This window comes from Pogoniulus pusillus, chromosome 20 (genome assembly GCF_015220805.1).
Source record: "Pogoniulus pusillus isolate bPogPus1 chromosome 20, bPogPus1.pri, whole genome shotgun sequence".
In the NCBI taxonomy this organism is placed as follows: domain Eukaryota; kingdom Metazoa; phylum Chordata; class Aves; order Piciformes; family Lybiidae; genus Pogoniulus; species Pogoniulus pusillus.
In genome coordinates this window covers 16,906,005-17,021,777 of record NC_087283.1, presented here as the reverse complement: position 1 = coordinate 17,021,777, position 115,773 = coordinate 16,906,005, and the positions used below count along the sequence as shown (strand labels likewise).

General features: G+C 37.4%; 1 long non-coding RNA gene across 1 annotated transcript; it reads left to right on the top strand.

The window, feature by feature from the left end:
• Positions 1–23,089: 23,089 nt before the first annotated feature.
• Positions 23,090–111,750, top strand: LOC135184227 (uncharacterized). The gene is made up of 3 exons (XR_010305924.1): positions 23,090–23,165; positions 110,350–110,494; positions 111,639–111,750. It is a non-coding gene; the product is annotated as an uncharacterized LOC135184227 (long non-coding RNA).
• Positions 111,751–115,773: the final 4,023 nt, after the last annotated feature.

Below are 115,773 nucleotides of genomic sequence, written 5' to 3'. Positions count from 1 at the left end.
GCAGGACCCTGCACCAGCTTATTGAACCTCATACAAGTGAGCTCAGCCCATCAGTCCAGCCTGTCCAGAGGTCTGCAGAGCCTTTACTCCTGCCCAGTTTAGGGTCATCTGCAAAGTTATTGAAGGGGCACTCAATTCCCTCATCCAGATCATTGATAAAAGATATTAAAGAGAACTGGCCCTAGAACTGAGCGTAGAGGAACACAGGCTGGCAACTGGATTTCATTCCAGTCCTACCATTCTTTGGGCTTGGCCATCCAGCCAGTTCTTAGGCAGGGAAAAAAAGAAAAAAAAGGGAAAAAAGTTACATTTCAGTGTAGTAGTTTGGTGTAAAATGCTTTTTCCTTTCTGACTGTATGTATGGGCCATACTGCCACAAAACAGGCAACATTATGCCTTAGTCTTAATTCCCTTTAACACTAAGCCAGGGAAATAAACCCTGGGAAATTACTTCTTTCCTACAGTGCAGCGTTGGTGTGTTGCCTCATGAGAGCCCTCTGTCCTCACAGACACGTCTCCTAGGTGCCCTCTAATCTCACAGGGCGCTAAAACAGCTCAACCGAGCCCTGCGAATGGCTGCTCAGAAGCAGCCGCACGACGCTCTGCTTTTGTGAGTGTGGAAAGCTTCTGCTGCCCTCTTGTGGCCTTTATAGAGATGTGTTAGCCCTGAAGCAGGACATGACTATTTTTTAGCTGCCAGTGAAGTTAAAGATGTCTTTTTTCTGGTAGGGAACAACTACTGTTACAGGGTATGAAGTATTTCTCTGTAGTAAAATTACTGACTTAGCCACTTATCTCAACATTTGCAAAGCTTTTCACAGCATCTTCTGCAGTATTTGTGTGTCGAAGTCAGGACTTCATGCTCTGATTGGGTAGATCATCAGATCAATGGAAAACTGGATAATTTGGCATGGAGAGTGTTTAATACCCTGCACAAATGTTGGTAACGGATAGACTATTCCAGGGATCCATACTGAGACTAGTTCTGCTTAACATATTTATCAGTTGCTCAGAGGAGCTTGCAGTATCCCAGAGAAGTTTGCAGGTGACACAACAGTGGGGGAGGACCAGCTCATGTATTCAGTGACGACTGCTATTCAGAGATCTTGACAGGCTGAAGGACTGACAGGAACTTGTTTTTTTCTGAAGCTTGTTTTCTGATACCAGATCAGTAGAATGTCTTCACAAATCTCCTGTACTATCTTGACCATCTTCAGAAGTTTGTTTTGTAAATTAAATAATGTCAGTTTTTTGTCTGAGAAATGTGATTATCATTGGCTGCTTTACAAAACTTGTCCCGAAGCTGTGAAGCAGTGATTCAATCTCTTGTGTTGGCTTCAGAAATAAACCTCAAATTTACACTGAGGTAATAGCCAAGTAGTTGTGAACCTGAAAACAAGGATGTGGTCTTTATAATTCCATATTGTAACTTAGATGAAAAATAATCTGCTCATAGACAAACTTTACCAATGAGTGAGTGAGGTTTTTGTGGTGTCAGTCATGCATTGCATATTTAAAGTGAACCATCTGCAGTGTACTTCTACCTTAATAGAAGGAAGATTTGCAGTTCAAGACTTCTGAAAATAAATCTGGTACTATGTAAATTTCATCATTACCACGGAGTAACTGCTAATACTACTGAATTCTGTAAACTGTATATTTGAACATGTGCACCACAATAATCAACTTGGATAATCTCTAGACTGAAAGTGTTGTTTATTTGTGTGGTATAACTCCAGACCATCTATGTGTGACTACTGTGCCTGCTGTACAGTTTTTAGTAGGATGCCAAGTGTAAAACTTCTAAACCAAAGAAGTTTGACTTTTATGTGCCCTAAATTATCTTCTCCTGAGGACTAATTTGAGGTAAACTCGGCAGGATTTAGCATTCAGTTGGCTAAAGTGGCTTAGGAAATCCCCAGTAAAGCCACAGTCTTTAAGAACTACACAAGCAGACCTTTCTGCAGGTCTGTATTACTGAAACTATCCAAGAGGGAGCTGAAGGTAGAGCAGAGCTGTGGCTGTTTGCCAGTGGCTTTAGGAAATCACAGGAGAGGGGCTTTGTTTCCTTGGGTTTCTGTAGCCATTTGGACTTGTGTGCCTAAATTCAGTTGAAATAATGCATTGGATCTGAGCCTAAGCAAATGAAGTTCTGTTGGACCTTGACTCCTTTAGCTGAAGTCAAATATTTAACATCTGCTGACAAGTGATTAGTTAATGTGGCAAGATGAACTTTTAAAGACTTGTGAATGTTCTGGCCTGCGTTCCTTGTGCTAAGCTTAATTTCTGTGAAATCTCTTTACCAGTTAGGAAGTGCAAGAATATGGTGAAATTAAAGGGCTTTCAAAATGTTACATATGGATGCACATTTACTGAAATGTGCATCTTTAGCCTAGACTGTCTTTGATCTGTGGTGGACTGTTACTGTATACAAGAAACCAGATGTATGCAAGGGCAATGAAACATTGGGAATCTTTTAGCAAAATATTTGTTGGCAGGTAACACACACTTGCTCTTCAGAAAGTTAATTCTAACATGTACTTCCTAGGCAACAGAATCAATTTATGGTATTGTTTCTGGTCTTTCTGTGTCATTTGTTTTGTTTTCTTATGGTGTATGAAACTTTAGTAAATGTTTAGATATTTATAACTAATCTTGTATTTTGTAATGTTGTAGAATACAAAAATTGACCTTGGGATGACTCAGTTAAGCCTCTGATGTTCAGCTCACTTCTATCTAGTTCTCTAAAAGCAAAATCTTAAGTATTTGTTCCATCCAATCAGCTGTGTATTGCTTGCACTTTAGCACCATCCTCTATTTGTTCTCCATAGACATCTCGGAATTGGGATTGCATTTTTGGCTTTACTGGGCTTGATTTGTAACAGCTTTATCACTTTTACTCTTCTTACTACAAACTGTTTTGCCTTTTTTTTTTTGTTTTTTGTTGTTGTTCCCTCCCCCAACCCTGCAACTTCCACCAGTAATTACCTTTTCCAGCATTCCTTGTCAATCTATTTATTTAATGCTTAAGCTGTAAAGGCTTCTTGAGTGAGTGTGTGTGCACACATGGTGTTTGGGGTTTTTTTTTGGTAGCACTTCAAAGAAGATTGTGAACCACAATATCGGCTGCAAGAAATTTGTTTTTGGGTTCACCTATTTGGAAGTTAGGAATAAAGAAATAATTTCCCTTTTACTAAGTTCTGTGAGGTTAAATTTTTACATTAGTTTTATATCAACATTTTTATCAGTTTCAGAACAGTTCTATGGAGATCTATGTACTTACATACACAAAGTAATCTTTTAACAATTGCCATCTTTTCACTTAAAAGGCAGTTTGTAGCACAAATGCTACCCTACCCTCACAATATTAATACTGAAACCACCTCTGCTAAAAAGAGATTTGACTGTTCACAAGAGGGCACTGCAGCTTTACTTCTGCATGCATTGTGAACCATGAGATCTAGTAATGAAAAAGCAAATAATAATGTCACTCTCCAACAAAATTAATTTTCAAACTAAGCTCCTAGCAGTGAAGATTGCCAGCTTTTTTTTTTTTTTTTTAATTTAACAAATTAAATTATTGGAAGTACTGCAGAGATTTGAGAGCTTTGAAGTGGAATGTCCTTTTGTCAGCTCCAGGGTCAGTGTATTGTAGCTGGTGATGACTGAGCAAGGCAAGCTACAGCAATCTGTGATCTCCTTCAAGTGGAAAAAAAAAGAAGAAAGAAAGACTGTCTGACAGTAATGAACTAATTTATTTACTTATCAAAGCCTTAAGTGTCATTAGACAGCTCAGTAGGCAAGTCATCATAAGAGGAGTGTTCACTTAGTAAAGATTAATTATAGCCTCCAGCACATCAAGTTTATTACGTCCAATAAGTATGGCAAACAGCTGGAGGAACATGTTTGTCTTTACACTTGGTAGCGTTCTCTTGCCTCAAGGTCTGACTCCTGAAAGAATAATTAGTTGTTATGGGTGAATTGCTCCTAATTCTGCAAACTGTTTTTTGGTGTTAATTTCCTTATATTTTAAGTAAAATGAAGTGAAGGTATTTGGTCTTACACAGAAGTTGTGAGTGGTTCTTAAACTGCCCTGCCAGCAGAGGCTGGGAGGGGACGCAGCAAGGGCAACTGACCCAAATGAGCCAAAGGGGTGTTCCATACCATATGATGTTATGCTAAGTATATATACAGGAAAGCATTGTCCAGGAGTACTATGTCTCAGAGACTAGCTGGGCATCAGTCAGTAGGTGCTTAGTGATTGTGTAGTGCATCTCTTGTATTATTATTTTTATTAGTAGTAGTATTAGTACTATTATTGTTGTTGTTATTCCTCTTTCTGTTCTGTTCAACTGTCTTTATCTCAGCCTATGAATCTTAGTTTTTTTAAACCTGATGATCTTCCCCCTATCCCACTGGTGGGGGAATGAAAAAGTGGCTGTGTGGTGCTCAAATGCCACCTGGGGTTAAAATAAAGCAATAACTGGTGACCCTCCTGTTCTGTTTATTACAGTCATGACCTGTCACATTGATGGAAGGCTTGGCAGGGGCAGCATGCTATTTCTCTGTGTATCAGTCTGACACCTGATGCATGTCACTAAAGCACTGATTTCTCCTCTAACTCGTTGTAGTCTCAAACTGTGGAATTTCCTATGTGATTTGACATTTAGATCACAGACCTCTTTCAGTACCTTCAATTGTGAAATTTTGGTATGTTGTCTATAGCTAATATATATCCATATTGTAAATCCCTTAGTAGGGGAGAGAATGAACAATTGAACAGGTTTTCCTTGCGACTTAGTGATTATTAGATTCTGTAACGAGAAACCCCAAAGATTATGATGTAGTAAATATGCACTGTCTTGTGATCTGGTTTTGCACTTTTTTTGTTATGCTGTTTCTCACATTTATTCTTGTTCTTTTAAGTTACTTTCTGTTATTTTCAATTTTGTAGTAGATGAAGTATGTAGATTTCTAACCTTCAACTCTTGTAGAATATCATTGGTATAATAGCACTATATAGCTAATTGTCTTGTAAGGACTTGATAAATAGGTAGAACTCTCATAAGCAGTTGAAGCTTTTGAGCATGAAAGAACAGTAAGTAAAACATCCTATGAAAATATCTACACTGGGCAATGCACAACAAGGTGTTCTGTGAGTTAAAAATAGCATTGGATGGAAATTATGACTGGATAAAAGAAATATATGTTCAGTTTCTCCTTGCTGTCATTTATGAAGGGATGAAAAAACCTCTGTTCAAAAGGGTATTGTTGACTGTATTGACTTCACCTTTCTTTTCAACCTATAGCTCTTTCATAAGTGTACTGACCTAACAGCACTTTTCTAAAACCCAGTGCAGAGCTAACCTATAAGTCCTTCTATGTTTCACCTGTCTCAGTGTCAGGTTTAAGCTCACTTGTTTATTTCCAGCTGTACAAGCTGACACCTTTAGTTAAAAAGTTGGTCCTTATAGAATAAATTGGACTGAAAACCACTCTGTTCTATCTAGTTTCTAACAAACAACCAAAACCAATAAACGAAATCAAAACCAAAAGCTTACAAGAACTGGAAAAAAAAAGGTTAAGATATTGTTCTTGAAATTTGTGAGTATTTGTCAACCCAATATTGATTTTTTAATGTACCTTGTGTTGAAATGAGGGCAAGGGTGTTAATTATGTTCTTCTGTGTGTACTTTCAGCTCCTTAAACATGCCCAAACTTGACTTTGCTGGTTAATATCTTTGAAGTGTAGTTAAATCATAGCCTCAGTGAGTTCATGGTGAGTTCATCATCCCAGCAAAATTAGATTCATAGATTCACAAAATGCCAGGTTGGAAAGGACCTCAAGGATCATCTAATCCAGCCTTTCAGGGTGAGAGTATAGTTTAAATGAGATTGCCCAGCACCCTGACAAGCTGGGCCTCGAAATTCTCTGATGTAGGGGAAACCACCACCTCCCTTGGGACTTTATTCCGATGTCTTATAGTTCAAATGATGATTTTTTTTTTTCTGGCATCCAGTCTGAACCTCCCCAGTAGCAACTTGTCCCTGTTACCCCTTGTCTTTACCATGTGACTCTGTAAAAGTGGAGTCTCCCTCATCATGATAGCTGCCCTTTATGTACTTGTACATGAGTATGAGGTGTTCCCTAAGCCTTCTTTTCTCAAGGCTGAACAAACCCACTTCTTTCAGCCTTCCTTCATATGACAGGTCTCCCAGTCCCCTATTATTCTTCTTGCCTTTCTGTGGACCCTTCTCAGCCTGTCTGCATCCTTCTTGCATATCAGGGACCAAAACTGTACACAGTACTCAAGGTGCAGCCTGACCAGTGCTGAGCAGAGTGGGAGAATGACATCTTTATCCCTGCTTGTGATACCCTTATTAATGCATCTCAGCAGCCTGGTTTTCTTTGCCACTACAGTGCACACTGTTCACTCATGTTGAGCCTTTTGTCCACTAAGACACCCAAGTCTCTCTTCACAGTGCTACTCTGAAGACAGGTGGCTCCCAATCCAAGCTGTATTCTTGCCCTTTCTCTTTCCTTTTTCATTGGTCATTCTGTCCCAAATGTGATAGATCTTGTCTCTATGCAGGTTCAAGTGCAAGTGAAACAGCAATTTTTACATTGAAACCATGGTCTTTGTTCTAAGTAATCAGATCATAAACCTAAGATGTTTGCTTTCAGTTCATTGTTAAAGGAAGTGGAAATTATCTTAACATAAAAGTCATATTAACATCTCTGACAGATACCACTATTCATTTCTAAAATGTTTGTTCTTATGTGTCTTTCTATGCGTTGATTCTTTTCATCTTTTATTTGATGCATTATTATAGGCATCATGTATTAAAGCAGTACTTGAGCATCCAGTTTTTTAACTGCATAACAGTCTATTGATGATCTGCTGTAATGCAGACTTTGTCATTAGGAATGGGTTTTCTAGGTTTCTGAGCTTTAGAAAAATCCAGATTGCAAAGTAAGTCTTCTAAGATATGTAAGGGAAAACTGGAGAAACAGACTCATTTTCAAATTAGTGTTTTTTGGTGTTTGTTTGTTTGTTTGTTTTTTTGTGCATGCATCATGGTAGAATATTTTAAGTGAGTACTTCTGTAACTGTGTGAAAGAAGTGGGGAAGAAGAGCAGGTAAAGTAGCTCGATGTGTCCCGTTATAATAAGAACAGTGTTGTTTTGTGTCATCTTTTGTGGTCAGTGCCTTCGCCCCAAGAGTCTGAGGCACCTTGTGACACACCATGTCAGTCAAAAGTTCGGTGCTGTCTCTGATGTTCGAAGATACAGAATACTTGCAGTACTAGTAAATCTGCAAGCAAGCGGTATGTGATCTGGCTGATAAGGAACACTTGTTAGATAATGCAAATCTTCTGCTTGCATTTCAGGCTAGATAGCAAGACTTCCAACAAACCAGAAAACAATGTCTAGTAGATAATAATTTAATGTGGGAAATTACCAGTGTGTGTTTGTGTTGTGCAAGAGGTAATCTTGTCTTCTGACAAAATAGGCAAAACCTTAGAATTTCAGGGTCCCGAACTCTTATCATGTCATATTGTAGGCTTGCTGTTTCTCCCTTCTCATACCTGACAGATGGCAAAAATTGGTGTTTAACAATGCAGTGTGATACATTTCTTACTGACGTTAAAAAAAACATGCAAACAAAGCTTACAGTGATGTAGCTTACTTAGGAATTCTAAAAGCTCAGTTCTTAAACTTAGTTCAGTGCAATTGTCAAGTACTATAACATATTTACTAGTTTGACAGACTTTTTTCTTCAGACAGCCAAACACAGCTTGTGTTTCTAAGGAGAGAACAGATTGTAGGGGTTTCTTCTCTTCAGTGTACAGAAACACAGGCATATCTGACAGCAACAGAACAGCATGTTGGGACTGAGGCACAAAGACAAGCATATATTGAATGAGTTTTCTGTTGAGCTATTTACCACCTTACTTTAGATTAATAAACAGCAAGTAGGCATTGCTTTGAGAGAATATTGCTGAATTAATCCTGGATATCATAGAATTATAGAATCATGGCATTGAGTTTTTTTGGAAAAGCACTTCAGTTGCTTCAACTGCTGTCTAGGTCTACTGTCTTGGTTGCCAAACCATGTCCTTAGCTAATATCTGCTAACTAAAAATAGTTAAGAAAAAGTCATATTGTTATGTGGATTTTAAATGAGACTGACTTGACATGAGTTTCATAGAAAAATCTATTACAGTTGCATATCTGTGGTAGGCAGATGACTTCTCAAAGAACCATAATTGATATAAGTATAAAATGTTACCAGTCCACATAAGCCATTCAGATTTTTAAAATCTGTGATAAATAGAGGGATTGACAATGTGTTCTTCATATGCCACTGAAAGCTTTAATAGTTCCTTTGTATTTTTACTGGAGATGAAGAACGTGGTAGGGAAGGAAGTACTGTAGAAGGTAATATAGTACACACCAAATGAAGGGTTTAATAGAGTATTCACAAGGTTAAGTATCTTAATTGTGTACCCACACTTTCCAGGTACACAATTCATGGTTCTCCCTTGGAAGTGCTTAACCAGGTGGATGCATCTAAATGCATGACAGAAGGCAATTCTTATGAATGTCAGTGGGTCTTGTGTACAGCTGTATTTCATGTTGTGGAAACTTTTTTCAGACATGTGAAGGGAACAGTGTAGTCATCCTACTTGCTGTGGGAAGATACAGCTGTTTCTGATACAGAATTTGTCCGTACTGGAATTCAAACTGTTTGAAGACTGATGGCTTTCCTTTAAGAAGTTGAGTCTTACTGCCTAAAGCCAGTTATAGGCTTATATAGGGGGGTTGGAGCTAGATGATCCTTGAGGTCTCTTCCAACCTTAGCTGATTCTATGATCTTCTTGTGTACAGAAGCTGCAGTATGAAATCAAGTCCTGATGTATTCCTGCACAATCAGTTTAACTACTTATATTTAAATTCCAGATTTTGCTTTCCAGCAGACTTGTATTTTTAGGAGTTGCATATGCAAAACCTTCTAATTTGTTATCTCTAGCAATGAGCAAGAACTCTTTCTATTTAGCTCTTTGTTTAGTTGGCATAGAGGAATGCCTTGTATGCTAGACAATTCAGTTTTGAACAAGTATTGTTTATATTTTCACTTTTTGTAACTGCCAAAGCAACTCCATGTTTGAGATTGATACAGCACTAAGTATTAGACTGAGGACCCTGTGTTATGTAAGCAAAGTTTTCACTTTTTTTATAAAGCCTTTTGGGAGTGTTTCTGTTGTGCTCAAAGAAATATGTTTACTTATTAAATGAAGAAATCTTTAGATGTCTTAAAGATTGTTTGTGTTTCATTATATTTGTAAAAGCTAATGATCAGTTAGAACCAATTTCACTAAGAAGTTGGGATGAAGATGAAAGCAAATCTTGTTCTGCAGAGGAAGCATGATCAGAGTTACTAGGTCCCTGCCAGGTTTATAAGAAGTGGAATCTAGCTAAAGGTGTTATGTGTTGCGAAAGAGATGTGCGAGATTACTGGGGATATCGACATCCATGTGTTATGTGACTTCTTAGGCTGCTCTGTCTTGCTTCTTGTAACTTTTCTCACTCAATCGTAGGTAAATTTGGACCCCCAAATCTGGTTTAGTTCTCGTTTGTCTTCATAATAAATTTGTTCTGAGCACACCCTTTAGTAAAAGATACTGTGGTTAATTCTGCAAAAATTGTAGTCGTGAGATGCAGCTCTTGTGGTTGTAAAAGACTGTAAAATAGTGCACAGTCAACGTAGTATTCAGCTACCATCTAGTGGGGAATTGGAGACAGTGTTCTGAAATTGCAGACTCATTAGTGCTTATATACACTTTGGGGAACTACTGAGACCTTTTGCCTTACTTGTAAGGACTATGGTCAAATATTCTGACCTCTTAAGACTTAACCTGAGTTAAAAGGAGGAAGTACATGCTGAAGTGGGCGAGGCATACAAATGGTGAAATGCAGAAGCCAAGAATTACTTCTGGGTTTTCCTTACAAAACCAAAAGCTACTCATCTCCCTTTAGAATCTGAATGCCTCCACGTTCTTCTATTTGGTTTGTTTTGTTTCTTTCTTTTTTTTTTTTTTTTTTTCCCCTTAACCCAATATGCCTGTTTTATCTAGCATATGCAAATTCCAAAATATTGGAGCTAGGATACTGTTGCTTTTGGCATGTAAACGACACACAATTAAACTGCAGAATTAGAGCATAAGATTTAAATTTCCTCACCAGTTGCTATATAAACCTACATGTTCCTTATGTTATTTTAAAACTGAAGTATGTTTTTTCTGCTCTGTTTACTCACCAGTGCTCATAGAGGTAAATAGTTGACTGGGTGTTTCTAATACTAGTTGAGCAGCAATGGTGTAAACAAAAGTGACTCTTACTTAACAGCAGTTGCTAAATATGAGATAAACAATGTGATGAAAGTGATGTTGCCTCTGGTGATAACTGGGCAGAGGCAGTAATCCAAGAATTGTTTGGTATCATGAAGTTCATCTCAGTGTAATACTGTTCTGACTCCCTTCAGATGCACAAATCAGTGATCCTTCCTAATATTTTTTCATGGAGTGGCAAAGTATTGAGGTCTATCTGTACAGGAGGATATGACTGGCTTGTAGTTTGTAGTGGAGAGATAATAGTATGAGCTAGTCAATGGATTTTTTTATATACCACTTATTAGAAACTTTGCTGAGTTAGAATGCAAGTCAGTTTATTGTGTTCTTTCACATGCTTGAGTTTTGAGTGAATGCATTCAGTCTTGCTTTTCAAATAAAAACTTCAAGCTACTCCAATGTTGAGAGATTTGGGTGTTTTGTTTATTTGTTTGCTTGTTTTGTATTTCTTAAGTCTAAGATTTAAGCTGATGTTTTAAGAGGGTTCTGGCACATGGACTTCTTTCACTTCTGAGAGACTTGAGCAAAGTGTCTCCCTACTCTTGGGGCTTCTTGTAGCTGGTAGTAACAAAGCAATTTTATCGTTAAGCTTAGAGAAAATGGAAAGTTGTTGCATGATATTTAAACAAGCTCTATAAAACCCCTTATTTAGTGATGGGTTCATTAATCGCTCTGTTACTATTACTTCACAGCTGTGTTTAAATGGAACCCTAATGTCTCAACAGGAAAGATATTCCAATAGCTCAATTTGTTACAGAAGTTGTCACGTTTAACATGAAATGCTAATTTCATGAGTTAAGTGAGGAAACTGCCTTGTATAAATTAATTGAGCAAACTATCCCTCAAGGATAGGTCAAGGAGTTGTATTGAGATGCTCATTGGAACTTGAAAGCTGGGAACTCAAATTCATTAAAGCAGCAGGAACAAAACTATGCAGATGTTACTGTTTACTTAAAACACGTGGTAGGTATATGCTCGCCAAAAGTGCTCTATCAGTCCCCTTCTTAGATGGGCAAGGGAGAGGGAAAATATAACGAACGTGCAGGAGTCAAGACAGAAGCAGTTTAACAAGATGCAAAGCCAAAGCAAAGGCCACACACAGAAGCAAGAGCAAACAAAGATGTTATTCTCTACTTCCCATCAGCAGATGATGTTTGGTCACTCTCTGGGAAGCAGGGCTTCCATATGCATAGTGGTTGCTCCTGAGGACAGATACCACTGATAAATGTCCCCACACTTCTTTTACTTGGCCGATGTCATATGGCGTGGTATACCCCTCTGGTCAGTTTGGGTCAGCTGGCCTGGCTGTGTCCCCTCCCAAGATCTTGGCCACCCCTCAGCTTAACGTGGGGGAATGTTGGAAAAGCACTGCCTTGGTGCTCGGCTCAGCAGTAGCCAAACACTGACGTGTTACCAACACCCAGCTGCAGCACTGCAAAGCACAGCACTAGGATGATGTTCTGGGGAGAATTAACTCCAGCCCAGCCAAACCCAGTACAAGTAGTATAGAATATAACCTTGAAGATATTTACTGGGCTGTACAGACTTGTTACTTTGACAACACAGATTTTCCCCTGTAGCTAGACACTTTCTTAGTACTGAGTTTTGGGATGTTTAAAGTTAAAATAAACCAGACTTTCTAGTACAATGCAGTTGTGACTTACTCTGTTAGGAAAAAAAAAAACACTGATGAAGAAGAGTTTTCTAGTCTGAAAACTTGCCTTCTGCTGACTGCACTACACTGTAGCTCTTTATTAGCCAGTGCTTGATTGGCAGGATCAGTGGGTTGTCACAGAAATCAAATATATTTGCTCTTAACAATACAATAGGGAGGGCTATTTAGTTTGAAATTCCCTTCCTTGTTCTTCATTCCTGCGATTCCAGGAGCCTTCAATAGACAACAAACAAACAAAACCCAGAGAAAAAATATTTTCATTAACTACTTAGGATTAAAATGGACTGCAGTACAAGTAAGATCACAACAGTTGTGCAATCTGACCAGAAGTCTGGAGAAGAAGCCTGAGGAAGAAGAAGAAAAAGGAAGACCCTGGCACAAAAAGAACTGCTGATGTGATCCAGAATTTAGCTATAAAGGACAGTGAATGTGACAGAACAAGCTGAAATTGGATATCGATGTGCCCCAAATACAGACTGTAACTATGAAGTAAGCAACTTGTTTATTGGCATTCTGTGCTTGAAGGGATTGATCTTTGTGTTACCGACACTGGAGTTAAAGGCAAGCTTCATATTGGTTCTTAAAGAAATCTGTGTTTACAGATGTGAGCGTGAGATTGCAGTCTAAGCTGGTAAGTCCCCTGTATGAAAATTAAAGGAAAACTATGAGAAACCTTGCCATCAACATTGGCTCATGGAGACTTGTGCTGAATCTAAAGTAATCTCATGGAAATAGTAAAGCCCGAAATCTCAGGCATTAACTGATGTTAAACCCCAAAACATAGGAATCTGTTTCCGGTTTAATTGTCTGGCTCTGAAACAGCTTCTTTTGTAAGGACTTCCAAGAAATAGCAATTATTTGTTGAATAATCTTTAAATTTATCTAAGAAACACTCCACACAAATCCAGTTTATTCAAAAACTGAAGCAGATATATGTTTTGTCTGTTTTGAACTCTATAAGGTGATCCATTGGCCAATCTTCCTATTTGCTATACCCCCAATGTGTCTGATCATAGTGAACTTCATTGCAGCAGTTTAAAAATTTTGACAGTTAATCCACCTTGATTTCTCTTCATGCACAGACTTGTGACAATTTCTCTACAGTTCTGTGCTTAAAGATGTAACTGAAGTGAATTACTGTTCTAATAAGGGTTGTATCATTTGTATTTTAGACTAATGGGAATCTGGCTAAAATTCACCTGTTAGATATTTGGTTCTTTCCATTATCAATATTTGCACTAGACATACACCAAGACACACACTGCTTTGTGTAGATTTCTTTGAACTGGCCTACTGACTCTTTTTCGCACTCAGGTTCTTAAAGCTTGCTCATTAAGTGTTTGTGAATAATACTTGTGTGTATTTGTTTTAAGAAAGTGACATCTGAGTCGTATGTCCATTAAAAATGTTGACTGTTGTATACTACTTTGTAATACCCTAAAAGAGGTTGTACTTCTAGATAACTGTTTACACAGCTGAATGATTGCTCTGTAATAGCACTGACCTTCTGGAGGGTTTTGATAGCTGTGCATAGTAACTCAAGAACAAGAAAATATATTCAGGAACCCTGTTTTTATAAATTTCTTAGAAGTTATTCAGGTAGCCTATTAAGAACCTGAGTGTGGTGTCTTATATATACACCAGAATGAGGTAAAACTCTCTTAATTGCTTTGAATTAATGTAGGGAGCCTGCAAAAGAATTTAATTAAAAGAAAAATGTCTGCTGGAAAGAAACTTCTAGCTGTTTCTACATTCTGAACAAACTCCCCCTTCAAATCTAGGTTAAAGCTCTATGAATGAGCTCTGCTACTACTTGTCCTCGGACTCTTTTCCCCCTGCCATATAAGCCTTTTCCACTTATTACTGCCAGGCCGGGTGTCTTATAAAACCGGCCATGATCAAAGAACCCAAAGCCCTGTCTCTAGCATCAGTCTGGGAGCCAAGTATTTATGGACTGGATCCTTCTATTCCATCCCATGTCATCATCTGCAACTGGACGAAGGGAAGAGAAAATAATGTTTGAAACACCTGTTGTATGTTTTTTTTCCTCACCGCATCCTTCATGCAATGCTCTGAGTGTTTGGAAAGAATTGTGCAGGTGATTGAGCTACTGTACGGTACAGTTTGTGTGACACTGTCAGATGTACCCAGACTCATGTTTATGTGCGAGATTCCACCCCCCACCCCAGTCCCCTCCTATTTTTGGTAGCCACGAACAAGATCTATCTTCAATGTTTAAGAGAGTGTACCAATGTGTACATCTAAAATGACACATTAAATATACCCCAACTCTTAACTTTTTAAAGCAAGAGTGCTTCAGAGTGAAAAACCAATGCAGCTTTTCAGAAAAGTTGCCAACAGAATTTCATGTATATGCCACGTGTCTTATTGTCTTATTATGGAGTGTCAGAGAGTTAAATCAGTCTGAACTGGATTTTGTGGTGAAATCTGAGTGCTAGGCGCTTCTGGAATTAAGTGTCCTTCTCATGTGTAATTAAAAATCCTCTTTATAATTAACTGAAATAACAAGAAGGTTGGGTTAAATGAAGCGAGATCCCCATCTACATATCCTTCTCCTCCTCTCCCAGCTGCAGAACATACTTGGTGAAACTTAATTTCTCTTCGTAAGTACTAAATACTTGGTGAGACTTCTCTTCAGCAGTACTAAATCACTGAACTCTGTTTAAGGAACCATTTACACGTCACGTCCACTAGAGGGCAATGTTGTAAAAGGAATGGCAGGAATGAGAGTAGCGCAAGGACTGTAGCTCTACCGCCTCTCGTAGGGAAGAAGGCATGCTCTCACATCTACCCATCAGAGAGGCTGTAATAGGAAGAATGCAAGCTCTCTTAAATCTACACATCAGTAAGGCTGTGTGTGTTTTGCACTATCAAGGCCTTGATCGAAATTTTTGATGCTGTTATGAATTGAACTCTTAAAATCTTTTACTTAGTGCCTATATTCTATTTTGTTGCTATTATTGCTGTTGTGTTACCAGTGCCTGTGGGCCACGTCTAGGCATTTGTAGTGCTAAGTGATGGACGTTGTGTCTAAAGGTAAACTGGGTTTGTTTTTGTGCCTCCACTCAGGCAAGTTCTTAGGCAAAGCTTTAAAACTTTTAGCTGTTGTGTCAAATATTAGACCAAAAAGCTACAAATTCCTTCTAGAATGCTGACTCTAAACTATGGTTACATGGAAAATTACAGGGCTTTGTTGTTGTTCAGTGGCTGGAAAACACACTTTCTTGTGACCTTGATTCTTTGATCCATTTAACGTCTATCAAGCAAAAAATGCTGCTTTCTGATGAAATTGTTATCCTGAACAGGTCTTTCAAGAGAAGCCTGCACATGACTTTGAGTACTGTCTCAGCTGCACATTTGCTTATCACTGAGACTGTGCTTTAGGATTCTAACTTATAAGTCCTAGCATTGTTTGTGTCTCTTTACCTATCTAGTCCTGGTTCCTAAACTCTCTTGTAGTCAGTTCCCTAGTCTTGGTCCATCTGTAAATAACTTTCCAAAGCTTGTGTTGTCACTCCCTCTTTATCTGTCAGACTCCATCTTACTGTGTGCATATCAGAACAATGTATTCTCTTAGCTTGTATGTTTTTTCACTTTGGCTTATTCTGGGATGGTTGCTGTCTGTAGTTGTGGCACCAGATTCCATCTGGGTAGGCTTAAATCCTCTGGTAAAATAAATTATACAACTGAGCATTATCTGCTTGTTTAATTTGCATGTTTTATCCCAAGTTGGTCATGTGTTATCAACCATGTGTTCTGACAAGTTATATTCCTTCTGGGATGACAGTCACGTGCAGATTCATACTTTACACATAGGACTCATGTCTTCTTTATACCCATATTTACATGTATTTTACTCCATATCCCATATTTTCCTCCTTGTGGTATCTTGGTAGTGCAGCAAACTATCTGTACCAAATTTTCCTGGTCCCTACAGAGTGTGGTATTTGAACACATGTTCAAAATACAGCATTCTTTTCATTGTTCCATAATTATTATCACTTGAGAGACAATTTTGAAGTGAAATCTAATTGCTCTGTTAGTTCAAACATCTGCTAGAAGATTTCAACAGATAATGGTGCTTTAAGTTGCTGCAAGCTAAGTTTTGTTACTGATGGCTGGAAATATATTAACCTTGGAGCTACATTGACTAACAGTTATAGAAAACAGTTTGTACAAACAGAGAAGTAAAAAATAAATACTTGCTTAAAAATTATTCTGATACTTCTATCTGTAGAAGTGTTCATACTGTTGACTAGAAATGTTGAAGTTTAATGGAAGTTAGAAATATTTTAGAGGGATTTTAATTTTGCAAAGCCATATGAAAGCTAATCATCAATTGCAGCCAATATAATATTGTAAAATTATTTCTATACAAATGGAAACTAATTTTTTTTTTAAAGTGCAAATGAAATAGTAAGGTTTTTTTTAGAAGGAGATCAATAAAAAGCACTTCATTACAAACCAGAAGTAACTTTTAAATTTTAAATACAGTAAGGAAAAATAGTTCTTCATTTTCCTCAAAATTGATTGGTACACCTGCAGAGAAGCAGCTTTATCGTCTCATTATCAGTCAATTAATATTCAGGTCTAAATGTGAATACTGTTGCAGTTAACTGTAAATGAATGACTTTATTGAAGTCTTAATAGATGAGGAAAAGTAGGCTTCTGCTGCACTAAATGAGGTCAGGTGGGGAAAAAAATAAAAATGAGTAATTCTGTCAGGGATTTAATAATCTTTAGAGTGTTTCCAGAGCCTTAAATGGAGACTTTTTTTGGAAGAAAACCTCCATTTTGATCATATTAAAGTTTCTTTAAAAGGGGTGCTACTGCTTCTATTGGTGAGGCTTTCTAGTATTTCAAAGTGTAGTTTTCTTAAAGTCCAAAGAATGGATTTGCATACAAAAATGAGAGCACTGTCTAAATGCTTATCATACTCCAATACTCCAGTACTTGAAATTCATCTTGGACACTTCTTTCTCCTTCAAAACATGCTTTGTCATTGTTTTTCCTTTGTCATTGGGAGGAACTTCTGAAAGGGAATTAAAAAATGGGAATGATAACTTATGGCAGGAATAAACTTTCTGCTAAGTTGCAGACAGAGAAGGTCATAGCTTGCTTCAATTACTCCTGGAAAGTTTTTAGGGTATAGAAAGAACTTGGCTGATCACAGCTAAGGTTTGTTTATTTCCCTGAAATGCAATTATCTTCTTGGACTTGGACATGAATCAAGCTTTAAGTTACTGCTTTGAATGGGGTTTGAAGTGTGGTTGAAGTATTGGGATTTGCTCCAAAAAAAGAGGGATAGAGAACAGGTATCATATGGCTTTAAAATGGAATTACACACAAAAAAAGCCATTAGAAATCAGCTGAGGTTGAACTTTATGATGATTCCAGTTCTTAGATGGGATTTTCTCTTGTAAACTAGTGTAGTTCTTTTACGATACTAAATCCTGTGTATATGCAAGACAAAGTGTTACCCGACAGGAATATTGGAGTTTGAACGTCAGCAACTAGCTTTATTTTCCGTGGGGTGGAAAATAGCTGTAACACTCAGCTTTTTTAGGTTCTAGTGTTCTGTTTGTTTAAAGTGCTCAGAAAAAAAAAAAAAGGCAATAAGCATTTGATTTAAAACAGCTGCTCTGGAGATTCAGAAAGCTTCATAGTCATCATTCAGTACTGCATAGATGATGACATTATTGTTTGGCTAATTTCACTCATTAAAAGCTTGTGTAACCAAAAAGGAGCTTATTAAAGAGTAAGTAGTAAGCTCCTTCATGCACTGGCAAGCTCTTCCATTAAACGTCAAGGGGGAGAAAATACTGATCTACTTGGTAGCACATCTGATGGCAGAAAGAAGTTCTCAGAGCATTACTGGAAACACTATTAAGATTTTTTAAAAATAATTTTAAAGATTCAAGGGGTGAGTGGGTACCTGCTTTTAAGTTATGTTTTAGTAGTTAGGGGTTTTTAAGAATAGCAATGATTAAATAAAACAGCTTCCAACCCAAACTCGGGATGGATGGTCCAATTTCAAAGATTTCATAAAAATCAAAGGAAAAGCACTGGAGTGAACAGATGGCTCACATGATAATTGTAAGTTAACTTGTAATGTTTTTTAAACAAAAGGCTGTTCTGAAGCCCCAAATATGTTCTCTTAATTTACAAACTGTAGAACCACTTAGACTTTTTAAATTTCAAAACTAATTGTTTCTGAGAAAGAAGTATTCCTTTTTTTTTTCTTTTCTTTTTGTTCTCACTTCCCCTCTAATGCAAAGCTTTATGGTGTACCTATACTGTTCCCCATGTCACTCCTCAGAAAGCCAGAAGAGCCCACAACTTACAGACCCAGGAGCTAGCAGGATTATTTCAGATGTAAGATTTCTGTGGTCACTGTTGTAATGTACCATCAGGAGGAACCTAATCTGAAGACAGGGCTTACAAGAAGGCTGGAAATGAACTGTTTACAAAGGCCTGTAGTGATAGGATGAGGAGCAATGGTTTGAAATTAGTGAAGAGTAGATTTAAGCTGAATGTTAGGAGGAAGTTCTTTACCATGAGGGTAGTGGAACACTGTAATGGGTTGCTGGGGAGCTGTTTGAGGCCCCATCCTTGGAGATATTCAAGGTCAAGCTTGAATATCACATCCTGTGATCCTGTGACAGGGCTCTGGTCAACCTGATTTAGTGGAGGTTGTCCCTACCTACTGCAAGGGGGTTGAGCTAAATGACCTTTGGAGGTCTCTTTCATTCTATGGTTACTAACCTCCTACACTTAGTTTGTTGCTTTCACGTGACTCATGAGCTGTTAAGACTGCACAGATACTGTTATGATGAAGTTGTTAGCCAGCTTCATATACTCTGCCCAGGAAGCAAGACATTCTGTTTGCTTAAACCCCATATTCTTTCATAGGTACATGTATAGAAAAAAATCATCTACTGCTTTGGGTTAAAAATGTCTACATGAAAATACTTTTATGACTCTCTAAGCAATGTACTGTTCTTACACAGAAAATATTTCAGGGTAGGCTGCTTTTGAGCTACCACACTTCTAAGTGTGGCTGTCAGTATGATGACCTCTTTGTCTAGAGCACTCTTACATTTGAGAAATAGATACCTTTCTGCTCAGACGTTACTTACTGCCCATTACTTGAGCAGGTATCTGGTGTCTGCCAAGCAGTGTATGCTGGCATTGGTTATATGAAAAATGTTAAAAGTGAAGAGAAGGCAAATTGCTATTTGATATATGATGTTTCATAAACATACAGTTGCAGGTGTAGATCAGGTAGAACTGAAATATATGGAAAGGGAATAAATAGAAATCTAGTTCAATGTCTTCTTTAATCATTAGCAAGCTTTCCCCCATGATCCCTAATTATCTCATTTATCTAATCTAGCGAAGCATAAGACACTAACTACTACAAAAGGACCCAGCAATCATTAGTATCCTACCCTTATGGATAGGTTAGGTAGAGTAGGAGTATGAACTCATTACAGTCCTTCCTAGAGAGAGCCTCTGCAGGCAACTGCTTAAGGAGACTATTACTGCTGATACCTTCCCTAGCTGCTTTATTTTTAAATTGCTATATCCAGTTATTGATCTGAAATTCCTCACACTCTATAGCTCTATTGAACCTTCATCAGAGTCAACTAAATCTTCTGCAAAAGGTTTCTCACTCTCTTTTCTCCATTTGAAGCTAAAGCTTCATTATCTTTGTACTGCATTTGATCTGATTTTTGATACCTGCTTTTGCATGACATTAAAAAAACCAATATCCTGACCCATAGAATGTTTATGCCTGTCTTCTGGTTTGATTTTCACCCCACGTCGCTTAATGCTGCATGGCTAGATCCAGTGACACTGCCTCAGTCTTGTCATAGCTGAATACTGACAGTTGCAGTTAAATACTCTGAATTAGTCCACAGTTGTGAAAGTAAGCTGAGTAGGATATTCTGTATGAGGGGGTTTTCTTTAACACAACAGTGTGAAGTTGTCCTAGGTTAACACAGCCCGCTCTCACAAGTTCCCCTTTCCCCCACCACAGACAGGAGAAAAAGTAACACCTAGAAAAACCCTCTAGGTTGAAATAAAGAGTTACACTGGAAATGACCCAAATGCACAATTACCTGAACATATTTGCAGAGCAGTGCAGCAAAATGCAGAAGCCATCAACTCACAACACACCCAGCAGAAAAGACTAATACCCAAACTCCAAGCCCCATGATACTTTGCTCCAGCCAGCACTGTCATCTTGAAGCTGGCATAAGGGAAGATTGGTATTGAATATCAGCAACAGATTCAGCTTAATACATAACAGAGGTATTTGTTGAAATATTAGCATTATCTGATCATACTTAGGTTTGAATGTTTATCTGTAGATCGGTTTCTCTGTTCTGTGCTATCCTTTCTGCTTATCAGTTTAACTCTGGAATCGACCACATCAAAAAACAAGAGGGGGAGGAAAGGTGCTGTTATTATTAGTTGTGTACAAATTAAAAGCTTTCACTGTAGTGAGGCAGGAGTGAGTGAGGTCTTTGTAATGAATTTACTGGTTTTGTGGTGGTTGTTGGTGCCTGACAAGATCAAGCCCCAAGTTTTTAATGTGTGAGTAGATCAGAAGCTAGTCTAGCTGAAAAACATGAAGGTAATGCTCTCTTAGTTGATGACAACCATTTGGAGATTTTTCTAAAATGCTTTGCATTTGTTGCTTTTCAGAATGTATCTGTGTGGGAAATAAATAAGGAGTGCTCTAGTTGTATACAAGGAATGGGTATGAGCTATAGCAAAGCTTCATTGTTGTTTTCCCACTTCATGTGTAGTGGAAAAATATGAAGATTCTGTGGTTTTGTCTTTTCATAGTTCAACTGAATGTTTTGTTACAGTGATATTGCAATTTGTATTACTACAGAATATAAACAAATGCAACTAACCCAGTGTTCTTTTACCGTGTGTGCATACATTTGTGTGTGCATTTATACTGAAATATAAACCAAATACAGTATTTATCTCCTGCTTGAAAAGAACAGCTGGTAAATCTTGGCAACTGCTGAAGAATAGACTGACAAAATAGGTAGTAACTTTCATTCTCTGACTATATGGCAATAGTGGTATCTACAGCAACAAACCTGTCTGTATTTTAATGTGACACGAGTATATAACAGGGAGCCTAAACAAGGTTTGTTGTCATATTAGTTTTGTTGTTCCTTGTGAGATTAGCAACATATTTGAACATAAGGAATGTGATACTGCTCCTTTTTACCCAGTAAAATCTAGTAGAACTCCTTTTTTTCTTTTCTTTTTTTTTTTTTTTTAAGGAATAGGCACATGTTATCAAATGATAGAGAAGTCCAGATGATAAAGCAGAAATTTAGGCTGAAACAATAACAGATATAGCTGATGTGAAAATGATCACCTGGTCATAAGAAAGGATGGGTTGTCAGACATCTAAGAGAGAAACAAAATATTTACAGAGCACAATTTTCCCAAACATTAGCACAACAGTGACAGAGAAACATCCAGAATACATTGTGGTTGTTTGTTTGGTGTTGCTGTTTTGGTTTGGGTTTGTTTTTTTTTGGGGGGGAGGTGTTGTTATTGTTTGGGTTTTTTTACTTCTTGAGCATTACCTGGATATATAGGAAAAGATATTTGGCAGTCATTCAACACTGAGAGATGGCTACCCATCCAAGTGCAGGTGTGTGCAATGAGCATGTGCTGAGCTAACCACCTGTGTCTTGTTTTGGCTGCAATTTTCCCCAGTGCTTTATAGGTGAAGCAGTTGTGGTGAGGAGCTTAGAGTAAGAACATGTAGAGTGTGTGGGTTGGGTGCTGTAAGAGAGCAGGCAACTAAACAATAATATTTTGGTGAGGCATATTCTGTGTTTCTCATAGTGAGCTTGTTGGTCTTTTTGGGTTGTTGTTTTTCTCAGAAAGACAAGGTCTCTTTCTGTCACTAGATTAGTTAGAACAAACTTGTTTAATGCAGGCAATGCAAGTTAATTTTACTTGAACTATATCTATGCTGACTTCTAACCAAAGTGCGTGGGTTATGTAACTATTTGGAATTGAATCTCGTGATAGGGGAGAGAGGGGTTTTCTTCTACCAGAGATAGGACATTTTTAGGGATATTATTAACAATGACAATGTTCATTTTAAGAATATCATACTATAGTTGGTTTGTTGTCTGAATGAAGCATCTTCAATCTTTTTAAAATTGTAGTTAATTTGGGGGAGGGGCAGGTCAGATGTAGGGTAAATTAGTGTGTATTTTGTTATATTTGTCTTTGCTGTCCATGAGATATCCATTGATAAGCAGTTTTAAGTGGGTGGCCATTCGTATGTTGTTTTCTGCTTTGTTAGTTTTTTATTTCCTTCTCTTAACATTTTGGCTTTACCACTTGGTATTGATCTCTCTTGATTTCCATGAAAGCTGAAAGTGCTCAGAAGCATACAACAGAAGGCTGTTGTAGATTAAAAATGTCATTGATGGTTTTCTGATAGGGTTTCATGACTCTATACATGGTTGTTTTTTGCTTAAATTGAGTATTTAGAAGAGAAAAATCTTTTTCTGGTGGGGGGGTCTGCTGGTTTTCACAGGTGACTCAAGAAATGGGTGACTACTGACTGTAGTAGACAGGCATATGTGTAGCAGGTGGCCTCTCTGCAACACACATTTCCCAAATGTCTTTTATGTTTTGTGTTCTCCTGGAGTTGATTAGTTTAGTGAAATTGACCTGTTAATAGATCTAATTGGTATTTCACAACAGGCTGCACATTGGATCTCCAAGCTTCTAAGTACCCTTTGGGTGACAAAAGGATTTTTCTTCTCTTACTTCATTTTGACAATTTCAGAAAATCTTTTTATTGTCTCTCTTTTTTTTTTTTCATAAAATAGATAAAGGTGGTGGTAGAAATGGAATTTTTCTATGCTTGTTATAGAGTTGCATAATAATTCCAGGAGCTCATAATTTTAATGTGGTGTTGTTTTTTTTTTCCCCCAGGAGTAAGACATCTCACTTTTTAAATGAAAGTGCTGCCTTGGTGTGTGTCTCCTTGGTAAGTCATCTTCTAGTATCAAGTAAAACAAGAGCATAGGAGTGAGGCTGGGGAGAAAATGGTATTTTGAAGAGAACTGTGTGACAGATTAATAATGGTTACAATATAACATGTTTACAGATTTATCATAATTTATGTTTAGTGCCTAAAAGCAAGATATTAACATAATATGACTGAAGTACACTTAAAACTACAAGACAACTCTAGCTAAATAGCATGATAATAAATGCTAAGTATGTGAAAACAATACTATTATGGGAGACTTGTGGTTGTTATTGCATGAATGTAGTGCATTTGTATTCATGCTGAGGAAGAAATCGTTAATTTCCATGCTGTATGATTTTATGTGAACCTAAGTAGTGTGGATCTTGGCTCTGATCTTCACTTGTGCTACTAATACAAAGTTAATCTTAACAGCTGTGTTAATTGGAAAGAAAAATTATGTTGAACCCAGAAATGAGCCTAATGAAATTAATTAAATAACTTAATGATTATATAATTATATTAATTTAAATTCAGGAGTTGATCATTCCTAAATGAATTTCTACTGACTTTTGTATACTTCATACAAACTTACTTGTTTTTGAAACAAGGGATTATTTTCATTTCGTTGGCATTTTGGCTTTTATTGTTGTTAGAGAAAGAATTCTATGTTTTGAGTAAACTTAAACTGCAGTTGTTAACCTTTGAAGGAGCATCTGTTCAGTGGGGAGAATTCTGCAGTTTAATGGACTTAACAACAGTCACCTAACCAAACCTGCAAATGGTATGAGCCAAAATACTATGGAATGGAAGACCTCTAAGTGCTTATATTGAAATAATTGAGGCCAGACTTTTGGCTGGCCTCCATCTGTTCTCTGAAGCATGTGTGTTTTCCCTATATATGTAATATCCAAGCACAATCCTGTGATTTATACCTGAGTTATTGTTCTATTCCCATTCTGTATTTTTGTTAGTACCAATTTTCTATTCCCTTACTAAACTGGCATGGGAAGAATATACTTAAAGTTTCTGATTAGGTTCTGGTGTAGTAATGGTGTAAGAAAATAAAGCCTGAAGTACCTGTAACTCATTCTTTTGTATTCAGTACCTGCGGACCCTGAGCACCACCACTGATTGCATAGGTTTAGTTGCATGTGCTTGAGGCCAGCCCGTTGTGGTAGGCCTGGCAGGCCCAACTTAGCCTTATACATGTCCTGGCTTGGCCAGGCATGTTGTTGTGCTCTCCCCCACCCCTGTTATGGGGAGAAGCAACCACGGGCAAGAAGACAAAAAGAACCAGGAACCGCCACTCGGTCTTAGGACTGTGGCCTGCCTGGACTTGTCCTGGTCCTGTGGTAAACAAGGTACACACATTCAGCTTGTGCCCCTCAGCAGGCGACAAGGCAGAGGTCCCTGAAAGCGTTTGGGTGCTGTCTGGAGTTGTTGCTAGCCTCTGCAAGTCAGGAGATAGTATTTGGTGTGTATTTTGTGAGTACATGCTTAAAAGCCTCGTTGGAATTCTCCATTGCCTCCTACCATAAGCAGAAAAGAGCTCCTTGAGTCTGTCTTCTCTTTAGTGGTTGTGCATTTTGCTGGTTATTACTAGATTTAGTTAACATCTGAAAAAATGTTTCCATGACTGTGCAAAGAACTGATTAGTATTAATTAGTGGTCGGGAGAGGCGAGAGTTTTGAATATCAAAATTAATAAACAATATTAATTTTGGGGAAAATATAATCTCCCAATAATTGATTTCCCCTTCATAACGTGGCCCTGCTGTATTGTAGCTTTCTGGCCCCAGGTCAGAGTGCTGAAGTGGCTTGGAGGCAGTACTGAAGTTCAGGCCTTAGTTCTTCACCCTTCTTTGCTCTGGCTGCACTGCAGCTGTGCCTGTGGATGGTAGAATGGTCTGGGTTGGAAGGGATCTCCAAAAGGTGGACTAATCTAACTCCCTCTGCTCTAGAGGGGGTTAGACTGTAAAACCATTAGAGGTGCCTTGCAACCCAGACCCTTCTGTGGTTCTGTACCTGCCCATGGGCCTAACACCAGGCTGTCTCATGACTATATTTTTCTGACTCCTCTGGGACTGTTAAAATGCTGATCTCGGCTTCTGTCACCACACCTGCTCTGCTCTTCCTTTTTTGGCTACTGTGGACTGCATGTTGAGTGGTGAGGACAGTATCCTGTGCTGGTGTGCTGGCCTCCTGCTGTTGTGTTTTATGGGACAACTTGTCCCTGTTGCAGGCTGACCTGTGGTTTCTGAAGTTTGCAGCAGAAAGATTGCAGTAGAAAAAAATGACAGTTCAAAGATTGGGGGTTAGATAAGAAATGGCAAAAAACCAAAGTCCCAAGCCTTTGGGAGATGACTTTATTGGCCTTGAGCAGCTACATTGAGTGGGAAGTCCCAGAGTACAGGTGAGCAATAGAAATGATGTAATTTTCCTTTTACATGGGGTTTTTAAATATTCCATCAAACCTCACCTTGCCAGATGAATGCATTCTACAGACACAGAGAGCAGTGAAGAGAATATCTGAGTCAACTAGCAGGCTCAGTCAGGGTAGATATTAGTGGAAAATAGACTAGTTTAAAGGACAAATATTAGCAGAGGTTTCTGACACTGTCCTGAGAGCACTGAAGCATTAATGTGAAGTGAGTTCAGATTGGGTATTCTTTTACAGTCTTTTTGTACACTTGTTCTGGAGCATCCAGCATTGAAGTATGTAATGTGCTTTAATTCTTACACAAGTGGCAAGGTGTAGAGCAATGCTTCAGGACAGCTGAAAAATCCTTTCTAGGGCATATGTAAAAGAAACACTTCTGCATTTCACCTTCAAAGGACCTGGGCTGCTTTTGTCCTTTGTTCAGTGTCTGTATGATTTTTTTTAGAAGGAAGTAGGAGTGTGTTTTGAAATAATATTTTATTAACTCAGGAAAGCTGTAAATTAGTGTGTATCACTTTTGCTGTTTATACTGCATAAATTTGTAATTTTAAACCATCAGTCCAGAAAAACCATGCTGCAACCTCTAAATATGTTGGTTGTCTTCTGGTTCTTCAGTGCTTCCTTATCGGCAAGTTTCAATTGACATTGCATAGAAGTTTTGAGATACTAAATATTAAACGCATAGACCTGTTGTGTGAAACTGTAGTGAGCAGGAAAATGCTTTTTCCTCTGCCCAAGTCTGTGGAACAAAATTGTGCAGGAATAAATAGTATTGTAAATCTCACTGTTTTCATTTTCAAGTCTTGTTTCATTTTTTTCAGACAGAGGTGTATATATATCATTTGCAATACAATATGCCAAGGCAGAAAGTACCACCAAACTTTACACTGGTATTTCTCCTTGAGTACCAAATGAAACAAACCAAAGGTATAATTCCCTCAGAAAACAAAGTTGATCTCATGCTATGTTATGCATAACCATTGTTTTGTTGTGAGCAATTTAGTATTTAATGATGCAGCATGAATTGTTGTGTGCTAAGGTATTAGCTGATTGCTAGCTGAACATTTCTAATAGCCAATCTTTCAGTCTAGAATTGATTCCCTCTTGACCTTCTGTATCCTAAATGGGAAAGTATTTGGTTCTTATCCAAGCTGTCAGTTGCTTGATTTTTCAGAAGTTCTGCTTCAGATATATTGCCTGGAATATTGGCAAAAGGTCAAACTGAAATACTTAAGGTTTTGATTTAGGAAGAAGTAGTTGAGAGGAAGAATTCAAGGCAAGTTTCTACCTGATTATTTTATAAAACATCTCTTCCCTTCATTCTCCCTTCTAGTAATAAGGGCTAACACTGGGAAAAAGACTGCATCCCCATTGATTTTTTTTTTTTCAGCTTCATAAATATTTCTATTCAAATGAAGAAAAATAGTGAAAGCAGTTCAGTCACTGTTTAAATGAGATAAAATATAATGAAGCTGTGTGCTAGTTTGAGCCTAGCTAGAATGTTTTGGTGAGAAGAACTAGATTACAGGCTGTAAAAAAACCAAAAAACAACCAATGGTGATGTCTACTTGACTCATAGGCTTGCTGAGATGTATGAGAACAAGAGCATAAATATAGATAACAGAATTGCTGTCTGGGCTTTGGGCTGAACTTTTCTCTCTCTAACCTAACCTGCCATCTGAGTGATTAATCCATCTGCTTCCTAATCCACCTGACCTACCCTCCAGACTTACCTTGAATATAAGGCAATATCTAGGGTAAGGTAGAGGGATGGGAGGTAGGTGGAAGGGTGGTTGAGAGCCCCTCCTGGGGACTCAAGTTTCTGGGAGGGCTGTTGTGTTTCTGTATTACCTTTTAACTTGTATATTTCTGTGTATACTGTAAATATCTGTGTGTTTGTTGTGCTAAGCTGTAAATATAAAGCTTCATTCAATTTACAGAGCAGCTGAGTGTAGTCTGGGTGATTTTCCAAAGTGTGGGCGTGTGGGTAGCACCCAAAGCATCACAAGCTGAAATTGACAAAAGCAAGTAGCAACTATTCTGAAATCTGCTGTAGCTGGAAAAAAAAAAAACCTAGACACTGTACTTTCCTCAACCAGCACCAGCTCAGAAGCTGTTCAGTGTTGTGAAGAATTCTAAAATCAATTGCTACATGGCCCTTGGTATTTCTCTAGCAACAGTGCTCAAGCATATGTATAGGTGAAACTGTTGTTTCACACCTGTGTGTGAAAAAGAATGCTCCAGAGGTGCAATCACTTAAACCATTGTGATGTAGTCTTCGTTTTTATGGAAATAAAAATGGAACAAACCAAATGTAACTCCTAAAAGAGCAGTATTTCTGTGAGAGAAGTAAAAATTGGTCAAAACAGACTTAAGTAAACATTATTGCCTCATAGAAAAAGAAACAAATGTGGAATGTCAGCAAACATCCTTTTGTATCATTTGGAACATTGCTAAAATTGGCCTAATGCCAGGATAGAAAATTGCTAGGAGTTTGAAAGTGCCTGAGCTGTTAAATTGGATGTACTCGGGGTATTAATAGAACCTAGAGGATGTAAGTAATGAATTAAATATTGATTGAAATACAACTATCTCACAATCATGCCTTGGGTAACCAGTTCCTTTGAAAGTAGGCTGATTTTTATCAAATTATACATTTGAACATTCCCTTCAAATGTTCTTTCAAATCAGGATAAATTATTGTATATAGCTTATGTGCCTTGATCTTTAGCTTCCATGACAACAGGATACAGATAAATGTATTTCCATAACAATTGTAGACAATGTTTAGTATCACTGCTAGTTTCTGTTAGTGCTGCTTGCTGCAAGAAGAAAATAGCATCATTTCATATGACTTGAAAGGGTCTTTTGTTGTAATAATTGGAGAAAACTGTGCACAAAGATGATTTGAGGAGAAGTGAGTGACAGGAAAAATGATAGAGTAGGAGGAGAATGCTATTTTGTAGTGATTGGAAGTTGTGTCTGGCCAACTTTATTGGTGAAGAAAAGAAGAAAATGTTATTTAACAACATAATACTGTGTTCAGATTGGTGTATATTGAACATTGAAGATAGGCGTGAGATAATCTCATCATCGTCAGCCGTTAGACTTTTACATTTCAGACCTTGAGTAATTTTCACATTCAAAAGCCACAGCTTTGTTTCAAGTATTTGAAATATTTCCATCTCCCAGGTGCCCAGAATGATGCAAGTATATTTCTATTTTATGTAAATATAATAATGCAGCATTGGGAAAACAATTTTATGGGAAATACTTAGTAATTACATAAAAGTACAACACACAGAAGCAAAAGTGGTGTAGGAATGCAGAAGTTTGTCAAAGATGAAAACTTAGGTGAAAGCATAAAGTATTAGTGCAGCTTAAGAAGCAGTGCATGTACTTAATTCAGCAACAGAAGTATTTGTTCCAGCGCTTCTTTGCCAGGTTTGGGGCCAGAAGTAATGTTATTTCCTGTGCAGTGTCAAATTTCCATACGGATTGATTTTGGGTGCAATCCCTGTACCTTTATTATTTAAAAAAAAAACCATGGTGGAAAAATCTACTCTACAATGAATCTAAAAATTCCCTTGATGGAGTACCATGGTGGTCTAGACTTTATGTAAGGGTCCTATAGTCAGTTGACTAACTCACCTCCCTCCATTCCTATTGGAATTTGTTTCAGGCGTGGCAGTTCAAATATTTTGTACTATTTGATGAGGTGTTTCTATGCTTCTATATTAAAGAGTGTATGTATGTAACATGTATGTGTGAGATGAAAAATACATAAATAAAAAGTTATATAATTCATTTATACACCTTATTTTATATCTTCATAAATCTTGCTTGTATTAAAGTGGATAAGATAACATTTTAAGGTCATGCATGCATGATCAAGCATGATGCTGCTACTTAAAACACATTTCCAGTTTTGGACTCCTTTTGTTAAATTAGGATTGGATTTTCCAACGTTTTCAAAAACATCCTTGGTTACTATGATTGTATAAGTTGGTCTTTGAACATGTGTATACCCTTGATGTATAAATACATAACCTCAAAGGGAGGTATCTCAGTTTCAGGGTTGTGTTGTTTTTTTAAATTCTAGTTCTAATATGAACATCAATAAAAGATTTTCTGTAAGTCATCCCTAGGACTTCGTACAGAATAACAGTGGCTATAACCCAGATTATTAACTGTTAATTCAGGTCAGTTTGTAACTGAACTGACAAGAGCCTTATGCTTCAGTACATAGTTTTGAGAAACAGTTCTGAATATCTATAATCTTTTCCTGAAGTATAGATTCCAATTAAAATAATTATTGAAGAAAAATGTTTTTAGAAGCATTCTAAACATAACTTCAAGCTACAATTACCACCCTCTAGCATAATCGTTATGCTTAGTTCATAAATTGAGACAAGATGTTAAATTCTGGTTTTGTCTATTTCTCCAAATTCTTATTCCAGGCATATAATTTCTATTAACTACTTGTGTGCTCACCGTAATGCAAGGGAATCATGCCAGTTAAATATTTTAAGCACCACGTAATAGATAGATACTCTATGCATGAGAGTTGAAAAGGCAATCTTGTTTTATGTAGAAAAAAAACACCAAATTATATCAATTTCTTAATAACATTGCATGATGACAGATCCCTGCATTTTGCCACAGTTGTACTTAGGCTATATTAGAGAAAAGAATCTGTCCCCAAAATGTATCCACTTGAGTAGGCAGGAAAAACTATGGGTTGGTGTTAAGTGTAATTTGTTTTTTTAATGTTTTCCTAATTACAGTAAATGGAAGAGAAATATTATTAAATTGCAGGGAACAAAGATAAATGAGGTAATGGTACTTTTATTTAGGTCGTATATAAGTGTACTTTGAGACATGCATTTTTCATAGGCTGATTACTTACCCAAAAAGGGGAAAAAAAGAATGGTGGAGAAATTCACTTTGACTGACAGGTATTAAAGAAATCATACTGTGTTAAGTCTTCCCATACAGCCTATATTGCTTTATCAATGTAACTTTGTTTCTAGTGTTTTCTACAACAGTACACATAATTATGAATAATTAAGAGCCCAGATCTATATTCTGCTGAAGGAGGTATTAAAAGCCTTTCCTTCTTGAACAATCCTGTGTCTGTACTCAAAAGATGGTAACAAATCACTTAAACCAGGAATATGTTGTAGACAAGTGATAGTCCTTCAGGGGATAAGGTCCCAAGCCTCTCTTCCACTGCTGATGTTGCTGCTGTTGCAAAAAATACTCATCTGTAAAGATGAGTTGTTTGGGTTTTTTTATCCACTTAATGTGCTGTTAGCTTATAGACCAGATAATTAATATTGGTGTCTGTTTCCTCTAAGATATCATGCTTCACAAAAGATTAAATATGTGCATAAATGGTATTCACCAAACAGCTCCTATGAAATACTTTGCTAATGGCTATGTTTATAGGGTTTTTTCACTCAAGCATTTGTGACTTTTGTGCTAAGCTTGCCGCTGCAGCTGTTATTTGTGTTGTGGAGGGAGGAGAAGGATATTTCAAACCAAGTAATATCTGTATTTCTAGGCGTATGGTTGACACAATATTTGTCTTTGAAAAATATTTCATTAGCTATCTTCAGGGTGTTCCTTGACATTGTCCAGTCTGGAGAAAACCATTATCACACTTTCTGAACTTGAAATGCAGAAATGCAAGGTCATCACAATTAGTTTTCATCTAGAGACTACTTAGAGGTCAGTTTGCAATTTGCCTCCATTGTTACACGAATTATTTGTGGTTTTTTTTTGGGGGGGTTTATTTTTTTTCTATGTAATCTACTTCCATCCACAGTTAATATCAGGAATGTTTCTGTTCCTAAGGAGAATTTTTCTAGGCTACGAGCTTTCTGAAGTGAAACATTGAAACTTCCTGTGAACATGAGTTTTAGTGATCACATTCCAAAAGGACAGGTAAAAGCAATGTTAAGAAATATACTATATTCCTTATACAATGGCATTCATGTACATAAATTAAACCAGTTATGAGCTGCAGCAGATGAGTGCTTGAGTTACTGCATTTCCCCCCACTTCTAGCTCTTAATGTTGTTAAAAGCCATTTTACAATATGTGGGAGTTGAAAGAGCACAGAGGTGATACAGTGAGCAAGAAGTGATAAACATGCATATCATGGGATTAGTTATTAGTTCTTAGAGTTATCAAAGTTCCAATACTGGTAACACCTCTGGGTGTTGTTTGTTTGTTTTTGTTGTGGGTTTTTTGTGACTTCCCCCCCACACCTCTTAAAGCATACATGTGTTGGAGATGACTCAAAGTATCCTAACAGTAGTCTGTTACTGGACATGTATAACTTGAGTTGATTTTATGTAGTGTCTTTTGGTTTTAAAACTTCATGATTTTACCTATGACAAAAGAAGTAAAAGATATTTTTTTTGAAGGGTTGGCTCATCTTCCCCTTCAGTCATGTGTTTAACCTTGTGTTTTGTATCATGTGTAAATTGATGTTCTAGCAAACATCTGGATCACTCTAATGAAACTTAAGGGACAGATTACAATTTATGTTTGCAAATTTATTTCAGTTATTGTTCGTCTACTGCTATCTACTGTAGCTGTGCACATTGTAAAGATGGTAAAATAGGAATTTGTAAGAAAAGGAGATTGCCCCAATTGCATATCTGTGTGTGATGTCTCTTCCAAAACTTACACATGCCCAATTCACCTGTTCTATTTTTGATACAAAATTATTAACGACTTAGGCCATGGGTTCTAGTAGTGTGTGAGGTGACAGGTTGTTTTTCCTTCAGAAACATGCCATGATTCTAAGGAGGCTTGAGGTCTCCAATTGTTCAAATTAAGCTGGTTTTGAATTTGTAACATGACTGTATTACAAGGAACTGTAAAGAATCTTGCACTACAGAGTGTTTAGCTTTTTTTCTTAAAAAACAACCCCTTATCTCGTTGCATTTACAACAATATAGAAATCGTAATTTATAGTATGGCCCCTTGGTTTAATATCCTACCTTGATCATTAGGCTAAGTTTTCTGTGTATTTGAAAGGAAACAATTCTGCAAAATCATATCAGGAGAATTGGCTGAGGGGGGGAAAAATCATACTTGGTCATGACCTTTGAATTCCTTCTCAGGTAATATGTATTGTAAACAGCATTATGGAGTTCAGACACTGGGTGTAAGAAGTTGGCATCTTTGGATTTCAATTAGACTTTCATTCTGGAGCCTGTGCTCTTTCTATGGTGGTAATTTTGACTGATGGATTCGTAGTAATCAATTGATTTGCATAAGTCAGAAACAGTCAGGACATTATAAACCCATAGGTTTAACTCCAATTTATGTCATTTGTAGTAATCATACATATGTTAAATGCATTGAGTTTTACCTAATATGCAGTCTCCAACCTAAATGCTAGGTTTAAATATTTGTGGGTTACAATTACTTGGTAGACTAAAAAATGAATGGTTTCTTACCATGTGTGATTATTGTATGGAGTTGATTCTTTAAACAAAAAAAGCTTCTATTATTCCTGATTCTCTGTATTTGATGAAACTAATTTTTGAAGGGTTCTGTACATGTGTAAGTCAGAAAGGACTATAAGCAAAGAATACAAGAGTAGTATGACTGTGAGTCCAGGAAGAACATGCATTTAGCATCTGTGTTCTCTCTAGCTCTTTGAACTAATTTTGATGTGTGATCACTAATGAGAGATTTCTGGTCTCCATGGCAACTCTTCCCTTTTGCCCCTTCATTTCCTAATACAGAAAATGAATTTCCGTGTTTAGAACTGAAACAGAAAAATAACGTGTCTCCCTACTCTTCATTCCTTCTCTGTGCTCTCTGCCTATTCCCTGATATCCAAAATCTGTGTAGAATGACTTGGCTAGGAAGAGATCTCTTGAATTGGATTCTCTTGGTGGTTCCAAGCTCAAGTCACTTAAGACTGGTTTAAAGTAGAGTTTTACCAGAGTGAAGGTTAACTACCTTGAAAGGCATTCCCTGAGTTTTGAAGGATGGAGCTCTATGGATATTTTGCTTGACCATCTTATTTGAGGTAGTAGGTGGTAGGATGTCTGCTTCCTATTCCCTGGTAGCTAAAATGTTTGGATTTGCAGAAAACCTGTTTTAGCTATGTGTAGTGTAGTTAAGACAAAGACATACTGTAGCTAAATAACTGAAAATATGTAGTAGATGCTCCTTAAAGATTTTCAGGACACATCCATCTTTGGTCGCTGAAGGGAAGAAGTATTAGAAGTTGTTAGCTCCTTCTAAAATGTTAAGTAAAAGTTAATTGAGGTACAACAAATGCCACATTGCTTTAGTTAATCCATTAGTACAGCAATGTCATGAGATACATTGCAACATACATATTTATCTGGACACTGTATGGTATCTCTCTTTCTAGCCCCTTTAATCAAGAGTGACCAAATGCTCTTCCTAGGCCTGAAAATGGCATCTTAACATTACAGATTATCTTAGCACTTACTCTGCTGTGAAGAAGGATAGCATTTTCTGTATTTCTTTAACTACCAAAGCATTCTTGGACCCATATGATATTCAGAAAGACAGAATTATCACTTCCAAGTCAATTTAGGCAACTGTCCTAGAATGTAAATACACCATGCAGAAATAATACTGGAGTCATACTGTCTTCATTATTTGCTTTATTGTTAGTGTAGGGTGTGCTGATGGTTTTGGAATTGAAACAGGAGAATATTTGTCAATTTTCCTAAGACAGTATTATTAGAAAATGAAAATGTTTTCTACCAAGTCATGTCTTTTCACCATTTACTTAGACAAAAGCTTATTTTTCACCCACACACTGTAAACAGTTTATGCTTAGAAGTGTTTTGAATACTAAAAATGTGATTGTTAACACATTTTGAGGATGGTTTGTACATTAACATATTCTGAAGTATTCTTATCCAAATAACAAAAACCTTATTTGGATTGCATATATTGTTGAATACCTCTTTATGAAGTATTGCTGGGAAGTTCATATTTAAAGACTTAAGTTTATCTGCTCTCTAATACAAAAGTGCATTTGCAGATTTCATGCTTAGATACTTGTAAATTACATCACATAGGGTATGCTTTCAGTAGCCTCATCCTAATATTTCGCAGTGTTTTTGATGGGCAGAGGCATAAAAAACAAACAACACACAACTAAAAAAATCCCCAAACGTCTTAGTAAACAAAGTCACACAAAATATAACCTTTATGCTTGGGGCACAGTAATTAGATGAAAGGTTTAGACAAGAACCAAATGAACAAAGTATATATAAACGATTAGTACCAACACAGGCTTCTTCATACTGCTAAAGACTCTGTTTCTTTTCAAAGGAGAATAAATGAGTTGAAGCAGGTGCCTGCTGTGGCTGTGTATTGGGACTGATGTAAAATTTCAGATGAAAACATCCTTAGACTTTGGAAAAGCCTAGTTTCGGGTTCTGTGCTATGCCTTCTGTGGAGGTATTGAAAAAAGTCAACATTTTCTACCTATATATGTGCATGAAGGCTTTAGAAGTCCTGGTCAGCACTTTGGGCAGCCAAAACCAGATGGGATCTCTATAATGCACCTCAACCAGGTCAGTTTAGGTCCCAAGATTGAGAAGCTGTGGTTAGTGAAGGAACTCAAATCTTTTGCTTGCTACTTAAATGCCATGTGACATCATGCTGTTTTCACAGTGGAGTGGTTTTTGATTGTTTCCAGCATGACTTTGTATTTCAGCACAGGCATCCTCCTTATGGAACAAGAAATTTTGACCCAGGTATCTCATAAACCTCATTTCTACGAAGCCAGAACACCTGTTTAGATATGGCCACTGAAATGTGGTGCCTGTATGCCTGGCTGACTTCTTATGCACTGATTTTCTTGAGTTGGCATTTCTGTTCCAGTTTGTGTGGTGTATGTGTTTTTTTCGTGCTGCACTTCCCAAAGAACTTAATGAGCTCTTACTGACTAAAATGACTGCAGGTTTTGCAAGCATCTGTCAGAAAAGGATAATCTTGTCATTCTTAGGGAATGCCAGAGTCTGCCGTTTTGGGGAAGTTAAAAGGCATCTCTCAATGAACTCTGCTGTAGCAGCCTCTTGGATCAGCAGAGTTGCCATGTGATGGCTCAGCCTGCATTTTGTTAGTTTACTTGGCCCTCTTACAGAACATGTTGCAAGATGAATACAGTAGATCTGTACAGTGTGCTTAGCTTGTTAGTGGCTTTGGAAGCCTCAAGACTGGAGTTTTGTTTATGCTTTCAGGTCTTAACTAGTTTAGAACTGGACTTTTAAAAGTTTAGCATGCTATCATTACTTCATATCATTATAAATTTCAGGGATTGCTCTGCAATAACCATAGTTATTAAACTTTTCTAGTACACTATCAGAGTAACCTTGCTTCTTGATGTCTGGAACCTTGAAAGGTTCCAAGGAGAAAAAAATCATTAATTACTTGAGAACTGGGTTCTGAGAGATTTGCTACTCTCTTATATATTTGGCTTGATTTTTATGGAGGTAGTGTAATTCGTTAGTACTCCTGTATTAGTCTTTTCATTTCACTTGTCACTTTATTTTTTTTCTAAATGAGCAGTCAGAACTTGCACTAAGCACTAAATTGTGTGGTTATAGGACATGGTTACTTCAGTGTGGTCTCTGTGAAAGGGCTACAAAGGTGAAGCTAAGCAAGCTGTGACCAGGAAGTGTAATGGATGTTCACGTGAACAGGATGAATTAGGCCCTAAGACTGCTGCTGCTGCTCACAGCATTTATGCTGAACGAGGCCAGCTGGTTATTACCAAGCAAACTTCAAAATATGTGATGAGAACGTAAAGATTTCTCGTATTCTTGTTTAAAAACACTGAAGTGTGTGTTTAACCAAACCATTCAAATCCCAGAATCACCCAGCAGATGGCAGTTTGATCAAATGTGTGTTTATTTGGTTTATGTGGAACTCTTTAAAAGCTATAAATATTTATCCAGGTTCAACAAAAGTCTGCTCATTAAATCATGCTTATAGTTCTTTCAGAACACCAAAAGGGCATTAAACTGGTAGTGTAGCTTGCTATAATGCCTGATTATACAAAACCTGTGGTTTTGAGTCTTGACTTTAACTTGTAAAACAAGGCTGAAATTTTAGCAGTCCTTACAGAAAAAAATAGGATAATATCCCTTAAACAACCCCTTCAGCCTCTAAGGACTAAATAGCATGATTTTGTCATGTCTTGTGTTCAGTATTTGTCAATGATGTCTTTTTATACAGAAGCCTATCTGTGTCTAGAGATATCTAGGAAACTGTGTGAGGTTCATTCTTGTATACATACATATAGCTGCTTGTTTCTACATGTGGGGAAGTACAAATGGTGGTGTTAATGCAATCAACTGGCCCATGTCCATGCTTCAGTAGTATTAGCTGTGAGAACTTTTTGTGTTCCCCTGTAGTTGAACAAAGGTGATCATGATGTGCGCATGCAAACTTACAATGTTGCAATTGAATTTACGTTTCTAAGAGGTTAAACCATTCCTGTTTCTTGGACACAGAAGTGAGCGAAAAGTAACACACAAAAAAGTTCTGGATTGAGATAAGAGTTTACTGAGCAAATGAGATAATCATCATGCATCTGCTCAGTTACCTTAACCTATTTCCAGAAAAATCACAACAGCAAGCAGAAGCAAGTAAGCCAAAAATCCTCCCAGGGAATTACTGTCCCATCCCTCCCAGTCCTGCTGAAAAGTTAGCAGAGCGCCATCACCCAAAATCCTGGAACCCAAAACCAGCAACAGGAAGCCCCTCATGTCACAATATGAACTTCAAGCCCCATAATACTTCGAGACAGTACTTCAATTTTAAAGCTAGCTTTAGGCAGGATGATTTTGAATAACAATAGAAGAAAACTCAAACTTTGACAGACATCTGGTTAAATATTGTACTGGAACTCTGCATGTATGGGTTGTTACTATTTATTGTTCATTCTTGCTCTGACTATGCTTTATGTCCAAGTACTGCTGGTTGTTGTGCTTCTTGTCAGAGCAAGTGTATGTATCTGAGCATTAACACACCAAACTTATTTGATGGTTCATGTTCTTTAGACACCTAGTAGATGGTTCTACAGTACTACTTCTGATCCTTATCAGAAAGAACTGAAAAATTTAGAACACCTATGGAAAAAAACCCAAGCATATAGCAGGTTTACAAGCCAGGGAAGCTGTGTGCCTTCATGGAAGTATAATTTGTAATAATGATTGCAAAAGCAATATACAGGAATTAGTGAAGGCTGAGAAGTGTTTGCTTTTTATTTATTCCTGAATGCTTCCTTTACTATAGTTTTAGGATAGAACAAAGCAGTTAATGTGCTTGCATAAACAATCAGATTTTTATCTAAGTACTTAACATCTCTTTTTATGTGAGAACATTCCAAATTCTGGAAGTTTCTTGCTCCTTTTTAATGTCTTACTGAGATTAATTTACGAAAACCTTTAATATGTGTCTTCAGTTGTTTGGGTGTTGGTTTTTTTTTTAAATCTTTTCATTCTGTAAGTGTTTGTTTCCAACAAATGTTTTGCATAGATATTTTATTTACAGTTACTCAAGTATGTATTCAAAATACTTGCATGAAAGAGGCAGGAGGACATTTGAAACAGAAACACCAGTTGTAGCTCTTTGTCTGAAGGGTAAAAGTCATACTTTGGAAAGGCTGTGGTTTTCACCCACAGTTCTGCCTGTCATGTTAGGAAATGTTCAACTACTAGTCTTACATTTATTTATATTTATTTTTAAAGTATGATTACTGTCTAGGCCTGAAACTACTCTTGGGATTTCTGTTGTTTATTCTAGGACCTGACCAGAGAAACAGAGCTATTCCATTCAGTTTGTATGGAGAGACTCAAAATCATCTTAAATTGGAAAAGAATGCTTTACTTCATTCCTAGACTGAATCAATATTGTCTCCTCTGTTACAATTATGTTCTTTAATTTGGCACAGGAGATGTTTTTGCATATTATGCAAGCCTTAGACTTGTGCAGTCTGTGCCTCATGTTTTCTGTTATGCACAGTTTCAAGGGGTGGAAGGGAAGAGTTTCATCATTAGAATACACATAGCAAAGTAATATGATCAGACTCAAGCTTGACACACTGAGTAATCTGTGATATGCTAACGCTTCAGTATCATGTTAGTATTGCATTAGACTAATATGACACTAATACAAAATGACAGGAAAAATGACTAATACAATAAGACTTTCATATATTACTTTAGGGCTGCCATATCTGTCCTTTTTAATTCACCTGAAACCCTGCTTAGATGCAGAATGAGTGCTGCATCTAGAGCATAGCTAGGGGAAAAGCCCATTGTAGGAAGAACATTTGAAACAGTGCAACAACTAAGATGGAAATAGTGTTACAACACTTGTGCACTAAGGATGATGGCAATTTCCCAAAAGGTTACAATGCAGCTGGAAATGCCAATTGATTTCAACTGTTGATGTCTGCAGTGATGACTGAGCAGTTGTCTCTCCATTTGAAAATGATGACAAAACAGCATTTCAGTAGAGAAGACCTGGATGCTATCCTGTGTCTGGAGAAACAGTCAGGAAGGACTGGTTCTAATAATGCTGGTTCTGTGGATTGTGTTTGCCCAGTCCATTCAACTCCCTGAATTCCAAACTAGAAAAAGGCAAGTCTATGCTTAAAAGCACTAGGATTTAAAGTATATACAACCTCTGAATTTTTTTTCAATTTTTTTTGGTAGTACATACAATTATTATGGTGAATAACATAATACTTTGCCCAAATCTCCATGTTTTGCTACCTTGAAAAGTGCAGTTTAGTGTGGTTTACACTATTTACAATAGATTACCTTAAGCACTTGATGTTGTGTGTCACTGACCTAACTTGTTTTTCACAGAATCAGCCATGTTGGAAAAACCCTCTGGGATCATTGAGTCCAACGTGTCACCTAACCCTTCTAATTAACTAAACCATGGCAGTAAGTGCCTTATCTGGTCTCCTTTTAAACACCCTCAGAGGCGGTGACTCCACCACCTCCTCAGGCAGCCCATTCCAATGCCAGTCATTCTTTCTGTGAAGAATGGGACCAGATGGGATCCATCCCAGGGTGCTGAGAGAGCTGGCAGCTGAGCTGGCCAAGCCGCTCTCCATCATTTTCCAGCAGTCCTGGCTCACCGGAGAGGTCCCAGGAGACTGGAAAATGGCCAACGTGATCCCCATCCACAAGAAGGGTCGGATGGAGGAACCTGGGAACTACAGACCTGTCAGCCTGACCTCAGTGCCAGGGAAACTGATGGAGCAGGTTATCATGGGGGCAATAACTGTGCACCTGAGGGATGGCCAAGGGCTCAGGTCCAGCCAACTTGGATTTAGGAAGGGCAGATCCTGCCTCTCCAACCTGATCTGCTTCTATGATCAGGTGACTCGCTTGGTGGACGTGAGGAGGCCTGTGGATGTGGTCTATCTGGACTTCAGCAAGGCCTTTGACACTGTCCCCCACAGCAAACTGCTGGCTAGGCTGTCAGCCCATGGCTTGCATGGCAACACTCTGTGCTGGGTTAGGAACTGGCTGGAGGGCCGGACCCAGAGAGTGGTGGTGAATGGTGCCACGTCCAGCTGGCGGCCAGTCACTAGTGGTGTCCCTCAGGGATCAGTGCTAGGCCCCATCCTCTTTAACATCTTCATAGATAATCTGGATGAGGGCATCGAGTCAGTCATCAGCAAGTTTGCAGATGACACTAAGCTGGGGGCAGATGTGACTGGGTTGGAGGGCAGAAGGGCTCTGCAGCGGGACCTTGACCACCTGGACAGATGGGTAGAGTCCAATGGGATGGCATTCAATAGCTCCAAGTGCAGGGTGCTGCACTTTGGCCACAACAACCCCATGCAGAGATACAGGCTGGGGTCGGAGAGCCTGGAGAAGAGGAGGCTCAGGGGTGATCTTATTGCTGTCTACAACTACCTGAGGGGTGATTGTGGGCAGGGGGAGGTTGCTCTCTTCTCTCAGGTGGCCAGCACCAGAATGAGAGGACACAGCCTCAGGCTGTGCCAGGGGAAATTTAGGCTCGAGGTGAGGAGAAAGTTCTTCACTGAGAGAGTGATTGGACACTGGAATGGGCTGCCTGGGGAGGTGGTGGAGTCGCTATCCCTGGGGCTGTTCAAGGCAAGATTGGACGTGGCACTTGGTGCCATGGTCTAGCCTTGAGCTCTGTGGTAAAGGGTTGGACTTGATGATGTGTGAGGTCTCTTCCAACCCTGATGATACTGTGATAACTTCTTCCTAATGTTCAACCTAACCCTGCCCTGGTGCAGCTTGAGACTCTGTCCTCTTGTTCTGTCACTGTGTGCCTAGGAAAAGAGACCAACCCCTTTCTAGCTGCAATCTCCTTTGAGGTAGTTGTAGAGAGCAATAAGGCCTCCTTTGAGCCTGAAAGACCCTGAAAAGATCTGAAAGGCCCTGAGGTCTTATTAGAAGGTAACAATGGGATTGTATAATCTTAAATTCTAGGCTCTGAAGTAACAACCATTTTCAGCTAGTTGTGCATGTATATGCATGACTGAATGATTCAGTAATGAGCTGATGTGAAATCAGAAAGACCAATTTAAGAAGCGATGTGTCAATAGGTTGAACAAGTCTAAAGATCTGTAAGGATTTTGGATATGGTCTTGGGGTGACACAACAACAGCCTCAGCAGAGGCTATGATGAGAGTGTTAGAAGTTTTAACCTGAAACACTAAGTTTATGCTCTTTAGATGTTACTCTTGTGGTTAGTGCGTTTTCCTCAAAGATTGCCAGCAGTCTTAACTCCATTAGTGCTTATCAGAACCAAACATGTAACACCAAAAGATATCTGTGGCCATTGTTTCAAATTAAAGCTACCCTGAGCCAAACTCACTGGTCAAATGGAACCGTGACATCCCCATGGCAGTAAGTCTTCATGAAGTCTATTAGAACACTCCTGGTTATCCATCTTCCTTGCTTCCTGTGACTGACTTGGTGTGTTGCTTACTAGATAAGACAGCTTCATCATTCATTGTGTTGCTGTGACCCTTTACTGAGTAAGTTTAGCTGGAAGCAGCATAGTGGTAGAATTTGACTGCAACGGTAATGCAAAGCTAATACAACCAACTTTGATTTCCAAGGCCAAGCAGAAAACAGGTGGTCAGATGCATATTTTAATATGAAAGCTGTGTCTTGGTACAGTTTCCTCTCATGAAGTAAAAATAAAGATTAGCAAGTTCATTCTGTTTGTTTTTCTTGCTTGGTGTGTTTATATGTTGACTATGCCATATAATGGCTGGATCATAACAATTATGATATTGTTTTGGCTTGAACTCAGATCAAAATATTCCTTAGGAATGGAGGTCTTAGGCATAGTTCATAGGTACTCATTTAATAGGTACACTTTTGGAATTTCAAGACAGTAGTGTTGGATTGCTTCCTTCTGCCTTGATTAAATCAAGCCTACAGAATTATCTTAATGCATTTCTCACTTCTTGGTATAAGGGTGAAATAGAATTTCATTTTTTATGTTATGTCTGGTACTAATATAGCTCGAGCAGTATTGCACATGTGAATTATTGGAGAGCTCATCAACTTACCTTTTGGATTCTTGCCATACTTAATGTACTGGACAGTTCAAAGCTCACCAAACTCAAGACTTAAGGCAGGTGTTGGTCTAAGCTACTGTTCAAGATTTGAAATATAAGAGGCTCTGCAGTTTCCCCAGGCCATCTTTTCTAGTCTTTACAAATAGAAGGTTTTTTGTTTGCATTTAAGCTGAAGCTTTCTCATTGTAATTTAAACCCATTACTAGGTCTGTTCACGATGGGCATGGAGAAGAGATTATTTTCTTCTTCTTTATATAGCAGTAGGGGGTTATAAATGTGTCCCTTTTTGTACAGAAACTTCAGGTGAGAGTGTTTGAGAACCCTGCAGTCTTATTCTTGTGTACTCCTATGTGAAACTACAGGGAAGTATCTTTATACTGTTCTCATCAATATGTAAACAATGATTCCCTTCTCAGCATGAAGGTGCTCATGAGACAGTGGTGAAAATTAATGCGCATTATCACTGCTAGCATTTTAACAGAGGGCTCCCCATAGTTATTTCTTAGCTTGACAGCCCTTCTCAGGGATAGGAAGATTGGGAAATAGAGATGAAGTGTTTTTCTAATCTTTCCAGTTCAGTAATTTGTCAGCAATGAGTAATATGGCGCAAAAAAAAACCCCAACAAACACAAAAAGTGTTTTGAGACAGATATTTTAATGCCTTTTGAGTCTTGGTTTAAAACCAGCAGAAATAATATATATACACATATTCCCACCCCCCAAGAATACATCGAATGGTGTGACAGCATAAGCTTGCAGCTGTTTTGTATAATATCCAATAGAATGGGTTAAGTTGTAAATCTTGTAAAGGAAAGTTTTTGTTTCCAAAGCAGCAACCACAAGTTTTCCATAAGGTGCCAGGGTGTTTTTGAACTTGAGCACTCAGCAATTCTGCAATTGTTAACAAGCTAGAGTGGAGTCTCTTCAGAGATGCTACTATTTTGCATAGATATCAAATAGAAAAGGCATGTGGAGTATGTGTTCTTGTGCTGTTACCCTTGGGGACATATGGAGGCAGTTTCCAGGAAAGGCAGTAATAGAGCTGGAGTCTGAAATTAATCTTATCAAATAGGGAGTAACAATCCAGAGATGGTAATGATTAAGCAAGAAGTTGCTGTGTGAGTTATGACTGGGAGAAGGGAACAAGTCCAGTGTGTTTCTAGTGAACAATGTCTGTTTTGATGTGTTGGTGCTGATTGTCATCTAAAGATACTAGCTTATTAGACCTGTGTCACCAGGAGTATGGCTCTTCACAGACTTCCCATAGTGAGGCTGCTGTTGCTAAATTCTTTGAAACAGTATACAGAATCAACAGTAGTCTAATATTTCTTTTCAGAAAGGTTTGCCTCTGAGGCACAGAAAGTTTCTTGCAGAGAATGGACTTGCATCTAAATTGTAGCTAAATTCTTCATTTTATGCACCTCCAGTGATTTCTTTCTTAATAGCTTCTACATAAAATTTCCTAGATGCTGCTATGTTCTCCTTGTGTACTTCCTCAGCTTTCAGTTGCACAAAGAATGGACACACATAAGCTCCAGAGATTCTGAAAGTGTAACAGTATTTGAAGGAGCAAAACTTCCTGTCTATATACTCAGTTAAAATGTGTGTACTACTATTATCATAGCTGTTGACTAGAACAGTGTGATTTCTAAGTTCTTACACAGTCAGTGTAAGTATTAGCTTATCTGTAGTTAAAATTTAAAGTGGGTTCTATTTAAAAAAGGGATAACTGGAGGCTGATGAATGTGAATGGATCAGGGTTTGGATTGGATTATTAATATTCATCTGTATCCTCAAGTAACTACACCTGGATTGCTTATTGGAGAAGAGAGACAAAGTGTCTGATTCCAACACAGTATGTTCACCATTAGAGATCACAGAAACACAGAACAAAAGTCAAGTTACTGTAATTGAAATGAAGATAAAACAATGTATGATTATAAGTGAATACATGTCATTCTGATTTAAGTTATCAAATTGATTAAATCAGGATAACAAAGCAACACTTCTGGAGCTTATGAATTATGAGAATGGATCTACAGGGATTTGTTCTCTCAGTCAGTTACAAATTAATGGTGCAGAAAGTAGTAAAAACTTAGTCTACTAATATGCTTACTGTTTTAATAAAAATACCCATAATGTTTCACACTAGCAAAATGAACTCTTTGTCAAAGAATATTTAAAACCTCCTTAGACCTAGGCTGATGATTAGTGGCTAATTATCTCCCTTCAGTATTCTGCTTCTAACTGGTACATTTTTGTTGACTACAGTCACAATGTTTGGGTATTGGAATTGTATATGATAATATCTGTGTTTTGATGTAGTGTCTAATGTGTGAGGAATAGGGGATCTTGGCTTCCACATGCTTTTGTTGCACACAAGCAATTCACTCTCTTACCTGTTAAACTGCCTGCCTATGCTGAGACCTCTCTCAGCCAAGTGTTTTACAGAAGTGTGTAAGACAACAGAAGAGTAAGAACTTCCTATCTATTACAGATTTTTTCATCCTTCTGGACTGGCAGCTGCAAATGCTGAGTTGTGTGAGAAACAGGTTCTTAAGATAGTTGGCTTTCCCCAGCAATCTTACTTGCTCAGTTTCTGTCCACCAGTGTGAAAAAAAATCAGACAATTTATGTCATGCTGTCGTTCTGCTTTGATTCAGTGATGTGAAGTGAGCAATTGTTTTCTGGAGTTTTCGTCTTTATGGGATTATCAAATTAGAACTATTTTAAATTTTAAGAAGTTAGTTATGTGTTCTGTACACTTAAGCATTTGTCCTCTCTGTTTTTGTGTGTATTCTTTCGCTTAGTGTTGGTGTGATGGTTTGGGTGTTACCCATCCCCTCCCACTTCAGAAAATCACCCAGACTAGAGTCAGGGGCTCTAGAAATTGAATGAAGGTTTATATTTACATCTTGGCACAATATACAAGCATATATTTCCAATATATACAGAAATATACAGGTTAAAAGGTAATACAGAAACACAAGAGCCCTCCCAGAAACTTGAGTCCCCAGGAGGGGCTCTCAACCACCCTTCCACCTTCCTCCCACTCCTCTACCTTACCCTAGATCTTGCTTTATGTTTAAGGTAGTTTTGGGGGTCAGCCAGGGAGGTTAGGAGGCAGATGGGTTAGTCACACAGATGGCAGGTTAGGTTAGAGAGAAAGGTGTAGCCCACAAAGCCCAGAGAGCGACTGTTATCTAGATTAATGTTTTTGTTCTTGTACATCTCAGCAAGCCTATGAGGGAAGTAGACATCACCACTGTTTCCTTCTCACAGACTGTAATGTAGTTTTTCTCATCGAAACATTCTAGCTGGCTTCAAACTAGCACATCTGGGCTGAAGTTTTATTTGGTTTCAAAACAGCTTTTCGAGACTATTGCAGAGTTGGAGACAGGGGTCTTAGAACTGGCCTCTATTACATGAGGTTAAAAACAATTCCTGTGTCAATGTTCTTCTTCCTTTCAGTTCTCTTTGCTTCTGTATTGATTAAAAAAAAATGCCTGACAACTTTTAATTCAAACATTCTATACTTTAATAGCTTTGAATGCTCAATTTGTATCTAAAGAGAGGGTACTGCAGTTTAAGTTACTCAAAAGCTGCTATGGTCATCTTACTGTCTATGCTTGAAAGAAAAGGATTGAAGTCTACTGAGTGGCTGTTGATTGCTGGTACAAAACAGATGAGGCACTCAACTGACAGCAGGTTTCAGTAACTGTTTCCTCCTCCTACACACTCTGACAATTAAAATTTGTTAACAAAGTCAGTGTTGGCTGGTGAACATGATTAGTGCTTGTTGCTGCGTATTTGAATTGCCTACTTCTATAAAGACTACTATGTTATTTTCAAGAAAAAGGGATTTTTGAACTGATATATACCTTTGAGATATTTTGATACTTTGATTTACATTGATTAGTGTAACTTTTGTTGACAGGCAACGATTGATGATGTTTCTAACCTACTCACTTCCTTGCTTTTAAGAAGACAGTTGTTAAAGGATGTGCTGGTTTAGTGTATAGCAATTTGGCAACCTAAAATAGTATTTGAAATACGTTTGCTTACAAAACTTTATGCCAGCATCACTCTTACACACAAAAAAAAAAAGAAAGATTTGTGGTTTTCTTGTCATTGCAATTGTCTACTGATGCGTCATCAATGTTTGCCTGAAGTGATGCCAGACTATCATGCTCAATTACATGACTAACTCCCATAATTTCAACAGAAGTCTCATGCCATCTCTAATTTCTATGTACAAGAACTAACCAGAAAGCTTCCTCTTCCTGTGTTTTCCCATTTGTCTCCTCAGGCTCTGTTTCACAGAGCAGGTTGCAGGCTGTATCTTCAGAGGGTTCTGTATAACACGGGATGATTGAACAGAAGAGTCACTGTTTTGTATGAACAGTGAATGTTGCTGTGGCCATTTGATGCTTTTTGCATGTTGGTAGGCTTGGAAGTAGTTGAAAACCTGCACTTTGCACTTTTCAAGCATTTGAATATTGACTTCAGAGCTTTGTGTATGGAATAATAATTTTCAGATAACTGTATCTGCTTCCATTTTAGAAAGGTTGTTAGGCTTGGGGGCACACAGTATGCTTGTTACTTTGCTAGTTAGCATCATTACAGTCCGTGGAATTCACTTGGTTGATTATGTTGTAGAAAAGTGACATTTGTTTTGTTCCACCTGTAATGAGGGATGACTTGAGAAGAATACTATTGATTACGCTACCTGATATAGGTGGAAAAAGCAAAACTGCCCTCTGGAATACAGAGTTATTGCTGGGATCTAGGCAAGGATTGGTTTTTCCTGCTGTACCAGGTTTATGTAGTAATTACTATTACCTCTCATGAAAGAGGGAGGAGGAAGAAAAGCCTTTTTAGTTTACAGTTCTGGAAGTCTTTAGAGAAGATTAAAGCTACTTCCATGTTCAAATTCAAGGAGGCAGCTGTCTTTTTACTATTAAGGCTTCTTCATGCTGACGAACAAGGAATTTTGACATCTAAATCATTAATAGACTTATTTTGGTTTATGATTAATAAACAGGCTAGGAAGAATGTTGTGTTTTGTTTGGAAAACAAACAAAAAACCAACCCAAAAATGAAAAGACGTTTCTCTTGTTGAAGTACTTAGTGCTTTGTAACCCAGAAGAGTAATGTAGCTGGAAGAATGAATAGCAAGTGATAAGTGTTTAAGTGGTACCATAAATCACATTTTAAAAGACTGCCAATGTGCTTTACAAAATGGATTTCTATGGACAAATGGAGAAAAATGTAAAATATAGGAACACACTGTGAAAATAGCAGTAGCAGAACAGCATCTTTGCAGCAGTATGTGGTGTAACTTAATTTTGAGAGAACGACAAAATGAAGATCTGTTACCAGCAGCTCTCTTATAGCACTGCATGCTTAGCATTGTGGTTTGGGGTTTAAATTTGTTTGCTTATTTGTTTTGGCTTTTTAATAATTCTAGGGAAAATAACAATATTTCTGGTGCAAATGGGCATCTGCCTCACCATAATATGTGACTAATTATTTGTAAATTCATACTTGGATTAATGAAAAACAGACTTGCTGGAGCGGAGGTCTAGTTTTGAAGAACATGCTATGTTTTATTTTGCTTTTCTGAGGTCACCAGATGCAAAGTAGTGCTTAGTGAGGAGGTAGTTATGACTCCCATGCTCTGCTCCTAGTGTAATCATTGGTGTGTTCTATCTCCTTTGACATATCATTGAGTGTTTTGTCATTTGGCTTGCTCACAAGCTACTGGAAAAAGTAATGCCTAACATAAAGATTTCTGGGAATCATTCTTGTAACAAGTTTAGTAAGGAGAGATATTAAAACATTCAGAAATATGGTTATATAACTTCAGACTTGCTGGGAAGCTTAACTCTTGTCGATGGAATAAGCTGTAATTATTATTACTGGATGTTTGGAACTTGATTCAGTGTGTAGTGTTCCTGTGAGTGCTGAACCGAGACAAGCATAACTCTGTTTTTTTATTTAATTTTTTTGACTTTTATTTATCTGACTTATACAGAATAGGAGTATAAACATCACTTTTGACTGATTTTTAGAATCAGAGATTTCTGGTTGAATTTTTTGGTGCCTTTTTCTGTCTTCATAAATTGAAGCATGGATGGGAAACTGCTATAAGGGTGCTAGCAGGTGTCTTCATATTTACATCTGGTGCTGATTTTATTTCTTTGAAAGAATATCAAATACCCTTTCAGATAACTGTTGTTTGAGACACTTAGAAATTTTATTTAACCATCTCATTGCTTAAAAGTAAATACATTTTTTGTTTTCCTGCATTTCTTGCAGAGTACCAGACTATTTACTTGTGGGTTGGTTTATTGGCTGTTCAAATCTGCAGACACCTCTGTCCTCCTTTCAGCCCTTAATAGAGACCTGGTTTATCTGTTGATGCTTGCTATTTCTCAGTTGCACAGAACAACATAAATAATCCTGGGATAAAGTAAGACTTTTGCCAGAGCTGAATAGTGTTTGGTGGTAAGGATTTGGTGTGTTCAGCTTTTGTGTTGACTGTCACTTGAGATTAAAACTAAGTTTTGTGTTTTGTCCTGAGATTCTGACTTATGAATAACATGGGTATACTGTTGACTTCATTGAGATGTGGGATTCTTTTTTCAAATAAGATTAAACATGTCTCTAAATCCTGCCATTTCTAGTGATGTGGTTAGAAACAAAAAGCAATTGTGCTATCAGGACAGTTCTGGAAGTATGAATTAACAAAACCCCTCTTTTATAGAGGCACAAGAAACCCTATGTTTATTTGAAGGAGAGAATTAGTCTTTTTTTATTCTGCACAACAGATTTAAAGTTGATATGATGAGAATCACTTAACCATGTGGAGAGCTACTTGGAGATGTTTTTAATTGCAGCTGATGTTTCTGAACTTTCTGTATTCATCCTAGTTGAACTTCAGAAGAGCCTTTGCAAGTTAAACATTTTCATTGGATGTTTCTTGTGAAAGCCAATGTATGTACATGTATACCAGATCAAAGAACATGTTTATACAGTGATACATAATCCTTGCTCTATGTAGTTTTTCCCTCTAAAACAGTAGTGAATGCCATGGGAAGGAAATGATGATTTGATGCTTCTCTTACTTTGCTACCTAAGAACTTACTCTCTGGTCAAATGCATGCTATTGAAGATGCTTGAAAGCCAGTTTTTAATTTAGGGTACTAGTTTTCCAAACTGCACAGGTCTGCAGAATCACAGGATATTAGGGATTGGAAGGGACCCAAGGAGATCATTGCATTCAACCTCCCTGCTAGAGCAGGACCACTCAATCTAGCACAAATCACAGAGGAATCCATCCAGACAGGCCTTGAAAGTCTCCAGAGAAGGAGACTCCACAAACTTTCTGGGCAGCCTGTTCCAGTGCTCTGTAACCCTTACAGTAAAGAAGTTCCCTCTTCTGTTGCAATGTACACCCATTTCTCCTTGTCCAATCATAGGGAGCAAGTGAGAAGAGCCTGTCCCTCCACTCCTGACCAGTCCTCAGATGTTTATAAACATTTATTAAATCTCCTGTCAGTCTTCTCTTCTCCAGATGAAAAAGTTGCAGGTCCCTCAGCCTCTCCTCATAAGACATGGCCTTCAGTCCCCTAATCATCTGTGTAGGTCTCCACTCGACCCTCTCCAACAGATCCCTGTCCCTCTTAAACTGGGGAGCCCCCAAAAAAGATTCTTCAAGTGTTGTGCAAAAGACCTGTAAAAATGGCCACATGTGTTAGGAAAGACTGTAACTTGCAGTACAGGGTGAACCTCACATGAAGATCACCCTGCACTGCTGAGCTTTTTGAGGCTAACAGTGCATCTCTTCTTAGTGGCTCACTTAGTTTTGACAGATGGTGTGGTGCCTTCATTCATACCCTCTGAAGACCTATTAGACTAGGAATGGAGCTGAGTGCAGATGGGGTGTGTAGATAATACATGTGTGCTAGCAGCAGCAGTTAAGGTGTAGAAACTGTTTTGCAGAACTGAATGGATGTCCACAGGGTTAAACAGACTTCTGAATTCTTTGGGGGAGGATTTGGGTATGTAATTCGGCTATTACATTTGATGATACCAACTCATCGTGCTATGTGTCCTAGTACCTTGAGAATTAGCCCTTAGTGTTAGGCCTGATTGTCAGTGACTTTGTCATAGGTAGAGGACCAGGAGTTGCATGTCATGCATTGTAGGCTATTAGAATCATGCAGCAGTTCTGATAAAAAAATTAGATATTTTAGTAAGAGTAACAATAGGCAATAAGACTTAACACTACTAGAGATTTTTGAAGTTGTCATATGAAAGAGCAGTGAAACTGACTACTTCTATAAATAAAAATACCTGTTTTAATATACATGCAAGCAAATACTATATATAAAAACAGTCTCATGTTTCAAGGGTTAGAAATCACTACTATTTAAGTTACATGGTCAGTCAAAACTTAGCTTTAATGTAAAATTTCTAATTACATACTTCAATTATGTAGGATACATACATTTAAACTGATAAATTATTAATAAATTAGTATTTTATTTAACCCTTAAGAATAATGCATTGGCATGTAGTGTTTGTTTATATGATTGTTTGTCATGATGATTTGTAGTCTAATGTATTTAGGGTATTCTTGTTTACACAGAAGTATGCAAAGTGAATCCTCATTTTCATGTGTCTTATCTAAAAAACCCACACACACAACAAACTACTTCAGAGTGATGATAAAATTGTGAGTGCAGGATTCATGTAGGATATGTTTTGCTTGCTACTTTGATTCAGTAGTTTGTCACCTCTTAGTTTTGCCACTTGTGAAAACAATATATGATTTGCTGTTGTGCTGGAGTTCAGTTGTGCAGTTATTGCCTAATACTACAATGTATGTCACGAACATCAACTATGTGGATCCTTTTCAATCAATTCAGATTTGTAGCCAACGTGCTCTAAGAACTCTAGAAGACCAAGGGACTAAAGAAACAGGACAGTTTAGAGATGATGAAGCTCAAATTCACTGGGCTTTGGTGGCTTTGTTTTTGTGTTTCCTTTTTTTTTTCCCCAGAATATCTATTACAGTAGAAATCTGTGGATTCTGAATGGTGCAGCTGGCTGGGTGAATTTTATGGTATGTTTGAGCAAAATCCTGCAGCAGAGTAGTGACTTGTGGCTCTGTATTGTTCTATATAAAGCTCTTAAATCTATGTAATCACTTTTATTTTTCAGTGTAATGGTACTACACTACCAAATGTACACTTTTTTTCCCCTCTCTTCTTTTCCAATCTTTCCGCCACGACAAAAATCTTACAATGAGTCATTCTGAAATTCTGCTTGTGTTGTCTTTATCAGATGTTGTCTAGAAACTTGTGTTACTTGATTTTAACATTGTCTTAGTTTTGGTTTCAAATTGTGCAGAGATAACATAAGCAGAATAGTAATGAATGTGAATTAAGTCCATCTGTTTTGGTGTAATATGAAATAAAATTCTGGAGACCCAAAACCATGGGAGGAATGTTGTATTCCAGTGAACAAATAATACGGGTTGGAAATCACAGAAACTATAAACCCTTGCTTATGTCCTCAAAGTACTAATTATGGTAGCTAGATGCTGTCTTGTGTGGAAATGCAGTGTTGTTTTTGCCAAAAACTCATCCTGAGATTATTTGCTAGTTTTCCTCTCTTGTTCATTATAGTGTTTTCAAATTACATGGAAATAATTGAATATTGTTGTTTTCCCTGTTTATATGGTGTAAGGTATCTTGCAGTTCCTTGAAACAGACTCAGATTAAGAACCCTCACTATTTCATATCTTGGGTTTTTTTCCCCTTTGTTTTGTTTTCTGTAGGAGAGTGATAATGGGTCAGTATTGTTTTTTTTTTTTTTTTGGTCTGCTGACACCATGTGTCTTAGTTCAGACTTGAAGGGGCTGCATTGAACTTAAGGAGGGTGTGCAAATTCCATTATTATCACTCATGGTCACTATTTCAGACTTTTTTGGTGTGGTTTCTATGTGTAAAAACTGGACAAGAACTCGAGGGTTATGCCCATGATGCTCAACTAAATAATGCATCTAACATATTCCTGCCTTTATTGCCTGGTAATTAAAATCTGTGACTCAAAATGCCCAAAAAGGATGAGTGGTACAGAACATAGCTGTATGCAGTGGCAAATACCTTGCTCATCCTTTTCCTGTGTGATTATTTAGGTTAGCAAGTTTACTTGTTGAGGAGTGGCAGAGCTAGTCAATTATTCTGTAGCTACAAAGAGACAAAAGGTTATAATGAGAAGTGAATTGAATTCCAGGTATTTTCTCAGTGAGTGAAAATTTCTGTGTCTTTCATTTGAATGCTCATTTGCTACTCTGTATCTTGTGGGATTTAGACTTGCTTCAAGGTTTAGTGTTTTGCTGATGTTGATTATAGCCAGAGCTATTTCAATGAATAATTTTACTAATTTCCAAATATTATCAAACTAGAACACTTCCTGACTTTGATCATATCACTAAGAGAATTATTCTTAATGAGTAAGAAACTAATCATTAATGTCTCTTGTTATCATGATGAAACACGCAAAGACAAATTCATACTTATAGTTTGGTTTTTTTTTAATTGTGTGATTTGTAGAAGAATACTTAAACTATTTCATTTTCAGCCACCCTACAACAAAGAGGAAACCTCCCTGCCTTATTGCTTATTACTTGGTGTTTGAATATGCTCACTATAGAATACTCCATGAAGTTTGCCTGTGGCTTATTTAAATGTGAAAGAACACATGTGGGTAGCTGGGAAACACATTTTTGCAAGCTATTATCTTTCTCTCCCCAATTCAGTAATTCCAAATACAAGTAGGCTTGCCTGCCCCTAGGTAGCATTGCTGTGTAATTGCCTTTGATGGTTAGTTGTGTTTGGCATTGTCATGAAAAACAAATCTATAAATTTTGTATATTAATTATAATATTCTTAGAATCATTTTGAAAGATCAATATAAAGAAGTTTAGCTACAGTGTCTTTGCATGCATGTAATAATCTACATCAAAATCCTTCAGGAATCACAATAACAGTGATTCATTCATAATTCACAATTTCCATTATCTCCTTTCTACATTTAGTATGTGGTAAAATTTATAGCTTCATTTACATTGTGTTCTATGAATAATAGAAGAAATACAGTGAAGACCATGGGAAATGATCTTGTTGCTGCAGATGCACTCTTAAGGAAATCTGCATTACAATGCAGCATATTGCCTCCTGCACAACAGTTTCTACAGAGCCTGCAGCTGCAATGGGGAGACTTCAGATGGTCTTCATTAAGTGTAAACTCTTTCATTTTCATCTTCAGAGCAGCACAATGATGAAACCTTGAATAAATCGCTTTAGGTACATTATATAGTTGCAGCCTTTAGTTATCCAACTACAGTATAATATCTTCATCTGGGCATGCTCACAGACATGTAGGAACAAGAGTACTTTAGGAGGCAACCAGAGTTTGTTTGGTTAAGTACTCCTAGTTTTACTAAGCAGTTAGCACTCTGAATGTGTAAAAGCATTTTTAGGTACAGAGGTAGAAATCTTTTGTATGGTAAATCAGCCGCTCTAGCAATGCTAACTTCAAGCATAATTTCTCATTAGCAGAAATAGTCCTAACTGAAGTGATGGAAATAATAATAAGCTAAGTTTGGTAATGTGGTACAATGAAATCCTTTTCCCTTTTGTAAAGAAAATCACATGCATTGTTTTTGAAATATTCTATTGAACAGTTACCAATATTGAGCATTTCTTTTTTCTTAGTGAATGCATGCAGTTGTCATTATGACTTACCTTACCTGAAACTTGCTGAATCTGATATTATGTTTGTGATTGTTTGTCTAAATATGTTACTAATGGTTACATGTGACAACGTGGTTGTTAGCACAGTTACAATTTACAATGTCCATTTCTTTTCTAGTTGTGAAATGTTTATGTATTTTCACCTTGATCACATGACTAACTGCACAGTCTATGGAGGCAATAAATAATCTTTTGGTTCTTACCAGAAAAGCCCACAATAATGTATGATATGTAACAGTTAAGTTTTCCAAGAGGTCATGATACATGTGCATATCACCTTTCCTGCCCCTTCCCCAAATCCAAGAAAACAAACTAGCCAAAACAAAACAGTAATATCAACAAATGAAAGCAACATATCTTTTTCCCCAGAGTTCAGGTAAGAGAAAGCTTTGAGTGAATTGCAGACTTGGATTAATTTAGTTCTTACCTGCTTTTTGCCCAACACTGAGAATGCTTCTCATGAAAGTATGCCTAGCTATGGGAATAATATGTACTTCACTATAAATAACTGACACGTTGTCATTAAGAAAAAAAAAGTTAAAACAAGTGGGACATGTTTCAGTTTCTGAGTACTCAAGTGTTTGCTGTGCTAGCCAGCATAGCATGGCCTAGTTATTACCCACAGCAGTGTTCAGTTGACAGTGCATTTGACTTTTTTACCCCAGTAGGTAGTTTCCTGCCTAAACTGATCTGTATTTTTTATGAGAAGTCTGATGTGAGGCTTCACAAAGCTATTACTTAAGGTTTGGTTTATTTTTAAATTGCTTTCTTCCCTGGAAGTGTTGATATTCAATTATACGGATATCCCTGTGATATCCTTGAATCATTGAAGGTAGAGAAGACCTTTCTGATCAAGTCCAGCCATAAATGTAATACAGTCCAATGGTAGACTTGAGGGTGTCACTAAGAACTACTCCTACATGCCTGTAAATACTTTCAGGGATGGGGACTTCTCTACTCCACTGAGAAGCCTGGTCTTACAGTAAAGAAATGTTTCCTCATGTCAAATTGAAAGCTTTGCTGGTGCAGCTTCCTCTTATCACCTCTTACTTCGGAAACCAGGCATTCACCTGGCTACAATCTCCTTTCAAGCAGTTGTAGACAGAAAGAGAGGGTCTCTCCTCAGCCTTCTTTTCTCCAGGCTTAACAACCCCAGTTGACTCAGCTGCTTCCCATGAGATTGTGCTCTAGACTTCTCAATAGTTTTGTTGATGCTCTTTGGACATGCTTCAGCATTTCTATGTCTTTTTTATAGTTGAGGGCCTAAATCTGAACCCAGAATTAATGAAATGACCTTGAGTTAAATGATATTGCTTAATTCTTCTGCTTTTGTTTCCACAGTGTTAGGTTTCTCTAGCTTTGCAGACATGCTAGAGGCATGTGTCCATGTTTCCTCTTCAATGTGCCTGTAGCTATTCTATTTCAATTGTTTTTGATAATAATTTTGGTCAAGTTCTTCAAGATGAGTGGGGCCTAATGTATTATTGGAATCATTAGGTAAAATCCATGCTCTGCATAAGTCAGTAGGAGCTCTTCTACACTTAGGTCAGTAAAGCTAAGATACTGACCGCTTCTTTCAAAATAACAAAGTAGCAGATTCCATCTCAGAGCTGTGTTTCACTTTTTTGGCCTTCTGCAGCTTACTAGTACTATTGCATGAGTTGTGCTTAGTAGATGAAAGTACATGTGAGACTTCATTGTGTGTTTAATTTCTTGTCTGTTTTTGAATTATGGTTATGCCTGCTAAAAATTATTCTAATTCTGTTGGCCAGACAGAATATTCTGCTTTTTCTGAAGTTTTACAGGGAACGTGTGACTAGATGTAGAAACGTGAATGGTAAGATACAGTAGCTTTGCTTGAGTCATCCTAGGAGGATTTCTCTAAGCAGCACAGAGAAATCACAGTTGCACCTCACGATTCTTGTGGTTTTTTTTCCCATCTGTATCCAGCCTCAGGGTGATTTGGTTGAAGAAATCAGAGTTAAGTATTAATAATATGTGCATGAATCATACTTGGTCTATGTAAGAGTTGTGAGATTTTGACTACACAGTTCCTGGGAGAGGTTCCACTTCAGGCTCATGATCTTTTACACCACAGCAAAATATGTTACTTCATTGACTACAGCAAGCCCTGGTGCAACTCTGCAATGTGTAATTCTGTAACGGCAACATGCATCTCAAAATGTGTGGCTTCCTCTGGCCGGAAAACACAACCGCTTACTTGTGCTGTCTCCTTAGGTGGAATACTTTTAGTTAAGTTCTCCTTACAGTTAGTAATTATATTGTCATAAGATCCCTTGCTCTTTTCTTCAAATGGGCTATAAATTTGTCCCTTACACTGGGCTGCATGAAAAGCCTTGTGGATAATACTTACAATCATTACAGAGCACATAACTTTTTTTTGCAAAATGAAAGGTATTAGCACCTTTCATATCTGGACTATTTCCAGCTCTGCAATTATGTTCTGTAATTATCTACAGCAATTTGAAATGAATAACAGTAATTTTTAATGTCCTGTCTTAAAACCTGATGTGTGCTGTTGAATTGCTGCAGTATTCCAATTGAGAAGTGGCTCCATTTCACTGATGTGTAGAATTAGGTTCTATCTACCTCTTTTGAGGCTCTGTATGTTTACTTGGAATTTGCAATGTGCAAGATGTTGAGAAGTCATAACACATGAAACATTGATTTCATGCTATTTTTTTTTCTGATGATGCTTTTGCTTGTTTTTACTTAATTATAGAAGCAAGTGATAACCCCACATAAATTTATCTGCCAGTTTCTTATCCTTCCCTTCTTTTTTTCTCAAGATATTCAGTTACCTGTGCAGGGAATATTTACTGTCATCTATAATTTTGGCTAACTTAACCTATTTAACCTGCCATTTAAGTCTGTCCCCAGTGTCATTGGGAGAAAATGAAGAGTGAAATACTCATTTTTAAGAAAAATAATTAGTATGAGTGATAAAATTATTTGATTGGGTCAAGACTACAACCTAACTCTATCTAAATTGGGTTACTGGTACATTCCAGGACTTGAGCACCCATTTAAAAGCACTCGTCTGTTTTCTGTATGCATTAAATGGCCTTTTTTCTACTGGAGAGAGATGGTTACATCCCTTTTGAGCTCTTCTGCTTTAGTTTTTCTAACCTATAATCACCAGGTGCAGTTAGTTGCTTTATGATTTGAAGGGATGTATTGGTTTATTCATTTGTTGGAGTTGTAATGCTATTGCCTTTGGAGTCCACCTTAGTAATAAATCTGACCACTCTATTCTCTAGAATAAAATAATTAAAGTAAAAATAGAACGTTCAAGGAAGTCAGCACTATGAACAGAATGGAATTGTGGGCTATAATTCTACATATTTGAGTTGTCATGACATTCTATAACTTGAGAGTAAGAAGGATTTCATCGTAGGGGTCTAGTTCACAAGGAACCTTTAAATAAAAATTTCAAAAGCTTTTTTTTTCTCTCCAAATAAAGTTACACCTAATCTACAGATGACATTTAAAATGTAATTATTTGGTTGTGCTAATGTTGAGGTGAGCTCCCTACATGAACCCTATCAGTTGAATGAGGTATGTGAAAAATACATCTGCTGCGATCCAGTCTTGATGTGTCCATTTTGTATGATCACTACAGCATTTGTTGAGTTATTTTTGAACAATGGTGCTATAATTAAACTCAATGTCTTGGTTATTCTGTTACTGGATCTTTTAAAAGAGCAAACATACTCTCCATATCAAATACTATAAAATACTAGAAGGTCCTTTAATTCCACTTTATACTTTTGTAATGCTTATCTGATGCATGTGTTGCATCTGTGTGTAAAACTCTGTAAAATCTGTGAATAGAAAACTGATGTGCTTAAATGTTTGTATACTCTTTACCATGAGTTGGCATTATTACTAAATGGTAGGTTATGTGATGAAGTGTTGCTTGAAAACAAGTTCCTCTTCAGAGAATACTATGGAAAACATAAGGCTGCTAAAAAACTGAGTAGATTAGTCCCTCCGATTCCCTTGGGATGCTATATTTAGTTTGTAGTGAGAAGCTGTAGAAGTTGTTTTGTACCTAGTGTAATTGACTAGTTTGTTATGATGATGATTGAGTAGCAGCTTTAACAGATGCTTCATTTTATTCTTAAGGATAGCATATTAATCTATATATTCATAAATATATAGCTGATAAAAGGTAACTTGGATTATATTTCTTGTAGTATGTTACAGAGTAGTTGTGTTGGAATTAGTTCCTCATGAAGGGATGGCCTATGCCTACTTCTGTGTCCAAATTTGTGAATCACACAGGACTTCTTTGAGCCTTTCCTTTCATCTTTTCATTTGGGGAAGAAGAGATATACATTGCATCACCTATTATGTGTTAACCTGTTCAGCTTTTAATAGGTACAAGAAGGGAAATATTTGTGTACTGATGAAATAATGACAAGATACATGGTTTTGAATACTTAGGTTTTGAAAGTCTACTTCTTTCTTTAGTGGTAATTTTATTGTTACATCCCTAAAACTGTCTCATCCATTCTTAAATCCCATTCGTGAAGCATTGAAATAAGTAGGTTAAAATGGAATCTCTTCACTTTTGTGAATTGAACTGTCATATTTTTCTTGCAGCTCAATTTGCTATTGAAATATCTTTTTCTGAGATGCCCTTTGCCTTATAAGAATTGTAGATTATGCACTTTATTCCTCTGCTGTATTCTAATGAATGCAAGGCACTTTCTAAATGAAATACCTGTCAAAAATGTGGGTACATACAATATCTAAACCACAGTTTTCATGCAGTGAGACAATATTTGAACCTGAAATAAGTAGGTGCATATTATTTTGCAGTAATTTGAAATTGCACTATCTCTTGAATAATTGCTGTAATTGAAGCATTTTCTAATGACTTGGATGAGTTCAAAGCAAGTATTTTGCATGCGTTTCTAGTGAGATGTATGTATTTTAGTTATTAGATCAATAGCACTTTTTAAGATAGGTTTTGTATGAAAGATAGAGTTGAAATTACAGCTGTTTCAACAGTGACATTATATGTGAAAACCATTTTCAGCCTTTGTAGTGAAGAGTTCTGTTAAGTGCTTTTGCCTAAACCCCCTCAAATGTTCCTGATTTTTAAGAACTCCTGTGATTGTTCATTCACAATTATTTCTGTCCCCTTTTCATCTGTGGTGTCTCATTAAAAAATAGGACTTTAGCAGGATATGAAAGTTTCACACAGTTAAAAGTACTTAAATATACCACTTTCTGAGTCTTTATTCTTTCATTTCAAAAGGTACCCTTAATTGTGCCCTTTTTTCTATGATTTTTTTTCACCTTTTTCATTACAGTTATTTCCTCTACATGCAAAATCCCTGAGCAGTGCTCTCATTGCTATTATAAGCCCTCTCATGCTGGTATTATGTATAATCTCATGCTGTAGTATGATATGTATAATGATCAATCATGAAATGATTTTTTGGTTATTAAAATAACCTTTTGCAGGTTACCTTTGTCCCTTCACACGTGAGATGAGTATTATAGTCAAGCTGGACCTAAAATAATTGCTGCCAATTCTGTGGTATTATAAAGTTGAACTTTCAAATATTGTTTTTATATGAGTTGAAATAAGTGTAAAATCATAATAAATGGGCTTTAGAGATGCCTTAATTGGATTCCAACCTGAAAACAGGCACTTGTGAGCAATCACTGGGAACCCCTTAAAACAATTAAGCTGGGAAGAAGATGATTCTAACTGGAAGGATGGCAAGATGCGTAGCAGTTCGAAGTAGTGAAGATGTTTGTTCTAAACTTGGAGCTTGTGTTCTTTGTGAGTTTCAGTATGCTTATATATCACTTAAGTTGAACTGCTACAAGCAAACTTCTTTCGCGCTGTCAGTGAGCCTATTTATGAACTCTTGGACAAGCTTGTAAAGAAAGCTAAGCTTTCAAAGACGGTATGACAGAGTAGAGTTTTGTTTCCTCCTAGTTGCATGAGCTTTCAGAGCTTGTGCCTCTGGAGAGTCTGTTGGGATAGAGATCCTGCGTTATCACCACCACAGGGAAATGCCATTGTGTAGGTAGAACTCAATTCAGGTGGATAAACGGAAGCTATTGTTACTGTGCTTGTTATTAATTCCTTTAGGAAGTTACCCTTAAAAATATTTTAGTTGTGTATTTTTCCAATCAATGTAACTTTCTGATTACAATTAACTATTTGTATATTGAAGTTCCGTGATGTATCACATCTTTAAGTTCTAAATCTGCTGAGTAGCACAGCAGGATAATACTGAGCATAAATAAAATCATCATATTTGTTCAACTTCTCTCCTTTGCTTTCCTTCAGTCTAGAGAATCACTTCCTTGTCCTAGCTGGGCTTACTGCAATGTGTGAGTTTACTGTGGCTTCAAAATGACACCTATGCACTAACTGAATACCGTAACCTTTCTGTTTAGGTGTAACCAATAGAGAATAGCCACTCAGCTGTCAGTTGTATTCCAGTTTCATTGACATACCTAGTAGTCACAAGGTCTATCCTCATTTTGCCAGCTTTCAGTGTAACTTAGGTCACTACAGAGAGCATATTTAAAAAGCAATAAAAAAATACAAATGTGGGGATGTGAACCTGTATAATAACAGATATAACATATACCATGCATGGTAATGGAAAAATACATCCCACTGTCCCAGTTACATAGAAACTCGCTTAAGGTGGCTGCTTGTTCTAGCTTTTGCATAACTATTACGGAATGTGAGAAGGATACATGCTGAGAAATGTACTTAACACAAATGGATATCTGTGATTAGTTCTGCTTAGAAAGTAGTGGTAAACAAGAAATTGCTGTATCACACACAAATGGTCTTTAAACATAAATTAAGGAGGGAGTAAGGAGAAAAATAAACAGTAAGTAAACAGTTTCCTGAATGAGAGATAAATCTATATGGCTGTTGTGTTTTTATAAGGCTCCAGAGGGGTGTTTTTGGGAATACCCAATTATGTTTTTTTGCAATACTATTCTTTTATTTTGGCATTGTAGTGTGACAAAAGAAAATGCATGTTTGTCTCTTCAGCATATGTCTGTGTAACGCAATACTTGAATACAATTTTTCATGTGCTCAAAGGTATTTTTAAGTTTGTATCCTACCTAGGTACTCTAAATAGTATTTTCAGTGAAGCTACTAGTTGGTTTACACAGGTGTAGCCAAAACACAAAGATCTCTGTCTTACTCAAATTCCTTTCACTTGACAGTGTATTACCTTCCACAGTTCTCCCACAGAATGTTAACTTGAGCCCTATAGGTCTGTACAGAATGATTTAGCTGCTGGTTGTGCAGAGAGATTGTGTGGTGACACTGGCTTACAACAGATGGTAGCACCAAAAGTGTCTGTGAATGACTGGGGACTTCTGTGAGCAAGCTGCTCCCTCCCCAGTTTCCTAGCAGAGGTTGGACATTTTGAAGACCAGCTTTGAAAATGTAGTTTCCATTTGAGAGGAAATGGAAGAAAAAGGTGCCCTCATAAGCTGAATGTATGCTGTACTCTTGAGATGGATTATCTCTTTGAATACGTTGGACCTATTTAAATAGTGCTGTTAACATTGGTGTGTAACTTGGATCTTTTAGCTGTGCTTGGCAGTTTTCTTACTTAGTTTAATAAATAATACTTAAAAGGATCTGAAGGTAAGAAGCTGAGTTAAATTCAGACCAGAAATAGTTATATATAAATTTGAGGCAATAAAGTCTATATCTGCTTTGTCAAAAAATAATTCCATCTGCCTATGTTAACTCATGTTAGGTTGCTTGGTCATGTCTGTTAGGAAGATTTACAGACAGCTTTAATTGCTCAGCCTTCTAGAAACTCAGGTGTTTGTTCACGGTCCTTTCTCTGCAGAACCATTCTGAAAAATCCTTTCTCATATTGTTACAAGGGAATGAGGTTGATGGGTGGTTGCACAGGAGAAACTGTTGTATGGACACCTCCAGACATAGTTATGTTTGCCACAAATGCCCTGAAAGCACGCACTTCAGGTTCTCATACCAGTGCACAAAACATCTGTCCTGAATGCCTCTTCCACTAGTAGCAACTAAATAATGGAGGATGTGAACAGACATACAGTGCTCTCATCATCTTGGCTTCCATGAAGCTCCTGCTCAAACAGTGTAAACCCTGAGGAAGTGGGACAGCTCAGCCTGCATAGATATGTGTTCTAATAACACACTGATGTAGGTATAAATCTTGTGTAAGTTGTCTGAATTGTAGGAGGTAAGGAGAAATACAGTGAAATTCTGTGTGGTCTTAGAAATACAGTGAAATTCTGTGTGGTCTTAAAGTAAAACTTTGTGTCAAAGGGCCAAATTCAAGATGAACGTTTGCAGAAAAACATGTTAATGACAAAAGTGTCCTGGTCAAATTTACTATTTATTCAGTTAGTGTCACCTGTTCTATATTAACATCTTTTCAATACAAGCATTTCTTTTCCTTGCTAAAGAGTTAACCACAGCACTCTTCTTTTTCTCTCCTTTCCTGCCTGCCTTCTTTTTTTCTGGGCTTTGGTCACTCTGCACAAGGTATAAATTTGAACTGTGATGAATAAGTCATGAAGTGATCAAGGGCTGACAGGAGGTAGTAAACTGAGCAGTGGCAATTGTGCCTATCAGAAAGCCATAGCTCTGTAATTTAGAGTTGAAATTGAAGACACGCTGATAAATACAAGATGAAAGCTAACAATAGTAGAAAAAACCTTTACCATTTTATTGTATGAGTCTACTTCAGTGCTGAGACTGAATAAAAGGAGCTTGTTCTGGACATTTATTACTCTGAAAACACTGATAGATTACTTGGATGTAGGGTGAGAAAATTTTTCTAAGCAAAAAGCAGTGTGTATTGCAAGTGATATGAGTAGCTTTGGGCAGTGAGTAACTATGTGCAAAATTGTCTCCAGACGCTCACAGAGAAATACTGTATAAGGAAAAATAGAAAACAAATCTGAAAGTCATTTCTTGAGCTTTTAGATTTAAGCAGTGGCAGGTAGGCTCCTGGGCATCTGAGCCACTTCTGAAGAGCATGCAAAGGGTCAAGGGGACCAGCCTAATTCTCTGTGTGTTTAGAATGCTGTCTTAATCTTATTTGTGAAATTCCTCTGATTTTTGTAGCTTTAATAAGTGCTGTGGCTATGCTGCTCACATCCTAAAGCACAAGGATCTACTATCATTACCTAGGTCTGCATCACATTTGTGAACCTCTTTTGAGTGAATGGACTTCCAAAGATGAGGTTCAAGTTGTGTTCTGCACCTGCAGTTCATTGATAAGGAGCAGCAACCTTGCCAGGAAGCTGTTTCCAGTGCTGCTTATTACACTAGACAGCAAGTGTCCAGCCTGGAATATGTTGTAGTGACAAGTTAAAATCAGTTATTATACTAATGATATTTTTTGTTTCACAGCTGTCTTCCTGTAAAGTATTATAGATGACCAGAATCTCTCGTTTCATTCCAAGTACATCCCCTTACTTAGATCTGTGCTTAAGGAAGTGGTGGAATCACCATTTCTGGATGTGTTTAAAAGATGGGTAAACTAGGTGCTTAGGGATGTGGTTTATAGTGATCTTGGAGTGTTAATGCTTGGACTTACAGATCTCTTCCAAACAAAATGATTCTAGGTTGGTCAGGTAGATAAATAGTTGTTGGTAAAATTCAAAGTATTAATTTGTCATTGTCTTTGATGGTGACTTAGACTTCTGATAGGACTAATAGCATCCCATCAGGAATAAATAGTCTCAGATGAGCTGGCTACAGAATGCAATTGAGGAAGCATGTGTCTGTTCTGTCAGTCCAGTTGTGAACTGGACTGGTGTATATTAATTCAAACATTTATACCATGTCCTTCATGTGAATAGGATGCATATGATATAAAGCTTTAGGATTTAAAATTCAAGTTCATTAGAACTCTTGACTTTTATCTATACAATGTAAGTAAAATCAAATACTTGGGGGAAATGTAGGTGCAGAAAGACTGTTCCACACTTGACATTCAGCTTTCTGAGACTGAGGGGGAATATCTGTGGTAGCTAGTGCCATATTAGAGGAGCTGCACAGGACTAAGAGATACCTTGATAATAAATTTTACTAATTTGTTTGCTTTAGTTGCTTTCCAGAAAGGAAAAGAAAATCTGAATTTCATAGTCTAAGCTTCAAGACCATAAAGCATGTTTGTTTACCATCTGCACCATCCTTCAGTCCCTGGAGGCATATGAAAAGACAGCTATAACAATGGCATACTGGCTTGCTGAAAGCAGCATCAGCAGAGCTCTAAAGACAAAGCAGCAACTTTCTGAACAACAGATGAAGTGGGAGAAGCAGCTTGTCTTTCTCCCACAGTTTTGAACAATTGACATGTGTTTACATGATTGAAAATGGATGGAAATATTTTTCCTGAGGACTTATCCATGGCCATATTACAGGAACAAAGATGGTGATTTCTTTGTGTCTTGAGGTGTTTCTAAATCCTTTCAAATTGTTTATAGTCCAGATCAGAAATAAACTGGATTTCAATTCCAGCATCCTAACAGAATTTAAGATGTGACATTCATATTCTTTTTGTTGTATGCTAAAACTGAATTCTAACCCATATAATGAATTCTTGAGTCAGCAGAAAACACTTCTAAATAGATTTATTAGGAGCTTGAAGTGCAAGTGTCCTATTCTCCAGTATTTTTATTTTATATTCAGTGGGTTTGTGTTCATTAAAATCACTCATGGAAACAATTCTGAAGAATACAAATTCATTTTCTATATGACACTTAAATTTCTAATGCTGAGCTAGCCTGTGAGCACAATCTGCTGCCCAGGCTACTTTAGACTGATATTGTGTATGTACAGTTTTCTGTTTCAACAAGTCTTAAATATCTTAGTTTGATGCCACAAATACTGTTCTGAGCAATGAAGTAAAAATTCTCAAGCACAGTGAGCATAGTGGGCATTATGACTGTCTGAAAAGTGTGATTGTAGTACCTGTGAGCTTTCTTTGTAAAGAAACCACTTTCTTGTAGAGGAAAGATCTCCATAGGTTTGAGTATGTGTGCTGATTGCTAGTATGGGATTCTTTGCCTTAATTTATCTATTGAATATATAGTATGACATAGACACCATAGCATGGCTTCACAACCTGTAGGAGGGTTCCACTGGCACAAGGGCTGATCAAGAATGCAAGCTATCATGAGGTGCTGGTAGGGCCTTACCTGGCACCCTCAACTCAGTTTCATTCTGGCTTCTAGAGCACCATGGAGCAAATGTTCTCTGACACTAATACGCACTCAACATAAAGTTCTCTGTATCTCTCTAGCACATACAGTATGTTTCTTAGTGGCTTATAAGGACTTTACTAGCTGCTGCAAGGTATGGACAATTGGTTTGATAAAACTCAGTTTGTGTTCAGATGAATGTTTTGTCACAGAAAGGATTGTCTTGTGGTTAAAATAACATGCTAGGTGAAGGTAATGCCTAGATTATGTTCCCGATACTTGTTTACTGGAAGGCAGTAGTCCTGAGCTATGTTCCCGGTTGACACTGACATTGTTACCTGTTCAAGAATTATGTGCTCTGATAATTTAGAGATCCCAAAAGTGATGATTTATGAAAAAGATCATGATGTGCTCATGTATGCTGTTAATTCTTTATCTACTTAAGTATATGTTCTTAGTACTTAAAAGAAAAGTTCTTTATTGTGTAACTCCCCTTATATCTGTATAACTGCAAAATGATAGCATTTTTCATTAATATTCTAGCAGTCATCTAGAGAGTCATAAAGATTATTAAGGATATGAGCTGAGTCAGGAAAATCAGATTTATTTTAAAATACCTGCTTGCTCCTGTGTGTTTTGCTTTTGTAGTCCTCATTAAGTTAACTTTCCTCTTACTGGAAGTTTTATGCAACAAAGTTGAGAAGAGACAAAATTGTGCAGTTGAAATATCATCTGTATACACTGTATGATTTCCTTGGTCAAAGCAGAGAAGAATCTCAACAGTGATGATTTGATCATTGCCTTGATTTTTGGAGTAGAGTGAAAAGCATTAGAGGAAAGCTAATATCCCTGATAGTGAAATAAAATAAACTAACAAGCCTTTCATAACCCTGATTACTGATGATAGATGGAATAATCAACCAGTAGTGGTCTCTGTGTTTTTAGGATTTGCATGCCTAGAGTGAAAAACATAATTGAAAATACCTTGAGAGCCAAATGGTGTACTGCACTGCAGTTTCACAGCTGACCCAGGATGGCTCTAGAGATGTCTCACATGCCAGTCCACTTTTGGGAATAGAATCTCTGGTGCCTTGCCAGCTCTTCCTAGAGGGTAAACTGACCTGTCAGCACTACTCAAAATATATTCTCTTCTGTTGTCTTGTGCTCATGCAGAAATTTTACTAGCCCACTCATTTTCTGAGTTTATGAAACATTTGATAGGTTGTATGTTTGGGTTTTTTTAATCCGTATTCACAAGATCTATCTTTTCCCTCCTCTTTGAATGTGCTGCTGTTTGTGCCTGTAGAAGAAATCAGGAGATAAGTTTAGAGAACAAAAACATGTTTAAATGACCAGATATGTGCTGTGTCTTTGAGTGTGGTAGCATATGGAAGAGAGGAAAAAGAAAATTGCAGCCATGAATACACATGCATCTGGCATGATTATGCTTAATTCTTCTTTATGTTGTATGTCTCTTCTTTCAACCACAAAGAACTTTTGCCAGCTCACACTTTACATTTAGCATTCAAAATTCAAACATGTCTTTGCAGTAGGACAGGTATTGGAGGTAGTCAGATACATAATCCAGCAGGATCACCTCTTGCATAAAGCCATGCATAATAAGTCTAACTTTACCTAGCAGACTGACTTAAAAATGTGGCTACACTTATTATCCTGATGAGCTTTAAGCATATGAAATACTACCACCATATGAAGGGTGATGTTCATGAATGTAATACATGTATATATGTACACAATGTGCACCCTGCTTGGTTAAAGTGTCAATTGTTAGAAAATGCTTGAAAATGCTTCTTTTGGGTATCTATTCAGTTGTGGCTGCAATGTTCTATTCAGGAAACAGGCAAAATAATCAACATCTCCTGCAGTTTCCAATGAATAATCAAGGTATCAAGTTAAATTGAAGTGAACAGCATCTACCCATAAGAGCAGGTGCAAAATTGTCTCTAATTATGAATGTGCTGGGTTCAGGAGTGACTGCGCATGAATTATGTTGTATTCATTAAAAGAAACATTCAGAGCCCAATCGATGACAAGAGGGGGAAAAAAATCATTAGACTGTTTCTCCAAAAGGAATTATTATTACTGAGATTTGCAAGTGAAGACAACTGCAAAAAGATGAAGTATTGTTCAGCCTTATTTGCCTGCCAAATGCTTGTGCTAGAAAAACAGTTATTTTTCTGCTGGTTTAAAAAACATTAACAAATACATTCCAGCACAAATATGCTGTCATTCTCTCTAGAGAAAAAGGATTTGCATTTAGGTGTTGTCTTAAACATGTGAGAATGTTCTAGGCATATGCTCCCAGTGTAGCAAAATACATCTTGTTTTCAATAGTCTTCTACTTTGTTTTGGTTACCAATGTGACAAAAGGGAGGTAGTTAGTACTTCTGTATGTCTCAAATCAATTTTAACAGACTTTTGTGCATGAAATGGAAATGTGAAGGGTAAAGCCAGGATACGAGTAGCCGTTTCATATTGGCTGCATTTTGGATTACAGGACTTAAAAATGAATAATGCAAGGGGATAGTATTCTGAACCAGAAGAATGATCTTTGCTCTAGGAGGAAGTCCAATGAATCACAGAATGTCAGGGGTTGGAAGTGATCTCAAAAGATCATCTAGTCCAACCTCCTTGCAGAGCAGGATCACACGTACCAGATCACACAGAAACACGTCCAAGTGGCTTTGAACTGAACTGATGACCGCTTGCACCAGTAATGTCTTCTTCATTATGACAGAGTTGCGGTAGACCTAAATAGGCCAAAATAGACCTGAACATTTCCTGGCTTGCCCAGACAGGCTTTCCTGCTCTTCCTCCTTCTGCTATGGGGAGAAGCAAACACAGGAGAGGACAAAGAACCTGGGGATTGTGAGTGTGAGGACTCTGTCTTGCCCAGACTTGTTTTGTTCCTGTTAACATCCTGTGGCAAACAAGGTACATGTACTTGGCTTTTACTTGCCTCATGTAAGGCCTGTGTTTTTCCCAAATTTGGGTTAAGCAAGCCTATGGTTTCACCTAATACGGTCAAGCTTAGATAACTGCCGTTCTGATGGGTTATTCTGCGTCCAAAGTCCTTTTAGTCTCAGGGTATATTGATAAAAAGAGATGAGCAGATAGCACACCGTGTTTTGCTGTTGTATTCATGCTTGTTTGCTGCTGCCACCATTGCTCTCCGCTTCCGCCAGTGATTCTGCCATTGCATTCTTCAGCATCATGCTTTGCTCTGCTGTAAGGTAACTCTGCTGAACTGCCTGGCAACTGATTTGAATTTACCAGGAACAGGCATAATTGCCTCCATGCGATTGGCCTGCATAGCCAGTGTTACATTGTACCAAGGCTATGTGTTGCAAGATATCCTGCCTACACCTGCCAAGACGAGGAGTCCTGGCAGTACACACAGATATCCGGAGGCGCCAGGGTAATGTCAGAGATCATCTGTCTCCTTTGTCCAGCACCCTGTCTTAGCCTCAGCAGCTGAGATGACACTGACAATTTCCTGAATGTGTTTGGGGTACTGTCTAGAAGCTGTAGTCAGTCCCAAGGAATGAGGAGACTAATATTTTGTGAGTAAAAACCTAGAGGCTCTTGTTATTCACCAACTGCCTTCTGCCATCATCAGAAAGGCCCTTCCTGCATCCATCTAGTGGGCAAGCAGTATCTTGACTGCAAGAACCTTTCCTTCAGTTGAGTTCAGTGTTTTTATTTTTTGCTAGCTGTTTCTAGATGTAGTTTTTCCTTGATGTATTGTTTCCATAGCCATTGCAGAAGAACCTAATTACTATTAAAATTAGTGGTCGGAGGGGGTGAGACTCCTGAATACCAAAATTAATAAATAAATTTTAAAAAATCATCTCACATTAATTACCCTTCCATTACAGACAGTAACAACTTCTGTTTTTCAAAGCAGCTATGCTCCATCAAAGACTACTAGGGTAACTGTTTAGGTAGTTTTGGGCATTTGCTAAATAGTCAAAACCTTGTGTAAGATTAGTTGATTTTTTTAAATAAAAGATCTAGTTTTTAGGTATGTTAAACCTACTAGAATAAGCTTTGTGTTTGTTTTAAGAGAAGATGAAACAGTAAAATGGTCCTATCTTCTCTGCCTAGTCTGTTCTTTCATGTTTAGTAAGTGTGTTGAATGAATTTATGTTCTCAACTAATTGCTTGCTTTTGCCTTAGATAAGAGCTAGTAAAATAGCTGCATGTAATTATGATATCTTCTTAATAAGCCTTCCATTTGTTTAAAATTTAAAAAGGCAGCTGAAAATATATTACACATTATCATATGAAAGAACTGCAGCAAGTGTTTCTCTTCAAAATGCAGAGTGGACTTGAGTCCAAGTGATTTCATATAAAGTGGAGGTTAAGGAAAGAAAGGTGTTTATGACCATTGACACATTCTAAGATGAATTTGATTAATGCAATCACATATCATCGTTTGTACTTGAAAACATTTTAAATTACCTTGCAACCACAACCAATGCACTATATTACTTTTGTATTCACTTTCATTAACTCAGCGTTTACAACAGCATGGATTCATTTAGTTAAAATTGTTTGGCTTTTTGTTTTCAGCTGGTGGCACACAGGACTTTTCAGGGGAAGCTACAGCCCTAGTTCTGTGTTTCTACATTCTAAGTCCTCCATCTGCCTGTAATTATACATCATGGGTATAAATCAGCCTTCCTTGTACTTCAGAATTAAATAATGAAAGGTGACAATGCTAACGGGGGGGAATGATAAGGAATACTGTCAAAACTGAAAATGTGTGCCTCAGTTTCATCCATGAAAAATGGCCTGCTTCACAAAACAAAAGCCTTGGACAAAAGATTATACTTTCTGTTCATTTTACATGAAAAATAATGGCCAGAAATTTTTATAAGATATGGAAAATGCAGGCAGACTTGAAAAATATGTGGAGAAAGCATCCCATGAATTTTAATTGAAATGCAAGAAAGAACAAAGTGCTGGTGAATGTTACCACGTTGAAAACAAGATATTTGCTACAGCGTGCTGTAACTGGAATATTTTCTTTTTGCAGCATGCCATCTCATTAGTTCTCATACTTGCACATTTTCCATGCTTATGCAAAACCTTCACAACTACCATTTAGGAACATAAATTTAGAAACCCTTTCCACCATAAACTGGTGTTGCTTCTAGGAAAACTGAGATCTGCTGCCACTTGATAGCAATTCTCAGTGGAAGTCAAAATGTTCATGTTTCAAAATTTATTTAGCTGATTGGGTAAGAGGATGTATACTGTAATGTTAAATGCAGTATAGATACCCAGTTTGCCTTCTGTTGATTCACAGAATTAGCATTAAGAGGATTCAAGTGTAATGACTTATGAAAAATCTCTGTTTAGAATTTGCCTGAAAACACTGCTGGGAAAATAGTGTTTTCTAATCTTAAGTTCTAAAAAGCTGAGCAGACCAGGAAGGATGCACACACAGTTAGGTTTTAAATCATGACACTCAAGTGTAGGTGTGCCTGATGTTACTTCGTATGTGAAATCATCAAAAGCTTGATCCACTCTTAAGGAAATCAGTGGAGATTCTTCAGATTTTAAGAGATTAGTGGCTCCAAAATGGCTCAAAACTGTAGATGAAATGTCTGTGTGCCACCAGATCCAAATAAACACTTAAAAAGTACCTGCACCATAGTTGAGAAAGTTTTTTTTTTTTGAAGTGCAGTAAAACAGCTTGAATAGACACTCAGGAAAAACAGTAATTGTTAGTGTTTCCCCCTTGTTCTTCACTTTGTTCCTGTGCTGCTTTGTATGCAGTCAGATTAAGCCCATGCTACAATAGACCAAGTTAGGTTTTTTACTGGGTTGTTTTGTAATGTCTAAGGGCATCTTCTACCTTGTGTTTTAGACATCAAGGAAGACATCTATGTACCCTTAAGGGTTTAAAGAACTCTGACAATCTGAATTCACATAGAGGAACATTGACTTTCCACTGAAGGAATGTCTGAAAGTTGGAGTGCTTTTTGAAAATGTTGTTTTAGAGGCACAACAAGAGCTGTTGGCTTTGGGTTTGCTCTGATATTTGTTTTCATGAGTTTGCATGGCAGTCTCATAGGCCTTGTTTGTAATAATAATAAACCCACGAATACAATGCTCTACCAGCAAGGCTTGCTTTCTCTGTTGCTTTTCCTTTTATACAGACACAACGATGTGTGCATAGAACCAAGTAGCATATTACTGGGAATTAGTTGGAGTTGTAAGCAATAGTCACAGAGAGAAGCTAATACACATATTTACATTAACACATGCATTTTGTGCCAGAGAAACACACAGCTATTAACACCGAATCCTGCAATTGGGCTATGGGGGGAGGAATTAAGTAGGCAGTGGAATGCTACTCTGAAGTGCAGTGTTGCAAGTTTACAGTGGCTGTATCCAATCAATATTTTTAATTCTTTTAATTACTGAAATCTCTGGAGTACATAATGGTGTGGAATATACACATGTATCTGTTATAAACAACATGTATCTTGGAGAAATGGATTTAGTTTTGGCAACAATGTGATAGGGAGATCAAAGAGCTAGCTGGCATTAAAGTGATTTAGATACATTTGTCATAGGCAGCTGTTATGCTAATCTCATTTATGCAGTTGTCAGCTGATAGGTTCTGATGAGCCAGCTTAGTGGGAAAATCATTAGTAGATCCCTATTGTGATAAATGTTATTTATTACTGTCAAATGGTATTAATGTTTGATTCAAAGATGGGAAATGGACATCATCTACATGAAGTTCATCCATTCATGGTCAATGATGACAAAGGGAGAAGTTGCATTCCAGCCAAAGGAACTTCTTTTCTGTAAGAAAAAAGAATAATGGATTTAATTTGCATATGTTTTAAAAGGGTAATGAAGTAATATGATGTTTATCTTGGTTGAAGAGTGGTAATTTTTGCTGGCATGGTTCCAGCAACATTTGAGTCATTGTGCAGCATTTGCTGTTCAGTTGTTGGTTGTGGAAGGAGCTTTTCAAAGCAGCAGGTGCATGGGGCGGGGGGGGGGGGGGGGGGGGAGGGAGAGGAGAAACTAAAATGATTTATTCATTAGGCCAAAAAATGAGCAATCTAGATGTCTTTTCTTTTACCCTCCAGAAATATACTTGCAACTGTCTTTCTTCCTTTTTTTCCCTGATGCATCAACATCTCTTTTTGTCTTCCCCTATCTGTGTCATTGTCTTGTGAATTAGACATAGATCCCCACCGATTTCTACTCCATCTTTGTTGCAATTTGACTTTTTCCCTACTTCTACCAAACAGATAAATGCACGGAGGCAGTGACATCCCATTCCAAATTATCAGCCAGATAGAATTTGGAGGATGGTCACATATGGTTGTAAAACAGTATTTATTATTTATTCTTTCATTAAAAAACCAAAACAAAAACAGTAGTTTGGCAAACTAGCTGTGCAGCTGGTCTTGAAGTTGTTGAAAGGTGTTCCCTCTGCTTGTGAATTTGCATGGAGAAATCTCTCTTTCTCCTTTCGATTCCAATGCAGCTGTGGTGCTGTTATCTCAAAAACAAAACAAGAAACCCCCCCAAAAAAATCCCAAACAAGCAAATAAACAAAAAAAAACCTGACAAAAAACTCCACTAATGCTAACCAACCCAAAAAGTCTCAATCCCCAAGAAGCTCCTAACTGCAATCTAATTATGGTGCAGCCAAATATAGAGCAGCTAATTTTAAGTGCTCATTGCCCAACAGATCTCAGAATGTGTGACCAGTGTTGCAGTTTGTATTCTGATGCTAGCATGTATGTAATCTCTATGCATGGATTAATTGACAGTGGTCTGAAAGTTTTATATAATTTAAAGTAAATTATCAAATGACATGGATAATATAAGGAAAAACTGACCCATGCAGCATTGTGGTTAACCCTAAGAAAACCCAAATCTCCCAACTCTTTCTGCTGGTTCTGTCCTGAGCCACTTTTTAATAACCTTAATATTTGATTAGTAAGAAATTCTTCATAATCCAGACAAATTTAATCTTTCTAAGGGCAGGTAGATGACAAAGTCTTAGCAAGACATGAGGGCATGATCCTTTCATTCAGACATGCTCATGCTCCTATGAGAGTACTTTCAGTTGTTTGCCAGTAGTGGTATTGGGTCATGGATAGAAATAGGTTCTCTGTGCAATTCTGTGTATTAACAAACGGTAATTTATATTAGTAGTGCGTGTGTTCTGTATTAACAGTTTGCAGGAGGTTCTTAAGGTTAGCTCTAGAATGTCTTATGTAGAATTAACTTTTGAGATTATAAAAACATTTGGAGATCCACAAAGAAAGCTTGTAGTGCAGTGCTGCAAATAACCAAAAAGTCATCCTTCAGTTCCTGTTGCCTAAAGGTTTGCTAGCTGCTCTCAGCCCTGTATTTCTAACACCTTATGAGGGTGCTCTCAGTGTCATACTTATCTATTCAAGACAAAAGTTTGTTACAATGGCAATTGGAATTTGCCATCCAGAATATGAGACTCTGTGTGCTTACTGGACTACTGTGCTACCATGCAGGGCTGAACAGGCTGGATTTACGTCACTCTAGGTGGATGTACAAACTGATGCTTGTTCCATTTGCAATTTCTCAGAGTTGGGTTTTTTTTCAGAGTGATGTTGACTATTTGAGACTATTCACCCAATCATTGTGAAATCTTTCAGACCCCGTTAAACAACACTTGCCAAAGATCCGTGACTTACCAAAACATGAATCCTGACTAGCTATGAATAGTGCTGTCTCGTGACCTGTATTGACTGTTCGCCTATTGTTAGTGCTGTATGAGAATCTGCTCCATTCTCAAAGGGATTTTTAGACCAAAAAAAAAAAAAGTTTCAATAAATATGTATAAGCCATTTCTCCAAACAGCTGCATCTTTTGGAGGCTTGTTGCAGTTAGCTGTCCAAGTTTTTTGAGTTTGGATTTGAGTCCATTTGCTTTGCTATCTCCCTTCATGTATGCACTTAGATAAGTGGTTTCCTTGGTTACTTCTGGCAGAAATTATTGTTGACTTTAACCTTCTATTAGGGTGCTGTTTAGTACAGTATATGGGATGTAAAACCTTAGATCTTATCTGTTTCCTAATTAGTTCCTGGCACTTTTCAGGCTCTTTTTTTTTTTTCTCTCTCCTTTGGTTTTTTCCCCCTCTAGCTGTGAACATACTAGTTTGAGTTAAGATAGATTTAAAAATCGTGCTGTGGGAGAGCATATATATCTTTAGCTTACTTTGATAGTCCTTCGAGGCTGTGCTTTAAAGTAGATAGATTTGTCTCAATCTGTCTTTATGTTGAGATGTGCTGGGCTTGCTCCATTTGTTGTGATAAGAGTTGCTTTGTAGGTCATAGGAGATAAACGTAGATCTTGTTGAGAGATTTGCTTGTCAAACTGTGTGATATATTCCATGACTACTAACTTCTGGAGAGTGTGGGATTGTTATGACATGTATAATATACTGTAAGATTCTTTCTGAAACCACTGAAATTCATCACTCATATGCTGGCATATTGAATCACCAGTTTATCAAGGAAACTGAAAGAATCTAAAATTGCTTCCAGCTTACCAAAAGCTACTTGAGTAGTTAACTCTGCAATCAGGATTATCTCTGGAAACATGCAAGCAGAAAATGAGTATGTTTAACGGGGTTGGGGTTCTTTCTTTTTTTGTTTCTCCTTGCCTTCATTTCTCGAATGCTGCTTGTTTTGCTGTGGTGTCACTTTCACCATCGGTGTTAATAATGTGTTTTTTGGGGCTAAGTTTGTTAGTCCTACAGTGGGCCCTCTACTGTGTGCCTTATCTGTATGGGAAGTGATTTTCCCCTTGACAGATTGTTTTAATATTTAGTGAGTTCTAGGTAAAGCTTCAATTTCTGTTAAGAGGTGACAGTCTTGTAATATGTAACAGATTTGTTCTAGTTCTCTCTGCTGTAGAGGATTAAGTGATATCTTGGAAAGCCATCCTTAAGCTGACAAAATATATTTTTACTTCCTAAAAATATTTTAAAATGACAAATAATTTGATTAAGAACTTTCATATGTGAGGTGATGAAACTGTTCTTGGTAGTATGCAGTTTGTTGAAAGGATATGTAATATGAGTTATCTGTAGAAGAACTTGTGGGTGATTTAACCAGCTTGCACCATCAAGGATATGCTGGTTTAACATTCAGAGAGTAGTCACTTAGAAAAAAAATGGATGAATACAAGCTGCATGATCAGCTACCAGCAGTACAAAGACAGGAAAAAAGGGGCTGCTATGATTACTGCACAAGGCAGTAAGGCAGTGGAGTGATGGACTTCTCATTCCTCCAGTCTACATCCAGTCTTGTGAACTGAAGCTGGTGGAATAGGATAAAGGAAAATGTCTCTCTCAGCAGCCTCATGCTACACCTAAAGGCAACAGCTCCTTTCACAGTCTCTCACTGGTCTTCCTCCCTCCGTGTTCATGGTACAGGGAAAAGGTGAGTGAGTTACTGAGAAGCTATTATGAATTATGGTGAGAGGGAAAATGAGGGAAGGAGCTTACAGACAGATCCTAGAGTGGGTGTTTTTTGAAGACAAATGTGGAGGTAACAGTCCACTTACAAACTAGTAAGATATATAATGAGTACTTTCAGTTCAATGTTGATGATGATAAGCATTTAAAATATGTTAAAACATATATACCAGAGAGATGGTCTTAAGGATCTGTTGCCATAGAATGAAAAACTTTTCACTGTCTTGCAGGAAATATAAGTGATCCATAAGGAAGATGGAAAAGAGTAAGATAACATCTGTGTTAAAACTGAAAATTAAGTCCTAGCCCTTTACAGACATGCACTTCTTTTCCCTCTCCCAAACACTCATTTTGTACTGTATTTAGCACCTCATAATGCATTTTAGAGCAGCTTTCATGTATCTTCTGATCCGAACCTCTTGAGCTTTTGACAGGTCTGTTCAGTTTCACTAGTTCTAGTCTCTTACGCTTGCTTGGCTGTAAGCAAACATCTCTGGAGGGTTATTTGTGCTCCGCAGTGATGCTTTCTCCCTGCAGGCGCAGTGGTGGCAGCACTTCTGTCAGCTTACATAGGGACAATCTTAATATACTTAGGTACTGAATTGCTAGACCTTTGCACCTTAATGAAGTAATTTACGTTGATATAAAGCAAGTGGAAATCACTCTAGACTGTGAGAGGAACCTTGTTTTATTTCCTATTTTAGGTATATGTGTGATATGGTAATGGCCATGATAAAGAGCATAAATGATCTCATCCATTTTACCACTAGACCCCTGATACTATCCTCTGTCCAATTAAACTGTTTTGTTATAAAGGCAGTGGTAATGATATAGGGTCTTAGCACGTGATTCTGCTTATCAGATACACAATATTTACTGCTATGGCTTGGAAATCCAGACCTGATGTAGAAAAGAAGGCATTGCAATAGGTAACATGTTAACACTAATTATGGAAGATATGTAGCAGAACTGCAATACAAATGAGAATCATCAGTAGCAAAATAGTTCTTCTTCCTTCTGAGTAAAATGAAATAATTTATTTAGGGAGTACAGTTATTCTCTATAGTGGGCAACACCATTTAGCAAGTCCAGTTCACTGCTGCTGTGCAGTTTTTACATGGTCAGTATTTCTAAGCCTTACATAAGGTCATTGGCTTGGGTTTTCTTCTATGTTTGTTTTCTGACAACTATTACAACTGTTACTCTCCTGTTCCAGTAAGACTTGTCCTCACTCTCTGAGGAATAGGCTGCTTACCTTTTCAGTTTGCTAGTATCTATGATTGTCCAGTTGATTCTGCCAGCTCTGATTGTTTACTGGTTCCACTTCTGTTTTTGAGCCAGCTATCTCTTCTTGGCCCAGGAGACAGATCAAATGCAGGAGAGCCTGTGCAGCAATGGATTCCCCAAAAATCTATATTTACTGTAATAATTGTTTGGCCTGTAATGTTGGGAAAGCCTTTAAGGCAAGAGTGGTGTATTCTGAACTCCTTAGTCTTGCAGCACTACATGCTTTCCCTGTGAGGGATAAAAAAAAAAATCGCCAGTACATCTAAGTAATAACTCTTTCAGTTCTATGTTTCTCGTTTGCCTTTGTCACTTCAAGCAATGGTATTGCTGTTGAATTCCTCTGAGACTGTATTAGAGCTAATGGGGGTTAGTCATGTTTGGTTAATTAATGCAGATGGCAGTAACACAACCTGTGTATTTGCAGGTGGTTATCAAATCAAGTGAACTCTTGTCTCCTAATTCAGTTCAAGTTCCTTTTTGTTTGTTTTATTCTTGCCTTTTAAAAAATCCTTTTTCTTTTTATTATTTGGGATTCTGATCTGTTGTAGTTAGTAAAGAGTCACTTTAAAAAGACAAGTTATATTTCCAAGACTAACTTTGCTATTTGTGATTTTGGTTTTAGTGAAAATGCTTGGAAATTTATTTCTTGTCAGGTTCTCAAACATCCTGAAAGTTGATAATATTCTAATGATATGAAACTGAGTTTTGGTAGTTATCGTAGCTGGTATCCATTCTGGGTAAGAAAACAGTAGATTGAAAAAAAAATAGCTGCATTCAACAAAAATTGTGTAATATTTTATAAATCTGGCCACTTATCATAGTAATGTCTTAACACCTGAGGATCAGTCAATTTGCTATGTGTAACCAACTGAGGGTCAATCTGAAACTAGTGTAAGTCCTTGACTACCAGGAAGAATCTGATCGTACCTGGATAAAAGAAGCAAGGCTGTTTGTGAAGGAGCTAGCAAGCTATGACAGTGAGTGGTACCTGGCAGTCCTTGTGTGTGATGTCACAGGATGTGCTATGACAAAGTATGTTAGTTAAGTCATAAACAACTCTTGCAATTTCCAAAGTCCGTTGATAATGTTTTGTTCAAGGAGTATCTATGCTGTTGTTATAGGTTTGGACAAACATGCAGTGGGAGTAGATGAGTTATTCATTCTAATCTTTGTCTTTTATTTTTTTTTTCTGGGTAACTATGGTGCTGACCATCATCAGTCAGGTTGTCCATGTAACATGATGTGAAATTACTTTGACACAACAGCACTGCTGATTGACATCCAGCACTTCTGATCATCACTTGACACAGTTGTTTTGAGGATCATGGTTGTCGTAATTGTTACTTTTCCTCTCCAGTTCACATAATCAGTGAATAGATTTGTTGAGGGAAATAGCTTTCCTAAATTGTATTCAAGTCACTATGCTTCCTTTACTTTGGGTGGTTGTATTCTTTGCCTTATAGATGCTTCAATATTTCATCTGTTTCCAAAATATTTTAATCTCCTAGGATGTTTTTAAAGGCTACTAGCTGCTCACTCTTGTGAACTACATTTTTAGAGGCGCTGTAACATTCTGGATCCCCTTTTAATATTTTCATTCCTACAGTATTCTTATACTAAAGGGACAAGAACTGTGACTGCATTCCAAATGTGCCTTGAAAGCCCCTATGCTGTATTAGAATGATTTATTCAGAGTCTTACTCTTGGTTATCTATCTAGAATCTCTTGCTGTATTAATTTAAAAACTCTTAATCCTTCTGCAGATGGTTTTGAAGTTCTTTCCAGTACCAGGACCATATTCACTTCCTGTTCAAAGTTTTGTGGCATACAGCCATTAAGAGAACACTACCTTCTTATTATTTTTTTGTCATCTCATAGCCTTATCGTTCTTTACAATGAATTGCAGATGCCAGTGAAACCACTAACAGTATCAGCCTGTGATCCTAGGCTATTTGTCATTCAGAATTTTATTGCCATTCTCGTTTTGTCTTTACAAGCTCTATTCTCCGGTTTTGTTTCATCAGCAAATTCTTTCACCTTCATACATATTTCATGTCCGAGGTCACTGATATATAAAATGAACAAAAAATGGGCCTAACACTGATGCTTGTGGTGCTCCACTAATCCCTGTCTCCCAGACTGCTTGGTCTCATAAACAGCTTCTGTCTGTGACATTTAAGCCAGTTCCCTATCCACATATGTGGCTCACCCCAATACTGTACTTAATGACTTTGGACCAAATGGTCTTTTCAGTTATGTGGTGCAGAGGGAAATAAAAGACTGAAAGAAGAGCAGAAAGGGAATGGAGGAAGAAGCAAAGACTTGGTGACCTTTCTAAAATCCATGCGACTTACATTCCTTCTGCTCTGTCTCTTCAATTAAAATTTAGATTTTTTCAAGCAATTCTCCCACTCCTGTTCTGTTTTTGAAGGCAGATTCTCAGCTTGTTGGCTCAAGATGGCAATTTAGTTACTTGTTTAGTTGTATTATTTTGACTTAATTATTTTTCAGTCACTATTGCAGTTCCATTTTTTAAAACCATGTATTGTGAAAGCATGTAAGTTAGTCCTGCTTAGGAAGGCAGAAAGAGAAGGAAGTCAGAGTTTTTTTAATTCATGTTGAAAAATCTACAATAAATACTTTTCATGTTGCAATGACCTCTAAGCAAAGTGTGCTAGTTTGAAGCAAGCTAGAATGTTTTATGACAACTAGATTATAGGCTGTGAAAGGAAATCCAAGTTGATGTCTACTTCCCTCAGAAGGCTTGCTGAGGAGTTTGCTGAACAAGAAATGAAAACATTAGATAACTCTCTTGCCATTTTCTCTCTCTTTTGGGCTGCTGACTGAGCTGCATCTCTCTAACACGCACTCCACTCACCTTTGCTTCTTAACCTCTTGGCTGAGCCTCTATTCTTCCTGGGGTAAGGTTGAGAGGGGCAGGGGGAAGGTGCAGGGGTGGTAGAGAGCCCCTCTTGGGGACCCAGCTTTCTGGGAGGGGAGTTGTGTTTTACCTTGTATATTTCTGTATATAATTGTGTATACTGTAAATATCTGCTTGTATATTGTGCTAGCTGTAAATAAACAGCTTCATTCATCTTTCCAGAGATGGCTGAGTCTAGTCTGGGTAATTTCTAAAGTGGGGGGGGGGGGGCGGGCAGGGAACACCCAAACCATCACACAAAGTTAAGTTTTATAACAAATACTTAAGTCTTTTCTATCCCTTATAATTAATTTGTTGTGTATGTCTTAGGTGAATTTTCTCTTTTTAGAATTCTGCCACTTCTTTCTGGTCATTTCAATGAGAAGGTGGCCCAAGAATCTTGAAAGTCACATAGGTCTACTGGTTCCTTCATGGAGGTCTTTTATGAATAGTGATTAAAGAATTAGAGGGATTTAGTACCACATAATTATTATTTTTCTTCCCTGCAGTAGTTTTCAGTGGGTGCATCTTCCCTGTTCACATCCTACTTTTCATGTGCAATAACTGGGTGGTACTTGTTTCTTAGTTAGTTCTGCAATTGCCTTTTTCATTCTGGAAACTGTTTTCTTCATATGTAGTTGTGTTTTATCAACTTATTAACTTAGTGTCTGGAAGGAAGAAATCTTATGCGATTTGAGGGTGGTTTCTAAAGGAACTAAGGAGAGTAGTGATGTCAACATAATTTGTCAAAAACCCTCCTGGAAAGAAAAACCCTTCTCTTTCCTAGACAGGGTAGCACAATTGAACATTAGAGAGGAAAATCTTCTTTCCATGACAGAATCTCTTCTTCTTCTTCTTCTTTTTTTTTTTTTTATTTTTTAACTTGTGCCAAAATATTCTTCCTTCTTGGTGTCCCTCTGTTGTAAAGCACTTGTGCCTAGGACTCAGAGAAGTGTCTTTACTTGCTTACTTTTCCTGCTTTGTTTCCAAGAGTATTAAAGGAAGCAGAACATTTCCCTGAAATTAAAAATTCCCTCTTGTAGCTGCCCAAAGGTTGATTGCTTGTGATAACAGATAATAAATTTTTACCCGCTCTTTTGAAGTGTTTATTTCATCACCTATTGGTAAGTTTGTAATTTTAGTTCTTCTTTCTTTGTGTCATTCTTCAAATTCTGAACCTTTGTACAATCAATCATTCTTCTGGTTACAGAGAGGATAATAAAATTTTACTTGCTCACAGTTTTGTAGCCCTGTTCAAGTTTTATTGCATATTTGATAGATATTCAATACACTTAGTGGCCTGCAGTGATTTTGAATTGTGCAGATTTAAACTGGACACGTTAAATAATCCTATGAAGTTTATTAGAATAGTGATTTAGAAATTGAAGCCTATTTATTAGGGATGTTTTGATGGGTCTTTGAAAGCAACAGTAACAAAAACACCCAAACAAACCAAAAAGCCCCAACCAAAATCTGCCCAAACAAACTTTCCTCCCAGATCTTAAGAAGTTCTTGCAATACGTGTGGGTATTTCTGTACTAGGCAGCTGCATGTGAGGTGCAGTGCAGATGCAGTTTCAGGCTTCAGTGTGGAGTAGTGGAACCTTTCCAGAGTCCTTTATGCTCAGTCTGGAGTCAGCTGGTACCAATTGAAGCATGTTGCTACTCTTAATTGGATGTGCAGAGAGCTGCACTCAGCTTCTCTAATTTCAGTGTAAGTGCCCTTTTTTTGACTTCAGGACAGATAACACATTGAAGTGAGGCTTCTGTGTCATCTTTATGCAATGGGGAAAAGCAGGAGTCCCTCCTGTGGGGAAGGTTTGCTTGCAGCTTGCTGATTTTGGCTCTCACACTGTTAGGCTTGATGGTAGCTGCTGCTACAAAAGAGTTGTCTATTAAAAAGGTCCTTCAGAAACTCAACTATGCATACCCTAAATGTCATGTCTCAAACTCAGTGAATTTAAAGGATTTAAAATGTGTTAGCCATGTTTTTTGCTCACTGAGGAGCAACATAACTGATGTAGAGGTTTCTTACTGCAGCATAATATTCAGCAGAGACTGAAACTGAAGAAGATTCTTGTAGGTTGATAGCATCTTCTCTCAACATTCTGCCACCATCACTTCCTTTCTGTGCTCATAGTACCCAGACAAGTACCAAGCTTGGAGACATAATGAGAACATAGCACCAATGCCAACTTGACATGTTCAAAATCGGTAACTTCATCCCCAAAAGGAGTTGTATGTTGTTTTTTTTTCTTATAAGAAAGGAAACACACTTTTTTTTTTTTGTTTACAGTAACATTAAATATTTGAAGGGAGTTTTAAGAAAGGAAGAGAAAAACACACTATAAAGTCATAGATTCTAAATTAGGATATGCTGTGAATGTTTTAGCACTCTTAAATGTTCCAGTGATAGCAATTCTAATGAGAAAAATCCTCAAACACAATTAGCAAGGCCAGGTTTATACTCTAGCAGTTCTCCCTGTTGGGTTATTCTTTTCACTCTTGTGGCCCAAGCTAACTACTTTTCTGTTCACTATGCTGAAGAAGAAAACAAATAATTCATGGTTTATTATAGTGCAGGTGGGGATTAATATTCTCTTTTTTTTAAACTGCAGAAGGAATGAGCAGAGGTAGGATTACTTTCTCTGCAAAAGTGATTCCTTACTGCCTGAGACAGACTAAAGCTCAATGCTAGCTAAAAAGATATTCTTCACTGAAATGATCAGCTGCTTTTGTTTTAATAAAAACTGGCTTACTGCTTGTAGAAGCTGCTGGGATTATGGTACTAGAGGAAAATGAATAGTTTGTGGAGTAATAAACTTATGTGAGAGTACTTGTAGTTGCCACTCTGTACCTCACTTTCAAGCAGAGAGCCAAATTAACTGCTCAGTGCACATCACTGTTAATTGAGAGAATATAGTTTGTCATGACTCTATCCACTTACAAAAATAACCAATTTGCTTTCCATCCAATATATTGGGGGGAATTAATACCCACCTCTCAAGAAAATGGTTGGAAAATGATTCAAGCTGTGCTTCAGGACTTATTATTTCAGTTTTATGTGGTGACAGTTTAACTGTAAATCAGTGGCAAAAATGGATGCAGCAATCTAAGACATGGCTTATTTTGTTGTATGTGGGAAAGGTATTTGCTTTGTGTTCTACAGCTTGAGTATATCTATCTTTCTATATGTACAGTGTAAATATTGCAGCTAGAGTGGTTGAAATTTTTGAGGATAAACTGTAGGCATGGAATTTTTTATTGGCTGTTCACCAATTTTTTTTTTTTTTGTGAGATAGAAGCATTCTATGTCTGTCAGTTCATTTTAATGAGGTTTTGCTGCAATTGCAAGTGAAATCTCCCTGTGTTGCAAAAATCTGATTTACGTTTGACAGAGGAGTGTGTGAGCTGCAGGTCAAACAGTAAATATTCTACCTGCAGCTAGGATGGTATTGTTTATGGCATTATCTATCTATTTATATGTGTTTCCATATGATCTGCACACTGTTTTCTGCACATTTGGTTTCATTTCTGCTATTAATGTATATTTTAGGAGACTTGAGAAAATCTTCCAGCTTTGTTTTCTTGGGTTATAAAATTAAGAAAAATTTTCATATATTGGAAAGTATCAGAACTGTGAAGTTTAGATTTGCCAGTGTTACAGTAGAAATATGTAACAGAGAACAAACATCAAAGTTAGCAAAAGCAAGCTTTGAAAACAATAACATGATAAAAATCCATGGCAGCACTCACTATTCTAATTCAGATTTTAACAATGAAATTGGAAGTAAAAAAACGAAATGCATCAAGAAAAGTGTGTTTTGTACACATACAGTAATTTTTTAATATTTCTATGAGTGCATGTAGAATTTGAAATGTCTCCTGCTACCACTGGGAAGTTCTAAATGGGGAATAGTTCATGATGGCAGTAGCCGCAAGTAGGTTTTAGTTCTGTTTGTATTGTAATCACAAAATAACACATTAAAATGCCAAGGCTGAATACTAGAGTCAATAACACTTTAAAATGCTATGACTGAATGCTGGAGTGGCTACATTTCCTTTAAACATTAAAGGGAAAGTTATAATACTGTTTACTTAAACAGTCATATCATGTTTCATACTTTAATTTGCTGCTGGAAGGATGTTATGCTTTAGACATCAGCTGTACCTAAGCATGTTGTTATCCCTCCAAATTTAGAGGTAAGATCAGAGTTGGTAGAGGAAATAAAAGCCAATGACAAACCAAATCTCATCACAGTTACTGTAAGGACTTTTCTGTCACGAAGTTAAAATGCTGTGTAAGATTTCCTTTTGCTTAAGTAATTTGTGATTCTTCTATTAGAAGTGGTCATTCTGATGATAAAGATACTGAGAACTGCAGTGGAGGCAGCTCCGAGATTCTTCAGGATTGCCTAATGGCTAGGCACCAGAACTCAATGCTAACAGCCTCTCCAGTCCAGATTTATCACCTGTTCTTAAATGCTCTTCTTCTCTTTCTCTTGATCTCTGAATACTGACCTAGTCTAAACCTTGATCCTCAGTGTGTCAGTTTTTCTACATGTCTTCTCTAGTTTTTCCTGTATTGGTGACAGCTGACAAATATGCTTCTTGGGAATAACATGAGCTCACAGCACCCATGACAGGATACTGGTAGTGCTCAGCCAAGATTTATCAGCATGAGGATGTGCCTCTGAAAACCTCACGCTCTTGACTCCTCATTTCAATATGCGTTGCAAGGACCATATTTTTTACAAAAGCTTATCCTCAGTAACAATTCAATGTAATAGATTTTGTTTACATAAGGGAAGGCCTCCTTTTTATACAAGCAGGTAGAACATGTAGAGGAGGAAGGCATGGAAGAGAGGTTATAGAGACTGGGTGGGGAGAATCAGCTTGTAAATACTGATTAATCCCAGTTTAAATGACTGGAGAAAACAGTGGGTTTGCATTCTCCTTAAGTTTTGGTTAAGTGTTTCTACTCTAAGGTGATTTGCATTTATATTCTGACTCTGTTCTCAGAAGACAAAATGGGATCACAGTATTCCTGTATGTTTCCTTTTGCCTCAAGGCTTATGATTTGAGAAGACTCCTGTACAAGAGTGGCAATGCCTTTAAGACCACCAAATATTTTCGGTCGGGCGTAAATCATCTTTGAGTTTCTTCAATTTACAGCACTTGGAAACAACCCAAGTCTCTGATGACTCAGACTTGTCCCTGAATATCTTTAGATTTCCCATAGATGAAACAGATGTTGTGGGAAAACTCAAGGGTTTCCTTAAGTCACGTTTGTATGTGTTGTGGAGACAACCTCAGCAGAATTTTTAAGGCTCTAGTGTCTTAAGCTTGTGCTATTACTGCTAAACTTCTAAAATTGAACACATGAAAATTTCTGGGGACAATTCATACTGTATCATACTGTATATACTTACTAAATAAAGCCAAATAGTCTTGATTTTTAAATGGTTTCTGAAAGCTAGACTTGCAAATAAACAGATGTGCTAAGAGTAGACTTAGAATAGTATATTTTCCAACAGCATTTTTTCTGCTCTCAGGCCTATAGAGGCATGCCCTTTGTAAATAAAAATAACTATTTCTTTCATGTGAATCCAGTGAAAGTAGAACTCATGTTTGCTGCAATTCCAATCACTTGTCCACTGTAATATTCAATATGTGAAATTAAGAGGAAAACATTATATGTAATCACAGAGTCTAAATTAAGATATACTGTCAATGTTGTAGGGTGCATTTAGCACTCCTGAACATTGCAGTGACAGCAATTATTATGAGAAAAGAATTCCCAAGTAAGATATTTAAGCACTATTAGCAAGGCCAGGTTTATGCTGATTTTCCTGTTGGGTTATTCTTTTTATCCTTGTGGCCCAAGCTTACTACTTTTCGTTATGTAGAAAAAGAAGAAAACAAATAATTAATGTTTTATTGTAGTGCAAGTATAGAGAGTTTTCCCCTTGAGTTTCAGAAGGAATAAGCAGAGGTAAGACTACTTTTCTTTAAGATTTTATCTAGTAGTTTCATAGGAGCTGTGTTGGCAAGTAGTGATCCTGAGTCGTACAGGGCACAAGGCTCCTGCACCTACAAATATGTTTCTAGGGATTGCTCACCTAGCTTAAGTCTAGGTGGATGGTGTTCATGGAATACCCATGAACGTTTCTTATCAGGCACTTACAAATTCATATGCAAATGTCTAGTGTGACTGTAGAACTGAGTCTAAGTGGAACTGATGGCAGCCTTTGGTATGACATTTTATTAAGCTTCTGTTTCTCAGAACAAAGCACAAGTCTGACAGTCAAAAGCTTGACTTGACTTGTATCAGCCTTTTTTAGTGTCATAGCACAGGCAGGAGCAGGTGCTGGTTTAAAACCCTTTAAAGTTTTTCCTTTTCACTGTGATGATAAAACAGAAGAAATACTGACTGCATGTCATGTATCAAGTAATTAAGATACCAAATTGCCCACAAGATGTTTGTAACAAGAGATTTTAGCACCTCAGCTGTTGTAATGCTTAGATGCTCTAATCTGTGCCCCCATACTTACCATAAAATGAACGGTAGGGCCAGGCATTTGAATGTGTTCCAGGCCAGGTATAGACTGAGTTTTAAAGTTCAAATTTGCATATTGTTTTACATGTGTTTTTGAGATAGGTTATCAGGAGGAGCAGGCATTAGAATTTAAAGAAGAGTGTCAGAATCTTTTCTCCATGTACCTACTACAATGATAATAGTCAATAAGTCAATGTTGGGGTGTGTAAAGGGTTAACCTTCCTGAGGAGTGGTCTGAACCTGACCCCAGGTGTAGTGATTAGCCCACTCTCACTTCCTGTCTAGCCCCCATATGAAAAACAGAGGAACTGCCTGTTTTAATCTTTTTCATCTCCCTACCTGCCAGCACCACCCTTGTTCCTCCTACCTTAAATACCTTTTATTTATTGTTAAACTTTTTTCTTTCAAGACTGTGTATGTGGGTGGTTTACACTTTTCCTCTCTACATGTAATTCCTTTCTTTCCAACAAAACAAAAACAAGAAGGAGCGGCGGGGGTGGTGGTGGGGAGAGGGGAAGGCGTCCTATTATTGTATTGGTTCTGTTAGCTATATTTTGACTCTCTGGGAAATTTAAACTAGAACTCAGACAGAATGTTGACTGAATATGTTATATCTGTGGTTGTATGTTTCACTGGGTGAATAATAACATTAAAAAAGGCTTTAGAAGTGAGCTTAGAAAAATAAGGCAGATTTAGCAGACTGAGTAAGAGAGGTCAGGTAGGCAAATCTGAGAAGTATCTTGGTTCAAAAAACAAGAACCAGAGAGAAGAAAGGGGCAGTTCCATTCTCAGTAGCTGAAGAAGGAAGTGGTATGGGACAGTTACAGAATACACAAATCAGGCAGAAATTTGCTATGTCTTCTAAGTTTCCAGATTTTCCTGGTTTACCCTTGTTTCCAAAAGACCTTTCATAATGTATTCCAAGAAACTCTCATCTTCCTAGAACACCCAAGCATGTTTCCTTAATAAATGTGGGGTGTAATATTCAAGAGCAGTTTTGAATAAGTATGTGTTTGAGGAGAGGTTTTAGGTGATTCTTATATCACAAGTAAATAGAGTAGAAATATGCTGCACAGAAAATAGGAAATCATGTAAGTCATAGCAAGTCTGAAGCAACTCATTTCAAGAAAGAAAACAAATCCACATTCAGTTTCATGTTGATTAAAACAAATAAAAATCTGACTGGTTACACAACTGAAAATATGTAGTAGCTTAGGCCAACATAGTCTTAAGATACTATAAATAACATGTAAACAACATAAATTTGAGTATGTAGCATATGTCTTATGGTTCAAACAGCCAGATTTTCCAAAAGAGTTGTAAAATGAGTTAGTGTGAATGATGTACTTCAAGTAATTTAAGGAACTGTAGTGAGTTCCTTGAAAAATTTCTTTCAGAATGATGCATTCAAGAGAAAAGATACTATCTGTCATGTTGGCCTGTTTTAAGACTTGGAAGCAAGTATAAGAGAAATAATAGGAAGATAAGTATTGTGAAACTAGAAGGAAGGCACATAGAGAAATGATTCTAAGACAATAGAGTTGTAAGAAAGGATGAATTAGGAGTAATCCAAAGTCTGACAAAAGGTATGGAGCCACTATGAGATGGAAGCAGTAGAATTGCTGTTGATCTGAATTTTTATGCGTAGGGAAGGAAAAGATAATGTGTTAATCACATAACAATAAAGAAATACTGCTTGTTTTGGTTTAAGAAAAACTACGAAGTATAAAGTGCAGCTACTAAAACTTGATATCTTAAAATCAGCTCAGAGCTGTAAAGACAGCTGGGAAGCTTTTTGGATCATCAGTTTTGATTTTCAGTAAGCCTTGTAATATAGGGAAAATTTTGTGAATGCAGGAAAGACAATGACATTTTGGTATTAAAAGGTAAATGGGATTGTGGAGATATGTATAATCTGATATTATCAAGTCACAATTAGGCCATAGATCCATTTTCTCAAACATCTGGCTAGCTGCCAGATCAAAGTGATTGTTTGTGCATGGTGTGGTGTTTTTTTTTCTTCCTGGAATTGGAGATGATTGAATTCTAGTTGTATTTCAGTGGAAGTTTCATACAAATATTTTACAGCATTTTATTCTCTTGTTTACAAAATCACACTATGCTTTTGTTTTTTATTTCAACCAAGTGCCTGCTAGGTGGAAATTGGATTCTTTCCTGAACTGGGAACAAAACTGTGGAAGTAGATTTGGATTATACAACTCTTATCTAAACTTCTCCTGAAATTTGTAGAGGAGACTTGTGCTTCCCACTGAGTCTCATTTTTATCTTAAACAGATAAGAACATTTGAAATGATGGATACGGTGTTCTGTGCTGTCACTGTTGCTGTTCAACTGAAGTTCTTTTTAGTAAAAAAAATTCCTTTAAGTTTCCATCTGACTTCATGGAAAAGAACAAAGCAAGGAACACCACCAAGCTGTGTGGTGCAGCAGACACGCTAGAGGGAAGGGATGCCATCCAGAGAGACCTGGTTCAACAAAACCAAGTGCAGTGTCCTGCATCTGTGTTGGGGCAATCCCAAGCACAAATGCAGGCTGGGTAGTGACTGGCTGGAGAGCAGCCCTCAGGAGAGGGACTTGGGGGTGATAGTGGACCAGAAGCTCAACATGAGCAAGCAGTGTGCACTTGCAGCCCAGAGGGCCAACCAGATCCTGGGCTGCATCAGGAGAAGTGACCCAACCTGCAGTACTGTATCCGGTTCTGGAGCCTGCATTACAAGGAGGATGTGGACATGCTGGAGCGTGTCTGGAGAAGGGCCACTGGGTTCATTGGATGTCTAAAGCACCTCTTCTATGAGGACAGACTGAAAGAGCTGAGGCTGTTCAGTCTGGAGAAGAGGAGGCTCCAAGGTGACCTTATTGTGGCCTTTCAGTACCTGAAGTGGCCTACAAAAAAACTGGGGAAGGACATTTCAGGATATCAGGGAGTGATAGGACTAGGGTGAATGAAGCCAAGCTGGAGATGGGTAGGTTCAGGCTGGACGTGAGGAGGAAGTTCTTCACCATGAGAGTGGTGAGAGCCTGGAATGGGTTGCTCAGGGAGGTGGTTGAGGCCCCATGCCTGGAGGTGTTTAAGGCCAGGCTGGATGAGGCTTTGGCCAGCCTGATCTAGGGTAGGGTGTCCCTGCCCCTGGTAGAGGGGTCAGAACTAGATGATCCTGTGGTCCTTTCCAACTCTGACTGATTCTATGATCTCCAGAAAATATATGTTTATGCTTTATGAAACAGAAAACAAAACCTACACCACTACTGAAAAAAAAAAAAAAAAAAAAAAAAAAAAAAAAAAACAAAACAAAAAAAAAACCCACAACATACCCCTCAAACAAAAAGAACCAAAATCCAGTCCTTAGAGAATTTATTACTTGTCTCATATGTATGGCTCATGCAGGTGGAACATTGCAGTTTAACTGCAAATTACTTAGACACTCCCTGTGAGAATTTGGAAATATCACAGCATGGTTCACACCTGCATCCTTAGGTACCCAATAGTTTAAAGATGTCACCTCGTATATGTTAAGCTGTCAGCCCCAGGGCTTGCACTTTGTAACACCTTGCTTAAGAACTCAATTAATTGAGACCTTGCAAAGATACAGGAATAAATATGGCATAGAAATTTAGCTCTGCTAAGCCTGTTGCAGAAATGTCACTTGGATTTTAGAAGTTAATTACTAGACATGAATGATACTTGGTGTAGACAAACAGACACTTGCTTTACAGCCTCAGTAGGTAACAGAGAAAGAAGAAACAGCAGTTGCTGTAGGAATTGTGTAGGACAGGGACTACTGCAGAGAAGAAGAGTAGGATTTCATTAATGAACAATAGCTATGCCCTACTAGCCCACACTGTTCTTGCACATGGAATATTTGTGCTAGAACTTATCAGCTACTATTTCATGCCTTTCAAATTGTGTTCAGGGTTAGAACACTGAAAACAGTTGTATTTCTTCCTTGTGATCTGAGCATAGTAGAAATCTGAAATTAGTACAAGGATCTAGTGAATTATCTCTGATAAATATTATATATTCAGGCTTGAAAACTATTAAAAACTATTTGCAGATCAAAACAGTTCCTAACATTCATGTCCTAATTTGCCATATCAATCTCTAATTTCGACAGAAATGTCTACCCATTTTTGACCTTTGATTAGCATCTTTTATGTAAATGAAGAGAAAGCCATCTAAAAAGATGTCTCTGCTGTTCATTTATGTAATGATTTGCTTTCCTAAAATGGATAATTAAAACTAAATTGTGGTAGAATTTCTTTTGTGTGATGATTGTTCCTTTACTTAGTGTTTAAAGATAAGAGAAGTTGAGTGTTTTTTTCTTATAAAAATGCTCTGTCAATACTACCTCTGTAATTTTCATGCAAGTGAAACCTGAAGATTTCAAACAACTCTTCTGAGAATAGAATGAGCAGGAGAAAATGAATACAAGACACACTGCTTTCACACTAATAGTTATCAGGGTACAGATGAAGATCAAGTCCTTAAATTGGTAGAAACAAGTTCTCAGTGACTGAATACCTGCGGCAGACATGTCAATAAAGGGAAAAAGCTACATGAACTTTCTTTGTGGAGGGAAAAATGTGAAATGTAATCTCTCTGGAATTTCTCAGGAAACTCTTTATAAAAGATGTTTTGTATGCAGAGAGATTACATGCCAGAAATGCAAAATGAAGTACAAAATAGGCCAAATAATGGTGAATATCCTAAATGTAGAAAATAATATATAATGCATGATACTTTAAGTCTCATTAAAAGCACAAGTATATGTAACTACCTAGCAACCAAACCTCCAGAGTCTGCCTGGAAAGATGTTCCTTCTCTAAGGGCTCCCTTGTATAAGTGCTTTAATAAACGAAGCACATGCAGAAAGTATATCTGTGTTTTCTCTCTGCAGAATATTTCAGTGGTCTCTAAAGCCTCATATATGACGGTATAATTTCCTAATCTGATACAATCAACACAAAAACTCTATGTTAAATTAACATTCAATATCTCATTTTAGCCAACAAGAACCATGACAACTATATGTTGTGAAGCTGGTACCCCATCCTTAATTTCCCTTTTGCTCTACACTAAAAACTGTGTCCCAATATGGTCTTAGAGATCACTGTGCTGATTGAGATGCCATCCCCTGGCTGAGCTATAAAACCAAGTTGCACACTTATTGTGGTTATTCAAGATGCTACAGTGACTATTTTCTGGCCCAAGTCCAGCCCTGGTAATTATAGTTAGATTTTGTAATTTCTCTTTCCACTTTCATCTCAATAGGGTATTCTTTCTCGCCGCCTGGCCTAAACTGCTGTGTAGTGTTAATGTGGGCTGTTAAACAGCTGCTGTGCTTCTCACTGCAAGTGGCTGCATTTCAGTGGTAGGTAAATGACTGTATCATACAGTGCCTTGAGAATTTGCAGGATAAAGGACTCTTACTGTTTTTATTTTAGCACTTGGTGCCTAAGTTTTGTTGAAGTCTTGCCTGGTGTGTATTTCTCCATGTCATATGTACATGTTTTGGGGCCTAAGAACATCAAGGCAAGCCAAGGAAGAAATAATTGTCTTCATTCTTCATGTCCTAAATGTTGAGAAATTTATTTGTCTATCTGTATTGATCTGTCAATATTTTAAGTCCTAATCAATGGATGAAAAAACGTAAGCTTGCATGGTCTTTGTGATTTTACATACCACCTCCAAAAATGACTTAGAGCAGGGGACAGTGATTTTTTGTTTGCATGTGAGGGCTGTTTTATTTTGGTTTGGTGTTTTCTTTTGGTAACCACTATTTTTAAATGGGGTATGTTTATGATTTGATATTTTAATTAAGAAGAGGCACCTTGAAGAAACACAACCTAAAACTGAACAGCTAGTTATTTCTGTTACATATTTATTTCATGTAATAATCTAGTGAAAAATCATAAATGCATTTGTAATATAGGGCATTTGTGCTGAACTGCTAGTATAGAATATTTGTCATTCAAATCATGCTACAGTATCAGTGGAATGCAGAAAATTCTTGCATTCATAAACACATGAGGTTTTACTGGCATTCTGTTTGCTCCCTGAGACATCATACAACGACAGTGCTTCTACACTGAGCACTTCTGTTGACATCTTACCAGGCTCCTGGGTCCTTTAAATAGGATATGAGGGCAATGGGACTATTAAGATTTTGTCAGAATGTGTTAGTGTCTTTGCAGATACGCTAATATCTCTTATAAAACTGTGTGTTCCATATGTGAAGATCCCTTTCTGAAGATAAACGACTCAAGCTTATTGTTACAATGGCAAAATAAACCAATGTTGCTAGAACGTGGCATTGAAATCACAAAATAGAGGGTCATGTGTTAAGAAACCTGAAACATTGTTTTATCTGTTGTTGTTAAGTGAAAGGAACAGTTTAGCCAGCAAGTGCCTTTTTTTTTTCCAAGGCAATTGATTAATATTAACAGGAAATACATTGTCTCATTTTTCATGCTGGTATGAGTTAAAACGGCCAAGCTAGAAGCCCCTCGAATCCCATTTATATTGGGATGATGACCGGCCTTTAGCACTCCAATCCATTCAGGAGGATGTTCATTGTGTCTTTAAACCTTTCAGCTTGCCACAAGTAGCTATTCTTTAACCACAGCTGGTTTTGCATCAGAAACTACAACTGTCTCATTAGCACAGACAAAGAATTTTTGTTTTATCAGTTCATATCTTTAGTCTATATGTTGGCAGGTCTTTCTTGTAAGTATAAGTCTCACGTATTTATCTCACTCCTTCATTAAATGCCTTTAAATTTTTGATTTGGCTTACAAATGTTTGCTCTTGGTGTTAGTCTAATGTCCACACATCTGGTTGATAAGTTATAATACACTTTTTGTAGCTTTAACCAGTCATTTAAAATAAATAAGATCATAATTATCAGTTTCCATTTACCCATTTATTAAATAACAATGTTCACACTGAGCAGTTTGATTTTGTGTTACAATAAGGCAGTCTCTACATGATGACAGATGGTGTTTCATTTTGCCGACGCTGTGCTAAAGTGCCGTGAGTTGTGATGTGTTTGATTTTATTAGAGATCAGATTTAACACATGCATGCTACATAACTGCAATAGCATTCCCATTTCTCATCTGTAGGAGAAAATGAAACTGTGATGAAATGTAATATACTCACCCTCAGGCAGAACTAGTGGGATTGGGAATTGCAACATAATAAATCTAATGGATATTGCACTACAGGACACTAGAAATTTACTGTTATTATATTCAGGGAAGGAACTTGGTTTTGTAAAACTCACTTTTATTTCACTGGCATCAGTAGAATTTCACATTATTTAACCATTACATCCTGGCAGTTTGCTGCATTGAAAAAGTAACCTAAGCTCTGAGGAACAGAAGAGTAAAAGAACTCAAAAGGGAAAAATACATATTCTGAATAACAAAATGACTGAAATTATTAAATGCAAATTACTGCCTTTATATGGTTATAGTATACCCAATAATGTCTTATCATATGCGTGTTTAAACTCCATTTATCATTTGTAACAATAGGCCATTAACTAAAAATATGGCATATTCAGATCAATTATGGTATCCCAAATATTTAATAAAAACATTTTTTTAACTTGTACTCTATTGAAGTTTAATGGGCATTAAGAAATAACATTTCATTTTATGTGACCCTGGAATATGTGCTTTTTGAAATGTTTACATTTCTACCCCCAGTTGGAAGGTGTTTTGCTTGAGCTAATCTTGCACATCTGTCAGAAAGGCTTTCCCAGAACACACACTTTACGTATACCTAATCTACTAATAATAATCTACTTTAGGAGACCAGAGATCCTAATTACAAGTGCATAATGATAATTCCATTGAGAAAGAGGAAGAGGTGTAATAGTTTAATCATAATTTGGTGTGTTGTGACAGTGCATTGAATAAGTCAGTGTCTCATAGTCCCAAACACATTCTGGGCATTCCTAGGCATACGTATTTGCTTGCACAAAACTCAACATACCTTTCTAAAATGTGAGTATGCAAGATATGCCACTTACCTTTTATGTGTCTGTTAAAAAACAGATTTTCAGACACATTTAAAATGTAAATATTTTTGTTTTCCAAGATGAGATCAATCTTGTTAAGTGGAAATTATCAAGGAAATTACATGTAGGACATCAATATTTTCTCTTGTACATACTAACTTCTAAACCCTTATTTCTTAGAAATGCCATAGTTGCACCTGTGTCAGACATCTAAATTTCAGATCTTAGAGCTTGTATCCCAACTAAAATTACAGTCTTTGTCAAAGAAGAAGTTGCTTGCAGGGCTGCTTTTAGCTCCTTGTCTCGTGAGGGAAGTAGCAGAACGTATCTACTGTGGAAAGTAAAGACATGAGCTTTCAAGAGTAGCTGTTGATTTTGGCTGTCTCTGTTCTTATATTAAATGGTGTTTAGACCTTTCATGAAGTTTGCATTTTGTTTGTTGGTGCTTGTCATTTGTGCTATGAACACGTGAGTGAAGTGAATCTGTCATTAGAGCTGAATGTTTGGGGCCTGATTGCTTAAACTTCCTAAGAGGTTTTAAATAAATACCATGGAGCAGAATAGAAGTAACTAGCACAGAAGGAGCTGGAAGCATTGCAGGTGTGTTTGAGCCAGTCTGAAAGGTGCAGTGCTGTGCTGGAGAGTCCCAAAAGGTCACCAAATGGGCTTGAGCATGCCCTGTCCAGACATGTGTACCTGCCTGTCTGCACTGCAGCCAAAGGCGGGAAAACAGGGCAAAAGAAACCCAGACAGCCCAGTCTGGTTCAATCCGGTTGCCTGAGGGGTTTCGTGAGGCCCACGCCCCTGTGGCGTGCAAGATGTGTGCGGCCTCCATTTTTGGAAGAGAGCAGCCTGTGGGTTCTGCCTTTTTTGGGTCTATTTGGGTGATTGCCAGAGGTGATGGGCTGATTGTGTGGCCAATGAGACCACTGGCCTCGGCCATTGCCCTATAAAAGGGGGTAAGCAGGTGAATAAGGTGCTGGCCTGCTCATTCCTCCCTCGCCCGCCCGCCACTTCAGCCACCTCAGCCAGCAGCCGATTCCACATCGCGGCCCACGTGGAATTCACCACAGGACTTCCACTGAGTATTTTCCTGCCTACGTTTTTGGGCCACAGACATGAAGACTGAGGACTAGTGAGTATTCTGAATGCTTTATTCCAGTTGGTAAAGGAATTTATTTCATCTCACCAGTGGTGTATTAAGCTGCCGGCCTCTCTGTCAAAGACCTTTCTAATGTCTCTCAAAATTCCATTGTATGTAGACAGTCTGTAAAATAGTTCTGCTAAGCGTATCCAAGAACTTGTGTGGAGAGTTGTACATAAGTTTGGGGGAATTATTTTGCAGGTAATAATACATCATTTAATAACTTTGGATTCGGCCTTATTGCATGACACCCCAAACTCAGATTTCACCTAGCCTCTTCGTAACAAGTGCCCACAGAGGCAGCCGATTCCCTGCTGGGTCATGACATGATACTGCTTCACTGGCTGATGCTCTGTGTGTGTGTATTTGCCAGGAGTCATCTACTGGGAGACAGGTAGATGTGTGCTCTCTGGTTCCAAATGCCTTCATACAACACAGAATAATCAGCTTGAACATTTTAGTAGAGCAGCTTCTTTTGAGAAGTAGAGTTAACTTCTTCACTTGTAAGTACAGCAGAATCAGGCTTTGATATAGCTGCCAGTTACTGTTCTCTGGTTGTGTGGGAGGCTAGAGAAAAGTCAGTGTGTTTAACAATTCAGACTTGGCACTAGAGGTCTAAACACACACATATTCATGTGTTTTAATAGGTTTTTCTCATTAGAATCCCAAACATGAGTGAGTACACTTTTTTAGAAGCCTGATGATAAGGTACAGAAAGGGTACTTTTTTTCTTTCCTTTTTCCATATAGAAGTGTGAACAGCAGCTTGGTGTCAGTGTGTTCTGTATGCTTCTTGAACAGTGTCAATCCATACGTGTTTATGACTCCTAGATGCTACAATATTGAGGATGTTTTAACTGCTATAGGCTAATTGCTGTGTACTTTATGGTATGTTACACTTCTATGATTCTGTCACTTTGCAGTATTCCTTTTAAGGTAAAATACTTAGCAAGACAGTTTTATAGTTTGACAATTAAAGATAGAAGCTCTTTTCAGTTTATTGCAATTTAGCATTGATATAAAATAGTCTGCCAATGCATTCTTTGGAAGATATATATGTATATTTATTTTAAAAACTGTTTTCCCAAATGAAAAACCATACTGAAAAAAATTCCATACCTTCCTCCTGTGTGCAAACAGTCAGTGTTGGGAAGATGCCCCCAAAGGGTCAATCTGCAAGGTTTTGTTACTTTAGAGCAAGAGCATAAAAATTGAAGTCATGAAAGTAGCTGTAAAAAAGCTGTGCATGTGAAAAAGATTGCTATTCTATATGGAACATCATCTTAACCACTGCTGTACCTTTTCAACCGTAGTATGATAATCTCTCTGTCCATAGTTCTGCTTGGGCTTTGTAGGTGGAGATAGTGAGAGTAAATGATATATATATCTATGAATGAATCAGTACTCCTACAAAATACTTGTTTTGTGTCATGTGTTCTGTAGACATAGTTTGTGATGCTCTCTGCTGAGAGGAATTTTAGGAATTTTTTGTCTGACCAGCAGTTTGATATGTTAAGTGCTGGCTGCAGAGCAATGGTAAACTACCATATTGTTAACTACTACTGAAATGAAGCAAATTTGAGCCGTGTTGAGGAAATGAAGCAGTACCACACTCAAATCTTACAATGAGTTAGCATTTCTATTTGCATTTATAACTGGTAGTTTTGATGTGTAAATTGTTTTAAAGGCAAAAACTAAAATAGATGGGAAAATTGTCCTCAGTCATTTTGAAAATCAAATTGCAGCTCCAAGTGACTTATCTTCCTGACTTGTCAGCTATTGCCAGGCAAGTAGCAATGCAACTCTCCTACCTTAAGTCCCTAGGGTAGAGAGATTAAGCTGGTAGAAGTTTGTTTGCTTCTGTGCCTGTTAGTCCTGGATGTAAAGTCTAACTTTCATGTGTTTCTTCTCTAGAAAATGTCTCAGGGGGATCTGAGCATGTATATCTGGGTTTTGATCGTTTGGGTTTTTTGTTTCATTATTTTCAGGGTTTTTCTGTGGCAAGTCTACAATGCAGAGGGCATTGTACCAGTTTATATTCTATCACATTTTTGAGGGACTGCTTGCAGTTAATTTATGTATTGGTGTTACTGTGGTTAATGCAAGTTGTGTTGTAGTTGCAAGATCAATAGCAGTTAAAGAACTTATCTTTCACACCATGTGGGCAACACCCCGCAAACTAAAAGTGAGTGTATGTGAAGATTGATTAGTTTCATAGTGTTAACCTCTCTCCAAAGCAGGGCATGATGAGAGAATTTAAGGACAAAATCCTGCTGTGTCACTATTAGGAGAATGTGGATGTTTGTCTTGAGATTTAACAAGAAGATTTGCAAAGGTGAAGCACCGAGAACATTATTTGGTACATGCTGTAGGGGTCTTGACTGTAAGGTCAGAAACTGTGTGATCTCTCTTAAAAATACTTGTCTTTCCAAAATGAAAAGCAACTACAACAAGCAGTGATTGCTTTCAGTTATGATGGTTATTGAACAGCCTCCTCCCCACCCTCCCTTAGATCTAGAGGAACTAGAATGCTATCAGCTTGATAAGGTCTCTGGCTGTAAACACAGCATACGGATTAAAATGGCTTCTGATGTCAGAAGGGTCTCTGTTATTTCAAATTACCTGCTTCAGTGTTGTGTGTTACTCATAAGGGTACCTCCTTGTGTTTTCTGGCTTTCCTGACTGAAATGTCTTTGAGGATGCTATTTTAGATCCTCACAGTCATTTTGGGTTCTTAAATAATGCTACTGAAAAGGAACTGTTTGGGAGGGGTGAAGAAGATGGCCAGTGAAATATCATCTTTTGAGTAAAAGATCAATATATTATGTGTGTTGCATCCAACGGTTATACTTCTATTTTCAATAACCTACATAAAACTTTATCTGTTTGTTCTTAGGCAAAAAAACAAACAAACAAAAAAAAAACCACCAAAAAAACCCAAGCCCAGCTCATACTTTACTGTTGGAGCTCCTTCTTCAATTTAATTAAACTTTATTGTTGCATTTCCTGCCCTGTAGCCTCTTTTACATTCAATATACTTTCCATTATCCTTTCCATAGAAATTACTACTTTTGTCAAACTCTCCCAACACTTCTTCAAAGGTGGTAAAATACAGGATTTTTATCAGCAACTCTAAAATGTTTTCTGTGTTGTATTCATTGTATTGAGAGTCACAGCAGTGACTGAAAACCAAAAAGCGCAGTAATGGTTATTATTACCTGTTCTGGACAGAGACTTAACAGGGAATCTGGGTAATGCCCTCACAATGCCAAGCACTGACACTTTATTCCTATTGTGTTTTGTATAGATCTCATCACTACCACTGCATACAAAAGACAGTCTCTGAAAAGGTGTCCTATTTATGAAGAAAAGGATAGCCTGTACTTGAGAGGAGCTTTTTTTAAGCTTTTAATTGCAGATGAAATGAAAGCACTGTAAATTGAATCAGGCTTGCATGAAATTGCACTTAGACTGGTCATGGTAGCAACTAGGGACTCTATTAACATGAATATTTCAGTGTTGATTCCTTACCAAGGTGTTCAAGGAAAAAAAAATAGAAGAGCCCTCCAGTGGCCAGGAATAATTCCATAGAAGTTGGTGATGCTTGTCCAAAACCTGTCTAAGCTCTTGATAAGCTTGTGGTACTTAAGCAGGCTGTGTGGTCTTGACATCTTTTACCTAGATTGATGTATTTTCAAGAATAAGTTTTATTTTCATTAGATATCTCTTACGCTTGCTCTAGTAGGGCCTCTTTTTCTGTCTAGGAACTATCACTGCTCCTGCAATAGAAATGCCGTAGCTTGGTCATATATTATTTTAGCAATAACGAATCTGTGTTTTACATGGATTGTATTGTGATGTTAGCATTTTTGTTCTTGCATCAGAACACAACTTCTTTTACTTTTAACAAAGGTGGCTATGGTTGTGGAACAGATATAACTTCTCTGTGTGAAGATATCTGAGTTTTGGCCTATGATTTCTTTAAGACCAGGGATATCTCAGTTATTTTCTGTGAGAAAATACTGCTAAAAATGTTACCCTAGTATGTATGAAACATACACTTATCTTACTAATGGAGAGTAAGACCTGATAGAAGAAGTGCATTAAAATTTCTGGAAAGGTTTTCATTGCCGAAATCAGATATTTGCAATGGGAATTCGCACACTGACAGAAGACAGCTCTGTTCACTTGCAGATAATTACCTGTATAGCAGCATGTCATGACACCTTTTAACTTCATAAAAACTAATTAAGTGTATGTCTGTAATTTGCAATAAAATGAGCAAGACACTAGTGGTGTTTAACTTCATAGTATGGCTCAGTATCCAATGCTGAAATTACCATTCTCTCACCTCTTCTTGCAGAGAAAGTGCACAGCAGGAAAACAGTATTGACTGTTTAAATGTCAAAAAATGTCCATCTGTGTTATGAATAAGTTTCCAGTATGTGGCCAACACATTCCTTCCTCACATGGATGCTGAATGTAATTTTAAAACAGAGTAGGAGACATAAACATCTTTTCTTTAGGTACAGTAGTTGATTTCTAAAGCGATTCTTTGCCTTTTAGCCATTCTCCATATGTAATATCCCCAGGAAAGCAATTATGCTCTTTGTTTAGCGTATTTCACTCATTGTGAGATGCTCATTATGCTCTCTACAAATAAATTATATCAGTCAGCTAGAAAAGCATTTGATTTAGTGGCAAGTTTGTAAAATCCTGTAGTGCATATTTTAAATACAGTAGGAAACAAAAGTGACCTGTTTGGGAATACGCAAAGATAACGGTGTGTCTGTTTAAAATGCAAGGAATGTATCCATCCAAGAAATACTGGATTTGTGAACAGTGTGGCAGATGTATACAATCAAGCAAATATCTTTGTCACTTTATCTGATACCTACTCAATACAGGAACTTGTACAGCCACCAAGGACAGAGGGAAGGAACTGACCTCAGAGATCTACCTACATTCTTATTTGTAGGGTTATATATGCACCCACTTATTTCACACATGTGATCACCACTCAGCAAAGAGAGGCTTCAGTATTAATGAATTCTTTTATAAAAAGATTTGTTCATTAATGGCAATCCCAGCAAGATACTCTAGAAAGACGTGATACACCAATGAGAAATTCTTAAGGAAGAGTAGATTAGAGTCTCGTAGGCACATTTGAATGCTACAGGCAGTTTTAGTCTTCACAATCTAAAATATTGTAGCAGAGAGAAAAAATACACAAAGGCCTAGGAGAAACAATCAAAGGATCAGACGATGTCTATGCAAGTAACAGGCTCCTGTACAAAAGAGGGAGCTGACAATTTTGTGCCTGCGAAAGATGAGCAAAATGATTTTAACAGTTGTATGAACTTTGTAAGTGGTTTGGATTAAGGAAATATGAGTTGGTGGGGCTTATTGAGAGGGCTTCAAACTATGCAGGAGGGGAATAAAACCAGGCTCACTAGTAGAGAGATGGTTAAGGACAGCCTTCAGTATGATGCTTCACTTGAGGTGGGAGATAGTGACAATAATATCAAAACTGTCTGTGAGGAGTAGCAGGAAGAGACACCATGGTTGGAAGAATGAGGTGATAGTAAGGGCCTTCAGCCTGTTGCTCTGAAACATGCTGTGAACACTGCAGCAATGGGAAAGTCTTACAGAGGTAAGCCAGGGGCTCCTAAAGTAGTAAGACACAGGACAGTAGCTCCTGTGAAATGCTTTGGGAGAAATCAAGGGGGTGTCTCTCTGAGAAGGGGACATGGCCCGCAGCCCAGGTGAAGTGCCTCTACATCAATGCACACAGCATGGGCAACAAAGAGGAGTTGGAAGGTACTGTGCTGCAGGAAGGCAATGACACAGTGGCAATTATGGAAACTTGGTGGGATAAATTCTCTGACCAGAATGTGGCTATTGATGGCCATAACCTGTTTGGAAGGGGCAGGATGGGAAGAATGGATGAGTGGATGCCCTCTCTGTGAAGAGGTGGATAGAGAGTGGGGAGTTGTCACTGAAGAGTAGCCATGAGCAGGTCTAAAGCTCACCGTCTTTCATCCTTGTGGGGGATTTTAACCATCCTGAGATCTGTTGGAATAGTAGCATAGGTAGCTGTGGGCAATCCAGGAGACACTTGGAGTGTCTAGATGAAATAATCTTAAGACAAGAATTTGACAGCCCTACACGAGCAGATGTGTTGTTTGACTTTGTGCTGGTTTGAGGCCAATTGGAATATTTTACTGAGACATTAAATCCTTAGCTGTGAGAAGAAAGGAAAAAAGAGTAACTTATATCCCTTGTTCTTTTGCTGAGAAATGCAATTAGTCAAAATATAGATAAGACACTTCTCAGCTCTGAGTTCTGTTCCTTCTCTCTAACGGTCTCTGTGTGTGTCTGCATCTGCCTTAACTCTAATCCAACCTAACCCTTTATTTCCCCTAACTTTCTTTTCATCTGTTTTTGACATCTCACCCCAGATCTCTCCACATTTATCGTGTGAAATATATGGGGATTGATCTGGATCTGGTTATTTCTGAAGGGAGGGGAAGAAAAGGGAGGAGGTTTAGGTAGTGAACTTCCTGGCAATCTGATTTGTGGGAGGAGTACTGTGTTTCTGTATTAGTTTTAACTTGTATATTTCTGTAAATAGCTGTATATATTAGTAACATATTGTAAATATATACAACATATTCTATATTGTGCCAAGCTGTAAATATAGCTTTTTTCCTTAACTTCTAGCTGGCTGAGTTTAGTCTGGGTGATTTCATTAGTGTGGGGGAGTAGCTAACTCCCAAACTATCACAGACCTGTTGGTCACAAATCAAGTGAAGTCATCAGGGATGTTGAAGTCAGCCTGGGCTGCAGCAGTTATGAGCTAGTGCAGTTCACTGTCTTAAGCTGTATGAGGCTGCTGAAAAGCATTGTCAGAACTTTGAACTTTATGAAAACAAAGTTCCACCTCTTCAAGGATTTAGTACATAGGACCCCGTGAGAAATGGCCATCAGAGACAAGGAGTGGAACAGAGCTGGCAGATCTTTGAGGATCCTTTCCATAGAGTGTGACAGATCTCAATCCCCATGTGTAACATATTGGACAAGGAAGGCAAGAGACTGCCATGACTTAGTTGAGACCTGCTGGTCAAACTAAAGGGTAAGAAGGGACTATAGAGGAAATGGAAGAGAGGACAGGTCTCTTGAGAATATATCTACACGGGGAAGGAAAAATCCAGTACTAGTGGCCAGCAAGATGGAAATACTTGTAGAATGTCCAGAACAATTACTAATGATCCAAACTGCTTTTCATTTAGGTGTTTCTGTATATTATTTTCTACTAATTCAGACAAGTCTAGATGACTTACAGGAATGTGGATGTACAGCTTTGGAACAGATAGTGGATCCACTTGTTTGGAACTGTGTCAGGAACCAGAAGTTCCACAGTAAGACACAAATCCTATAATATATTTGATTTCTCTGAAATCTTAACAGTTGCTACAGTAATATTAAGGTAAAATTACTTTGCAAACCCTAGCTATCATAAGCTGTTCACATAATAATGTGACAGTGTTCTTGATATTTCACATAAGAATGCAGATTTGATAGAGCTGGGAGTATACTTTTCTTATAAGTATCTCTTGAACTAGTAAATGAACTAGTCTTGGATAGTGTTAGCAGCAGCATTCTAGCTGATAAATGTAGAAAGGATGGCAAAAGTCTTGCCCTTTTGTCTTAATTTCTATGTAGGTGTTTCTAAAACTGTTTTCTGGTGGATTTTATTTTCTATCTTACAGAAATCAGCTAAAGGAATTTGAGACAAATTACTTTATCAGTTCTTCAGCTATGTATACAATTGTGAAATTGTGTAAACACTGAATGTTCTCTCCCATCAGTTTCCCAGTCTTTTGTTCAGTGTTTTCTGCAACCTATTAATATCCAAGAGTAATTCCACAAGCAAAAAGTTGTGCCAATTAATGTTTCTTGATTCTTTTTTGTTTGTTTCGTTAAAAAAATAATTTAAACCTCATTAAATTCAGTTTGTTTGTTTTTTTTCTTATTGTTTTACAAGACCTCTGTGCTTAGTAGCTATGTTGGGTTTAGTTTTCTTTGTGTGATTATCTGTATTTTTGTTTGCAAGTATTTCATCATTTTGCCATGCCAACTGTGTATAAAAATATTACCATTGTGTAGCACTTAACTTTTGTGTCTATGCATAAAGTCAAAGTCAGGAGAAAAGGAAGGAATTCCCCTGGCTCTCTAACTGCATTTGAATTTCATTTGTCCCTTTCATGTCCTCTTTGTCTTCTCTATTTAAATTGCAAGGGTTTTGGAATGGCTTCTCCTACATACTTGGTTTGTAATGTGCCTAACGCCATTGTGAAATGACCCTTAGTCTTTTCGGTAATAAACAAGATTTATAATAACATGAGTTTAAAGATAATCTGGAGACACAAAAGCCCTAATTATGCAAAGGAGGGGGTGATCAGTTGGAAACTGCTGTTTAAAAAAAAAACAACAAACCCCACAGTTAATTTCAGTGCAAAACAACAGTAGTGCTAGTTTCAGATGCTAATCTTCAATTGGATGTGAGCCTCTGAATTTGTTACTGCACAATATGAAAGATAAAGATGCATAAATATTAATTGTGCAGTTGTAAATTTTTCTCTGATACCTATTGTCGGTGTTATGGCAGTTCAGCTGTAAGGACATCTAAGACCCTTGAATAGAAGCAAATACATTTTGTGGGGTAGCTAAAAAATTTGAACTTCATATTTCTCAGATGTTGAGGAAGTTACTAAATGGCCATTGGATGTTTTAGTAGCCTGTGATAACTTGACCAACATTTGTGTTTTATGAAAAGCCTACCGACAAAATCCAGTGGTGTTGATGAGTTTCAATGAAATCCACATCTCTTTTTGTTGATTTTTCTACTGTATATTTTATATAATACAAATCATGATAGCTTTAGAAAACAGTCTGTCCCTGTCCATGTTCATAGATGGATGCCTTTAGCAGTATTTAAATTCATCACTTGTGCATTTTGGTGGCAGTTTGTTTTGTTTAAGGTCACATTTGAGTTTTACTGTGCTCAATCTGAATTCATAAAACTAGTAATTTTCTACTGCTATTTCATAATACCCTGCATTGCCTCTCTCTGCCTGAAATTGCATATCTGCTATTCGTAAACTTAAGGTCAATATTATTGATTCTTTGGATCTGCTCTTCTATTGCATTTTTACTAGGCACATACAGAAAGGGTAACTAATCTCAATATCATGTGCTCACAACTCTGTTTAGCAGGAAATCAGTAACTGATATATTAATTATAATAATCTGTTAAATATACTTTACCTTCATGTTAATTATAGTAGACCATTCTCATTTATTTTTCTGGGTAGGCTATTAATTCAATCCAGATGGTACAGCTTTTTCAGACTGTAACACTCAGTGTTAACAGAATAAATCATGTTGCCAAGATACAGGAGCAAAAATGTTATCACATCTGAATAGGTTTTAAAATGATATAACCATGAAAGAAACTTACCTTTTAATCAGGGAAGGAGCTGAGATAGAACAGGGGCAGTGAAACAGGCCTGCTTTGTAAGACAGGAAATGTTACTTGGAAGTACAGGAATTTCTGTTGTTTTCCACAATATCAAACATTTTGAGAAAATATCTTTTTCCTTGCCTGAATTAAGCAACCTAAAAGACAACATGGAAAGTAAGTGTCTGGTTTTGCTCCAGAAGTGCTGAGTATTGTTGCAGTCGCACTCCTCACCAGAAATAATTGGAATGCCAGTTTGCTGTTTGCAGTCCCAGTCTAAAAGAAAGGGAACTGCACAAACTGTAAATAATATGTAAAATATCTTCCTCCCTCACCTCTAATTAAAACAGATATTGATAGAGTTCCTTCCTCTTCCTCCTTTGCCGCATTAGCCTGCTCAATATGCAGTTCTCTGCTGGCTACACTGAGTAGGATTTTTACTTTGGTGTGAAACACATTTTAGGTGAGAGATTACTTCTTGAGTACCTCATTTTGAAAAACAAGTCTCCCCTCCTACACACAGCCACATGCATCTCCATCATGCTTACTTTCACAATATCTTATGACTTCGGTTTTTATTCTCATTAGACATTTTAGAGATATAAGGTGAATCATTTTCAGATATTTCAAAGCCCACTACTTGATGTAGATGAATGAACCAAGATAATCCTTTACAGAGCAAAATTGATGTCACCCTTACCTTATATTTTACCATGTAGAATAAACATGTTTTGAATGACAGTCACAGAGTTTTCCATCACAAAAGCCTGGGTAACCTAGTTAGACTGAACATGAACTCTAAGTATGGAAAAACAGACTGTACTGATTTCCTTACACCCTTATAAGAGGTAAATTGAATAATAATACTTTGAAGTGTATTATTTGCTCATATTCAGGAAGAAAATTATGAACTTGAGAATAACTGAAACTGATGTATCAAAATCTTTTTGGTGTCTAAGTGTATTTTTCAAAACATGTGGTGGAATAAAATCAAATGCTGGTTTTAAAATTTATTTCAGTGTTTTCAGAAATACTGTAAGAAGTTATACTTTAGAGGAAATCTTATGTAGAGCAACTAAGTGCTACCAATTATTGTTTGAATCTTTTGGGTCAGTACCAGTTTCCTTGTTCACTAGCCCCTTTTGGCACATGCTAGATAAACTATTTCGACAGTCATGAGCAAGGTAAAAAAATACTTGGAGTACTGCTAATTGTTTGATAATGTCAAATAATTTAAAATAATCTAATCTGTGTATTTCTGAAACAAAACAGAAATGCTTGTGCCTTTAGACACAGCTCTCTATGAATTCTGCCTCTTTACTCTCACAGAAGAGGGATCAATAGTTGATGTTTTATGTTCTTCCAACATGAACCCATAGTCCAGACTCTATAATCAGTTACCATATTGCTTTGCTTCTACATTTATTTTTTTTCCTGACAGTAGGAACTGCATATTTTAAACTCTGGATCATAGTAACCAACCATACAAAATGGGCCTGTTTGCTAATTGCTGTTAAATGTGCTGTTAATTGTTTTGCTTGATGTGAGCCTAGGCTCCAGCAGTCCATCTCTTGGAATTTATCTGTTTCATGAAGGGCAGGTAAAAGGAGATACCTGAGTTTCAGTCTTTGTTATTTAAAGGAGCAGAAAAAAACATTCCCAGCTTCTTTTGTAGACTTGAGAAAACTAGTAAAAAATTCATAATTTTTTACTTCTGTGGCTGTCTGAAAAAAATGGGGTGAAATTATCAATATGTAATATTCACTGGGCATGTTTGATCACCCAGTTCCTATATTCAAGCTGTTGAAACAATTGAAACCTTTCCTAAGTGCCAGATATGTAGAGCTACCAAAGGCACATTATTAACCCACAGCAGGAATTAGCATAATATGCAGTCCTCTTGATACTCCGGTATAAGCTTACTGGGCCAAATTGTGCTGCATTTCTTCATATACAACAGCTGTGGGAAAGACCTATGGGCTGAAACTGGCCCACTGAGTACAGTGCTGGCCCTCAATTTGAAAGAAATGTGCCTGGAAAGAGAATTAAAAAACCTCAGCAACAAAGCCAAAGTATAACCTAAATCATATTAATTGCAACTAAGAAATGTTTCTAAGCTAACTATTGATAAGACCTACAAAACCACTACATGGTTACGAGTAGCTTTTAGCTGGAAAATGTAAAATCTTAAATGGCACAGATAACGTCAATCTGAATTACCGTCTTCAGAATGACACAGATGTTAGGATAAGGAAGCATAAATGGAAATTAAAGAGAAACAAATTCAGAACAGATGTCAGGAAGCATTTTTTTCATGCCGAGAATCACAAACGTGTGGAATGGCCTACCAGGCAAGATTGTTAAGGCAAAAGCACAGGGGACATTCAAAAAGTGATCAGATGGCATCATAGGGGAATTGAGTAGTAAAAAAGGAAATGAGTGTGCATAAAGCAAATGGTTTTAATTTAATCCCAAACAATGTCCATGTTCTTACCTTATTAATGCTTGCCTGTTTACCTTGGATGAACACAGAGAATTCCTATGTTAAAAAAAGGCACAAAATAACCTCTTCCTGGTATTTCAGAGAGGTTTAGTCCCTTTCCTGTAATGTTTTGAAAAATTGCATATATAACAAGTTTATTTTGGTCCAGTTTCTCTTTGTATGCCATAATGCTTATCTGTAGATATCAGCCAGGACATTGTGGGGGAACTTAACAGTGATGTTACCTGTCTTTCTAGGAAGTTTGCTCCCCTGAGCTCTTATTTTCACACAAAATTCAAGTAGAAAAGATGATGAACTTCTTGCTGCCTTTTGGCATGAAGCAGATATCGAATGCTCAAAGCCCTGGGTGCACAACACTTATTCCTGTAATTTTGTGGTTTATGTGTTGTTAATTTTGGATAAGGTTCAAATGCTCTGTGTGAGTCTTGTAGGACAGGCAGATCCTCAAAATAAGGAACTGTGGTTTATACTTTAGACTTTATATTTCAGTGCATAGGTCTTTGATCCATAAATAAGGAAAGATAAAGACACTGGAGATCTCAAAAGCCAAATCCAGCTTCTGGAGTAATTCAAAACCACCTGGGTGCTGCCCTGTGCAACCTGCTCTAGATGAACTTCCTCTGATGGTGAAGCTGAACTAGGTATCTCCAGAGGTCTCTTCTAACCTTTGTCATTCTGTGAATTTGGTGGATGTGCAAGTCCACATCTCACATCATCTGTTTATGCTTGGTTGACTCCAATGGCAAATTAAGGAAAGATGAAAACAGAGTGACTCTGAGCCATGTTTTTGGGCCCCTTTTCCTACTTTCCTGAGCCCTGGCAGCAGCTTTTAAAGTTCCTCTAATGATGCTATTTTCAGTATATAGCATAGGCAGAGTAAGAAAAACGCTAATTTTATGTTATTACACCATTCTCTTTTGCTTCTTTGATGTCCTCACTGTCTATCTTGTGTCACTTACTGTATAGCTACTGCTTCAGAGAATTCCTGAAAAGAGGACTTCGAAGTGGCAGTCCTAGGACACTCCTAGGAGGATTAGATATCTCTAGGAGTTGGGAAGTTAAAAATCTATCAGGTTTTGTTCCTTTCATGATAACTTTGATATCTATTTTCTTGGATAAAGAAGTTTTGCTTGTGTGTATAATAGTATCATTAAAATTCAGTGTAAACGTGTAGTGCTTTTTCCCCCCCCTCTCAACAGTATTGCTACTATAGGATAAAAAGACCAAACCTCATCTTAGCAAAAAAAAAAAAAAAAAAAGGGGGGGGGGGGTGTATTTTGTAGATTCTAGAGAACCATATTCTCACTGTATGAATTGTCACAGTGCTTTTAAAAACAATGGCAACTGGAGTAAATAACATTCTGTTGCTTTCCTACTGGCTAGGTGGCATTTTACCGTCTGTTATAACACTACTGTTTGTGTGATCAGGATGTTAATTTTGCAGAGAGAGAAATGTAATGGAATCCACCCGGTGGATAATTCAGTTTATGCCTTCACTTAGCTTCTGGTTTCATAGGTCCCTGACTTCTAAACAATTAAACATCAATTTTATGTATAACTTCCCTCTAAGCTCTTCTTAGATAACATTTGATTAGTATATGTTTAAAACTCCTAATGTTTAAACAAATCATCACCTTGTCTTTTAGGTGCAGACAGAGAAGACTAAACAATACAGTGCTAACTTATCTGTTGTAGGCTGAAAATGCTGTCTAGGCTTATCTTTTTTTAATGTGCTTTTGACATAAACCCAGTTCGCTAAGTCACATACTGAGAAATTCAATAGCAGAATGGGCTTAGTGATTTACTAAAATCATATGTAAATCTCATAGTGATATACTGTGTATAGATTAGGAACTCTGCAGAAAATGGGAGAGAGCTGTAAGAAAATAAAGCGATAGAGCCATGAGTTAGTTGGAAGGTTCCGGAGCTGTAATCATAACCTCCTGTTGATATTCATATTTACACTGTGTTTGGCAGCAAGCTGCTGGTTTAGATTTCTGTTTCTATTTCATTGTTAGCCTCTGAAACTGAATTACTATGTTTCATAGCAACGTTTTCATAATTATGTTGCTATCAGTTAATTAACACTTCCACAATGCATACCAGACATAGATTAGAAAGAGAATAAAGACATGTCTTGTGTCAAGGAAAACTGTCTAGAATTTTACAAGTGAAGGAGTGTAATGGAGATTAGCACCGGTTCCCATCTCCTCTCAATGAGAATTGGATACCTGCATCCTCTAGCACACTTAGAAAACCCAAGCTACAGGTTGAAGGGGCCAATCCTACAGCTCTTCTCAGAGTCCTTGCATTGAAAGACTGAGCTGCATGTTTGTTAGAAGCTTTACAAAATCGAAACATAAGACTAGATACCTCAGAAATGAGACAAACTTGTAAGCAGTACTCAATAGCACAATAAACATGCACCAAATTCTTTCATATCTTATTGTCATATCATTAGATGTAACAAAACTTTATGCAAGATCTTTATAAAGTGTAACTCATGAATCTGTTAATTGTTGCACAAAACCCCACCAAATGCCTCATCCCTTTTTTGGTTCTTTATTTCCCTTCTATAGGTAGGACTCAAAACAGCAATAGTGAAACCTGCAAGACAGTACTTCATTAGATAGGGAAGAAATCTGTTGTTGTTGAGATAATGAAAATATGGGCTAAACATCTCTTGAGCTGTGTCTTGCCATGGATGCCTAGGATGATTCTCAGGTATGTTTCAGAAACAGTTACATGTTATACACACCTATTCACTAATATAAAGCTAAGACATTAGAGGCATCTTTCTTTGTTTGAAAGCACCCTCAGTTCCAAACCAGTTCTGTCTATTTCCATGGTTTTGAACACAAAATAATACATTCTTAAGTGAGTGGTGAGATATTTAAAATAGTGAAATATAATTCTATCAAAACTGTGCTCTCTTGTTATTTATTACTGTATAAATTATCTACAACTGAAGACATCCAGTTTATAATGAGATATCTGATGATTTATTTCGCAAAAAATATTAGCTTTATTATTTATTAATTCTAGCAGTATTCCTCAGTGTATACTCCATAAATATTAACATATCTGATGTCTCATAAAGATATGATGAAAATAACATTATGCCTGATCTATGGAGAAGATTTGACATCTCATTTTTATGTAGTTGATCTTCTATAGCTTATAGTATCAAGAAGGTCAATTAATTAAGAACTTGTGTTTAAAAAAAAAAACAGTGCTAATCTAAGGAAATTTGGTGACTTGCATTTGGACTAATACCACTGTTAAGCCATGGACATTATTCCAGAGGTATTGAAGTGGAAGGGTCTATTTTGTTCATTTCTGAAATACTAAACAAATTACAAATTTTCTTTTAAAATAATACGTTGCTCAACAAATCTCAAAATCCTGTATGGATAAAAATGTGAGGATATCTCAAGTTGTTCTCTTAAAAGTAATATTTACACTGGATGTTATTTTAAGTAATATCAAAACCATTACCCCTATCTACATTACTGTTAAAAATAAGCCAGGTATGCATCATGATGCCTTATGAATACAACTGTTGTCTGGAACCCACAAAGACCATCTAGAGGTTGTGGTTAATCAGAAGAGTATTGTTCAAGGCTGGGTTTTCAAAACCTCAAATCTTTTATGTTTATGTTGACACAGTCTTTTGTAGAGTCTTACGTAGATTTCCTTTAAGCCAGTTAGATATTTGGCCTATGCATAATTTATTTAAGCTTGTTATATATTTGGTCTGATTTAGAACATGGCAATCACATTTTTGTATATGAGAATAAATACAGTACTGTCTTTGTAAGTACTTCAAGGATAGATTTACAAATTGTTTCTTTGCCATTTCTTCCAGATTTTCTCTTCAGATGGAGAAATTCATCTATCCCATTTAGAAATTCACCATACTAATGCAGAGATGATGAAGACTTAGAACATCCGTGTTTTCCCAGTTACAGGTAAGCTTGCGATACACATAAGGGCAAATTTAACATAGAATTAAACAGTCAGGTAAGCCAGTTAAATGATCATGTTCTGTGGGGAGGGGAAGGTAGAGTTCTTGGTTTCAACTAGTTGACCATGTGTGGGTGAAAGACTTTGGTAATAACTTGCTATCAAGAGAACTGTAGGAGAAAGAAGTAAGCTTGTGGCTGCAGCTAAAGCCCATTGTGCCATGTATTCTGTAAAAGGCATTTAAGTTGTTTATTTATCTTCCTAGGAAGTGTAAAGGGGCCAGTAATACTCCAGTGGCTCTGGTTTGTGTTTTTTTTTTAATATGCAGTATAGTACTCCAGATGTATTTGAAGTCAGTGTGAAATTGATGGATTCTGAGAGGCTTACCTGAAAACCTTACTTGTAAACAATATGAACAAGTCTAAGGCACTTGCCTTGCACTTGTAAAGATTTATGCCAGCATGTTTGGTGTTGATTGAGGCTTCTCTTATTTTTTCTGTTGTCGATCAAGAGGGACTTCAGTTGTTGGCCAGTATCTATTGGCAGGACTGATACTACAGATATGGCATGTCCATCACACGCATTTTCATTTATACAGCATAGGAGGGGACTCTGACATTTGTGTGCCATGTTGGAAAAATTGTGCTGAGTTTGCTTGCTACAATTGTTATTAGCTTGAAGCTGAATGTGTTCTGTGCATTTCAGCACGTTGTGTTACCAGGATCCCACTGTTCCTGTATCAGCATTTTGTGACCTAATACCAGGGATGCATTTACCAGTTCCTTAAAATTATAGAATTGCAAATAGTTTGAATTTGATATTTGCTTACCAATATGAATGGAAAAAAGAATCTAAGTAGCAGACACGTACATAGTGGACAGCTCTGTATATTTACATATAGTTCATATGAGGTGTAAATTAGGAAACTACTGCGTACTTCAGATGATGTTTTAAGGCATGAAACTCATGTTGCTGCCCTGTACTCCCCAACCAAGTGCCATGTAGCCTTGGGATGTGCTGACTGGAATAGAACAGTTCAGCACTAATAAGAGGCAGAATCCATACATAACAATCAAGCAAAGGCACCTGTGTGTTTCCTTGGCATTACTGAGATGTCAGAGTGCTATGTGTCTGGAATTTTGCATGTGTTTATTCCATATGCTTAATATAAAATACTTACAAGTAATAAACCATGGGACTCTCAAAAGGCTTGTGTGCGTGACTACTGGTCACGTAGCTCTGAAAGCTATTGTCAGCCATTTGATAAATACTCAATGTCAAATAAACACCAGTTCACAACCATTCCAGACTATCACCTTCATTTTACTTCTTTCCTGGGAAGAAAAGTGTTTTTGCACATATTTTCTGATAGCAGTACACTCCTAAAGCTTTTTTGTGACAGACATGAATTTCTTGAAGGTTTGTGGATAGGGCTAAGGACACTCTTGCAGACACCCAAAGATAACCCCAAGATGGGATTATGGCACCTTATTTTGTGAAGTAAAATTATGAATTGAAAGCAACTTAAACCATGACGCAGCTCCCCATCGGCATTTTTATTTGCTTGCAGACCTTTGTTTTGGTGCAGCTTATTTCAGCCTAAAGAACTTGATGAAAGCTCCTTAGTCCTGAAACTCTGTAGAAGTTTTGTGCTTTTGAGTCAAGTCAGAATTTTCTGCAGATGTTGTGTCCAGTAGATGTATGTTACCTCAGGGAAAATAATTGCAGTGACCAAACAGCTTTGTGTAACACTTTCCCCAAATGATAGAGGAAAGCAGGGCAAAGATGAATTGCACTGAAGACATGCAGCTTTTTCACTCAGATTATACTTTATTCTAAGTTCAATCCTTTTTAAAACTATGAAGGCTATGACAAAGCCTAGTATGAAACTGGAAGTATATATTTATGATAGTGATTAAAAACAGAATAATTATTGCATGTGACATAATTAACATAATTAATGCTTTTGAATGTGTGTATTTTGCGTGCTTCATGAGAGGTTTTTTTACAGTACTTCTGTATGGTGCTTGTCAAATACTGTGATCTCGATTCCTTGAATCTTGCATTATGTGCTGTTAGACCAGTATAGAAGGAAAATGATGGAGTGGCACACCAGGCTCTGCTGAGACTTGGCATAGGTACCCTTTATCTTTGCTTTCTCCAACCTGAAGCTTAAACTTGATATGTTGGTTTAGGAGTGACAAAGAGGAAATGCACCAGCAGAATAGTATTAATATATGAAATGCATGAGTTACTTTAGAATACATTTTGCTTGTTCTTCAAAAGGTATTACAGTCCTGCAATGATAAATGTCTGATTTCCCCCCTTTTTTTTCATATGTAGCAATTTCTTTTTCATATAATATAGACTTTTTTTTTTTTTTTTCCCTGGAGGTGAGAGATGAGAGGCAAGTTTGATCATCTGGGTCTCAGAGAGAATTGTAGCAGGAAATATAAGTATAATTTAGATATCCAGTAGGTATTTGTTAACTGTGATACTGTTGAGCACAAAATAGGCTTGATTAACATGCATCTATCTAGCCCTTTTAAGAATTGTTTATCAAAGGATGAAGCGTTTGTGTTTTGTACTAAGTATGAGGCTGTAGCCATATCAATATCGCTATAATTACACTTCTGATCTTTCCTCTGAGTATCTCAACTTTCCTTGGTCGCTGGCAGCAAACATTTAAAAAAGAGTTTATTAATATCCACATTTGAGGTTGTGAGAACTTTCACCTGAACTTTTATGTGCATTATCTGATGGCAGAGACTGTCTGAAAATAGAAATGCTAGCTCTTTTCATATTTGAAGTGTAAGAGCAGAATAGGATACAAAAAATAGCGATGCACCGGGTGCATTTTGTGATCACGTACAATACAAATTAGAACAGACTTACTGGGTTCTGTTTGGCAGAAAATGGTAACGTTACGCAAGAAGGCAGATATTGTGTCTAAATATGGGCAGGGATAAATCTAGCCAAAAACACAGTCATGGATGCAGATGTCCTTGCTGAAGTTTTTGCACCTGGGCCATTTGGTTTCCAAACTGACCTCATGACTGGCCACAATGGCTGCCTTCTCTTCCTGCGCCAAAAGAGGAAGCAGCTTAAGTGGGTCCATATGGCACACAACAATCGGCAGCAAAGATGCATTGCCAACTTGGTATTGCAACTACAGTTCGTATTTCAATGTGCTGTGGAATTGGTTCACTATTCACAGAAGAGCAAGTACTGCCAGAAGCAGCTTGATCTATGAATTTATCTATTTATGTCCTAAAAGCACCGGAGAACTGCAGTATGATTTCAGATGTTGTGAGATGAAGCCAAAGTCAATTTAACCTGAACTGTGCAAATTCCAATTTGCATCCAGAATGAAGAAGTTGAGCTTCCCTTTATCGATGGTGGCAGAAAAATAAATGTACTGTACTTAATCCTTGGGGTAGGAAGCAGAATATGCCATCATTTGACTTCCAGGAGCTAAAGATTGCAAAAAAACAGCAAATATGCTGTTGAAGACTTGTTACCTTGAACAACTTTTTGTTGTTTTTCCTTCCCACCTTGGACTTGGTAATAGAAGTTATTTTAAAGCAATAGGAAGAGTAAAAGACCTTTGATATAATTGCCATGAAGCCAGAAAATCAAATGATCTTACTGTAAAATATTTGTAATAGGCTAGGCAATAACTTGACTGTGTTTGTGTGCTATAGCTCTGTTTGTTCAGTAGTGGTTCATTATGTAGTTTTATTGGTTATTTTTCCCTTTTATCATCTGTTGATAGAGTGAGCCTGACTACTTAAAAGTCTCCACAACTGTGAAGTTTGCTATTCCCTGCCTGGAATTATAAGTGAGAGGAATGCGGTGGTACTGGGTAGTATGACAGCTGTCTCTATTTGTTCTATTGTGTTATCTAGAAGAAGATTGATGTATGACAGTCATTCTTTGCACCTGAAGACAGCCACATAGTTTGAGTAGTACACTGCCTTTTTTCTGTCGTACTCTTGCTTACTAATAGTAGATATGAACTAAACACACATTCACAT